The sequence below is a fragment of the Panicum hallii genome, chromosome 7, assembly GCF_002211085.1.
Source record: "Panicum hallii strain FIL2 chromosome 7, PHallii_v3.1, whole genome shotgun sequence".
NCBI classification, from domain to species: domain Eukaryota; kingdom Viridiplantae; phylum Streptophyta; class Magnoliopsida; order Poales; family Poaceae; genus Panicum; species Panicum hallii.
The window spans coordinates 35,576,255-35,699,911 of NC_038048.1; the positions used below are offsets into that span (position 1 = coordinate 35,576,255).

At 45.2% G+C, this 123,657-nt stretch overlaps 10 protein-coding genes, 1 long non-coding RNA gene and 2 pseudogenes across 31 annotated transcripts; 6 read left to right on the forward strand and 7 right to left on the reverse strand.

Annotated features, from left to right (window-relative positions):
- Nucleotides 1-5,411: 5,411 nt before the first annotated feature.
- Nucleotides 5,412-9,619, forward strand: LOC112900707 (annotated as a pseudogene).
- A 6,649-nt stretch (nucleotides 9,620-16,268) lies between these two features.
- Nucleotides 16,269-21,772, forward strand: LOC112898907. Its single transcript, XM_025967219.1, has 6 exons — nucleotides 16,269-16,594; nucleotides 17,877-18,443; nucleotides 18,535-18,641; nucleotides 18,730-20,302; nucleotides 20,421-20,917; nucleotides 20,995-21,772. Exons 1-6 carry the CDS (start codon nucleotides 16,412-16,414, stop codon nucleotides 21,464-21,466), a joined length of 3,399 nt encoding a protein of 1,132 aa, XP_025823004.1. The 5' UTR covers nucleotides 16,269-16,411; the 3' UTR covers nucleotides 21,467-21,772.
- Nucleotides 21,773-22,064: 292 nt separating this feature from the next.
- On the reverse strand, nucleotides 22,065-27,309 carry LOC112898909 (DDT domain-containing protein DDB_G0282237). Its single transcript, XM_025967220.1, has 10 exons — nucleotides 27,081-27,309; nucleotides 25,935-26,095; nucleotides 25,613-25,788; nucleotides 24,680-25,038; nucleotides 24,538-24,610; nucleotides 24,085-24,428; nucleotides 23,579-23,998; nucleotides 23,275-23,436; nucleotides 23,107-23,195; nucleotides 22,065-22,550 (listed from the first exon to the last, which is right to left on the reverse strand). Exons 2-10 carry the CDS (start codon nucleotides 26,045-26,047, stop codon nucleotides 22,397-22,399), a joined length of 1,890 nt encoding a protein of 629 aa, XP_025823005.1. The 5' UTR covers nucleotides 26,048-26,095; nucleotides 27,081-27,309; the 3' UTR covers nucleotides 22,065-22,396.
- Nucleotides 27,310-33,458: 6,149 nt separating this feature from the next.
- On the reverse strand, nucleotides 33,459-36,133 carry LOC112900408 (serine/threonine-protein kinase-like protein CCR4). The gene has a single exon (XM_025969243.1). It carries the CDS (start codon nucleotides 36,102-36,104, stop codon nucleotides 33,657-33,659), a length of 2,448 nt encoding a protein of 815 aa, XP_025825028.1. The 5' UTR covers nucleotides 36,105-36,133; the 3' UTR covers nucleotides 33,459-33,656.
- Nucleotides 36,134-39,939: 3,806 nt separating this feature from the next.
- Nucleotides 39,940-45,232, reverse strand: LOC112900034 (protein TIC 40, chloroplastic). Its single transcript, XM_025968734.1, has 14 exons — nucleotides 44,858-45,232; nucleotides 44,325-44,439; nucleotides 44,183-44,240; nucleotides 44,077-44,094; nucleotides 43,350-43,608; nucleotides 42,977-43,095; nucleotides 42,831-42,894; nucleotides 42,620-42,698; nucleotides 41,837-41,877; nucleotides 41,696-41,741; nucleotides 41,152-41,252; nucleotides 40,641-40,744; nucleotides 40,518-40,565; nucleotides 39,940-40,415 (listed from the first exon to the last, which is right to left on the reverse strand). Exons 1-14 carry the CDS (start codon nucleotides 45,063-45,065, stop codon nucleotides 40,362-40,364), a joined length of 1,314 nt encoding a protein of 437 aa, XP_025824519.1. The 5' UTR covers nucleotides 45,066-45,232; the 3' UTR covers nucleotides 39,940-40,361.
- Nucleotides 45,233-46,135: 903 nt separating this feature from the next.
- LOC112898754 (nuclear speckle splicing regulatory protein 1-like) lies at nucleotides 46,136-48,946 on the reverse strand. Its single transcript, XM_025967035.1, has 4 exons — nucleotides 48,610-48,946; nucleotides 48,365-48,487; nucleotides 47,441-47,659; nucleotides 46,136-46,786 (listed from the first exon to the last, which is right to left on the reverse strand). The coding sequence occupies exons 1-4, from the start codon at nucleotides 48,772-48,774 to the stop codon at nucleotides 46,355-46,357; spliced, it is 939 nt and encodes a 312-aa protein (XP_025822820.1). The 5' UTR covers nucleotides 48,775-48,946; the 3' UTR covers nucleotides 46,136-46,354.
- Nucleotides 48,947-49,840: 894 nt separating this feature from the next.
- On the reverse strand, nucleotides 49,841-56,480 carry LOC112899623 (regulator of nonsense transcripts UPF3). 3 transcript variants are annotated; one of them, XM_025968163.1, is made up of 14 exons: nucleotides 55,976-56,480; nucleotides 55,169-55,275; nucleotides 54,260-54,355; nucleotides 54,075-54,173; nucleotides 53,897-53,976; nucleotides 53,723-53,818; nucleotides 53,180-53,279; nucleotides 52,303-52,400; nucleotides 51,745-52,219; nucleotides 51,601-51,666; nucleotides 51,416-51,525; nucleotides 51,260-51,308; nucleotides 50,620-50,637; nucleotides 49,841-50,526 (listed from the first exon to the last, which is right to left on the reverse strand). In XM_025968163.1, the coding sequence occupies exons 1-12, from the start codon at nucleotides 56,113-56,115 to the stop codon at nucleotides 51,270-51,272; spliced, it is 1,506 nt and encodes a 501-aa protein (XP_025823948.1). In that variant the 5' UTR covers nucleotides 56,116-56,480; the 3' UTR covers nucleotides 49,841-50,526; nucleotides 50,620-50,637; nucleotides 51,260-51,269. The 3 variants fall into 3 exon arrangements, with proteins under 3 accessions (XP_025823948.1, XP_025823947.1, XP_025823949.1); XM_025968162.1 differs by having other exon boundaries at nucleotides 49,841-50,637; nucleotides 55,976-56,479; XM_025968164.1 differs by lacking the exon at nucleotides 55,169-55,275 and having other exon boundaries at nucleotides 49,841-50,637; nucleotides 55,976-56,091.
- A 4,495-nt stretch (nucleotides 56,481-60,975) lies between these two features.
- LOC112900333 (MEIOTIC F-BOX protein MOF-like) lies at nucleotides 60,976-64,173 on the forward strand. Of its 9 annotated transcripts, none has more exons than XR_003230184.1 (5): nucleotides 60,976-61,500; nucleotides 61,576-61,871; nucleotides 62,954-63,116; nucleotides 63,472-63,627; nucleotides 63,719-64,173. XR_003230184.1 is itself a non-coding variant. In XM_025969152.1 (4 exons), the coding sequence occupies exons 1-4, from the start codon at nucleotides 61,493-61,495 to the stop codon at nucleotides 63,758-63,760; spliced, it is 363 nt and encodes a 120-aa protein (XP_025824937.1). In that variant the 5' UTR covers nucleotides 60,976-61,492; the 3' UTR covers nucleotides 63,761-64,173. The 9 variants fall into 9 exon arrangements, 1 of the variants encoding a protein (XP_025824937.1); XR_003230186.1 differs by having other exon boundaries at nucleotides 62,954-63,079; XR_003230182.1 differs by having other exon boundaries at nucleotides 61,576-61,732; nucleotides 61,835-61,871; nucleotides 62,954-63,627.
- Nucleotides 64,174-66,004: 1,831 nt separating this feature from the next.
- On the forward strand, nucleotides 66,005-68,851 carry LOC112900708 (MEIOTIC F-BOX protein MOF-like). Its single transcript, XM_025969531.1, has 2 exons — nucleotides 66,005-67,272; nucleotides 68,713-68,851. Exons 1-2 carry the CDS (start codon nucleotides 66,005-66,007, stop codon nucleotides 68,849-68,851), a joined length of 1,407 nt encoding a protein of 468 aa, XP_025825316.1.
- An 8,697-nt stretch (nucleotides 68,852-77,548) lies between these two features.
- LOC112900463 lies at nucleotides 77,549-79,748 on the forward strand. The gene is made up of 3 exons (XR_003230202.1): nucleotides 77,549-78,451; nucleotides 78,523-78,631; nucleotides 78,726-79,748. It is a non-coding gene; the product is annotated as an uncharacterized LOC112900463 (long non-coding RNA).
- Nucleotides 79,749-79,956: 208 nt separating this feature from the next.
- LOC112900709 lies at nucleotides 79,957-85,322 on the reverse strand (annotated as a pseudogene).
- A 3,177-nt stretch (nucleotides 85,323-88,499) lies between these two features.
- LOC112899233 (DNA-directed RNA polymerase IV subunit 1) lies at nucleotides 88,500-107,943 on the forward strand. 11 transcript variants are annotated; one of them, XM_025967617.1, is made up of 24 exons: nucleotides 88,500-88,985; nucleotides 89,083-89,196; nucleotides 89,809-89,893; nucleotides 90,014-90,108; nucleotides 90,331-90,424; nucleotides 91,907-92,066; nucleotides 95,511-95,586; nucleotides 95,834-95,954; nucleotides 96,061-96,185; nucleotides 97,266-97,310; nucleotides 97,384-97,647; nucleotides 98,118-98,270; nucleotides 99,594-99,731; nucleotides 100,488-102,350; nucleotides 102,450-102,619; nucleotides 102,706-102,769; nucleotides 102,869-102,987; nucleotides 103,990-104,132; nucleotides 105,058-105,284; nucleotides 105,418-105,591; nucleotides 105,686-105,823; nucleotides 106,346-106,605; nucleotides 106,748-106,859; nucleotides 107,292-107,943. In XM_025967617.1, exons 7-24 carry the CDS (start codon nucleotides 95,512-95,514, stop codon nucleotides 107,454-107,456), a joined length of 4,356 nt encoding a protein of 1,451 aa, XP_025823402.1. In that variant the 5' UTR covers nucleotides 88,500-88,985; nucleotides 89,083-89,196; nucleotides 89,809-89,893; nucleotides 90,014-90,108; nucleotides 90,331-90,424; nucleotides 91,907-92,066; nucleotide 95,511; the 3' UTR covers nucleotides 107,457-107,943. The 11 variants fall into 11 exon arrangements, with proteins under 11 accessions (XP_025823402.1, XP_025823408.1, XP_025823404.1 ...); XM_025967623.1 differs by having other exon boundaries at nucleotides 97,387-97,647; XM_025967619.1 differs by lacking the exons at nucleotides 88,500-88,985; nucleotides 89,083-89,196; nucleotides 89,809-89,893; nucleotides 90,014-90,108; nucleotides 90,331-90,424 and adding an exon at nucleotides 90,719-91,248.
- Nucleotides 107,944-119,562: 11,619 nt separating this feature from the next.
- Nucleotides 119,563-120,351, reverse strand: LOC112900710 (MEIOTIC F-BOX protein MOF-like). Its single transcript, XM_025969532.1, has one exon. The coding sequence runs from the start codon at nucleotides 120,349-120,351 to the stop codon at nucleotides 119,563-119,565; it is 789 nt and encodes a 262-aa protein (XP_025825317.1).
- Between the last annotated feature and the right edge of the window lie 3,306 nt (nucleotides 120,352-123,657).

Consider the following 123,657-nt stretch of genomic DNA (forward strand, 5'->3'; position numbering starts at 1 on the left):
CGGCAATTTATGCCTATCTCTGCCAATTCTTTGTGCCAAAAAAAAAACCTAGAAGTCCCGGATAGCTTTTTGTGCCAAAAAAACCAAGAAGTCCCATGTATAGAACAACAAGGTTACCTATTAAAAGTATAAATAGCACAGCATAGTAAGATAGGCATTGCCAGAATCAAAATTACGTAGTGAATGTTATGGTATTCCACAACAACCTTCTTTTTTCAATACAATAAGATACACTTACTATATAAAAGTAGCAAAAGAGTTTGTACTCGGACTCGGGGTGAGTGGCTGTTTAGAGCACCCCAACCGGTATAAGAACGCATGGAACGTGATTGTAATATTTTGCCTGATTTAGGCCATAATCAACACGAAACTGTCGCCTGAGACAAAGGACGACATTCCTCATAAAAAAGAGGTTTTCTAAATTAACAAAAAAAATCATCGACACATTGTACATTATAGCCTTCTTTTGATTTCCACCTAGATGTCACTAAAATGTCAAATAATAGAGTTATTGGTAAGAACTGAAACTAATGAAAATCATAAAAGCAAAAAAGAGCTTATGCAAACAGATAATTGTTTTCAAGACACTAAAGACACTAGAACATTCAACCCGAGTTATAACATTTTGGATCTAATTATGATTTGGCTTGCAATAAATTATGATCTAACTTAGATTAAATCATTATATCATCAGGGAAAAATCATTACTCAAATATTTTTTATGTGAAGAAAAACAAAACTTAGAGATTTACTGCTATTATGGCTCTCTCGCATTGGAAAGATGTTTTTTAAAGAAAACCTAGACACTCTAATACTGCGTAAGCATCTATATTGGTGTCTCCAAAGTGCTATATTATATCCCTAAGGAATACTAGCAATGTGAGCATACAATATGCGTACATAAATGATGCCCAATTTAAGTGAGCAACAAGGTGAGCACCATTGCGAATGAGTTCTCCCTACCGGTAGTAACAATGTAGTGATAATGACAGGGGAAGAGGGGTGCCAACTCTTATCAGTGTCGAACGCGTAATTTTGCAATTGAGTGTATGTAATATTCATATTTTATTTCTAAACATGTCATTCTAATATCTTTCAAGGAATAAAAACTTTCTTTATTAACATAAAGATTTATTGACAACCCACTGAGAATCTAACAATTCTAATGATATAGGAGCATGTAGTCTCTACATCACAAAGTTCGACCTTTATTCACATTTTAAGTTATACGAGTTTATAGACTTTTTTTTCTTATTTCATTCTTTCTTCGTAGGTTCATGGCATATACCAATAATCATTGTGTAACTAACTCATAGACTTTAGTAATGAGAAAGTTGCTAGTTGGCTAATTGATGGGCCCAGGGACCCCGCAGGTCCGCTTTATGCTGACTAAACCAGAGGCGTGCCTGGAGTAAGCGCCCACCCACACGGGAGGAAATCTTATCTAGGCCTCCTCAGCCCACGACTCTGACTGACGACGCGGCTGTAGTCGGCTAGGCCCAATGTCCCGACCGGAGGATTCACTCGGAAGATGGGCCCACGTCACGGCTCCGACCAAAAAGTCCGACTGAGAGTTCCGACTGAAGACTCCGGCTGCTCTTCATCCCACACGTGCCCACCTCCCCGACTAGGACAGCCGGTCGGGCAGCAGGTCCTAGCGCGCCAACAAGTCCCGGAAGTGGATACGGAGGGTAAGGATGAGCGTCGAGGTCAAACCGTCGTACGAGCCAACCACTCCCCCCGCGGGGCTCACAGTTCTTTTCACTGGCGCCACAGAGCAGCACTATTCTACCTGCCCATCCTCCCGACGGGACGGGGAGGGACGTCATCAGCACGGTGTGGCACGCCGCATTAATGATGATACAATAGGGCGCTACGCCCGGCATGGAGCGCGAATGCCATGCTGTACCCGACGGCGTGGACCGCCGCTCCGACCGACCAAATGTGGTGACCGCACCGAGCCCATCAACACGTGCCCTCCCCTCGACCGGAGGGGAGTGGGGAAGAACGTGACGACCACTCCACGATGCGGGACTTGGACTGTGGCCGCCGGAGGGCTCCAACTAGCAAGGTTGACAGGCCCAACTGGCGGAATCGACGACCCCAACCGGTGGGTTTGGCTGGAGCCTCTCCCTTTCCATCCTCTTTCTTCTTGCCTAGCTCCTGTAAGGTGGGGGGGGGGGGGCTTTAGCTATAAAAGGGAGGGCTCCGCCATCTAGCTCTAGCTCTCAAACTCTCTCACTTTTGACACTCTCGAAAGCTTGTAACTTCCCAGCACTCTTGAGCGCCCGGGCTCAAGCAATACAAACCGACCGACCCCTGACTGGACATAGGGCATTATTGCTTAAACCAGTATAAATCTTGAGTCTTCGTGTGCTAGGCCACCTCTGATCTGAACGCACGGCATACAACTTCGAGTAGTTTTATCTGTTGGCCATTTCTGGAACCGACACTTGATTTTGGTGTAGTTTTTCTAAGAAAAATATTAAAAATAATCCGTGTCCTCATATGCTTACATTTAAAATACATATATTGTCACTTTTATATAGCAATGTTCATATATTTTGTGTAAAAAAATATTTTATCTAGAAGTGGTAAGATTTATATGATCTATATACTACCTTATAGAAATCTAGTATCTATCTACGATTTTAATATCATTCTAGAAGTTTTCTTCATGAAAAAAAAGATGTTTAGAGGTGGCAATGAACATGCTATGTTAAGATAATACTTTTAAAGAAATGAAAACATTCAAAACATTTTATATAACAATATGGGATTAAGATAAGAAGATCCATTTGCGATAGTCATGGCCAAAAATGATATGCACAAGGTAAGCATTCTTAACCTAACATATTTGATAGATGTAACACATCAACAAAATCACAACAATTTATTTTTTGTGGTTGTTCCTTGTGATATATTTGTGTTAAGTCCAAAATCTTGACCAGACCAAGGCGCTAACACTGTCTACTAGCACAATAGATATTGTTGTTTGGGTAGGCTGGTGTGGAGCAATTACTAAACTATCCGTTTCCGGAGTCTTGGAGACTCAACAAAGACAAACATTCTCCATTTGTGCATGTGGTGGTGCAAATTGCCTCTTGATGTTGTGGTTGAAGTTGGGTCTCCTAGAATGGCACGACATCCTACATGCCTAGTTTTTGGCAATCATGGACTTTGCCTCGTCCACCGGTGATACGATCTCTTTCTTCCCTCAATCCTCTGTGTCCAATTATATGCGAGTTGGTGAATGACAATTAAGCTCCACATTCTCAGATAAGTCACGTGGTGGCGTCAAACGGCCGGCGAGGAGGCAGGCCGGCGCGGCGTCGAAGCGGAGGGCCGGTCGGCGTGCGGCGGAGGGGCAGCTCGCAGCATCGAGGAAGAGGGGCAGCGCACGGAGGATCGGCGGCGCGCGGCGTCGAGGCTCAGGGGCACGGCGGCATCAAGGGTGGCGCGCGCGTGCGGACCGGCGCGGCGCGGCGCGGCGTCGAAGCGTGAGGCGGAGGGGCGCGGACCTGGGCAGAAGAGGAGGCAGTGCGCGGTCGGAGGACGCAGGCGCGGCGTCGAGGCGCGGAGGTTGAAGGCGGCGTGGGCCGGATCTGAGCCGAGGATGAGGAAGGGGCGAACGTGGAGGGGTGGCGAGAACAGGGCGGCGCGGCCGGAGGAGGCGAGGGCCGGCGGCGGAGGATGAGGAGTGCGAGGGGGCGTCGGGCGTCGATCGGGGCAGTGGCGAGAAGTGGAGGAGGAAGAGAAGGGAGGAAGAAGGGCCGGGGCTGGAATATTACCCCGACCCTTAGGTACTGGGTGAAAATATTACTCAGTACCTAAGGAAGTGTTAGGTACCGGGTGGGAAATAGAACCGGTACCTAAGGCTGGCTCTTAGGTGCCGGGTTAAAATTGCACCCGATATCTAAGGGTCTGCAACGGGTAGGAACGAATTCCCCCGGTACCGGGTGAATATCTCCACCCGGTACCTAAAGGTGTACATGAAATTCGTTTGTCGCCGTTTTATTTTTCTCTCTTTTTTTATTTTGTTTTATTTTTGCTTTTCAAAAAGTCTTTCAGTTTCTAAAAAAAATCTAATATGGGCTCAAAAATTCACTAGAAAAATTATAAATGTTGTATTTTTTATTTCTAATTATAGAAAATATGTGAATGTGTGTGTGTGAGAGAGAGAGGAGAGTGTGTGTGAGAGAGGGTGTCTGTGTGTGTGAGAGAGAGTGTGTGTATAAGTGTGTGAGAGAGTGTGTGTGTGAGAGAGTGCGCATGTGTGTTTGTGTAATTGACAATGTAATATTACAAATACTTGAAATGATGACTATAAGAAATGTACATGATGACTAAAAATTGTACATGATGACTAAAAATTGTTCAAGAGACAATTAACCATCTAATGGAATATTAACGATAGTTTTCTTTGCAATCGTCTCTTTGTTATGATCATGGCGTATGTAGGGAGTGTCTTCTTGGACTAAAAGGATATTTGTGTCAACATCCACTGCGAACGGAGTCATATCTTCAGGCTTACTGTATTCTTCTTCATCCGTGACATCGTCGACTCCCACAATTTCTCTTTTACCTGCCAGAATTATGTGGCGCTTTGGCTCATCATCTTCTGACTTGTCATTTGTTAATTTGTTAGACTTGTCCTTCTTAGATTTGCTAGATATGTCCTTCACATAGAAAACTTGAGTGACATCATTGGCTAAGATGAATGGTTCGTCTCGATAGCCAAGCTCTTTGAGGTCTACAGTTGTCATTCCGTACGTGTCAATATTGATGCCCTTTCCAGAAAGCTTCACCCATTGGCAACGAAATAGATGAATCTTCAATGGACCATAGTCAAGTTGCCAGGTATCCTCAATATAAACAAAATATGAGTTGCTTTGTCCATTAGTATCTATGGCTTCTATACGGACACCACTATTTTGATTGGTGCTCTTTTTATCCCGGGATCTTGTGTAAAATGTGTATCTGTTAATTTCATATCCATGGTATGTCAAGATTGTATTGGATGGACCCCTAGCCAATCAGGCAAGTTGTTCATGAATATCCTCATCGGCCATAACTTCTGTGCGCAACCAGGTGGGAAAAGTTTTAATGTGGTTTTTTTGAATCCAGGCTTCAGACTTCCAAGGGTACTTGCTTCGTACAATCTGCTTGTGCTCCTCGATGTACGGAGCCACCAAGGCTGACAGTTGCCGAACCGTGAAATGTGCTTTGCTCAACGAAGCATGATCGCTGGCATTTATTGATTTCTTTCCTAGTGTGCCCTTTCCAATCAGCCTCCCCTCATGCCGCGATACTGGAACCCCAATCGGGCAAAGTTCATCCACATAGTCAACATAAAAACTCAATGACCTCCTCTATCACATAACCCTTGGAATGCTTCCTTCTGGACGAGCATGGGTACGAACGTATTTCTTTAGGACTGCAAAGAATCTTTTAAAAGGGAACATATTATGAAGGAAGACAAGCCCGAGAATACCGATCTCTTTCACAAGGTGAACCAGGAGATGTGTCATAATATTGAAAAATGATGCGGGAAATTTCATCTCAAGGCTAACTATACTTTGGACAACATCTTTCCGTAGCTTTAGTAGACTCATCGGATCGATTGTCTTATGTGAAATTGCGTTGAGGAATGCACATAGCTTTATGATTGTTGCTCAAATATTATCTGGTAGAATACCTCTCAATGCAACTGGAAGCAATTGTGTCATCAGCACGTGACAGTTATAGGACTTTACGTGTACGGATTTCTTCTCTTTCATATTTAGTAGCCTCTTTACATTCGAAGAGTAGCCTGATGGAACCTTGATACTGTTCAAATATTCAAACATACTTTTCTTCTCTTACTTGCTTAGAGTGTAGTAGGCAGAATCTAAGTAATGGCGTCCTTTATCCCTCTTCTTTGGATGCTGGATGGCTCTCTGTTTCATACGTTGCAGGTATTGCCGCGCTTCCAGTGAATCTTTTGGCTTACCATACACACCAAGAAAGTCTAGCAGGTTAACACAAAGATTCTTGGTGAGGTGCATCACGTCAATTGCGTTGCGGATCTATAAGACTTTCCAATAAAGTAAATCCTAAAAAATACTCTTTTTCTTCCACATAGGTGCACGTCCTTCAACACTAAGCACTGATTTGCTACCAGATCCCTTTCCGAACACTATTTGACCATTTCAAATATTATTTTCCCACGAATGTGCATATAGCCTTTTTGTCCTAGCGCTCGTAATATTGTCATATACCTGTAGCTATTTGAAGTTTGTGGATCTCATACTATTCTGGTTTTTGTACAAGTTGTACTGCAATATATGGTTGCAGCTCGCAGTTCTCCTCTGAATCTCACCCATGCTGGAAGGAAAAACTATCAAGTGGCCTTTGAGGATGAGAAAGCATGCCCGTAGGAGCAGAGATTTACTTTAGCACATAGATTTGGGGAGGTGATTTCTGGTTACATGAAACCCATTTGTATTCATTCCCCTCCATCAGCAAATTTTGGTTGGTGGATCCACACAAGTGCAGATCTGGATGGCGCTTGCGAAAGGGATGTAGTGGTTATTGGGCAGAGGGAAGGACGTTAAGGCTCGGATCCACAATTGGCTTCATGTGTGATATCCTTACTTCTGAGATGGTACAAACTAGGATGCACACCACCACGCACACTACACTCACACCTTACGCGTGCGCATGTGTGTACGTTATACACACGTGGCACACCATGGAAAAGATATGAGGGTATACCGCCCTCAGTGCGCGGGAAACCCGCACGCGTGTGTGTACCATACATCTTTTTTTTGAACTTAAAGGTAGAAGCGCTGCCTGATCATATAAGAAGGAGTAGAAGACGGGTTCTTATAGTAATTGTGATTACATAAATAACTGAAAGACTCAAACTTCTACAAACGGGATACATTAAAAGACTAAATGGCCACTTGGCCCTCACAAGCATGCCTCCGGACCTCCATTTCTTCCTTGATCAAACCTAGAACTCGTGTTGCTGATTGCGAACTCGTGTTGCTGATTGCGAGGCACCCTGAAAAATCCTTCTATTCCGTTCGTGCCAAATATTCCAGGCCGTGTATATCATATCAGTACAGCGGCCACTCGACTTCTATTTTCGGCGCTTGCGGCTTGCAACGATAAATTCCACCAGTCCTCTATCTCCATTCCTGTCATCGGAACACTGATTAGGCCATCAGTCCAATGTAGACAGAGATGCTTAGTTGTTTCCATGTGTACCATACATCTACCGCCTAGATTTCCTAGGCAGCGGTGAGGCCCGGGAGTCGATCTGCCGACTGGCCGCTTGCCCACCTGCAAGCTAACCAACGCGCTACGCGCCATCCTCACTTCATGTGTAATATCTGAATAGGTGATGTATCACCTTTTCATGTAATCCTGCTTGCTTATATTTTGACTTGTGTGTTCATAGGGAATCTCAGACGCAGTCAATTGATTTCTGTGCTGTTTGAGACGCCTTCGGGCTTTGCAACTTTCAATATGTTGGAGGAGGAGCTCAAGCTACCAGACGCAATGCAGGTACATGCTTTGTTATTGCTTACCCAGTTACTGATGTGCTTGATTGCCTGTATCTTTCAACCTAATTTTTGTGTTTCCAATGTCAATTCTGGAATGTCTGGGCAAACTTCGGCGTGGATTATAGGGTTGGAGATGTCAGCCCCCCTGCTCCCTTCCCTTCTCTTCCCTTCCTTTCCCTTCTGATTGTTATTGTCTTCTGTTTTGTTTGTTGTACCATTCATGATTAGCAAATTTATTTTACAGTTATTTGTATTAAGGGGAGAAATATGAGCACAGACTCAGTATTCATATTTGTTCACCGATTAACTGATTCAACATGTATTTTTTCCATAATGCTGTGTGGAATGATGCTATTCCATGTATGGATGCGTGCTCAAAAGCTGTTTTTGTCACCGTGTCTGGAGGAGATTAGTTTAAAGAATGGATAGCATAACCTTTGCCATTCACTAGTTCTATTTAATAACTGCAAGCTAGGGATGATTGAACTAACATGCTCCTACAGCCAAAGAACACAACTGTTATCTGTTTTAAAAACATGTCAAATTGCCTTAGCACTGCAACTTGTTCTGAACTACATTGCAACAACTTAGATTTTTTATGATTGTTATAAGTGTTTTGCTGGTGCTAGGCAGCACATTTTGACAAGTACTGCTTTTGAAAGCAGTGCGGTGATTGTGAACAAGGTTTCTATATGAATACGTTGCATGGTCAAGACATGGTTGTATGATATGTAAATTGCTATGATTTGATATGCCAAATTTCCTCTACTTGGTTTGCCAGTACTCTCTGCCAAGTAAAATTTACAAGTGCCTAATCATGCCAAGGTTTTCTTGGTGCAACTGACTGCTTAGTGCCCAGTGTGTTTTTGAAACATTGGTTGCAATCTACCTACTGAATTGCTTGCCTCATGATTCGTAGAGATTGTGTGGTATTTGATTATATTTGTTTCTATTTTGCCCCCTTAACATGCTTGTCCTTTTTCATTTCTTTATCAGTTCATTTGGCTGAGGGAATTTCGAGAATTCGAGGACAAGTCCTGTGCCATTAATCAGGATACTGGTGTTAGCTGTGGGACCTTACTGAGATGATCAAGAGGTGGTACGTCCCTGGGCGGGAAATCGCCGTTGGAAAGGCTGAATATAAAGTGATTATTGAAAAAAGCTTGGTTAGTGTAAAGCTCCCTTGTTTGGTTATATGTTTGTGAACAACTTTGGGCACCAATTTTGCTACAATTTCTTTCAGGGGATCCCTTGCCTGTTTGATGACATTGTGATGGAGGTGGTGTCGGGCCACAAGAATCTCATGCATTTCTTGGTACCCCAAGAAAAAATGAAGTTAAGAAACGCCGACCACCTCCCGATCAGCCAGGGGCTGAAGATGATCCTGAATCGACATGGCTTTGATGTCAAACCGGAGACGGTGAGTTCAAAAGTTGCCTTCCTTAACGTGGACATGAAATGCTTTGTGATTAGCTTTCCTCATTTAATGCTACACATTAATAATCTTATAGTTTGAGCAATGAGCAATGCCCCTTCCGAAAGCTTCCAATGCAGTATGCTATAGAAAAAAAATATTTACATTATTTCTCTTCTCTTATGAAAGAATGATCTTTGTACCCAGGTTAATCGTGAAATTATTTTGGTGGCATGCCTCTTGCTTGATTGTGAATATTGTGATGTGAAAAACTGTAAGCCCTCGCGTTTGGCTGGTGAACACATTAAGGATGTATCTGGCATTAAATCTGAAGGCTGGGACTTGATGAAACTTGCGACCGCTGTCAAGATCATATGTTACCCTGCAGAAGCTACTATAACTGAGAAAGAGGTAAAACTGTAATGATTTTAAAATGTTTACATTTTATGGTCACCTTGCATTAATGTAATGGGCCCTCAGCATTTTCTTCCAGATGTTTACACGTGATGAGGTGTTGAAGTTTGAGAAGGATGTACATAAATATGAAGATAGGTTCAATAAGGGCCTTTGCTTGAATGTCTACGATGAGATGGTGGAAGCCCGCGCATATATTAGGAGCATCCACAGAACCTTGGAGTCCTTGCCCAAGTGAGAGAATCACTAAGATTGAGCAAGAATGTGTGTTTTCCTAATGGTGAAGCTGACTGAATCTGCCATCCCCGACCAGAACATGTATTTTTATTTTGCTTTTCGATTACGGGGGACTTCACGCTTTGATCGCTGTTGTTTTTTCTTTTCCTATCAAACAAGTAGTGCCTGGATAAAAAAGTGATGCCTGTACAGTAGCAAGTAGTATGTCATGGACTTGAATGAAGATAATGCCCTCAGAGTGCAGGACTGCCACCGCTGTGCAATGCTCGCCCTGCACCGCACCAGCCAGGTCCGCGAGAAATGAAGTCCATTTTCGTTTTTGCAGAGCCAGGCTGAGCTCATCAGCCAGGCACCTGCATCGCGGGAGCCTGGTTGGGCCAAATGCAGGTCACCAATCACCTAAGATACGATCACAACACCGGTCACGCAGTACGGAGATGCAGGGCCAGCCGATCCCCGGCGCCAGGAAGATGGAGAGGAGGTGATAGCTGAAGGGTAGAGCTCTGAATAGGAGGCCATATTACAAGTGATGAAGTGGAATGCTCTCCGGCTGCTTGCTGGCCGCGGAAAATGCTCCCGTCCGGCAGGGCCAGTTGCCGCCCACTGACGACGAGGAAAAAGGGAAAAAGGGGAGGTCGTCCACGGAGAACGGATACCCTTATCTGTTTCGTAGATAAACGGACCACATGGAATCTCCCGACGCATCCTTATCTACTACTAGTGTGTGTACACCTGGTTCAGAAAATTGCAGGGAATTCGCCTTCCAAATCACAGGGACCCGGAGATTAGGCTAAGAACGACAAGCCTTTAGGCTGACCTCAACGGCCTCAAAGCGCTGGCCGGGGATCAGCTCCGGGAGAGGGAACGGAGGCGTGGACGCAAGAACGCTGTCGTCGCACGCCACGGCCGTGCCCTGGCCCCGCCCCCGGCGGCGCGGGGTGACGCGCACGAGGAAACAGAGCTCCCCATCATGGGCTTAGGCATCAATCAACCAGCCGTGACCTGTTCTTCTTCTTTTTTTTTGAGGGGAAGCCGTCATCTGTTCTTCTTCTAGCGTTTGATTTGTGGACACAGATAGTAATAATAATCAAGAACAAGGAAGCCGTGGCACGGCAGCCGGGGATGCCTGCGCGACCGGTGATGGCAATGGCATCCGTACGTAATCCATGGACTGGGGAATCTGGCAAGCGTCAGGCAGCAAGGGGTGTGGGCGCGGTGCGTGATGCACGAACCCGGCAGGAAAGTCGGGAGGTCCACGGCCGGGCAGGGGGGTAGTTAGCCGTCGCCGTCGTCGAGGGACTGCGGAGGCTTGCGCGACGGCCATCCGTGCCCCGGCGGTGGACGCGGAGGCGCCCCGCGCCGCCACTGCCCCGTCCGCCGCCGGTGCGGGACCCACGGCCCAAGGAGATCGACCTGATCGACGGCCGAGGGAGGGCTCTGACCGTTTCGTTCCATGGTGCCAGGGCCCCCTTGATCATCGGACCATCAGCTGCTGAAGCAAGCGCGTGCGCCCGTGCCGCGCCGGACCCGGAGGCGCGATCAGTTTTATCAGCGGTGACAACGTGCGGCCTCCGGGAGGCACGGTTGCTTCGCCAAGTACTTGACCAACCGGCCAGCCACCGGCGCCACGTGTTCCCTTCTGATTATCAAGGCCTCTAATTAATTGCCTGGGATTTATTACGTCACCACTGTTGCTGGCAAGGATTTGGTGATCAAGGCCCAACATCCTGTCCAGATATACTAGCTACGTACATACCCCCGGTCCGTCTTTGCAAATAGCTGCCCTTCTTCTGGGGTTATCTAGAAAAAAGTGAGCCATTATTTCTCACCGGCGACGAGAGTGCTCGTCGGTTTCACCCTTTTCTATGGCCCCGCTTAGCTCTCTCCGGCTTTTATCCGTCTGAGCGACCGACGCTTACCGAATCAACTGTGAACGTGATGGCAGCTCGAGCTTTTAGGCGCACAACGATCGGCACCCTTTAGCTCGCCCCTCTTTTTCCCCCGCGTCCGGTGACATGGTCGCGATCGATGCCACGCGCTCCCGTTGACCAGCACGGTAATTTTCCTGTCCCGTGTGAAAAAAAAAGTTATTACTAGTACAACACGCTAAGCACGGCAGGTGGTCCACGAATTAACCGTGGCCATAGCCCAGCCCGTGCGGCACGCAGCAACAAGCGCCTCCACAGCAAGCGGACACACGTGCGGCGGGACGCGCGCGAGGTGGGGCCAGGCCGCCAGAGGCTCGCGAGGGGCATTTGCGTAATCCGGCAAAAGCGAGCGCCGTGCGGTCGGTCCCTGCCACGTTTCCCTCCGGACAGTCGGAGGCGTAACCCCTGCCAGGACCGCGAGCACACGCGTCGCAGCAGGCCTCTGCGGCGGGACCCGACGCAACCGCGCGAGGGACATGCGTGGCTGCCATGTGGGGACCGCGTGGCGCTGGTCCGACTCGACAGAGGCAGCGCGCGGTCAGAGCCGGGGGCGGGAGCGGCGGTGACCTCTACCTGCACGCTGCACCTGCTCCGTGCTCCCGCCGCCACGCGGGCCGGGGGAACGGGGAAGGAAGAAAAAAGGTGACGGCGAAGTGACGTGTCCGAGGCGGCTAGCCGCACATGCGGGTCGGCGTCGCCGAGCGCCCAGCCCCACACCGCGCCGAGATTCATCTGCCACCCGGACACGGTCGCGCCCGATTCATCCACAAGTGCATAAAATTTTTTCTTTCATTCTCTTTGGCAATAGTATATTTTAGTTTGCATTTACGTAAATTCAGTTAGAGGGAAGATATTTAAGCCTGTGCACGAGCGTCGGCGCTCTCTCGTCGCCGCCTGTGCGAGTAGGCCTGCGCACGGCCGCCGCCTCCTACGCGCAAGCCTGTGCCGCTCCTTCGCCGTCACCGTCTAAACTCCTTCCTGTCTACGCGCTCCTCTCCGCGAGCTGTGGCACGGGCCGCCCGCCGTGGCCTCGCTGCTCGCACCGAGAAGCATAGTTGACCGTTCGGGTCGCCCGGCACGGTATGATTAGGCCCGATCCGAGGGCCATGCCGGACTGGCCCATGTGTCGAAGCCTCGGTCTAGGCACGGCACAAAAGCCTATTTTCTATGCTAGGTCGGCCTGGTATTTAAGCCTGTGCGCGAGCGTCGGCGCTCTCTCATCGGCGCCTGTACGAGTAGGCCTGGGCATGGCTGCCGCCTCCTACGCGCAAGCCTGTGCTGCTCCGTCGCCGTCACCATCTAAACTCCTTCCTGTCTACGCAAGGCATGGAGGGGATGGGCGACAGAACGGAGGGGAGGAGCAGGCGGCGCCGGTCGCCATGCGGCAACGCGTTGAGGAAGAATTCACGGCGTGGCCACGAGGGGAGCGGACAAGGCGGCCACAGCGTGGTGGAGGGGCGGCGCCGCCGCACCACCGCGCGGGCAGAGGAGGTGCCGCATGGCGATGCAAAGCAGGGGCGGGGCGGTGGTACTAGGAGGGGAGGAGGGAGCAGCACCGGTCGCGACGCATGAACGGAGGAGGGGGCATCACCGGCCGCTAGCGCTGCGAGGAGGGCCGGCATCAGCCACCGCGCAGGAAGGCCCAGGCACAGTATGAGCCTCGTGCCAGGCTGTGGGCTGGCCCACGGATCTTTGGAGGGATGGAAAACTATACTGAGAAGGATACCAACCATCGGATGGCACCCGCGCATCGAATCCGCGGTCAGCGGCCGCTGTGCGCGCCGGGGCCACCTGTAGGCAGTGGCGGAGCCTGTGGGGCCCATAGGGCTCCCCATCCCCCCCCCCCCAAAATTTTTGAAGAGTAGAGCAGAGAGAGCTCCACAATCCGCTCAACACACAAGTCTACGTGTCTCTCTCACATACTTGTATTTTGTTAACTATGACCTACTCCTTTGGTTCCAAAATATAAGTCATTTTGGCATTTCTATGGTACAATATTTGCTATGTATTATATATCTAGGTGTATAGTAAAATTATACACCTAAAAAATGCTAAAACACTCTATAATTTAGAATAGAGGAAGTAGTCATAAGTAATTCATCAACCAAAATTTATTTTTATGGAACTTTTGTATTTTTGTATATATTGATTTGAAGTTGGTAAATTGAACCCTTTTTCCTTCCGCGGGAAGCCTGCAGGTGGCCCCGTTTCGCGCGCCGCACATTAGAGCCGCAGCCAACAGGCCGCAGCCGCGCATAGGAGCCGCCGCCGCTGGCCGACGGGGCCGCCGCCGCTGGTTGCCGGCCACCGCCGCGTTTCACGCGCCGCCCCATAGTCCCGCTTGCAGCTGCGGCTAGTTCCAATTGCGGCTGCGAGGCGGGGACAGGCGGTCGCACGCGTCCAGGCGCCGCCGCCGGCGAGGAAGGGGCAGCGTGCGACGTGGAGCGAGGGGAGCGGAGGCGCTACTGCAAGCTGATCCTCTCCAGGCCGCGCGCGCCGAGGCCGCCGCCGCCGGGGAGGGAACAGGTGGCTGCGCATGACGAGGCCGGTGCCGGGGCCAGGAAGGGCGGCATCAGGGAGGGGGCAAGCAGTCGCGCGCGCCAAGGCGCCGCCGCCGGCGAGAAAGGGTTGGCGTGCGGTGAGTTGAGATTTTTTTCGGAAGGAGATTTCGATTTGTTTTTTCACCACGAGGTCATGAACGTCGTCGTTGCCGTTTATTTTGGAAGCAATGGTGCAGATTCTTTTGGACGACGTGGACCGATCGACGGGCTGCCGCCCTTCGGGGCTTTCATACGTAGACACCACCTGTTAAGACGGTAACGGGTACAAAATATCCGCGTGCCCACGGATAGCAAATTCGTCGGGCGCGGATACGGGTTTGCATTTATGCCCGCGGGTGCCGGCGCGGGTATAACCTTAAATCCGACGGATATCTGCTAACGGGTTTGAAAAAATAATATCCGCATCCGCAAACCCGCCAAACCCGATTTAGCGCCTGACACGTGGGTCCTAAACCAACTTCATTTAGATTTTATGTTAATATGTGATGTATCATGTATTTATGTATAAGACTGGTTCATTTATATACTTAGATTTATTTGTTTCCTTAAATAAATGGTATTTATTTGCTGTTAAAATGTAACGTGTGTTTGATTTTCTAAAGCTTGCGGGTACATGGTGTGCCCGCGGGTATGCGGATATCCGCAGATAGCGGTTACGGGCGTCATTCGTGCCCGTGACGGGTTGCGGGCGCAGATGCGGGCACGGATTTTAATACGCGGGTACGGTTTTACAAACTTAGTATCCGCCCGGGCACGGTCGGGCTCATGTGTCCGTGTCTTTTTGACACTGTACGTCTATCTGCCAATGGATTCTGCACCTGCCTACCACACGTTGCTTGGACGAGCAAAAAAGGGGCAGCGACGCGACGGCTTTGCCCGAGCGCTACGACGTTAGGAGTGTGTACAGTCATCGTCAAAAGTCTCCTGGAGGAACAGAGAACCACAGAAGATATAGGTATACCAGCAAGGCATGCTGCATGTACAAGTGTTTCACTGGCTTGCGGACCAGAGAAATGGAGCACTCTTCTGCCCTCTCGATCCCCCTCACGCATAAATGCGGATGGAAAACTGCGGTGGGGGGTTCACTTTTTTCCAAAAAAACAAACAAAAATAAGCGTATGGTGGGCACAGCAGATGTGGTGGGGGCAGAAACTCTCTTTGGTCCGTACGTGAACCATGTTTCCGCCACGCGCATGTGGGCGCCCTATGATAAGTCCTTTTTTATCATGATGAATTTTGTTTCATTTTTCGTGTTGCGATGTTTCTATTTAGTGAGCGCTGATAGTCGTACTGTTGCCTTGTGTTATTATATATGACCCAAGAATCAAGATGATGCGAAGCAAAAGGATATGCGTGACGCGGACTCATGGAGAGGAATTGGATGAAACACAACTCCAAGTTGGTAAAACAATTTGGTATCTAGAAAATGAAACCTCTAGCTTAGTGGTTAGAGCATCGGAGTAGCGTTCAGCGAGACTGGGTTCGACTTTGTGAGAAAATGAATTAAACGGTTTGAAAAAAAATATATAAAATAAATTAGGCGGGGCTTTCCTACTGACTTCAGTAAAAAAATTTGGTAGGATTATGCGGAACGATAGGATCATACAACCAGCATTATCTGAATAAGCAAAATAAGCGAATTACTATGTTCTTCACTATTTGTTGTTCTAAATAAGGCGTATCATGCACAACCATAAGCTGGGCCTTTTATCATTTAGTTGTTTTGTAACCCAGGCAACAACCACTATAATTTATCCTTAACATAATATAGTTATTTTTTGCTCAAAATGTTGCACTAAAGAGGATTTTGCCAGTAGTACTGAACTTGCCAGTAATCACGAACCCAGCACGGCACGCATGGCATCGCCACATCGGGTCCTCTCGCCGCCGAGAGGGGCAGTTTGGTCAAACCCGCAGCCCAGAGGGGAGGAGGAGTCCCCACCCCGCTGGGCCCGGCTACCGAACCGTCTGGAAATCGCCTAACGCCGTGCCCCCGCCGCCAAATTACGGAAACGCCCTCCTCCTCCTCCGAGTCGGCCCCGGCCGTCCGATCGCGTCCGGGACTCTGCCCAGCCGCTTCCCCACCGGCGCACGGCGCGCCCTATACATTGACGCCCGCGGGCAGCGATTTTCTCGTTACGGAACAAACCAACTCGCGGGCCGAGAAGCAACGGGAAGGGGGGGGGGAGAGAGAGAGGGAGGCAGGGGAGGAGGAAGAGTAAAGTTAGAGCGGCGCAGGGGCGGCGGGAGAGGATCCGCGCGGTGCCTCCGCCGGGTTTGAGTTGATCGGTGGGGAGAGGGCGGATGATGGTGGGGGAGCGGGAGCCGGTGGCGATGGAGATACCGGCGGAGGAAGGGGCGGCGGCGGCGAGGGGCCCGCCGCGGCGGATCAGGAGGCGGCTGGTGGAGGGCGCGCGCGGCGGCGGGGCGCCGGCGAGCGTGGAGGAGATCGAGGCCAGGCTCAGGGACGCCGAGCTCCGGAGGCAGGTACGTGTCACTGTCGTGCTCTCGCCGTTTCCTTTACCGCCCTTCCCCTGCTCCGCGTGGCGTGGTAGTTTGGCTCGCGTTGCTTCTCGGTCATGGTTGGGTTGCGTGGCTGGGGAGTGAACTGTGAACTCCAAGTATTCGTTCGTCGGAGTCTCTGTCTGAATTCTCTAGAGAGAGTTACTCGATCGCTTTTCAGTTTTTACTGGTGAGGTGAGGAGGGTCCTTTCCGTCCGATTGTTTCTGAAGCTGCTTCCTTCTTTTTTTTTCACTAAGAAGGGGATTTTCGCTGCGATTTCAGAGGCGTTCGACTTAATCCCAAATTGGAGTATTTTTTGTCGCAAGATAGGAACTATTCTGCTCTCTGTTTGGTGCAATTTTTGTTGGCCGGGTAGGAACTGGGAATTGGGAGGTGGAGAGCACGTGGAAGGTTTTTGTGCGGCCTTCGGAGCTCCCTTTCGGTGGTTAGGATTCTTGGGAGAGTTGAAATAACATTCCGTGTCGGATTCTATTCGCGGTAGGTAGTCATGAGCTGAAGTCGGATTCACGTGTGCCTTCAATTTGCCTTTGCGTTCGGTTCGGTCTTGCCGCGGTCCTTCCTCGCCTCGCGGCTTTGAGCTCTACGGATTAAAGCGTCCTTTCCCCGTATGAAGGTCTTGGTTTCATCGGTTGCTTCCATCGCCGTTTGACTATTTTTTTTTATTTTTATACTCTTGTTTATCGGCTTTGGCTCTATCCGCGGTTCTTACAAAACGTAATCAACGACTGCTAAGATTGTATTTTAGTTGCCTGCATCAGCTTAGGCCAAGTTGCATGTTTAAGAAAGAAATCTTTTTTTTTTCAAATCAGAAAGAAAATAAATTGAGATAGCTTTTGCTATTCGCGGTAATAAAATTACGGTAATTTGGTAGGAGCAGTTTGGTTACCACCGACCACTTGGATTGGCTTTGAAGTAACTTGCCTCACACCTGTACCTCAGCAGAAGTTGGTTACTAGAAACATGGTTAGGACTTTTGTTGGTTGATGTGATTTGGTAGGTGCAGTCTAGTTTAGTTTGCTTTCAACTGTTTAGCAACTGGGAGGTTATTTCTTGGGGAAATTCTGAAGTTGCTAGGAGTCTGATGGGCTTGTGGCAGTCCGGTGGTTCTTGGGAGTTGTCACGTTTACTGCTTGTTTGATTCAGTTTGAGAGTGAAGTGTCATTGGAAACAACGAAATGTACTCGAGTTTAACTGATCACGGTATAAGGACAACTTGCTGACTTATGTTCAAATGTTATTTTTCAGCAATTCCATGAATGGTTGGCTTGCAAAGCAAGGAAGAAGCCACGGAGCCCGTCCTGGTCCTCTCAGGAGGAAGATCATGGGCAGCGCCTTGAAGCGAAGCTTCTGGCTGCTGAGCAGAAGAGGTTAAGCCTCTTGGCAAAGGCACAGAACCGATTGGCCAAGTTGGATGAACTTCGACAAGCTGCTAAGAATGATGTGGAAATGCGGTTTGAGAAGGAAAGGGAAGAACTTGAGACAAGAGTTGAGTCTCGTGTCCGGCAGGCAGAGGAGAACCGCCTGCGCCTTCTGCATGCCGATATGCAGAAGAGGGCTGCTCTGAAGGAGAGAACAGCGAGGTCCCTGGTGCAGAAGGCAACATCAGAGAGCAAATACATGGAGCAGGTGCGGTCTGCAATTTTGCAAAAGCGCACCGCTGCTGAGAAGAAACGGTTGAGGTTGCTGGAAGCTGAAAAGACGAAGGCTCAAGCTAGGCTTTTGCGCATCCAAAAAGCTGCCATGAATGTGTGCAGCCAGAGGGAAACAGAGAGGAAGAAACTGAAAGAACAGCTGGACAACAAACTTCAGAGGGTATGAATTCTAATTGCTCATAGATGTGTTAATTCTAAACATTTTTGTCCTGTTCTATTTCCTACATTAATAGATTATCTTACTGGGACAGGCGAAGAGGCAGAGAGCTGAGTATTTAAAGCAGCGAGGAAGTCCTCGCAATTCTGCTCATGCTGATTATGTCAAGCATGCAGAGTTCCTCTCTAGAAAGCTAGCGAGGTATTGATGTTGTTCTCAACAAATATTTTATCTTCTGTCTGGTGAGTGGAATTAACTTGATGGTTTTTGTCATTTTGTTGTATATCAGATGCTGGAGAATATTTGTGAAGTCCAGGAAGACAACACTAACATTGGCTGAAGCTTATGATGCCTTGGGAATTAATGAGAAGTCTGTGAAAAGTATGCCTTTTGAAAATTTAGCTATGTCAATGGAGTCTCCTACAGTTCTTCAGACCACAAAGGCATTACTTGACCGATTGGAAAGACGTCTTGTCATTTCTCATTCAGTAGCATCTTCATCAGTGGAAAATGTTGATCATCTACTGAAACGTGTTAGTTCTCCCCCAAGGAGGAAGGTATCTCCTAGCAGAGAGGGAAGAACCCGGGCAGTGGCAAAACGATCACCTAAAAGTTCTGAGGCAAGCATCAGATTGCCTAGGTACTCACTGAGGGTTGTGCTTTGTGCTTACATGATACTGGCTCATCCCAGTGCTGTTTTAAGTGGGCAAGGTGAGAGGGAGAAACAGCTTATGGAGTCGGCAGCAAACTTTGTCAAGGAATTTGAGCTGTTGATTAAGATAATACTTGATGGACCAGGGCGATCATCTGATGTTACTGGTCACAGGAAATTTAGGGCTCAGTTGGCTAATTTTGACAAGGCGTGGTGCACATATCTTTACCGCTTTGTGGTATGGAAGGTAAAAGATGCAAGATTATTGGAGGAAGATCTTGTCAGGGCTGCATGCAAGCTTGAGCTGTCAATGATGCAAACATGCAAGTTAACTGTGGACGGGCAGTCATCAAATAATCTTACTCATGACATGAAGGCGATTCAGAAACAGGTTACTGATGATCAAAAGCTCTTGCGAGAGAAGGTTCAGCACCTGAGTGGTGATGCTGGCATTGAGCGGATGGACTCTGCTCTTTCAGATACGAGGTCAAAGTTCTTTGAAGCAAAGGAGAATGGAGGTCCATTAGCAGCACCTGTTGCAAATGTATCTACCCCTTTGAGCATTAATTCGTCTGGGAAGGCCGCTTTGGAGGTTAATGAGAATTCCAGGACAGATGCTCTAGGATCAAGTTCTGTCGTCCGTTCTCTGTTTGGCTCTTCTTCATCAAGCAGTACATCACCAGTGAAGCAGCTGACTGAGAATGAGCAAATGGTCAATGAGATGCTTCATGAGGATGACACTGCTTTTGCTGTGAGGTCTGATAGTGCTAATACTGCTGAAAAGGAGTTCCAGAAGAAAGTAAGAGAAACCATGGAGAAAGCTTTCTGGGACATGGTCACCGACTCCATTAGAGGAGACAAGCCTGATTACAGTCGATTGATCAACCTTGTAAAGGAAGTGAGGGATTCATTACATGAGTTGGCTCCCAAGGAGTGGAAGGAGGAAATTCTTGAGAATATTGACCTAGAAATTCTGTCTCAGGTACTTGGGTCAGGTTCCCAGGATGCACAATACTTGGGGAAAATTTTGCAGTATTCTCTGGATATGGTCCGCAAGCTCTCTGCTGCTGCAAAAGAGGATGAGATGAAGAAAACCCACGACAAATTATTAAGTGAGTTGGCTGCAAGTTCTGAAGTTAATGACAGTGGCATCAACTCATTTGTCGTTGCTGTCATCAAGGGCCTGCGTTTCATCCTGGAAGAAATACAGGTATGTTCCTTGCCAATGTTAGCTCAATAAACATAGCCTTTATCATCAAAACAAACATTCCTAGAATCGGTTGCACTTCGTGTATGTTTGGATTCTTACAATATCCTTTGCGAAACAGGAACTGCAAGCAGAAGTGGCTAAGGCACGAATCCAGTTGATGCAACCGATTATAAAAGGATCTGCTGGAGTGGAGTACCTGCAGAAGGCTTTCACAGATCGCTATGGACCACCTGACAATGCATCAGCTTCTCTACCCCTAACTCTGCAATGGATTTCGACATCAAAGGGCATTGTGGAAGAAGAATGGAGTGATCATTCAGATTGTCTTTCAATAATGCCACCAGCAGGCCAGGCTCCTGCTCTTGTTCCAGTGCTCCGAGCTGGTCATGGAGCTCCAGTAGGGCAACCATCTTCTTCATCTGCAGCAGGAGCTTCTGGTCAAACAGAGTGCAATGGTGAGAAGCTGGACAAGCTGATAAGGATCGGCCTGTTGCAACTTATCACTAGCATGGAGGGCTTGCAATTGCAGTCAACTCCTGAAAGCTTGCAGATTAATCTGCTGAGGCTGAGGGCTGTGCAGAGCCAATTCCAACAAGTGATTGCGATCGCCACAAGGTAACGGTTGTATCATTCAGCCTCCGAAATAACTAGTCTGTCATGTGATACTGATCTGAATTGTGTTATTTCTACAGCATGCTCGTCCTTCGCCAAGTTCTGATGAGTGAGAACTCGAATGCCACTCCTCTAGAACTGGAAAACGCCATCTCAGAACTCTCCAAGGCCCTCGTGAAGATACTGGACAGCTCCCCTGATGCTGGCACAGAAGAGATTGTGGAGGCGATGATCAGCGCATCGGCCTTAATTGGCTCACCATCAGAGGAGAAGATTCAGGCCAGGAGGCAAATGATCACCCGGGTGTTCCTCAAGAGTCTCCAGCCTGGTGACGTGGTCTTCAAGAAGGTCTCCCGTGCAGTCTACTGTGCCTTCCGCGGTGTCGTCCTGGGTGGCAGCGGCCCCAGGGGCCAGAAGCTGGCTGACGTGGCGCTGCGCCGCATCGGCGCGGTAAAGCTCGTTGACAGGGTGATGAAGGCTGCTGAGGTGCTGATCAAGGTGGCAACAGTGTCAGAGAAGGTTCATGGTCCATGGTACAAAGCTCTGATGTGAATGTGAAGGTTTGGTTCTTCTGTGAATATATATAGATGGTCAAAGTGTAAATTCCTTGTTCCACTGGGTGAGGTGGGAGCGTTGTACAGCAATTTAGGAAGTTCAGGATGTGAAGAGTTCTGGTGAGCTGGGCGAATATGGATGCCCTTGCACCAGAATTTAGTCAGGAGTCACAGGATGCTAAATTGCATCTGGGGGTATAAAATTGTGATGCTGTCTTTTGTTTTTCGAACTGAATAATGTAAATAATTGCTGAAAGTTATTTATTCGCTGTTTATATGCCTCTTGTAAGAGGAAAAACTTAAATTTGGTTGAAATACACTGTCAACGGTCTTTTCAAAGTATCAGCTATCTGTGCTTGGTATCTTACACAAGCCCAAGGGCAGACAATGAACTGACGCGATTGCTTTGCTTAGTATCTTGCACAAGAGCAGGGGTCTACCGTGCTTGATACTAGCTGAAGTCGGCAGCGGCAAACCATTTCACAGAGGCTACTGGCATGCAGCTCTGTTTTCGCCAGAGGAGCTAACACCTCACAAGGTGGCACACAAACTATTCACATGAAAAACATCTCCACAAAATCACGCACGCACAAATGTAGCAGAATGTGAATAAGAAGGAACTCGCCCAACTACTAATTCCATTAAATGTAGCCATTAGCTGATTGGTCATATGCATAGATCATGCTAATGGTATCTTCAGCTCTAGGTTACCATCTCTAAGAAGAAAATGGAACTATGTAACAGTAATTTTTACAAGAACGGCAACCAATTAGCATGCAGCTTTGACTTTGAGCTGCTTAAAGTTGAACAAATAGCTCAAAATCAAGAACCTTCGGCTCAGCTTCCGAAAGCTCCCAAATGGCTGATACTCATTTTGGACCATTAAAGAGTAAACCATGAAAAAAGGACAACCCTAGTAACTTCTAGTTCATTTTTGCTTCCATTTGTTGATATACTTGAGGAATGACATGGAAGGGTCATCCTCTTTTGGTTGGGCATGTACACGAGTGGAACGCCGCAAGTCAACCTCTTCAAGTAACGTTTTCCGCTTGTCGTCCTTCGATCTCTTTTCCAAAGCATTACTGTATCAACAAATGAGGAGAAAGAGAAATTAGTTGAAGACTTGAAGGGTTAATAATTGCAAAGCTTGCACCAAACCAGCTGTTGTGTAACAGCTTAAAGTCTAAGAGCAGCAGGTTCAGGGCAACATGGAGTTGAACAAAGGTTTACGTCATGCTCTATTTGTAAATAAAAGACAAATTATGTCCAGAAAGTCACAATAGAAAACATATATGATATACTTGTCCAACTGCAGACAGAAAAAATATGCTTTTTAAGAGCTATATATCTTTTTTTTCTAAATAAAAAATGCATCAGAAAATTGATACTTTGCTTGTAAATTTGAAACTGCTCTTAAAACTATGTATACCAAACCATACAGCCATGAATTCACGTGTATGTTCCCAAAAGAAAGTCTTGGAAAGGCCAGAACTGTGCAACACATATAAACAATCAAATATTATGCAAGAACTAAGATACAATCTTGTGGTACTCGTTATGGGTCCTGACCCTTGAGCCCTGACCACCCATCAATCCATGGTGTTCTCAGAACAATTAATACAGTATATACTTATGCACCTTATCTTATCGTAGGACTTCTCAAGCTGACGCTTAAGTGCTCTCTCCCTTAAGCCTTTGATGTTGAATGATCCAAGAAGTGCATCAAGCTGGTATTGGAAATTGGATGAGCAAACATTACAACCAGAAATTGAAATATAGGAATCTCTACAGTAACAAAGCAATCACCTCTTCCTTAGTGCTGTAGTAACCCCAATCTTTGGAATCTGCACTTTCAACAAAAAGTCTCCCTTCACACCTAAAAAACCAATACCTATTGTACAATCTGTCTTTTCCAAGATGACTGGATCGTACAGATTGTTGCTCCATTTCAGTTTCAAGGTGCCTTCTCTAAGAAAAAGGGAAAAGGCAAATGTTAGCATATAAACAGCACTGTGACAAAAGATTCAGCAGATAAATGCATAAGCAGATGTGAGAATGAACAAGAGCGCATGAATGTTCACATAAAATGGTATATAGTATCAGTTCTCACCAGAAACGTTTTCCCATCTCCAGTTTTGCTGGACAAAAGAATGTTCAAGTCCTTTTCCTCTTTCCCCCCACGCTGATTCCTAGGACACTCCTTATCATTTTGTATAGTATCGGTGTGATTTCTTCCATTTTCTGGCACCCCTTCCATGTTAAGCTTCTGCTCTTCCCTATTCTTTCTAGCGTCCTCTCTTTTTGCAGCTGCAAGTGCTTGTTGCTGGTCAATCCATTCATTTAATTTCTCTCGTACAGCAGAAGTTGTAATGGCTTCCTCTACCAGTTCCCTTAGAACTTTAAGCTTTAGACCAGTGTCAAGAAGACCATAATGACCCCTTCGTATGGTTGACACCTTACTGGAGAATTCTTCTTTTCCTATCATCTCTAAGAAATTGCACAGATACTCAGCCCAGGTGACTAAAGTTACCTACAGAAACATTCAAGCAGCTAAGGAAAGAAAAACACAAGAGCGTTTCAAGGCCACCTGAATTAAGAAAATGAAGAAGAAATCACCTTTAGTATCTTTTTCTTGTTCAGGAGAAATGTAAAATATTCACCTTCATCTTTAATGAGCAGGTGGAAAAGTGCAGCATGTACTTCCACCACAAGAATAAGGTTGCTTTCTTTGTTGCAAATTGCATTCTCCAGGTCTGAGAGGGAAAATGGTGACAAGCATAGAAGCCTCCCGAATGACAAACAGAAGTCCCAGACCATAAGAAGATCTCCCACAGAATCTGTAGGCACTCTAAAATCTCTAGATAGTGGAGGTCTCTTTGACAAAACAGGATCATCTGTTGCAGGCTTTACCAAAAGATCATCAATTGGATATTTAACTGGTAACTCCACTAGCTTCTCATCTGTAAATGATGTGACAGTGAAAAGTAAGAAGCCTCGAGGAAAAGCGGTGGTATGAAACTATTTAAACTTATAAACTGAAATAAATGGGAAGTATATCTGCTAGATCACCTTTCTTCAACTTTTTGCTGGCAACTTCTCCATTTGCAAATCGTTTCATCCCTTGGTACAAACCTTCACCATTCTGTAAGTCATGTTTGACTTAAGAGTCATGATAAATATGGCATCAAAGGAAATGAGAAAGGATGGTTACCATAATGTCTTCTGGGGGCTCAATTTCTATCCCATATTTCTTTGCAAGATCTGCATTTACTATCCATGGATACCTTTTTGATGTTGAATCCCTAATAAAAATTTTCAGTGTATTACGGCTAGCAGGTGCCTTCTTGCGAATTAGATCATCAGCTTTAACCAGTGAAGTGTTGACTACTGCATTGTCTTGATCAAGCCAACCCACCTCGCACGATTTGGTGCTACCAGAACCTATAACCTTCAAGATCTTGCAAGCAGCCTCAGAACCATCTTTCTTAGCATGTAATTCTAGCCCTTCAAAAGGATCCAATTGCAGGCTACTGTATACTTTCTCTAGAAGATCAGTAAAGCTAAGAGTTCCTGAAGTAAATGCAGCAGAAAATGACCATCCGTTAAAAGCACATATAAGAAGATCAATATTATACCAAAAAAACAAAAAAAAAGTTTTCTTCGCATAGTATATAGATGAATCATGACAGCAGACAGTATGAAGGGAAAAAACAAAAACAGAAGTGCCAGGGGGGTAGAATATGTAAAAGGCATGTTGTCATCTATATGTAGGGATTGCTTGACAGATTACAAGTCTTCTAGAGATTTTCTTACAATGATAGAATTGCCATCAAATTTATCAGGAGAAAGTAACAGAAAACATGAAAAGGAAAGTAGTGCCAACTACAAGTAAGACTTGTCAATGGACATAATGGAAAATGTCCAATATAAAAAAAACTCCATGGAAACATAAAATCAAATTCACATTTATCTAGCATAGGGCACATAAGAAAACACATAAGGAAAGCGCTAGATCAATTCGTCAAGATCAACGGTGTGTGCCATCAAGAAACAAATAGTATTGCAAGCTTGGCAGTGTACAACCATAGCAATAGTGTATTAGTGTTAATAAATGTAAAAAAAACAGAAAGAGGCTTAGCCCTACTGTATTGTTGAATCATCCGGAGAACAGGAGCTATCAGCTCTTTTGGCAACTGTTGAGCCTTCACTGCAGCTTGTTTTTCACAGACCAAAGCTTCCTCATAGGTAAGATTAGACTTTCCAGACACCTCGCAAGTCCAGACCTTTTGACGATAGAGGTTGAGCCTATTCAGGTATTCCCTAATCAAAAGTCAAGGACAAAAGCATATTTCTGTAATATAATCTAAGAATGTGTAAAAGTTACAAGGTATCAGATCTGATTAATTTTTTTATTCATATCAGGTATAAATCAATTAGCTGGCAGTAATGGGCATGCAAAAGGATACTGATAATCTCGGAATATCTCCTTAGTGAACCTAATTTGGAACACCTTCTCATTAGGATCCAAGTTCTCTGGTCTCTCCAGTAAGGGGAAAGTAGTTCTCTTTAGGAGAGGCATTGGATCCCTGTTATACAACCTCTACAAAATGGATGATTTATTTGACACCTGCAAAAGTTCACAATTGTTATTGCAATCTCCTTCATTGAAAGTTGTAGGCCCATAGCCATCACACCACACAGCTAAAGCATGAATACCATAAAAGGGGGAACTGTTAGCTGATTAAACCAGATAATGTATTTGTGCTGCAATGCATGCATAGTCAAATATATTAACAACTAACATGCAAAGCTCCATGCTGTCTTTGTTTCAGTATGCACATGCTAAATTCCATTGAAAAAAAGAGAGATAATAATAAGCTAATATATATCTGATACAGAAGCACAAATTTAAGCTAAATACCACCAGTGCAATACTTCAAAACCAACAGGAAGTTCTTTTGATTACATCAACAATAACATTCACCTCAGTTCCTTCCCATCAAGAAGCACATATGGTATATTGGTATGGCAACAGCCATGTTCAACAAAGAGTGCAAGATAGGAGATGCTGGCCTAACTGTCAGTTCCTCTGAAGTTAAAGATCAAGAAACCCATGAATGCGCAACAATGCAGTATGACTATTCAGCCCAAGTTACAGAGGTGAGAGGACAAGCCACGACAAGACTAGACATTTCCACCTTTTTAACTGGTAGAAACATCAAGCCCGAACTTCTCAACACGCCACCCCAATCGGCAGCAATCCAAGAACCAATAAACCCCCTATGGCCCTATGATCACCCGACACTGACCCCACCCCCCGAATCATCGATTGCCGCTCCACCACGCCCCTCAAACTCCCACAAAACCCGATTCAAGCTCCACAAGAACTCTGCCATTACCCACCCGGCAGCACGAAATCCCCCAAATAGCCACCCCCGAACCCTAGCCCAACGCAGCACGAGCATGCCACCGACCACCCGCCCACCACCCCCGCACGCACAAACCCAAAAGGCGCATCAAGAGATTCAAAACCGCCTAAAGGTCAGCTACCCGCCTTCAGACATGCACCAAACAGAGTCACACAGTAACAAGGACAGAATTTCCGGGCTCACCGACAAGTCTCGCTCGCTGGTACGGCACTAACGGCAGGGATGCGGGGGCCTCTCCGCGTCGGGAGCTGCTGGGACGGGGGGAGGTCCGGCGGGGCGCGGGCACGCGCGCGCGCCCCGCGGCGGGAGGGGGGCGAGGCGGGAAGGCCCCGAGCTTGGCCCCGCGCCGGGGGGGTTGGCGCCGGAGTTTTCGAGCTGGGCGAGCGGAGAAGGTGTGGGAGATTGGAGGACGGGAAGGAGGCGGAGAAATGGGAGAGGGAGGGAACGACGGAATTTATAGCGGTTTGATGTGGCCAAACGGACGGTTGCTCGCTTAATCACTGGAGAGCACTTTTGCAGCCAGGTACCTCGGTTCTGCGGTTATTTGATCACGTTTGGGCTGGATGGAATTCGGGAATTGTGTTCTCCCCTATTTTACAAAAGTAGTAGTCTATATTGTATTATATTAGAGGATTAGTATAGGTTGCTAAATCTTTGCTAAGATGTCTATACGAGTGTTGAGCATATTGAATCTTTTTATGGAATTGTTTGCTTTGATATAATTTGTGGACGTGCCAACAAAGTCAAATGAGGTATGGTTCTATTTTCTCTTAGGCCCTCACTGGAACAGGGAATATCACATCCACCCCTGAAGTTTTTTCATTTGCAAACTTTAGTTAATCTCCAACGTTGCAAATATGGCCTTAGATTTGCTTGCACAAGTTAGGCTATTTTGATTATAGTCTATCGTTTTGCGAGCGTATATTTATACCTAAAGTCATTGCTCTCTTTACAGTTGTTGACTAATTATTACTTCTACCAAAAATAAAAGATTCAGTAGAAATATCATCACCCATAGAAGTTCGCTTTTTATTGAGCAATGAGCCAAAGAAGCGTCAGTTTCTTAAGGATTTATCTCTAGTATTAAGTGAGTTGTTGGTGATTGCGAAGATATATGACATTCCACAAACCGACAATACTTTTGAATTAAATATACATATGACTAGATAATCCAATGTGGGATATGCAATATTGATGAACCAAAGTATGAATCCAATTAAGGTATGTGATCATTTATGCAGTGGAGCATGAAACCAATATAGATTATATGACCATTTATGCAGGGAGGATGAATCTAATGTGGATCGGTGATCATACAGTCATTTACTTAGTGGTTCTTGAAATGAATATGAAGCACAACATCATTTACACAACGGAGGAAATGAATCATATGGGGGGTATGAGATTATTTATGTGTTCGAAAAGCATGAATCCAGTATAGAGTATGTGATCGTTTTCTGGAACATATGATTATTCACATGGCTTATCAAACAATCTTGCTATTTATTTTATGTACCATGTCTAGACTTAGAAAGAATTTTTTTGTGTTAATTAGGATAATAAAACTTTTGACTTTTCAGATCTTTTATTCTTCTTTTATTATGGAACTAAGCTTATTGGATGGTTATTGGGTTAGGGTAAGGGTTTTGACTACAAACTGGTACGAGCCAAAGCTCTAATGTAGAAGTGTTACTTCTTCGTTAGTTTGTCTCTATGAAGATTAATACATGATATGCTTGAAGTAACAGTAGAAATTATCATGGAAACGGGAGGTGCTGCGTGTAATTTGTGCTGTCCATAACTCAATTACGAACAACCAGAGATGAAACAGAGGCGGTTCTTAGCTGCCAACGCGTGGAATCGACGGGGTCACCTGGGTCTGGGTCTCTTCGGCTCTTCCGCGCCGCGATGGGGCCATGGGGGAATGGGAAGAGAACGTTGGGCTAAATTGAAGTGAGAGTGAAAGCCTTACTTTGTTTTGGCCTATTGGATCATGGGATCAACACATCGCGTCAAAGCATTTGGAGTTCACAAGGCCCATTTAGCTTGCTTTTTTCTTTTTCCTTTCCTGTTTGGTGACCACTGAGCAGCAGCACTCCTTCCACAGCTCCGAATTCCCAGTAAGCGCAGAGAGTTTTTTTTACAAAAATATTTAAAAAATCCCTAAAAATTTGTTCCATGCGTTTTCAGCTCCTCATGCTGCTGTTTGCAGTTTGCCTAAAAATCCCTGGTGCTGTCTTTGTACAGCGAAGATTCTCTCTCATCGAGATGTAGCATTTTTTGCACATTTGACCCTTGAAATTCAACTCTCTATAAAAGAAATAAAATTATGAAAAAAATATATTTCCTTCTTTTACATTCTTTTTTAACAAAACTAGTACTTATCTCCCCTTTTCACATCTGGCTGAAGCTAGAGACAAAGCATGAAGTTAGTGAGGTCCCATAGCCGCCTTTCCTTCTCAGCAATTTTCAGCACAAGTCCACACCTGAAGCAGTATCAAACCCTGCTAGTCTATTGCCTGTCAATTCCTTCCTGAATATACAATCTGGAAATTTCAGAAAAACACCACTAGTACAACAAGCGGCAGTATACAAAACAAAATCTTTGGAGTGGCATCCCGTCCATGTCAAACGCTAAAGTTTGACAAGCAATCCTGAAGAGGGGATGATTGGGAGGAATAAAAGTGTTAGGTAGGTAGATTCCAGGCCACTTTATCGAGAGGAGTTGAAAGAGATCGGGTCAGCAAAGCTGAAGCTCAGACTGCGAGCATGACAGACCCTGACGAAAACGGGGTTGATTAGCTCTAGGATGAGACAAGGACGCATACATCACGCAAGCATGCTCATCAAACTGTTTATTTTTCAATTCTTTCCGTCTCTTTTCATTCTTTTTTTTTTGTGTGTGGAGATAGCATGTTGCAAGATGCAAATAGTTAGGGAGGAACTGGATGAAAAAACGCACGCATGAGCAGGACTGGTTGTGCCTGCAAAGCATAAAAATGGTGTCAGATCAGATTAGGCCTCGAGTGTTCATTTAGGCTGAACTTTTTTCAGGTCTGACTCAACTGTAGTTCAACTGACTCTCAGTTGCCAGAAAGGGTACTTGCGGGACTCAACAATGTTCGTTCCTGCAGCAGCAGTTGAGGCCCTTTATTCTTTTTGGCTGAAATGCGTACAGGAACTCCAGATAACGATCTCAACTGCTGCTATGACGAACGAATCATCGAGTCCTGCCATTGCCCTTTCTTCTTTTCTGCGACATCTGAACTGAAGTCAAAACGTCCGCCATTAACCGAGATTATTAAAACAGGTTCAATCCATGATGAGATGGCCCTTCATTCCACATGGCCACTCACATGCATCTACTACTTGTTCAAGCAACCAAGCATGGCATTGTCGCATTGGCATCACCTCACACCGAGGCCGGCCTCCTTCCTGAACCTCAAAGGAAATCGTAGAGTAATGCAAAAAGAATGTACGGACGAGCAGCTCATCTCCAGCACGCGTGCACGTCGTCTGCGCAGCGCTTCTACCCGTGGCCATTTGTTTTTTCTGCTGCAGTGGGGGTTGGAGGCTCTGTCTCTGAATGACCGAATCTGCAGCCGCCGTTCGCGACGAACGCTGTCCTCCGAAAGCTCGAGCCGAGCGGCAATGGCTGCACAGTTTACGGGATTCAGTACACCAAACCACTATTTTACACTACGCTTAGAAGGTTCTTCAGGTTGATGAACAGGGGCAAACTGACACGGCTACCTACCGCTAGTCAGTCCTCTGCTGCAACTACTTTCGCGATCACTGTTTCATTCAGAGCAGTCGCAAAATTGGACACTGGCGATGCGGCCGGGGTGCATAGATGACAAAGGTAAACCAGCAATCGGAGACCCCGATTTGATCTCCATCCGGGATCGTGGCCGGATCAGTTTCAGACGGCAGGGGCAGCTCGCGTCGCCGCCGGGGTCAGCAGATGTTAGGCAGCCATGAACCGAGCCGCTCCCGCGCCGCCCGTCACCTCACCGCGGACTCCATCAACCGCGACGACGAAACCGGCCGGCGCTCGGGGGCCCTAACAACCCCCGGAGAAAAAAACGGCAAGCCCCAACACACTTCAGGCAAGAGACCGCCTCGCCCCACCGGCTCCGTGAGCGCACGGTGACCGTGCGTGCGTGCGTTCTCAGCTAATTTCAGGCAGGACCAGTCACGGTCGCCGATCGCGTTGATCCCTGACGTTCCGTGGGAAGGTTAGTGGAGGAGGATCCGGTGCTCTTGGGAGTCCGGCTCGCGATCTGACCGTGCGCGTCCCGTATCGTATTTTCCGGAGCTGTTGTGGTCGGGTTCGTCTGAACTACGCGGTCCTAATTTGCAGGTTCTATGAAAAATGGTAGTAGAGAAATGGGGTGAGATCGTCAGTCAGTCAGATCCGAGGGTCAAGAGTGCAGGATATTGTAAACATTGTTGGTGACTTGGACGGTTTTGACCTGACAGAATTCTATTCCATGAGCCATCGATGCCTTCGAAGTATTTTTCTTTTTGGTTGGTTGGTGTCTGATGAGTGATGACGTACACCAATGCATGAATCTCGTCACAAACATTCCAGCATGTGAGCAGGCAGGCATCATTAGTAAAGAAACAAAAAAAATACAGAGAGAGCCTCATGTAGCCTTTGTTCATGCCGCTGTTCCTAACCCCTATAATCCACTCCATGTTTACAGGGGATGTCCATGCACCACAGAGAGCTGGAAAAAAATGAATGAATAAATAAATGGGACGCAGGCAAGTGGAATCCATCCATTGCTCACTACTCTGCTCACCACATTCTTCATTCTAGAAAACTAAAAGGTAAGAGTTCATTGCTCACTTCGGAGTACTACTCATCGCCGTACATTGCCTGCCTAGGTAGGTAGCTAGCTAGGTCGAAGCACGGAAGGCGGCCATCCACTCCGAACCTCCATTCACTTCCGATCGAGTCCAACACGCAAACTGACGATCCGGCCGCCCAAACCTTTCGCAGATCTTATCGCCATCCGTCCACAAGACCGCAACCAACTTCCTCATCTCCTCCTCCTCCTCCATGATAGATGGACGTGTTCCGAACAGCATCCCTAGCTAACCGGCCGGCCGGTCCGGGGTTTGCGTCGGTTGGCCGCCGGGTGCTCCACGGCCTAAAGCGATTGGAGACGGAGGAGGAGGAGTCTGATGGGGCGATGAGGTCGACGGGACGGCCGGGAAATGGCCGGTTGGTACGACTCCACTCTCTGCACGGCCCGGCGCCTGACCTGTTCTTGAGGGTGTTGCATGCGTTGGGGGATGGATCAACGTCTGAACGGCGGCAGCAGCAGCAACCACTGCACACCAACTGGTACTAGAATCTCAGCCATGGCACTGAGATGCCAGGAATGCCACGAATAAACTGTAATAAATGAACGATCGTTTGGTTGGGCTATGCTAGTTTAGTCAATGCACCATAATGCATGAGATGGATGGCAGCCGGAAGTGAGCTCAGTTGGTGGTGGTTCGGATAAAACAATTGCTGAAAACCTCCAACAGTTGGCGTACCCAAAGGCTGTTATTCTGGGTGTCTTTCGAAATGCTGAGTCGTCTCTAGAAGGCAAAAGGGAGTGCTGCTTTTAGTCTGAAACTTTTCTTTCTGAATGCAACTCCACGTAACGCATAGGAATAAGATACGATGTCCAACTGCAAAAGGGAAGTGTTTGCACTTCATCAGATTATTGGTTGATCTTTCATTTAAATTGCTTTTGTACTATTAGAGCATCTCCAACCATGAGTCTTATATTTGGATCTTTTAATTTGTATTAGGGACATATTTAATGTGTTTAGGGCTAAAAAAAGCTTATACTCCAGCAGCGGGGTCTCAAATCATGTCATTTACAACTAATTGGGGAAAGATTGGAGCGGAGGCATTGGGGAAAGAAGTCTCTGTCACTTAGATTTCGTAGCAAAAGGAAGATAGGACCCAATCAATTGAGTCCTATATGTAGGACCCGGGAGACTGAGTTCTAAATTGATTTGCCAGTTTTTTATAAAATAGGACTCCTGTTGGAGGCTATTTTTTCTTTTAAACCCTATATTTCAAGATAGGATCCAATTTAGAACTCCTATTGGAGATGCTCTTACATTTTATTTACCATTTTTTATACCAGCCAAATTATACTGATATAAAAGTACCAATAAAAGGCGTCATGTATAGTTGGCCTGCGTCGATGTCCTAAATAATAATTAGCAATAATTAATAGAGATACCAAGCTGTCTATTACGTTCAAAATTATCCAAGGTTCCGTGTATGAGTGTTATGCGTGTTTTTTCCATCTTGATACTATTTTTCTTCCTGATGATATCTGAAAGTTGAGCTAACTTGAGTATCACATTTAACTGCTCCGGCACTGCAATTGTAAAGTGATTAAATCTAGTGAGAACATATTAAGCTAAAAATAAAGACTAAGAGATGGAAATGGCACAGTTTCCTCACCACCTAAAAAAAATCCAAAACCTAAAAGTATAGGAGTACCTTATAAAGTAGAATCTCTTGGATTTACAGTTAAGCAATGAAAAAAAAGTATCCATTTCCACTATATTTTTTCAATCTTGTAAAATGTTAATGAATGTACCTATACTAGCAACTGCAAAAGAAAATAACTACAAAATTAGGGGGAAATGAAGAGAGAAAAAATCCTCAAGAAACTCCCTCGTGTCCTTTGCCACCAGGGACTCCAACCCAAGCAAATGCCTCGCCCACGTGCCACGTCACGTCGTCGTGGACCCATCGGTGCACGACCGCGACAGCACTGCCTCGCCCCCGCCGCCGTCGTCGTTCTCCTCGCATGCCGCCACGGCCCGCTCGAGCACGCCGACCACCTCGCTCATGGTGGGCCGGTCGCGCCCGGCCGGCCGCACGCAGTCCGCCGCCAGGTACCCGACGTAGGCGACGGCCTCCATCTCCCCCGGCGTCGGCAGCGGCAGCCGCGCGTCGAGCACCCGGTGCACGCGGTCCGCCTCGATGTGCGGCACGGTGACGTCGACGACGTTCTTTGGCGTGCCGCTCCCCTCGAACCGCTGGATCACCTTGCACCCGGAGAGCAGCTCGAGGAGCACCACCCCGAAGCTGTACACGTCGCTCTTGTCCGTCAGGTGCTGCAGCCGGTAGTACTCCGGGTCCATGTACCCCACCGTGCCGGCCGTCACGCACGGCTCGTCGTCGGCGACGACGTCGCCGGCATTGCCGTCGCCGTCGCTGCTGCTGCTCAGGTCGTTGAGCAGCGAGAGGCCGAAGTCGGAGACCTTGGCGGTCCAGGCGGCGTCGAGGAGGATGTTGGGGGACTTGATGTCGCGATGGATGATGGGCGGCACAGCGTAGGTGTGCATGTACTCGATGCCGCGCGCGGCGCCGAGCGCGAGGCGGAGGCGCGCCGGCCACGACGCGAGCGGCGGGGAGAGCGGCGCCGGGCGCTTGTGGAGGTGGTCGTGGAGGGTGCCGTTGGGCATGAACTCGTACACGAGGATGCGCTCGCCGCCGTCGGCGCAGAAGCCCAGGAGGCGGACGAGGTTCTTGTGGTTGACGCGGGAGAGCAGCGCCAGCTCGGAGACGAAGGCCGCCTCGTGGTTGCTCGCGCGCCGCGCCGCCGTGGAGGAGGACGCGCCGCTGGGGTCGCGGCGCTCCGCGCGCTTGATGGCGACCTCACGGCCGTCGGGGAGAGACGCGCGGTACACGGTGCCGAAGCCGCCGGAGCCGATGCGGTGGGGTGGCGAGAAGCCGCCAGTGGCGGCCCGGAGCGCCACCAGGGGGAACTGCTCCACCGTCGTGTTGGGGCCCTTGGAGAGCAGCGCGCTGAGCCGACGCTCCACGCGCGGCGCCGGGCCGTTCGGCTCCGCGTGGATGCGTCCGGAGTCCTGAGAGCTGCCGCTCCGTCGCCGGCGAAGGCAATAAACCACCACCACCGCGGCGATGGCGGCCAGCACTCCCGAGCCGATTCCGGCACTGACTAACGCGATCGCCAGGTCGCTCGGCCGCCGCTTCCCGCTCGAGTGAGAGTTCGACGCCGACGAGTTGGAGGTAGGCGCCAGCGCCATCATGGGCGGAGAGAAGCCGCAGGGGTAGCAGACGGCCGCGCCGCCAGCGCCGCCGCAGAGAGGCCCGGAGCCCGACCAGACGCCGCACTGGCACGACGCCCACGGCGCGCACGGGCCCGGCAGGACGCGGTCGAACACCTTGCTCACCCCACCCGGGGCTCCGGCCGCGACGCCTGGGCCCCAGCACACGAGCGAGTAGTCGGACATGAGCACCCCGCACACCACCTTCCCCCTGGCCTCCAGCGCGACGAACTGCTGCTGCGCCACCGACCGCGGCAGCGCCGCCTCCTCCGGCGGCCAGCACGCGACCGTCCAGTTCCCCCACAGCACGCACGTGACCGCGTCGCCCACCGCCAGCGACGACACCGAGCGCCCCGCTATCCTCGGCGACGGCGACGCGGCAGCCACCGCCGCCGCCTCACCCCAGCACACCACCTCACCTCTGTCCACCTTCACCGCGCACGCGTGCCGCTCCCCTGCTGCAATCATGGCATGGCTTCCGTTCGGCTTCCGGCTCACCGCGTCCCCGCCGCCGTAACACTTCACCTCGCCGGTCCCCGCCACCAGCCCGCACACGAACCCGCCGCCCACCGCCACGGCCGAGAACCGCACGTTATCCGGAACCGTACCCAACGGCCACCTCCAGCACTGTATCCTCTGCTTGAAGATCCCGCACACGTACTCCCCGCCGCCGGACACCGCGGACAGCGCCTCGCCCCAGTACACCCTCTTCGACGGCGCCTCGCTGTCTTTTAGGTCCCACCACCGCATGGACATCGGCCGAGACCGAGACACAGTCGGACCTGCGGAGCAGAGGTACCCATCGCCGGCGACGACGGCGGAGAACGGCGTCCTTTCGCCGCCAGCGCCGCCGTAGGAGTAGTTGCGGGGCTGGGCAGAGCTGTTGGTGACGCTGGCGCAGGAGATCTGGTAGTCCGTCCCGTTACCGCAGGGGACCAGAGCGCAGGCGAGGTGGTGCGGGGAGGCGGTGGCGTTGGCTCTGACGGCGGCGATGGCGACAGTGGGGAGCGGGAAGGAGGAGGACGCGAGGAGGAACGGTGGGAAGAGGGCGAGGAGAGCGAGGATGCTTAGGAGGAGGAGGCGGGGCGGTGGAGGTGGAGACATTGGATTGGGAGAGAGGTACGGTTAGGGGAGGAGAAGAGAGAGAGGAGGTTGTGTAGACCATGGTGGCGCGAGGAAGGAGAATGGAAGGGAGAATGTGGAGGGAGGGAAGGGAAGGAGGTTTAAAGGTTGGTGTCTCTTTCTTTTCCCCTTTGAATTTTCTCTTCTTTCATTTACTTTCTTGGGGGGGTTTTTTCTAGGATTAGCGGGTGAACGCGTTTTTTTTTAAAAAAAATAGAGTTTGGAAGGGAGGCTACCTGAAATGGTGTTCTTTCTTTTTCCCCTTTGGTTGGATATGAATTTGTGAAGTGGTCTTTGTCGAGTGATGTCTGCTAATGTTTTTTAGGCAAATGCTCGTACAGTCGTAGTACTAGTTTGTTGCATTGCTTTTGTTAAAAGAAAATAAAGTTCATATGCCAACAGATCAAATGGTTATGTTACCTTTGCTATCACATTCATATTATCTTGGAAAAGGGTTCATTGAACCCCACGAGTATATGCAAGGCGCAGCACATCATTTAAGGGCGTGATTGGTTGCCTGGTTCCAGCCCGGCCAGGCTCTCGGCATGCAACTTCTGAGCGTTTGGTTGCCTGCGCCAGCGGCCGAGCCAGGCTCCTGTGGTGCAAGATGCGCCTCCCAGCCAGGCCCGCGGGAAACGTAGGAATCGAGCGTTTTTGTCGGGCCAGGCCGGCGCGATGCAGGCTGGGATGCGCGAGCTGCATAAGAGGAGAGAGCAGCGGTGCAAGGACAACTCGTGCGCCCAGGCAACCAAACAGCTTCCCTGCTTGGCCATGCTGCATGCGCCCAGGCAACCAAACGGTGAGCAATTGCATGGCAGCAGCCTGGCCAAGGAGAGCCTGGCTCGGCCGGTGCGATGCAGGCTGGGGCATGCGGTAACCAATCACGCCCTAAGTGAACTTTCCAATTCTGGGCATGTACAATGCCGTCAGATCCATTCTATTTGCAGACCTCATTAACTTTACAATGTATTGGGCTAAAACTTGTATCTCAGTTTGTATTATTCTTCAAATTGAGCTTCCTAGGTATTAGTAGTGTGCTCACTTGATGGCACTCTAGGGACTTGCCTAGCATGAGCCACACCTCATTAACCAACTCCCACAGTGATTTTCAGTGTAACTGGTCGGTATATACAACTCGACAAACCTAATAGCATGAGCAGCGCAATATTGGAGCAATGCCTCCTCCATTGCTACATCAACAGAGCATTTCGTTGTATGCAAGTGTCATCATGCATACGCAAGCATATGGTCATGCATAGCTCCTGTTTTATGACTGCGAAAGGAGAGGAAGAAAATTAAATTACTTGGTGAGCTCTCTCTCCTAGCTAGGTAACGTGTGAGAGAACGCCATTGTTTTCACGTGCGCCATTTGTTTCCTGTAAAGTGGGAAAGGACCTCCCTTCAAAAAAAAAAAAGTGGGAAAGGACCAATTGTGCTAGACTGTATGTAGTCTCGTTCGAGAATAATATCAGCAAAAGCTGGAGACCCTTGTTTTTGAAAGAATAATAATGCGAGACCGTGGAGGGAAGAAAAAAAGAAGAATAAAAGGGAGTGTTTTTCCAGATCTAGAAACATCTTCTTCTGGCTTTTTGGTCGTCAGTAAGGACTAACTAATCAAAGGTTGTGATCTCCAATAGCCCAGATCGGCAGGTCATCAAGCACGCAAGGATCCTCGAAATGCGGGAGCAAGCTAGGGATGCATGATCCGGGCCAGAGTGTCGATTTGCCTGCATGTGCTTGCGCTGACCGCTGAAGCTGAAACAGCTAATAATTAAGATAGTTAGCTGAATCAGTCAGTGTGTCCGGACGGACAGTCTGAGAATGGACTCCCATGCGCTGTTCTAGCTCGTCCAAAGCCAGATCATTCCACTCGCCGTGCAAAACAAAAGATCGATGGCGTATGCGGCGCGCGAGACGGCCCGGGGCCAGTTTTGGTGCGTTCCTTCTCGGACGAGCTCGAGACCGGAGAAGCCATACGCGTTTCGAAGCTAGACTGCTGACCACTGCCGTCCATCAGGTCTCTGACCCTTGACCAAAGAACTGAATGAAGCATGGTCAGTTGGTCACTGGTCGGTCTGGCAGTTCTTGCAACTAACTCTTGCCACAAGAGGTCCAAAATGGAGATCTGAAGATTACACAACCTGCATCCTCGTCCCAGTTCTTTCCTCCAAACTGCATCGCAGACATCCGACGAGGTCGCCCTACTCTATCCCTTACAATTTCCACACGCCTGCCGTAGGACGGAGAGTGCACGTCAGTCGGTCGGCTCATTTTGATCGACCAGTCGGAATTCCGAGTTCGCCGGCGACGGGGGGTGAGAGTCTATGATGGTCAGAACCGAACCGGATTGTTCTTGGTTTACCGGTCGCTGGCACTCGCACTCACCGGCTAGACGCTTTCATGTGGTGGTCGTCCAAGAAGCTGCTGCTGCTGACCTAACCTGCGAGTCAGTTGCCAGTCGGCACGCCTCAGGGGTTAGCATGTCAATCGCATTCCACCTTCGTCTTCCCTCTTGTACTAGTTTAATCTTCCTTTTGCCTCTCACCCAAATCTTGCCGTTGAGTAATCTACATCTTCTCTTCACCTGTTTCGCCTAACCGTACAGTATTGTTTACGTTGACGTGAGAAAACTAGCTAGTAAAAAGAGAGATTCAGACATTAAAATAAATTGCATTAACCTAGAAAGAAATAGGATTAAAGATTAAAGATTCAGACACCTTGTTGCCATTTGTTCATTCAGCTCGTCAGTCTGCTTGCCATTTGTGCAACAATCTGAACGACGACAGGCACTGCATGGGCAGCTTTTCCATGGCGTTCCGGGTTTGATCTTGCACGCCATGGCTGCTGCTTTTCCCGTGTGAACGGTAGTGGCAGAGTGCACTTTTCGCCGGCGGCCTGTTTTACCCGGTCATTGTTTTTGCGAGAAGATTCCTAGAACAGAGGCAAGCGGATGGAATGGTGCCAGTACTTTCAGGAAAGTTCCCCGGCTGAAAACATGGTCGATGTGGGTCATGTTCAGACTCGAGATCCGAGTCGTACTTGCACTGCTCGCGTTTTTACAGAAAGTCACCTGACTTTACCGTGCTCCAGATCCTCTCTCTGGTTTTTTATTCTCCCCGTCTCAAGTTCAGAATTCCGATCGGTAGACGTCAGTAAAGCTAAAGGATGGAGAAAAATTTCTCTCAGAATTTAGCGTTATCTCTATCAAATTTGCGCAACCTTTTTGCCTTTTTGGGGTGTTTCTCTGCCAGCAGTGTCAGCGTCCGTGCCTTGTTACTGGAAGCTGGATTGTTAGCACATCCGCCTCGCCGCTGGACCTCGTGGCTGAAACCCAACGGACGCCGTCAAACGAAACTCGCCGTACGCGCTCGTGGTTATTCTAAAAGCAAACCAAGAAATCGGAAGAAGTACTGGTACTGTCACGGTACCGGTACGGCATGAGAGTTGGTAGTTGTTGACGTACAGGTAAACAAAAGCGAGCGTGCACTGTGAACTGTTTCGGGGCAGCCGAGTCAGAAACGTCGATCCGCTCACCGCGTTCGATTCGGGGGACCGGATCAGCGCGCGATCTCGGCCGCGAATGTGAACCGCGATGACGCATCCGCGCCGGCGAAAAGAGTGTGCATGCGGTGGTAACCGCGCGTGGACTGCTGCGCCGGTGCACTAGCTAGTAGTACGCCGCCAGAATGTGCTCCCCGAGCGCGTGGGTCCGTGGAGGGACACAGCCTCTAGCCCCAGGAATGACCGGCTCCACAGCGCTGCGGTGATATTGAAGACACATTGCGGCCACATCGCATACAAACAAGTAGCCAGGAAATGTCAAGATAAGTCACTTGCATTGCCATAGTCTCCAATATATTTTACACGTAACAATAACAATGTACCAAAATTGAGGTGATACGAACTGTCCCTGCGTCCTTCACATCCTACGGCAAACCATGCAACGTCAGAGCACGAAACGATGCGGATAGAAATATTTTTTGACCCTGCTACGTTGGCTAGCCTGACTTTATGAAGTAGGGGGGGTCATAGGCTCATAGCTACACCAAAAGGCGCTAGATGAAGGACACGATGTACATAGGCAACTCGAGAAGCTTGGCACAGGGAAGGTATATCTGGAGCATCGTCACCGAACAGATGTTCCTTTCTCTTCACAGATATGCCACCGCAGCAGTTTGGGCAGGAGATGGTTGGGCCGGTACGAATCAAAACTGCAATCCCACGACAAAGCTTCATCCGCTAGCCGTTAATTTGAGGGAAGATTTGTGATATCTTCATGAAAACATCCATGACCTAACAGAGGAGACGATCAGATAAGGCAGTGAAGCAGCCTGCTTCTCCGTCTATGTTCATAAACTAAACATGAGACAGACAATCAAGAGGATCCAAACATACCTCTTTGTCATTTTGGTATTTTACAATGTTAAGAGGGTTCTGCGAGCACTGCATCAAATATGGCACCATGTCAAAAGAATCAAACGACCAAACAGTAAAGGAAGAATTTCTGCAGGGTCTTACGTCCATGATGGCTGTCTGAATTTTTGGATTTTGGAATGCAACAGCGACTTCTGGGTTTGCCATTATTTTCGATACTACTTCCTCCGGAGTCATGCCAACTTGCGCTGTACAAGCAATCAAATAGTTTAGGAGTTCATATATCATTTAAGCAACAACCACTTTAATGGGTAACTAATGGAAGCATGCCCAAACTATGTCACATTTTAGTTTAATAAAGTAATATCGGCCTTGAAGAACACAAGATTCTCAATATGACATCACTCCAGCCCATAAACTGTCAGCTTGCGGCAGGCACATGTTCGAGAAAAAAAAGAAGCATGCGGCAGGCACACATCAGAGGAAGATATGTGCAGCAAAGAATGACAACAATTACCATATTAGTTGAAATCTTCATTTAATTAGAAGAATGAACCGCAGATACGAACAAATGCATTGCATAGCTCAGGGGGGATTTCATAGAATTCATGTGTTTTAAGAAAGACCCAAGTTACGCAGAAAGTGTTTAACTCACCAAACTGCTGCCGCACTTCTGGACTGCTAAGGTCAAAGTTCTTCAGGTGATCAAGCATCCGGTTATCCCATTGATCAGGAGATTGACCCCCCATGTTATTTCTGTTAATAGGTAACAACATCAGTATAAAAAGGCCAGGGAAGATTTTTGCATTCTAATAAAGCCAGAGAAGATTTCTGTTAACAAGTTAAACATTCAGATATCGGTACTTGTTAGCTCCACTGCATACAATACAGTGGCAGTGGGCATGATAAGCCAATAACCAGTAGGTCCATGAGTCTGGGTGTAAATGCTGGGAACATCAGCTGGCGTAATCATTAATTGCTTCCACCATCCAATGGCATCATCATTCAAGATCAATATGGTATGTATAAATGGCTTTTAAATAATCAAACTACTTCCTGCCATGGTTCATCTTATTTCCAAATACTCAAACATCAACAATGCAATATCCAATCTAAAAAAAATGAAAAGTAAAAAAACATGAACAGTCAAAATAGAAAACCGATGCATATAGAAAAATTGGGTGCAATAGATGTATTACAGCATATCTTGTAGTTGTTGGCGGTACATTGGATTCTGCAGCATCCCTGGAAAATAAGATTTACACAGATTACTACTTAAATTGGAAAATAAACTCTGAATATGTGCTATGAATTATCTAAATAGGTAATCAGGAGCATACACTTGAACGAATCTGGGTTCCTCATCTCTTCGGGCAAGTAGCTGCAAAATGTGAAGAAATCAGAAGAGACTACATGGTAGGCCTTGCCACAAGAGACATGACCACCTCATTCCCAACACATAAGATGCAAGAAGTGGAGCACCGATAAGTTGATATTAAGCAATCGCATCTTACTGTATTCATTACTTGGGGTTCCCTCATCCCTAACACATGACAAGCAAGAATTGGTACACTGACATTTCTAGAGTCATTCCATCTAATGTTAAGCCATGAAGTTCCTCCCAAGTGAAACTAACTTCATACAAGAACATGGAGCATGAAACTAGCAAACGTCATGCTTCTCAACTAGCAAATTCAAAGTTATCAGTTTACTAAACCAAAGGTATTATTTTGTTACTATTAATCTCTAATTATCCATTTATCCTCATCATGCAGCAAAACAAAACAGGAACATGACCTATGCAGATAGGAGTATCACCAGTGCTCAAAAGTACTGACAACCTTTTTTTTGAAAACTTAGTACTGACAGCCTGATATTGACAAATACAGCCAACTGGTTTCTTAGGTGCTTTCTTTTCTCGCCTATTTCAGGGATAACGTGTAAAAACATCTTGTGCATATATCAAGAGGGGCAGGGCATGGGATATTTGGTATAGAACAATTAATCGATGACTACTGAGCTAATTACAATTTACAAAAAAAAATAAACCAAAGTCTTGGGAAGCCTTATTGTTTTCAACAATAGATGCAGAAATAGTAAAGTCTGGTAGGTAGCAAACTTACGGATACACCATCTTCTGCACTTGAGGATCTTCCATCATTTTCTCAATTGTCTCAACGGATAGCATAGGTCCTGAGTTACCTGTAACAGAATCAGTTGAGAAAACCTATTCATGTCAACCAGGAAACAACGGATAAAAGGAACTTTAAGAAAGATAGTGAGATACAAATGGACATCCTAAATATGCCTAACAGAAGAGGTTCAATTACTTACTAGATTCAGTTGGCCCACGTGCAGCATCTTCATTTGGCTTAAAAGCCGCTCCATTTGTGGGAACCTTTGATAATCACAGAATTAAGGTATTAAATAAATATCATGGATCTTGCAAGAAGCTTACCCAGCTTTGTAGCATAACTTACTTTTTGCTCAGTATCCTCCTTACTTTCACTGTCTGTACTATCACGTTTTACATCTACTGTCTCAAGTGAAGATTGAAGGTTCTTTTGCTGCAACTCTTCAGGAGAAACATCAACAAATGCTGCATGCATTTAGTTGTGGCAGTCAGAATGAGATGCAGATATCAAACATATGAAGAAAATTAAGAATTAAGATACGCAGCAGCATCGCTAATAGGTGGTTAGAAGAGGAGCAAGCAATACAGTTACAGAAAATACAATAAATGCACGACTACGGTAACATATAAATTGAGCATGCTACTGGCACACACAGAAAGGCCAAACCTTTCGTTCAAGGATAATTATAGGAAAGAAAAACTACAACATAAAACCATACCAAATTTCTTCGAAGGTTTCGGCGTTTCAGCAACATCCGCCTCTTTTGATGCTCCAGAGGCTTCAACTTCAGTAGCCAAGACATCAACAGTTGCAACCTGTGGGGAGGTATCTCTCTTTGGTTGTGAGTATGGATAACTGCTTGGTGCAGTGGGAGCTGCCTGTGGCGGCATGGCAAATGGGAAAGACGAGTTGGAGCCAAATGAGTTTGATGGTGACTGGGACATCATCGACTTAAATGCTTGTTGCATGGCATATCTCTGCAACAGATTTACCAACAAGTGAAAAAAATGGGTAAGCCAATCAAATATAGCCATATTCAAAGATGCAATGGAAACAGTAAAAGGCAACAACAACCTAGTGATGTATGAAGTGGGTTTAGGTAGTAAATTGCAGCAGTAGTGATATTGATAAGTATGAAAATTAAAGATATATGGGATGAAAGACACTAAGCTTCCCGTCAAACTACAACACACTCCAACCTTTATTGGACTACATACTATGCTTCAAAGTAGTAAAATAGTAAAACTCAAAGTAGTATAGATACACTGGAAGACTATGCAAGAGTAATACAAAAAGGCTAACAGAAAAACCTCCTGATTCATGTACCCCTCCCACCAGGTCACCACCAACAGATACCCATAGGGTGATTTTTAGGAGTAACTATGCAATCGATGGGGATACATACCGTTTGACGACATAGAAAACAGAAATAACTGTGTGCTCACCTTTACCATGGAAGACACCTGATACATCAAACCACCAACCATTTAAGTTACAAGTGAATTGTATACATAACAGAACAGTTAGCATTGAAGGGAATGAGATTCACACCGTGGTAAATGCCACAGACAATGCTACGCCAACTCCAATCCAGAACACAGGCGAACCACTGTAGAGATTATATGTTGAGTTACCATCAAGGGTAAAGGTGATAACAGCATACACAGAAAAAAAAAAACGGGGAAAAACTCACATGTAGGATGACGGTGGGGGCATGGGAGGCAGGGTACCGGTTCCAGTAGACACATTCTCATTGCCGGTCGAAGACGACACGCTTGCAAAGCCTTTTGCTCTCAATCCCTCGAAAACTGACGTAGTGAACAAATTTATTTAAAATTATCAGGTTGTACTCGGACCAATAGAAATGGGAGTAACCCAAACCAAGCTGACGAAACATTCTCTACTCTACTCATGAGCTGCTTTACTAAAAATGCCAATGGATAAGCTGACGATTCCCTACCCAGTCCTCAGCTACTACTCATAGTCTTGTGAGCTACAAATTCATATATGAATTATGGAAAATTGGACCGAGGATGCACAGAGCAACCTCGAGTTCCAATAGGACGATCCACTGAGTTTCACAAGTGAAGAGCAGGCAAGGAGTATTCAAAGCCCCCAAGCTAACCCTAGTCAACAACGCGCCACGGTCGCAGGACACGGGGCAGCGCGCAATCAGGGGAGGGAGGGGAAACCATCTGAAGAGGGAGCCACACGTATTCCGCTCACCGTTCCTGGATCCGCGAGGAGCCGCCGCCGCCGCCACGGCGACGAGGAGCCTGGGCCTCCTCGCCGCTCTCCGCGCGGCGCCGCCGGTGGAGGACGCCGGCGGCGGCGGCGCGGCGCCGGGGAGCCCGCGGAGGCGCGCGGCGGAGGCGGAGAGGACGGGGAGGCGTGGGGACGCGGAGCAGGAGGAGGCGAGGACGAGGCTCTCCATGCCGCCGGGCAGCGCTGCGTGAGGCGCTGGGGTCTCTCTGCGTCACTGTCTCCGCGCCCGCTCGCTTGCTCGCTCGCTCGCGCTAGGGTTTATCGTCCGCGTGGCGGCGAGGCTTCCGTTTTACTCGCGCGGTATCGACTCGCGGGGGCGAGGAGGCAGACGGGCGGAGGGTGATTCGGATGACGATGGACGACGAAACCAAAGCCCTCGCCAGCTCTGTGACGCCGTGGAGGTGGGGCCCGCGGGGGTGGTTTTTACGGCAGCGCTGCAAACAATAGAAGTGGCCCTGTACAGTCCTGTCCTGTACCTGCACCTGCACCTGCACTACGCCAAGGCTCGTCATTATCATCAGACAGCGACGTTTATCTGTCCCAGATTATAGACAGCCATGCTAATCAGCCTGCGGCGTACTCCTCCCGTCGCAAATGGTATTTTTCAAAGCAAATCCAGCTACACTACACGATTTCCAGTCGAAATGTTAGAGAGGATTGATGGTTGAAACTAAAGCATGTCACTTCTGGAATGACACTGTTCGGAACGTCAAGTCCTTGTAATTCCTGTTGTACATAGTTTTTTTTTTCTTTTTTGCCCCTACATATCGAAAAAACTTCTTTTTATTGAGAAGCTCAGATCGAAGAAACTTGTATATGACTAGAGAGTGATTAGCAAATCTTTTCTTAGGGTTCTCAACTTGTATGGTATCATGTAAGAGTTTGTCATCCTTCGGACAGCAAACCAAAAGAAGAGGAAGAGGAAACCTATGGTCTTTATGTGAACCATTATCCTAAGTAAGAAATGCTCTGGTTCTCATCTAATGATGTTCGGTTCAATTAGTATATCGAAAGTGCACTTTACATGACAGACTGACAAGACACTTCGAGGCTTATATATGTGTATCAAAGACAGTTGATGAACCGGAGATGCGGACGGGATTAGCATGACGACCCAAATTCAGAAAGAAACAGCACTACAGCTTCAATCTGCATAGAACCTTTAGTTTACTCTAGGTTAGATTGTTAGAATGTTCAGAGCACTAAATTTCACAAATTTTACCCTCCTGAGCCCTGATGTTTCAAACCAGACATGGCAAAACACATTTGACACACCATAGTGAGTGATGATTAAAAGGGTCTTTTTACAAGATACATATGCAACATCCACTAAAAAAATGTTTTCCAAGGTGCAAGGCAGCTATCAATCAGATTACAATCTTTACACGATCCTGTCAAATAAAATTTTAAATTATCCCTCAAGCTCAAGGATCGGTAAACTTTTTTTCCCACCATGCTTCACAATTGCTGCTCTTTCGCTTTCTTTCGGGCCAGAGCTCGCGCTCTTGCAGCAGCAAGTGCATCATCACTTCTTTTGTAGTGCTCATCAGTAACCTTTACTGGCTGAATGTTCTGTGGGGTCTGAGAAGCATTCGAAGGAACTTCAGCGTCATTTTTCTCAGTAGATGCAGCAGCTGTTGAATCCTTTGGTTGACTTCCCGAGGGTTCTTCCACACTCTTAGCCCTCTCTGATCCTACACTGGATTCTCTTCTACGCTTTGGAGAAGGCTCGGAGACTTCAGCATCAAGACTGCTAGATTTAGTATCCTCTCGCTTATTGTCTGACTTTTGAGGATCGGCATGTTTTGCGTTGCCATGCGTCCGTGCACCGAAAGCAACATTCTTCTCAAGCCCAAAGTAAAAATCACTCAGGTCTTTCTTTTTAGTTACCTAGAAGAGATAGATGAATAAAACATTAGCCGACAGACAATATGGCAGCAAAATGTAACTATACAGGATCCTTTTGGTAGGCAATCTAATTTGCAGATAAACATGAGAGAAACCAGCATTTATGTCATTAATACTGTGAACTGGAAAGGCATGCCACACACATGACAAAATTTAGCCTTAGGTACATTTACAGTTAGCAGATCATATTTTGCAGAAACAAAATTAAATTGTCTGATACAAATGAAGAAAGTCCTGAAGTAAGGGATAAACTAAAAAGGGCATTATAAAAGGCCAGTTTCATGTAGCTATAGCATCCTGATTCATAGGCACCAGGATCCCTTTATTCTCCTAGTCTGATGCCACAAAGTCCACATAGCAGCACTTGATGATTTATCATCAAACACAAGGCTCAACGGGAACAAAGCAGCCATCCAACTTAGACGTGTAATTCAGCAAAGTGAACTAGCCTGACTCATGGACAGGGTTCCATCGGTAATAAGTAAACGATATTCATATTGTATCATATTGAAGGACATAAGCAAACATGCAACGTGGAAACAACTGAAAGAAGTAATAGAAATAAGTACTAATGAAGACAACAGTGTAGGTATACAAGACGCAGAATGTAACAGCAAACAAATGAAGAAAACTTACATCTTCCCTTTCTTCTCGAAGTTGCCGGATTCTCTCTTCCTCAAGCCACTTTTGTTGTTCCTCAAGTTTCTTCCTGTAGGCAGATGTTACAAACTTATCCTTGTCCCCAAAAAGGTGGTCCTCCTTGCTCCTCTCTTTCTGAAGCTTCCTCTCGTATATTATATCTTGTTCTCGTTTACGTTGCTCTGCTTTTTCCTTAAGTTGTGCAATATATTTTGACTGTTCAAAGGAGAGGAATTGTTTTAAAATACAAAAATATCAAAATATAATAGAACTCGGATCTAGTAGCTCAAACCAGAAAGTACACAAAAAATATCACGTTAGCATATGAATATGGAAAAGGCTCCTATTTTGAAAGCTACCACTAAAATACAGGTACATAACATATCTGTACCATATAGAACAAATCAGCTGTGACCAATATAGCATGCAAGATTGAGTAGTTACATGAAGGATATCTTCCACATTGTTAAAGCTTGTGCAAAATTCGAAAATCAGGTATCCAACCACATGCTAATTTTCAAATACTGGATTCACTAAACATCCTCAGAATCAAACAATTACTTTCGATCAATACAAATAGGAGATTTTATTTAACTTAATCCCTGTTTAGTCCTCAATTCATACACAAACATTCCTCAGAAAACTAAGATGTACTAAGCACCAAGACGAATCTCTGCCAAACAACAACCACCTCCCATGCTCCATTAAGTCCATTTCCCTCCCAACAAGAAAGGAAAACCCCATAAGCTTCACTTCATATGTAGAATTTAGATTCCTGGTATCCAACACTAAGAAACAGGATGCACAACTAGTATACTTTGCTAAAATTAATCAACTATACTCTTTCACGCATCTTAATGAGCATAAACGAAGGACTAAGGCGCAGATAAGCAATTGACGAAGCCATGACGGAGGAATTACCTCGCGGACGACCTTAGCCTGCATCTTGGGGCGGGCTTCCTTCTCCTTCATGTCGTCGTACACTTCGTCGTACGCGAACACCGATGGATCCTCCTCCATGGCCTTCTTCTGCTGCTCCTCCACCTGCGCGTTCGAACCACCAGCACCCCAGAGAGGGGGTAGGGGGGAAAATTCGATCATCCCATGGCCCGGCACATAAACGTTGGGGAGAACTTACGCACGGGGTGGTGGCCGGAGTGGGTTACCTTCTGGAGGGCGCGCTTTTTTGCGGCCTGGCGGAGGATTTCGGCCTCCACATCGTCGTCATCGTCGTCGGCGAAGGCCGCCAGGGGCCGCGCAGGCGGCGGCGGCGCGCGCGACGACGAGGACGCCGCCGGCTTCGTGCGGAGCTGCAGCCCGTACCTCTGCATCGCGGCGTCGACGGCGGCGGGGCTGCTTGATCGGCGACGGGCTGCTGATTCGATCGGCGGCGAGCCGGAGCAAACCCTAGGCTCGGTGTCGGCCTCACGGTCAGACCTTGGATTGGAAGGAGAGCACCAGAGCCCAGAGGCGAAAGGGAGAAGACACGGTGCAGGGGATTACGTTTTCTTGCACGGTTGACGGGTACGGCTAGCTCAACGGCTCGGTGGCTTTGCTGTTGCCGACTTCAAATATTCTTTTCAAATTTCAAAAACATTTGTTTTATTTACAAAGCAGACATTTGATTCTGAGAAAATATACGGTACACACTGCCCACACGGTGGTCCCCTGAAAACTTCAAAATATTATATTTACCAAATATAAATTTTCTGTAATATTTTGAAAAAATACAAATAGAAAAGGGTACTGCACACATGCAAATCAAATTTTAAGACCAAAACCAATATAGTATGACGTATGAAATTGAAAAAACACGAAGGAAAAGCAAAAGTAAGTCGAACTTGATGTCGAGATTATAAATGCATCTAACATGTTTGTGTTTTGCGTGATTTCACCGCGCACTAATTATTTTTGCAACATGGACTCATATGTATGTAAATAGTACTCCCTTCGTTCTAAATTTTAACTTTTCAAAATACATAGTTTTTATTATGCATCTACATATATATTTATATTTAGGTGCATAGTAAAAATTATGAATGAACGTTGTTGGTGCTATGGGCCTTGATTATACACAGGCGTACCTCGAGGTTCAAGCTACCTAAAAGGATAACAATTGAAATTTGAATTCCAATATGTTCACGATTTATCACACAGTATCAAACTGGTCCAGAGGACCAGGACCTGGATCCTCCGTGTTCAGATCGGTTTTCATAATTGTGCCTGCTTTCTTGGATTACTAGCGGCAACTATGCTCACATAACTTCAAACATGAATTCAAACATGAATTATGCTCAGGCTGATCAGTAAGACCTTCATGCTAAGCTTGATACAGCAATGTTTGGGTTTGCCACGAAGAAGCCAAAAATAACAGCAAGCAGCATAAGAGGGTAAACATCAACCATTAAAACCAGGTACCATCACCTTAAGATTAAAAACAGCAAGCACCTTGGAGGCTGTACACCAAGCATATCATTCTTAACATGACAGAACCCCCCGGGTCATCTGGTGGAACATGACAGCAAAACACACACCAGACGTCAAAACAATCTCACATCCCATTTAGTCAGAAACATAAAACCAAAATGAGATGTGCCTTTTGCACTCTAGGGTAACTTTCCATTGAGGCAAACCGTGATTGCAGCAGCTGCAACACAGAGTCTAATGATCTACTAGCTAAATTCACCTTTATTTAGCAAACCGGATAGTCTGATAACTCTTATATCTCTTTGTAAATACATGGCACCTCCAACTTGTAAACAGCAATCAGAACCAGACCTCTTCTTTCTCTAGAGATATTTACATCCATCTCTGTTGAGGGTGTGTGTAGCCTCCAGGGGTCTTGGAAATATGTGACCACTGTCACGAGGTAGTGAGGCACTGATGCCAACCTAATCTCCATCCATTGCTCCAGAAATAGCAGCCTTAGGCCCAAATCAAATCTCACCCAAAGTGATTGAGAGCTACCTACATGCCGGGTTATGTTACTTCACTATTTCTGTGAATCAGATCAGCGAGGCTCCCTTTTCCAGCTATAGCTGAGACTGACGAATCTGAGATTGCACTTCATGGCAGCATTTGATCTATGGGCATTTTGTAAACATACTTCACAGGATCAACAGCTAATAAAGAAGAATGAGCTGCAGAATCCAAGACTTCTCCACAACTTGCAATACCTGTTTTGGTGAGAGTATCTGCAAAAGAGTACGTGTGAAATCAGTCTACAAATTCTAGATTTTCTTAAAGACCTCTTTCAGAAAACAAATTAACTTATTTAGCAAAATAGCCAAATTCATCCCTTTAAGTTCCATCACAGCCTCACTTTCGTCCCTTAGGTTTTAAATGGTTCAGCCAAGCCCCGGAAGTTTGATCTTGACTCAATTTGGCCCCTGGACTGATGTGGAATGCAGCATGTGCATGCCTAGTAAGCAGTGAGTGGGTTTAGGTGATTCATCGTGTGAAATCTCTTGTTTGACTTTGTTTATATAAGCTTGAAAGGTTTGGTCAACATGAACAGATCAATAGCATGTAACCTTGTTACCACATCGGCTAGGATCATGTGACAAGTCTGAAAGGTGTTGATTCGAACTTGCCAGAACCAAGGATTTTAGTGAGCTGTACCATTAATAATTTTAGTATTGGGGTAGAAAAGACTTTTCACATGTATGCAGAGACCATCCGAACATCCTGTTGACTAGGCACAAAGTGTCACACACATGCGGCATTCTGTTTTAACCTCAGGACTATATTACTAATGATGAAACTTGCTTCCAAGAAGGGCTAAGACAATGAATAAACTAGAGTAGTAAAGCATACCGTCACAAACTCACGAGCCTGAACTTGACTTCTGAACCCATACTTGTCTCTGCACATGGCATTCATGGTATTAGATTTGGATGAAAAAGGATAGAACAGAATCATACAACTCTGCAATCAGCCATGGTTAAATAAGAAATTACACTATAATAGCACCTCATGAGCACCATAGCTAGCAGAACTCCTCTTTGAATTCTTTCCATCAGGCATGTTAGCAGATATTTCGGTTTCCTTTGGACCACGTGGAGGACCACGACGCCTATGCCCTGGATTAAAAGGTGCATCAAAAACTTTGTGTAAACTGATCTAGAAACAATATGCAGCTTATTTTGCAAACAAACCATTTTCAACAGGACCACCACGGCCACCACCATGACTCCTTGTGTCTGTCTTTCTGTCTCCATGACCTGCATCAAGTCATACAGTTTAAGGACTCAGGCAATCAGCAAACACCAACGAAGAAATCATTCCAGTTAGATACAAACCATCTGCTAGTTGCGAGAAACTATCTCCAGGATGTGACTGCATTTGAGGGAATTCTGATGATGAGGCATGTGAACCACCTCCAGATGTAGACTTGTCATAGCGGCGAGGAGCCCAAACACCACGATCGGGCCTATCTCTGTTTCTAGCATGCCTTTCAATCTTCTCACCAACTGGAGCAGAGCCATGAAGATGATTAGCCTTCTCATCAAAATGGCTTCTCTCAGCATTTTCAACTATCTGATCTTTCACTATGGTACGTGGGTTGAGAACCCTTGGTGGCCTCTTATCCCTCTCAGTGTTAAGCATGTGACCTTCCTGTTCATGTTGAGATGTATTTGAACTGCGGGTTTCCTTGTTTGAAAGTATAGTCTTAATAATTCTACCACTGGCCTCGAGTCGCTGGTCTTGTCTAGAACTCAATGGTGGCACATTCTTCACAGGGGTTGATGACTGCTGGGTTGCCGCATCAGGTATCTGTGGCAAAAATTGATCAAACTTAGGTCCATCCAAACAAAACAGCAGAAGTATTTGTGATATGATGGTATGTATTTGCTTACATTAGAATCAACCCTTCCTCTGCCTTTCAAAATGACAATTTTGTCCCTTTTAGCCTCAACAGCCTGACCAGGTCCAGATGTTCCCCCACTTGTTACATCTACGAGAAAATTCAAAACGAAACAAGATTAACATAAAAAATTCATCACTGAGAGCACATGCAATTAGTTGATAAATTGGAACGGTAGATATTAACATGACAAAGAAACAAACAAAATAGCTCCCCTTTCTCCAAAAGAAATAGACCTCCATTCCATGCTAAGGGGAAACAAGAGAACATGTTTTTTAATCTAGAATTAGAAAAGTAGGCATTACATCAGTAGAAGCCAAAGACGTCACACAATAGGAAAGACAGTTAGCACGCCATAATTGGACAGCAACAGCAGTACCAAAAGCGTGTCTCCACACACCAGCGATATAACAAAACAAGAAAACTAGCTCAATACGCATTTGTGTGTTATTAAGGATATAATTTAGCATTGCAGCGGGCCCTAACAAAACATGCGTATTTTGCTAATTTGGAAATATGTTAACTAACTTCTATACCATTTTTACTCTGTAAAGGTTCGCATATATACAAAAATTCCACCTTGCAGTGATGCGCAGCAACATCAAAATGCCCTGACTAAGCGCTTGGAATGTCAGGCACTGTTCGCAATGACGTACCAGGGGCGTAATTTAGAATAATAGGAATCACAGGCAGGGTGCAATAATCCACATATTAGTAGATACAACATTTTTACAGTACATAGGCAAGGTTGTTGGTAATAACAGAAATCCCTCAGTAATGTGCAGTAACATTAAAATACTGTTGATAGAAACCGTTAAAAACAGAAGTATCACGATGAACAATTTCTTGATTTGCTACAAATGTACCACCTGAACTTCCAGCAATAGCTTTTTCCCTCTGTGTATGCTCTTCTCTCTTCGGCACCATGATATAAGTTGGTTTCTCCTTAGCACTGTCACGTACAACATACTGCTCGAGAACGCAGCAAAATGAAGAACTTCAGGTCACAATTTATTTCACAGAACAAAAGGAAGGAATTCATTTTATCAGAACAAAGGATGGAATTTGGTAAAGCATCCAGCAAATCAGTAAGGATTGCTACAAAACGCAGGGCAAATTGTCCAAATTAACCAAACTGGGTTCGCTAAATGCCTCAACTGGGGGCAGAACATGCAACCATGACCACGACGAAAAACAATTTTAATGTCATTAAAATATACATAACATATAGTTCATTAAGGACCATCTAATGAATCAGGAGAAACATAATAATGAGTTAGTACCACACACAAGGAAATTTGACTGCATGAAAGAATATTGCATAACATGGCCATCCATAGGTAAGGTATACCCATTATGTCAAATATAGTATTATCAGAAAATTTCAGCAAGTTGCAAGCCAAGCATATTACCGCAGAGGACCTGCGCTTCTCAGAAGACCTTTTAGAAGTACTAGAACTGCTAGTTACAACACCTGAAACTTTTCTGCTAACTCTACTTCCAGGTCTCTGCAATGTACAAAAATGGTATCAAGCCAACCGTTGATAAGAAAGAACACTATTTTATCATTTAAGGAAGCAATGTACCTGAGCCATACTCTTAGCTGCCCGTTGCTGACGAACAAACATCATAAGAGCTGTCACAACAGGTGCCTCCTTTCCAGCAGCTGACAGAAATAACCAAATATATGGCAACCCCATTTTAATCTCGGCACATTCAGAAAAAACTATATTATAGATAGAAAGTAATGATGGCATATTCTACCTGCCCTTTCAGCTTCTTTCCTTTCAAGCTGAATTTCAGCACTTGGCAGATGCTCAGTAGGCTTTGAAATAAGCTCAAGAAACTCTAAGTATTCCGGATCTAGGAATTCCAAAAAAACGAGTTTAGAAAAATGGTATGGATCGATAGTATCAGACAAACAATTAGGTTAAGTGCTTGTCTAGGACCTTTCATAATAGTTCCTTCACGGCCATCCTTCTTGATATTTGACTTGGGAACCTGTTGCGATGGTGCATATTCCACAAGAGCTTTAAATTGAGCACCTGACAGAACCATGGGCAACATCCATAAGACCCAATTTACATAGTGCAGATCATTACTCCCCCCCAAAAGAATAGAAACTTGTGCTCTCCAGTTGCCAAAAGAAAAGAGGCTTCATACATTTAATACAGTAAGTATTCTATTTCTGCTTCAGCACTATAATATAACACTACAACAAATATTATTGCGCCAACATAAGCTACTTTGCAGCCACCGCCTCTGGCGCTGACTTAAGTTGGACTAACATGCACAATAACCCAAAGGACAAGATTAACAGGGCACTATTTCATTGTTAATGCGCTAGCCATAATGTTGAAGCCTTAGTTAAGTACAACTGATAAAATCTCAAGGTAGCACCTTCACATTCAATTTTTACTAGCCTGTTTTCCCTAGGATCTTTTCTTCTATACCCAACAAATAAAGGGAAAACAGAAACAATACATCAGGTCAAGTAGACAGTATTCATAGAAAGATAAATATAGCTAGTCATAATCAATACGAAACTAACTTTAGTTGATTGGCTATGTAATGCTCAGGCATCAAAATTTAATATCAATTTGCAATTAAAATAGTAACATGACTGATGCAGAGACCCTAACAAATCATGCTAAACTTAGATCACAGAAGTTATGAACCAAAAAAGGTACGTCAGTAAGGAAGGATAGGTTATGGTCTTCAAAAAGCATATATTAAGTAATTTGAACTGATTGATTTGACATAATATGATCAAGTGGATATAAGGTATCCTAAAATATAGATTACATAGAGGGAATTCAACAAAACAAACATATTGGGTAACAAGATGAAGAAAATACCCTTTTCATTCACAAATACATGTCCATTGAAGGCCTCAGCAAACTCAACAACATCCTCTGGGCGCTTGAAATTAAGGTAGAGTCGAGAATACCTATGATTCTTTTGGCTGGATAATAAAAATAGATGAAGAAGAATGCCAGAATCATTTAGTTTCAAAATAAGTAATATACTAATTTGCTCAAGAAGTAACTTGCTGTAAAGTAAAAAAGCTGAACGCGACAAAGTAGTTCTAAATGATCAGCTGTACTAAGGATGACATGCCTTCAGTCCAGAAGCAACAATAGAATTAAAAAAGCTTTAGTTCTACCCGCACCAATGATTTTAGCCTCTTTTGGCTCCAATAAAAGCACAAGTAGGTCAGATACGGCTCGTGCGGTGTAATCAACAGAGATAAACAACTAAGAAGGCAATCACTAGTTCTGAGTTCTGACTAACACTTCAATAGCAATCACTGCTAAAGCAAATAAAACTAAACTTGAACAGACCTTAACATTCAGAACCCTAGATACTCTCTTAGGCCACCACAAGTGATCGAAATTTTTTGAAGGTCACCACAATCACAGGAAAGGACAATTCCACAAGTCAGTGGTATCAGTCACAGCTATACCTCCCTCACATGGATGAACACGCTAATTGTGTAATTGGAGGACCACTAGAGCTAGCAAACGGAACGTAATAAAAACAACGCAGTAATGTAGCCGACTACCACAGTTCATAGGGTTCAGGACCCTGACTCCAGCCCTAATCATGGCCCGACTACAACCCACAGGAACGCCACAAGCACGGGGCACAGAAGGAGCGCCGACCTGGCATTGCCGGGGCGGAAGCACGCCCAGTCGTACCGCCCGGCGAAGCGCGCGTCGACCTGGTCCACGACGGCCTGCTGCGCGATCGCCGGCGGCAGCCGCCGGAGCACCACCTTGGTGCGGTGCGCCGGGTCCTTCATGTGCGCCCGCGCCGCCGTCGCCACCGCGGGACCCCTCCCTCGCGTTACGAGTCCCAACCTCCCGCGAAGAGCCCCCACCGCCGCACCGTCTCAAACCCTAGGGCCGGGTCACATCGAGTCGGGGCGGACGGCAGCGAGATCTGGAGGACGGCAGGGGAGGTGGCTAGGGTTTGGAGGCTGGTGGGGATTTCTCTCGCTACCGTCTGCTGCTTCCCCTCCCTTCTCCGTCGCGTCGTCGCGTGCGAATTTTTTCTTTTTCTTTTCTTCCCCTTTGGTGGCTCGGGTGGGTTGGGGTTTGGGTTTGGGGGGATGGGAAATTGGGAACTATCGGAGATTGGGGGAAGAGGAAGAGGCGAGGAGGAAAGCGAAAAGGTCACACAGGAAGAAAGGAAAATGGGTAGGAATTCAAAGAAGACGGCAGAAAATATAAAATATAAATAAGGGAGAAACTGGAGGAATCAGAAAATCCTCTGAATTTCATTAACTATTTAAAAAATATCATATAAAGTTTAACATGAAATATTTTTATAAATAATATTATGGAACATATAGTAGTGACTAGTAAGTACCACATGTTTTTTATTCAAATAAGTAAGTACCATATGTTGCATGAAAGACTCTAAAATAAACGGAATCTCTCAAATAAAATTGCCAAGACGTCGTTAGTTCATAAACTTGTGTAGATTTTTATATCTTATTTGTTGAAAGAAAAGGTAGAAAAAACAAAAATTCATGAGAATTCCATAAATATAATTGTATTCTTTGATGCAGCCGATATGCCTAGCAAAATGGTTATATTAGAATTCTCCATATTTCCCTGTTAGCTCTGCATGCTAACCGAAGTAGGAGTTCAGGAGTAGTACATATTAAATTGACTATCTCACTTTTAGATTAACTATCTTGTGCTCTTCTTATTTTGTAGTTTGTGTAAGTTTTTTTTCGAGAACAGACTATTTTCGAACATGCAGTCTATCGTGAAATTAATGCAAAATATTTAGGGCTCGCGATCTAGCGTTAGTCGGCAACATGAGGCTCAGGCTACATCCAAAATTTTAAAAAATTCTAGTAATATTGATTATCTGGATTTTACTAGACCACTTTCAATGTCAGGTTTCATCGTCCAATTTTCAAAAGGTCCATATTATGTAAGGATATTTGAGCTGATGCATGAAACAAGGTTTGGTTTCTCAATGTAAAGTTTTATTTTATAATTTCATATGCTAGCTATATCTTTTAAATGTTGCATTGAAAGTGCATTTGGCTCTTTAAGTGGATTTTGGTGTTGATGACATACAAAATTAACGAGCTAATGAGTGTATCGAGCTATGGACAGGTTAAAATTCAATAAAAAAAAGCAAGAAAAGACATCAAATCTGCTTAAAGAACTGTGTTAGGCATGAAAAAAGATCTTTTAGTACTTTCTATTTTGAATTTGAGTATAGAAAACACCGTACTTTTAGAGAGAGATGCAAATGGATAGTATGAAGGTATCAAAGTGCTTATTTGAGATGTTAATCATCAAAGAGAGATATAAAATCATACACTTGTGCATCTAGTTTTCTAACTATTTTACTATGTGTCGGAAGTTCCAATGAGGGGTCGTAAGTTCCGACACCCGTCAGAAATTTCCAGTAACTTCCGACGAGGGATTGTCGGCCAGCTGATTTTAGCTAGGTTGGAAGTTCCGATGCTGTGTCGAAAATTTTGACAATCACTTAACCAGTGACTAACGGCTAGTTTTGGGGACTTGAGTAATTATACCTGCTCAGTCCCTCCTTCGCTGGCTGCTGACTTACCCCGAGACAAACACTTCCAAGAGCATTTGCTACTCCTTCCTGATCCCTGCTTGAGCTAATCCTTTAGTTAATTTAAGTTAGGGCTTGGGTAAGAGCAAGATTGAGATGTGAGACTCAATCATTTAAGTGAGAGAGCAACAAAGTTCATCTCAACAGCACTTGAAGCATGTTCATCCTTCGATTCATATTTGTTACTCGTGAAGTTTACTTCTAGACGGTTTGGTGTCGCTCGTGGAGTGTCCTCTCGTGTGTGCGTGTCCCAGTAAGTGTGTATTACCCTATCCTTTGTGGATTTTATAGTAAGTGATTGACTCCTCTTTGTGATTGATTGAGATAAAGAGTTAGTGAAAGATCCGGCTCTTTGTGAGCTTCTCAATGGAGATGTAGCTTACTTATTGGAAGTGAACTTCGGAAACTAATCTCTTGTGTCTTGTGCTCATTGCATTTATTTATTTTGTTAACCTAGAGTTTGTTTTGTGCCGATCTACATACTTGAAGTTGTTGTGCTCGTAAAGATCACCTGCGGAAGTCTTGTAGTATCATTGTTCAGCTTCTGATTCAGCCAGGTTGTACAGTTTCAAGTTTAATTTTAAATTTCGTATAAGAACTTTTCTTTTGTCGGAAGTTCCGCTCCAGTGCCGGAAGTTCCAATCCATTAGGAACTTTCTGCACGGTGTTGGAAGTTTCGACAGATTTAATTGGTGCGAGGAATTATTCAGATAAGTTTCGATGGATTTAATTGCTGCGAAGAATTTTTAAGATTTTACAGTTACGCCTATTCACCTCATTCTAGACATCAATAAGATCCTTTAATCCAGTGAACCAATAAAAAGTTGATGAAATATGTGGAATTGAAACTCAAACCATCTTAATAGGGTTTCAATAGTTTGCAATGTGTCGGAGAAACGGTGAGCATCAGTTTCATCCTGATGAGACCGATCCTATCTCTCTCCTCATGTATGATGTGCATATCATCATATTAGTTGAGATGACACCTCATTTATTTAGAATGAAACCTCTATAAAATCCTATTGAGAGTTACCTAAGTTCTAATTAGATCCTCTTGCTTGGTACTAACTCTCGTATCCAAGTTTAAATGATTATGTGGGATGAAAGGGATGAAGTAGAAATTATGCATGGTACCATACGCAGAAAATAGTTCAACCTAGGCAACCAAGCTGGCTGCCCCTGCACCAAACTGCGGGCCCACTAAAAGTCAACATGGCAACCAATCACACCCATACTAATTCAAGATAGGCTTTGTTGAGTAGCCAGCCTATTTTCAACAATAAATTATGTGAAGAATTAGCGAAGAAATAGAATGGAACAATTGTTGAATGATTGTTTAGTTACAATTATTAAGTGGGAGTTCTTCACGCAAGTCATGAATGTGATTATGATAAGATGCTTCCTATCCGTGAAGGAATATGTAGTTAAATTGTACCGGTTATTAGGACAATTCTAACCTATAGTGTCTATGTATAGTATCCATGTTGCCATTTCATTAAGATATAATTTTTAGAAATATACTCTACACCACATGTTATCTTGATGTGAAATTGTACCAAACTCACTCTCTCCTCTCCACCTATCATATTTATTCTTTATTTATTATGAAGACACCAACTCACTTTTAATGCACAACATAGTACCACATAAGCTAAAAACCCTATATGACTCAAAAATTAATGCTATGAAAACCATTCTATATGAAAGGTTGGGATAAGTTAGGATGCTCTTAGAAAGGTTGGGATAAGTTAGGATGCTCTTAGGTAACTTTGCTGGTATGCAGGTTTTTTACTCAAATAAGAACAATTTGCATTATAAAGTTTATTCTTTTATACTTCTTTTTAATACTTAATGCTACAGTGGGAAGTTCGAATGCCCAGCCGTGAAATTAGAAATTCGCTATGGCTGATGGGCGGTAGTTATCGCCAACCCCCTTATTAGCTTAGACAATATGCTAAATTACTACCTTATGGTAAATACCTTATGTTTGTAGATGAAATTTAAACTACATATTCTTTTACATTTGTGGTTATAGGGAGTACATTTCTTGCTAATGCACCCAGCAAAAGCTACTTCAGTTTGTAGCAACTTTCACAAAACCTCGAATTAAAAAAAAACTTATTTTGGGAGATACTCCTACAGAATGAAACAACATTACGCTTTTCAAGTGGAAACTGAGAGCATCTCCAACAGATTACTCATACCTCACATCCAAAATACACTCTCTCCATTACCAATAACTACTTTTATATTTTTGGTAATGATTGCTACAGCAGACTATCAAAATCTAATCACCATGAATAAGGTAGAGGGATAAATCTCCTTTATTTAGGGTGAATGAAGGTATATTTTGGTGATCGCTGAAAACTTTTATATAGAGCATCAATTTTTTTTTATCGGGGGAGAGATGCTCTTAGAGGCTCTATACTGAAATTTCTTAAGCACATCTTTTTTTCCCTCTGTGCCTGGCCCGTTGGCGGGCATGCTGGGCCGGACTCATGCGGAACACGGTCAAGCCAGCCCATTCAGGGCCATTCAGCCCTGTGACCCTGTCGAGGGTCGACTCCTCTCCTGGATCTCGTCGCCGACTCGCCATCACTAATTCACTACTAGCAGCAGCGCTGGGATCTCCAGCCACCGGGGGCGGCGGCTACGGCGGTAGGAGCGGTGCGGGCGAGGCCCGTGATGTTCAGTCCCAACCACGGCCCCTCCGCTTAGCCGCGATGGAGATGGAGGCCGCCCCCAAGCGGGCTCGCGCGGGCGGCGGCGAGGCACCCGACCGGTTCAGCGCCCTGCCGGACGAGCTCCTCCGCCGCGTCCTCTCCTTCCTCCCGTCCCGGCAGGCCGTGCAGACCACCGTGCTGTCCGAGCGGTGGATAGATCTGTGGCGTTTGATGCCTGCCATCGACCTCAACATCAGGGAATTCAAATGCAGAAGCCCCGCCCCGGGACAGTATGAGGACGATGTGGGGAAAGATGGAGAATTTCACCACCAACCTGCTGATGCGTCACAGGGCCCCGCGGCTGGGTGCATTCCGGTTACATACAGGTTTAACTAGTGTCATTTGCCGTCGGGATGTCGATAGATGGATTCGCCGTGCCATCGAGTACTGTCCAGTGGAGCTCGAGATTACTGTTCTCTTGAGTGTTTCATATCAACCACCCAAACTGTTTTCTTGTCATCTCAAACGTTTGGTTCTTTCTGGTGTGTATCTGGAGCACAATTTCGGAGAGCAGCTCCGATCTGAGTGCCGAGTCCTAGAAGATCTGGTTCTCTGGGAATGTCGTGAGTTCAGTGGCCTTCATTCTGACACATTGAAGAAGTTGGTTGTTCATAGTTGCTCAAGTCGAGTTGCAGATAAATTGGTCATCAGGGCTCCTTCTCTGGCTTCTCTGCGCCTCGAGCTTCCTTTTTACACCTATAAAAATGGTGTTTTATTAGATACAGAAAAGTTCCTTATCGAGGCATCGATTTCTCTGACATCTGATCAACTATCTCGAAGAGGCGAGGCTATCCTTCTGGCGTCTGGGCAGCCTATTCAATGTGACGAGCTTGGAGTTGAAAAGTTTTAATGCAATGGTACAATCTGCTTACTAGAGACGCATCTACTAAGCTGATCATGGCCTCAATTTTGTTTCCGTTTCTCTATTTCAGGCAATTCTACATAAGGAATTTGATAAATCCCCAGTTGCGAACTTTATCACTCAACTGGTGTTTTCACTGCAAACATGATGTGAACAAATTCAAGGCTCTTGGAAAATTGCTGCAGAAGCTTCCTAATCTGGAGAAGCTTACTTTGAAAAATTTCTGGGTAGGATTGTTATCTTAATTTTTAATAAAAATATATGCCGAGTATGTAACTCTGTATATCTGCATCAACATCTTACATGACTTTGTGCAATTGAACCGAAAGGGAGGTGCAAATGGTCAACAAGGCGACCCTTAAAACGGTACGCTTTTTTCTTTCTTTGTCGGAGAGATAGATGGATCTTTAAACTCTATTATTTATTTTTAGTTGGTCATCTGATTTCTGTTACTAAGCTGTATCAAAACTGATCGCTAGTATGGTGCTAAGTTGGTTTTACCCTTTTGTTACTCGTTTATTTGATTATTTCTTAACAACAACCCCGTGCAATATAGACAGCCTGCTAGGGCCTGTTGTTAATGAAGGCTGAGCTGAAGGATCAAAACACCAAGCACAACTCCCCTGGATTTCTTACTCACGCGAGAGCGTGTGGGCACCATACTGCTCACACCCATCTGGTTTTTATATTTATATGAGATCTAGTTACATTTTACTTGCTGCCTAGACTTGCCACGTTAGTCTGGAGAGTTAACAGTTGTACTCATGACATACATCTAGCACCTTCTGCAGAATTACAGAATTACACATTGAGAGCCTTCTTTAAACTACAACACAGTGTTCGCTACATGGTTACAGGAAGGGGAAAAAAGCACATGCTTATGCACTGTCCTGCACTTGCCAAGTCTTGATTATTTTCCAACAGTTATATCAATTTTACAAAATTTTGAACTCTGATTTCAATATCCTGTTTTCCAAGATTTTAAATAATGTTTGTAGTGGCATAATGCCGAGGCGCCAAAATATGCCCCATAGCTAGCCGTAAATTCGCTATGGCTGTAGCATAATCCACAGTTATTGGTCTATAGCTATAAATTTACAGAAAGAAGGCTCCGACTGATGATGTTTAGTTATTCTTCAACTGTTTTATATGATACTCCCTCCGTTCCAAATTATGGTCATTTTGGCATTTCTAGGTGCATAGTCTTTGCTATGCACCCAGATATATACAACATGTCTAGATACATAACAAATATTATGCATTTAGAAATACCAAAATGACCTATAGTTTGGAACGGAGGGAGTAGGGTCTTCCCTGGTACCTCAAGAAAGGGCAACCCTAATCACAAATTATTCCATCATACACACTATTAATCTGTGTTAACTTCTAAGAGATTGAGACCTGCTTATAAAACCAAATGTGTAAGTTTTCCTTTTTTTTGTCCCCAGGAACAGATCATTTGAAGTTCCAGAACAAATTTCAGTTTCGCCGCAACAGTCACCTGAGTTGTAAATACCATCAATATGCGCTACATCTCACTTCTGGGTTGAGTTTTTTTGGGTTAATGTTTTGAGGTTGTGACCAACTGACTTCAATTTCTGTACTAAACTTGTAAGCTATGAAGCCCAGCAACCTTGTGATTTCATTAAAGCAGGGCCATGCCTTTGTTTTTAAACATGCCCCACTGGTTAGCCTTACTGTTACTGTCTGAATGCGTTACATGTGCGGTTTATCTCTTGCCAGCAACCCAATGCACAGTGTAACTTTCTTTGTTAGAGGATGATGACATGATAATACTTTTTTTTCCTCGAACGATGACATGATATTGCTCGTAGTTTGTCTCTCTAGACCCTTCTTACCCCCTTCTCAAATAATAGGGATCGCACCTGCCCCACTTCTTTTTTTAGGGGAAATATTTTGTGATTAATTTCTGTGGATGATTTAACAAGTCGTGTCTTGATTTCAGGTGAGGCCAGCTGTAGGACCAAATGAATTTCCTATACTTGAAAACTTGAGAACCTTATTGCTGGATGAGTGTGATTTGCGCGACAACATCCGATTACTGCTCCACTTTCTACAGAGCTCTCCTAATTTGGAAAAGCTCACAGTACGGCTTTGCAAGGTAATATTGTTTTGATCTCAGTCCATCGAATTTTTTTTTGCTCAATTTAGGTCGCTATGGATGACTTATGAATCTTTTATGATGGAAACAGCTACCCAAAATTTTCCCATGTGGGGAAGGAAAAGCCAGGTAGGAGAAGAGATATTGTCAGTTCCAGAACCTTGTTCGTTTCAAGTGGCAGAAGCTAAAGTCCACTGAAATCATCTACAAAAACGGTAACAAAATCCAGGGACTGGTTAGTCTTTTTCTGGGCATCTCAGGCTGTGCACCAAAGAATACTATAACACTTACGAAGTATGAAGAAGAAGAAGAAGAAGAAGAAGGAGGAGGAGGAGGAGGAGGAGGAGGAGGAGGAGACTGAGCCTTACTCTAGGCAGTAGACCAGTAGTATTCTTGTGTGTGTGTACCGCGGGCTATTTTCAGATAAACCATCTAATATACGGGCCACGAGTTTACTTCTGACATTTTCTATATAACTAAAGGATGTGCTGCATGGTATATTGAGGCGTCCAGTTGGAATGGAGGATGCGATCCCAAATTGGAGAACTTGCAGAATCTGTTTCCCGAAATGCGCTGTTGGCTCTGCTTAGCTCGCCATGCGATAGAGTGCCATATATTTTGTTGCAAACCTGCTGTGCTCGTCCTTTGAATAAGAGCCTCCCCTGTTTTTTCGGACAATTCGAACCATTAATTTCACGTCTCCGATAACATTCGCGGTGGGGGAGGCGCCGGGGCAGCCCGGCCACGTCACCTGAAAATTGCTGGGCCGATTTTCATCGGGTGCTTTGCCGGCGCCTTGCACCGTGCGGACGCTGCGACGCTTGGCTCCAGCTCTGCCGGCGGACACGCAGCCGCCTGCCTGGCTTCATCTTTTGCTCTTCCGCCGCCGCGTACGCTGCCTTTGGAATGCCGCGTGGCGTGTCGTCGCTGCCGTGGCACAGTTGCATGCCGCTTTGCTGCGTGTGCTTGCCACAACCTTAGGATAAATACTATCCGGCGCCGAATTCCTGGTTCTCTTTCGCTTAACCTTCTGGGGTAAGCCATTCTTACCTTCGTCCTCTGCATCTTTGGTCCCTTTTGTCGCCTGTATTATGGAGGTTGGATTTGCTTCTTGCCCTTTACGAATACACAATGTTTTTTTTCCTCTTTTCGTGCCTCAAAAGCAAACCAAACTAACTATATTTAAATACTAATTTCTAACAACAGCGCTATACGAGGATCCAGACATAGTTTCCCAAGTTGATTATAAAATAATGAAAGGTACAGCAGCAATAGCACAAGTTTTTTTCTTGCTCCAACAGTGCGTACTCATTTTCAAAAAAAAAAAACATATTTCCCTCTCCTAACACCTCAGAAAGAATATGAAGATTGCCAGCCAATCCCTCGAAAGCAACAACCGAGCACTCAGAATCCAGTTCATTAGATGACATAAATATTTATTACGTAAACCAAACATAACTTAGTCAGTGTAACCACATCTTCTAATATATTATCCTACTTTCACTTCCATTACGATCATTTTTCAAGTTCTGTGCTTGCCCGCGCGCATGGGCGCGCGCAAAACAATAGTTGCAAAAAAACGACGCGCCCGTGCACGCTGCAACCCGTGAGGCACGGCTCGTGGTGCCCGAAGGCGCCGCCGCCGTGGTAGAGCGGGGATGCTGGCGAGGCGAGGGGCACCACGTGCTCGCCCTCGAAGCGCCGCCGGCAGCTGTCCACGGCGAGGTGCCTGAGCGCGGCGGGCGGGATCCGCTTGACGGAGTAGGAGCAGAGCAGCCCCTGAGGTCCAGGCTTCCTCCAGGACGGGGAACAGGGCACGTTGTCGAGGCGCGGCCTCGTGAGGCGGCGGGGGACCGCGGAGGCGAGTTCGATCCGGGACTGCCGCCTCCACACTGGCGGGTGGTGCGCAGACGTGCGTGCTGTCGAGGCGGTGGCGGCACCTCTGCCGCGGCGCGCCGTGCATCGACAGCGACCAGCGCGACTTCCGGGAGGGTTAAACACTTCGCCGACGCCCTGCTGGCGACACGGCTCCACGGCTCTCGCTGCCGCCGGCGGGCTCGTTCCGCCTGCACATTGCCGACGAGTTGAGGCGGTGAGCGCGACGCCCTCCCGCTGGTGAGTCCTCCGCGGCCTCGGCATCACGCCTGCACGGGCACGGCGTCCGAGTCCGCCCTTCCTGCGGCGCCGAGCGCACGCGTGGCGTGGAACGAGACCGAGGAGGAACGCCAATGTCTAGGGGAATCTGATCGATTGCCTTCCGAATCCGAGTAGGATGGACGGACCGACTCATCGTGCGTGCGCGTACCCGGCTCATAAACACAGAGCGAGAGGCCGCAGCTCGGGGTGCCGGGGCCAGCGGCTACCGCTCTCGACCGCCATGGAGACGCCCTCGGCCTCGCGCGAGCGCGCCACTGCGGACCGCCTGGGCGAACTGCCGGACGGCGTCCTGCTGGAGGTCCTGTCGCGCCTCACGTTCCGGCAGGCGGTGCGGACGGGCGTGCTGTCGCGGCGCTGGAGGGGCCTCTGGCACGCGGTGCCGTACCCGCTCTCGTGCATCGACATCGACCAGAAGCGCGCGTTCCGGGGCGAAAAGGCCACCCGCTGGTCGCCGTCCCTCGACGAGGAGCGGGAGAGGTTGTTCAGGCTCGTGGACTACGGCGACCGCGTGACGACGAGCGGTGGCGCCGTCGAGCCGCTGGGCGCGTTCCGGCTGCGCGCCACCGACCTGCTGCTCTTCGAGACGGCGGGCAGGTGGATCCGCCGCGCGCTCACGCGCCGCCCCATGGCGGTCGCCATCCGCTGCGACGCCAGCAGCCCTCTCTTTCCGGCACGCCCGGAGTTCTCGTTCGCTCGCTACTCCCGCGGCGGCGGCGCCTTCACGTGCTGCCTCAGGGCGCTGCAGCTGCACCGGGTGACCCTGGGCCTGGATAGCGACTTCGCGGACGCCATCGCCAACGAGCTCCCGGTCCTGGAAGACCTGCGGTTCGAGGAGTGCGACTACTACTTCACCCGGATCGCTTCCACCTCGCTCCAGAACCTGTCCATCTACAACTGCGCCGCCCGCGTTCAGATCGTCGACGTGTTTGCCCTCGCGGCTCCTCGGATCTCCTCGCTGCGCATCCACGGCAACCCGCCGCCGGTCGCCTCGGAATGCGAGATGCCGTCCCTCCTCGCAGCGTCCCTGGAACACCCGGCCGGCTTCGTCGGCCTGCTGAGCGGCCTGCGCCACGCGAGGAATCTGAGCCTGTACGGGTTCGGCACGACGGCCTTGCTCGACGGCGAGGAGCCCGGAGGATTCCCGGAGTTCCGCAACCTGAGCGCCCTGGTCTTCGACGAGTGCGACGTTGGGGTCGACTGCCAGGTGCTGCGGCACTTCCTCCGGAACTCCCCCGGCCTGGAGACGCTCGCGCTGCGCTACTGCTCGTTTACAGGCGGCTCCAGGAGGAAGAAGAGGAAGGCGAGATCGTCCGACGACAGGCGCGTTCCGGCGTCGCACGCGTGCAAGAACCTCAAGTCGGTGGAGCTCGAGTACCACGACGAGCAGGATGTCTCTGAGCTAGATGACGCGTTGGAGGAGATATCAAAGAAGGTGGCTCGTCCAATCGAAAGTTCTGTCCAGCATGGTAGGCGCACAGTGAGAATTTCGTACGGGTGAAGATTTGGTGCACATGAAAAATGTAAACTTTGGCTTCGAGTGTCAAATCCGAATAGAATATCCAAAAATGGTTATAGTTCTACTTTAATCTTCTTAGAAATTTAGAAATATAAAATTCAAATTTCAGTTTCATTGCAAGATAAAAGAGGAGAAAAAACAAATACAACATTAAGAGAATCTGTTTTTATCATTTTGGTTTTAAATGTTCCCCTGTTTCAAAATGTCACTCCATCACATGAACAAATCCGAAGAAAATTTTGATAAAAATAGAACCACCACCATTCCCAAGCTACAACCATGCATGCCCTCCTCAGAGCAACTCTAATGCATCCTCTAAACAATCCCTGTCTCAAGTTTGTCTCAAGTTTAGAGGGTGAAACCAATAAAATATACTCCAGTAGACTCTCTACTGGGCCAACAAAATTCCTCCTCCACCCTCTATTCCTAGCTAGCGCTTTATTCTAAGTTGGAAATAAGGGCTATTATTGAAAGTTGGAAATAAGGGCTATCGTTGGATTTGAAATAAATTTAAAGGCCCTCCATTTACGATTTGAAGTTTAATTTAGAGGCTATTGCAGGAGTTGCTCTTACACCCTATAATGTTAATCCCGAATAAATACAAAATTATGGAACCAAAACTCAATCTTGATGATGAAAGCAACAATGCTGCTGCCATAAACGCTCAAAGGACCAGGGATGATGGTGAACTTGGTGAAGCATGAACGGCGAGGAATGGCTGAACCGTAGGTGACAAGATTAGGGAAGACTCAACAATAGAGTGCCTTCCTTAGAATTTCTCTAAGGGTCACTCTACTTTTGACTTTTTGAGTAATGTGACCATCAAGTGATAACCATAGCATATTTGCATTTAGGTCCACAGTTTCATGGCATAGTTACCAAGACGGGAAACTAGGTATCCGCACCAAATGGGTTTCATGGTGATGAAACTCCCTCCCTCCTCCTCATCATGTTAGCAAAATTGATAATTTTATATAGAATTTAATATTATAAAACTTTTAATGAAATCCTACTGAGACTGACCTTATTTTCAATTTTGTGGTCATGAGACTGCCAAGAAAACTTCTTTAGTCGGTGAGTGGTGATGACCACCACATTGGTGAATGGGCTGAACTTGGTGCCGGCAGACATTATGGATCAAGAACATCACAAATCCATTTCGATCACAAATGAATGTACATACATTGCACATATCAAGATCAATCACATAGAAGCATTTGAGTCTATCAAGAAATGTCTGCAAGCTAATTCTTTTCTAAAGAAATATCTGCAAGAAATACCCTAGACCAACCCTGACGTACATATTCACCTAGTGATCGTGCGTATTCTGTTCCACACTATGGTCAGAATTGTGCAGCTCTAGTCCAATCTCGAAACCTGACAACGTGTTGTGCTGCCGTTCCATTTCGAAGGTGGCCGTGCATCCCCACCGCCTACGCCGCCGGCACCTTCACCAGCCGCCTCAGGACGCTGCGCCTCTCCGGCCTGAGCCTGACGAGCAACTTCGCGGACGATCTCGCCGCTGGCTTCCCGGTCCTGGAAGACATGTAGCTGCAGGAGTGCCGCTACGAGTTCCGCTGGCTCGCTCAAGAAGCTGTCCATCGAGTAGCACGGCCTCGCACACAGGTTCGACGAGCTGGTCCTCATGGCACCCAGCCTCGTCTCGCTGCGCGTCCTTGGCGATGCGCCGCCGATCACCTTGCAATGCTTGACGCCGTCCGTCGTCGAGGCGACGCTGATGTACCGGGCCGGCGACCTCGGCGTCCTGAGGTCCCTGCGCAACGCGAGGAGCCTGAAGCTGTTCGGCTTCTCGACGACGGCGTTGCTGGACGACCGCGAGCCCGGGGGCTTCCCCATGTTCGGCAACCTCAGGACCTTGCTCCTCGACGGCTGCGACGTCGGGGCCGGGTGCCACGTGCTGCGGCGCTTCCTCGGGAGCGCCCCCGGCCTGGAGACGCTCACGCTGCGCAGCTGCCTGTGCAACGGCGCATTCTCGGGTGGCGGCGCTCCGACGTCCAGGAGCGGGAAGAGGAAGGCGAGCGCCAAGAGGAAGCGCCCCGACGACCAGCGTGCGCCGGCAGCCTACCCGTGCACGAACTTGAAGCTGATTGAGCTCGAGTTCGAGGAAGACCACGCGCTCTTCGAGCTGGCCGGCGCGCTGCGGGATATCTCCAAGGAAGTGGTTCGTCCGATCGAAGGCTCTGTTCAGGACGGGAGGCGTACGGTCAAAATCAAGTACACGTGAAGAACTGAAGATGGTATGAGCTGATTCCCGGAGACGATGAAGGACGGAGCGGATTATACAGACGATGACCACCAGTCATCAATGCATACCAAACTCGCACTACCGGAAACGAGGACTTTGCCGAGTGTCCAGAGATTTGCCGAGCGCAAAATATCGAGCACTCGGCAAAGATCCTCTTTGCCGAGTGCAACACTCGGCAAAGGAAAACACACGATAAATTCATCCTTTGACACTCGGCACAATAAAACACTCGGCAAAAAATATTTTGCCGAGTGTCGAGCACTCGGCAAAGGATGACACTCGGCAAAAGCGCGCCAGGACATGACGGCAGTTAACGGCGTGAGTCTTTGCCGAGTGCCTAGTCCAAGACACTCGGCAAAGAGGGGTTTTGGCGAGTATCTGGGTAAGACACTCGGTAAAATATACATATTTTTTTTCTTTATTTTGTCTAAACTTTTTTCTATTGCCATCCTACATTCTCCTCGACAAGATATGTAATTTAGGTTCATTTATCGAAGTGTTTGCTATATTTTAATAATTTATTTTATTTTATTGAATTTCTTGAATAATTCAAATTTGAACTGCGTGGTCATTCGAATAGTGGAAAAAATGAATGAAAAATTGTTATTCATGTTAATGAGCCACAAATTTGAGGCCTTATCGAAGAAAGGACCACAAATTTCAAACCTACTATTCACGAAACATGGCGACTAAATTGTGTTCAAGTCGTGTTTAAATTGTATAAAAGGCAAATTTGGTCGGAAATTTATGAAACTTGTCGAGATGTCATGTTATCATGTGAGGACACTGTGATAAAATTTGTATAAGATTTTGTGAAAGTTTGACATCTACGATGCTTAACACCTAATCGGGTTTCACATAAAATAATACATCTCTTTGGAGAACTTTCAATTTGTAAGCATCGTATGTTTTAATTTTTACGAAACCTCATCAGATTTTTATCACAGCTTCTGTGATATCATTACATCTCGACAAGTTTCATAATTTTCGGACCATATTTGCTTTTTATACATTTTAAAAACAACTGGATAAGAAGTTCGTCGTCATGTTTCGTGGACAACGAGTTTGAAATTTCTGATTTTTTTTCTCGATAAGGTCTCAGCGCATCCTTCAATAACGTGAATATTATTTTTTTATTCATTGTTTTCCATTATTCGTGTGACTTGTAGTTCAAATTTCAATAAATACAATAAATTCAATAAATTGACAAAATGGGTTTGAAAAATGTGATTTCTTTGCCGAGTGCCGCTGATCTGGCACTCGGCAAAGAGGTTTCGAATATGTGCCGCTCCCTCCCACCTTATCCACACACTTTCACTCTATGCCGCCCCGCTTTCACTCTGTGCCGCCCCGCCCCCGACCCCGCCGGCTCCGCGCCCCCGCCCCCGCCGCCGGCCCGCACCCCCGCCCCCGCCGCCCGCACCCCCGCCCCCGCCTCCGGCCGCGCCCCCGCCCGCGCCCCCGGCCCGCGCCCCCGGCTGCGTCCCTGAGCATGTATGGCTAGTGCTTGCAGAGTTGAGCTATTTCTTCCGCCAGCTTTGTGCCAAGGAGTTATCTCGGACCATGGTGGCAGATTTGGAGAAAATTGCACCGGTGTTGCTCTGTAAGTTGGAGAAGATCTTTCCACCCGGCTTCTTCAATCCGATGGAGCATATGATATTGCACCTCCCGTATGAGGCACAAATGGGGGGGCCGTTCAGGGTCGTTGGTGCTATCCAATCGAGAGGTCTCTAAAGGTTCTTCGGAAGAAATATGGAAATAAATGTAAAATCGAGGCCTCCATTGCAGAGGCATACATTCTGGAGGAGGTGTCGAACTTCACAACAACATATTATAGTGACAACCTCCCTAGTGTGCACAATCCACCCCCTCGTTACAATGCTAGTAAAAATGAATCGAACCTCAGCCTTTTCCTAGGGCAACTCGGAAGTACAAGTGGTTCGACGACCAAGACATTGACACATCAAGAGTGGCGCCAGATAATTCTATATGTGTTGACCAACCTTGACGAGGTGGTGCCGTACATGAAGCAATTTATTTATGAATTCTGGCGTTGATCAAGGGAACCTACCCAACAGGAATGTGATACCCTTTTTAGCCAGGGTGCTGGAAATGGATTGCCCGATTTCATTCATTGGTTCAAACAGCAGGTAACCGTCCAATCTAGCTTGTACTTACTTTGTCATTCAAAGTTTCTCCCATATGCGAATAATAAAATGATCTATCGTGCTTGAACATGCAGGGCCATACGATGAATGCTGAGTTGAGATAGGTTGCCGATGGCTTTGCCCTTAGGTCAGGTCATATTCTGTTTATGACGTGAATGGATATCATTTTTGTACAGCAAGCTACGAGGCAAGTCGACCCAATCGAAAGACCACAAATACTGGAGTTTTTACTCCTGGCCTTGACGGGATCGAGTATTATGGAAGAATTGAACAAATATACGAAGTCAGTTTTTATGGTTGCAAACCTCTTAATCTTGTCATATTCAAATGTCATTGGTTTGATCCTGAAGTAACGAGACGGACAGATTCTAATCTTGGGCTAGTGGAAATTCGATAGGATTCCGTCTTCCCTGGAGACGATGTCTATATTGTGGTCCAACAGGCCATACAAGTTTATTATCTCTCATATGCATGCCAAACCAAAAAGCATCTTAAGGTTGGTATGTCGTGCACAAGGTATCACCGCACGGTAAAGTACCTGTTCCAAACGGTGAAGACTACAACTTAGACCCAAACACATATGACGAAGAGTTCTTTCAAGAAGAGGGGCTAGAAGGGCGATTTGAGATAGACTTAACCGAAGCGGACATAATGGATGCTGAAACGGTTGTTGATGAGGAGGAGGATGAGGTCCAAAATGTGAAAGACCTACAAATGCTAGAACGATTATATTTAGGCAATGCCAATGATGACGTTGATCCTTCGGATACTGTTGATTATGATTTGATTGATAGTGATGATGAGACTTATGATCCAGCTAATCCCGATTATGAAGATTATTTTTAATCAATGTAATACTATATTATTATGCATTTATGTTTAATTTATTTTGCATCTTTTTCTAAGTACGTATTGTTTATCTGTACTTATTACTTTACTCTTCTTAATTGCAGGTGATTGAACAAAGATGGTAGGCGGTGGGTTGAGGAGCGTTAGGTCGCTTTACTAGAGGGCTAGGTCAACTACATCTGGGTCGTCTGAGAGGAGGAGGGGGAGGAGGAGGGGGACGACGCAGGTGCCCCCGCAGGAGGCGGAGGAGGAGGAGGCGCAGGTGGGGCAACAAGACGACACGGAGGAGGAGGTGCATGTGGCGCAGGAGGAGGACGAGGAGGTGCAGGAGGAGGACGAGGCGCAGCAGACCGCCTCTGGTTCTGGTGCCTCTGGTTCGTCGAGCGTCTACTTGCGAGATAAGAACGTTTATATGTTTTCATTGCTTCTTTATGTTTTATGTTATATGTTCAAAATTAAAGTTGAAACTAATAATTTTTCTTAATCACATGTACAAGTCCTGCCAGTCTCCCTAAGCGACCGATACCTCGTGAGAGGCTCCTGTTGATTAGACCAGAAGGGGAAAAGTAAGTAACTTTTTATATTTTCATTTCTTCGTTTTGTTATATGTTCAAATTCAAAGTTGAAACTATTAAGAGGTCTTAATCATTTGTGCAGGTCCTGAACGATTGTGCAGAGTGCAGGTGCTGCTCACAAACGCTCCGTCAATGGCATCTTCGGTCTTCTGTGCAGGGAACACTTCCCTGGCCTAGTTGAGTACGGTGGAGTGACGGAGCCGGCCTATACGTTCGACCACTACGCCGCCGCCCCTGATGCTGAAGATCGGGATGGCAGGGTATTCAACAATAAGGCGGAGCGGGTGAAACAAGAGCTGTGGGTAAGTGCTAAATACATTGCATTCATTTCACATTCTTAAAAAAAATGAATGGTATACATCGTGTTTGCATGCAGGATTTCTTCAGATGTGAGGATGGATTTGAGGACAAAGCTGATGTGGTGGCTACCAAAGTCTGTAAGAAACGAGTCATGGATATGCACTATGAGGCGCGTATCCAGGCCATTATTAGTTTTCACGGCACCGTTCTTGGAGAGAAGGTCACCAAAACGGAAGCAAGAACCATGTCTTTGACTGAGGAGCAGTACTTGCAGGTAAATAAAGAAAATTAATATGCATTCTTTTTTGCATTAGGCAGGCTTAATTTCATCTTCTAATATGTCAAATACTTGATGCCCTGTAGATGACTCCTTATTGGTGCCTGAGGCATCAAGAGTGCTGGCGACAGATGGTGCACAAGTGGTGCTCCGACGTGTGGGAGGAGTCGCACAACGCTTGTCGGGAGCGGTGTTTGATGATGCTAGGTGCAACACACCATCAAGGCAGTCGCAGCCTCAGCGGATGCGCAGAAGCATGGGTACGCGAATGAATTTATTTAATGTAACTCTCAATTATGCATGATTTCTAATCGTCTTGCTTGTTTTCTTGCGATCGTCGTCACATGGTGGCCAACCTTGCTCCCTCTTGAAGGCATATGCTATGTCCCACAAGGGCAAGGCGACGTCTGACATCAACTACAATCCGGAGGACGAGCCCCAGGCATATAGCAACCCGATGGTCCATACCCGCCTCAGTGCGTATACAACGATGGCAAGGGAGGTCCATGGTCCAGAGTTTGATCCGGCCACCGAGGATCTTGATGGAGAAGTCGTCATGAGGGTTGGAGGAGGTAAGAATCATGGGCGGTATTGGATTGCCGACGGCGCAATCGACTCGTCCTCTACTCCTACTCTATCTCAGATTAGAGCAAGGAGCACGAGTGTGAGCCCAAGCATACGACCTCGGCAAGACACTTCACAGTACCGAATACAGGCACTCCAGGTCATTTCTTCTTTATTCGTCGTTCATTGATTATTGTATACCATTTCTTTGTATTATTATAATATTGGAGTGAAAATTTTGCAGGCCCAATTAGAAGAAGAGAGGAGGCTACGTGTGGAGAACGAGCACAGGATGAGGGATATGTTTGCCTACATGCAGACTCTTGGTGCCGCAGCGGGTGTAGCTCCACCACCTTCGTTGTTCGCTTCACCTCGACCTCCTACTGAGTTTTCTACTCCTGTGAGTATGGATAAGTTTGAGCCATGTCTGACCTTCATTTATCTTGTCACACACATGCGATCGCTTCTCCTCTTTGCAGAATCAATCGGCGGCCTCAAATGACCCACATGTTTCTCCAACTACGCCGGGTTGGAGGTCGCCGGGTTGGAGGTCTTGATGATGATTTTTGTCACTTATCCCGTTTCTGTAGACTTCTCATGTTTTTTGACATCTCATGATTATATGGACTATATTGTGAGATATGCATATTTGTGATATATTTGTGGTCTGTAATGATAATATGTTTGTGAACCGATTTGGGATATGTATGTGAATCAATTGTGTTTGTAATATAGATATGATGTTTGTGATATAGATGTGATGTTGGTGGTCTTTGTGATGATATATATTTTTCTGATATATATGTGTGGATAAAATAGAAAAAACAGATTAAAATAGGTAATTCTGGTCACTTTGCCGAGTGTTTGCACTCGGCAAAATCTGAAGAATCTTTGCCAAGTGTCATAACCCTGGCACTTGGCAAAGAAGTAATATTTGCCGAGTGCCGGGCATCTGGCACTTGGGAAAGTAACAATCTTTGCCGAGTGCCTCCGGCACTCGGCAAATCGTCCGTTATGTCCCTGCTCCGTCACGGCGCTTAAATTTTGCTGAGTGCGGGACTTTGCGCTCGGCAAAGGTTTTGCCGAGAGCCCGACGAAATGCACTTGGCAAAGTTCCCTTTGTCGACATTTTCTCTTCCGTGTGTCCTTTGCCGAGTGCAACACTCGGCAAAGCCTTTGCCGAGTGTTTTTAGAGGTTTGCCGAGTGTTTTTGACACTCGGCAAAGTAGCCGTTTCCCGTAGTGTCGGTGGATGTTCATTGTGCTACTACAGGGATCAGCCATGGTTCTTCAGAATCAAATGTTAATTATTTCTTCACACTTCACAAAGTTTGTCTTGCATCAGTGCAAAGTGTGGGGGGTCACAGATAGGAATTTCCGTGCACAGAGTAGCATAAGATAATGCGAAAAGTTGATCAAGTGAACTCAGATTTAGTTTCCGAAGGGCATACATGCCTCCATTATGCTTGAACGAACAGGTATAAAAATGGAAGCAAACCTGCAACATTGGGTTTGCTGTGAAACATGCAACTTCTTAATAGAAGGTTTAACTTGAGAACGAGGCATCACATAAAGGCAAGGCTACAATTTCAGTAAGCTTGAGGTCATACTGGACCTTCAAGAGGTTCGGATACCGGGAAGGCAATGGCTTCTGCAACTTGGTCTTCCCCTTCGTTTTCTCGTAATCTTTTGAGAACTGTCGGGATCACAAAACATGCATGATAGAGATCTAAAGGTTTTAGTCACATGTTTAGTAAACAAAAAACTTTAGGCCCTGGTTATTGGCCGAATTGCGCCACAACTCGGCGAACTCGCCACGTCCGCGCAACAGTTCTGGTAGACGTTTGGCTGGTGGCCAGAGCTCCGGCGCCAGCGCCGGCACAACCTGCCAAGGCTCCGCAGTTCATTTTGCGCGCCGCAACGAGTCGAGAGTGTGGGGGTCGGACGACACCCGCGGCACGGCCCCAGCATACTGTTTCGCCGTCCAAACAGGGCCGGCACCGAAGCTGAACTCAACAACCCCAGGTCGAATGCAAACGTAGACCTGAAGCTCATTCAGGAATGTCAGGCATCGTGGCCTGTAGCTCAGTGGCTGTACTGCACATTGTACAGTACCAGCTCTGAACCATAATACTATTTATGCATCTTTACAGCAGAAGCATAACTTAACTCATTCACTCAAAAGAATCCTTCATTTTCCTAGAACTGTGCGAAAGCTGTAGCTCTCAAAAGATCTCGCTCAAGAACCACAGGGGATCGGCAGTGTCGGAACCAATCTATATTATTCGTGAATGGACCGGCTATGGTTCTTCATAATCAAAATGTTAATAATATCAGCACTCTATTTATCCCATAACAGTATAAAATGCAGGGCAGACAGACTGGTATTTACTTTGTAGAGAAGCAGTACATACACATGGGAAGGGACACAGGCTGGAGATAGAAAAGCTGATCAAGTGAACTCAGGGTCTTAGTTTCAAAACTTTTGAGGAAGAAGCAAATATGAAACTTTCAGTTCTGATTTGAAATTGATAATGTAGCTCCATTGGGCTCAAAAGGCCTAGAACCAAGCATCGCCTTAAGGCTTAAGCAAAGGATACATGTGTAGAGAAACAGCTAAAGATCAATACCATAGTCCATAGAGCAAAAGACTTAGCCCATAAATAATCTTGGAACCGTCAAAGGTACATGGTACCACTAGGCTATTACAGCAGGGCAAGCATACAAAATTCAGTGAACCCAGAACGTGAAGATCTGTGAACTGATGATAATCATGTTGATTAAAACCTACTCCGTTTTGCTGCTTCCTCCGCGCTCCACGCGAAAGAATCCACCGTGTCGATCAGCGCTAGCGCCAATGCACACTCTCCTCTCTACCCAGGGGCGCGCCAAGGAAAAAACACGTGGAGCCCTGCGCTGACATTTATCGTAGTGGCCCATAACTATTCCTTTCCTTCAACACAGCTCTCTCTCTCTCTCTGGAAGCGAGAAAAGTGGGCCAAGTACACTATAGCCCCACATGTCAGCGAAAAATAGAAGACAAATTATGGTGGGTGGACACAGACGCTGGGCACCAGAGCCTCGTCTCGCACGCCCACTCCCTTACCAGCAAGCCACTCCTCTGCTGCGTTAGCAATTATGACAGGCTACCGCACTCATCCTCTCTCTCAGCGCACCTCTGTCGCTGAGTGGTGGCCCAACTCTATCGTGGCCCCGTGCGTAGCTGGCGAACCAAAGGTCCAGAGGGGTGCGGACCAACCAAACGTCGTGCACCGTGCACTTCGTCTTGCGAGCCATGGATGCTGCCGCTAGGAGCGAGAAACCCTCCCAGCACCGCCATCCTCACCACGCTCGGCAGCCACGCCCTCCGTCGAGGCTTCATCCTGCTGCTCCAGCGCATAGCCCTCCGTTGAGCTTGGCCTCAGCCTCTTCAGCCCCACCCCCACCCCCCGCGTCGCACGGGCCACGCAAAGCCATGAGGGCCCCGCTAGCTGCCATCCGGCCATGCGTGCCCCGCTTCCGCTTCGCTGGGCTGCAACCCCGCGCAGACCACGCCCCCGGCCGCAGTTTTGTCTAGCTGTCGAGCCACGGGACCACACCGCTAGCCGCCACTGCCCCGCCCGGTCACCAAGAAGCGAGGACAGCTAGATCGGTGCACTCTCGGCCCCTGCGCTGAGCTGAGTGCCGCCATTGGGTGAGGCGGAGCGTATTTGGGGTCCGCTAAGGCAGCGCCGGCGCCGTCGATGGGCGCATCAACTGCGGCCGTGGCCGCGGCAACCAGTATCACGAAGCGGCGCCCCTCGGCCGCCAACTGTGCCCTTTGTCCTTATCTATCTACTCAGCCTGGTTCAGAGCCCCCTCGCTCCCTCTCCCAGTCCCGATCCCTAGCCAGATCTAGGGTGTCCTCTCTTCAACACTTGAGTTGTTCGCTGTTCGAAGCCTACTTAAAGCTCTCGGATTGTTTTGCCTTGGTTTGACATAGAGCTGTTTGTACTGTTTCAGACGTGCTGCTGGTCACAATGGTGTCGGCGATCTCAGACCATGAAAGGGGCTCTCTACGTGCTTCCTTGCATCTGACGTCCGAAACGTGCATATTCTCATATCTCATGCTTCCTTCGGCTATGCTTTGTGTGCCAACAAAAATCATCCTTTCGTGAGTAGAGCCACTCTTACCTCAGTCTTGGAAATGTATTTTTTGATTTAGACTTGTTTTCCTTGTGCCAGCTGGGAGCGTCGTGAACAGGAGCAGCAGGATTTAAACTTTTTCAGAATACTCTGAATGTTTTTGAACATCTGGTTACACAAGAGTGGTAGAGGCACTGCTGTGGATGAGGTACCATCTTTCTTGCAATCTATGCGCTCATTGAGAGCTACTCTAGGTTTGTTGTGTGATCCTAGATTTTGCTGCTGTGCGAGCAAACAAGCAGAAGCAAACGAGAGAAGAAGACGACAGTATAGATTTTGCTGCTGTGTGACCCTCCTCCGCCTCTCCCCTGACGCCATCGTGCTGCCCCTTCCTACAGCACGTGAAGTAAGAAATTGCTTACACCACCATGCATCTCCAGCCTCCTTTTTTTCTTCTTTTATGTTTCACTTGATAAATTGTACCTGATGTTATAAGGCTTCATATTTCTAATGCGCAATTTGTTCCATGTGGCCATGTGAACAATCTATGTAGAAAGATGATTGCTATATACAAAATGTCAAGTATTGTTACTTCCTTTTGTTCAAGAATACAAAACAAGCATGATTTATGCAATACACGAGTATATTTTATTTTTATATTATAAAACAAAGAGAGAATTACAAGTTTACACTTTTGTTTTTCTGTTTGTTCTTCTCAACATGTTATTCTTAGTACTAAGCAGTGATTGAAGCCATAAAAAATATATCCATATTCCCTCTGAATTAGAATTTGAGTTATGGACTTATGATGCTTAGGTTTGGATCAGATCAAACCATCTTACAAATCAGTTTTTAATCCCAGGGCTTCATAAAATTAGTTCAGCCTCTAGTTTTCTTGCCCAAAGTGGTTATGCTAGGATTGGGTCATGTACAGTTCTACATTCAAATAGAATGTGTGATTACCCATAATGCTTAGAAATTAGTTACTGCTGTATAATGCCTTGACTGAATTTGACTGTATAATGCTTTGGCTGAATTTTAAGTGCAGGCAAATTCAGTCTTAGAAATATATTGATGCATACTATTCTGCTGCAAATTTAGTGGAGCTTAAATCATAAAAATTGGATATATGCACATCTATGATAGTATAATATCTAGCAATTCCGCAAGTGCAATTCTTATCATTTATTTTTTTTCCTTTCTCAAAGCCACATATCGTTAAGATAAAGCAGAAGGGTCTTTGGCAATCAAATACTTTGGGAAATGTAGCCTTGGTTGATCTTTTAGGCAGGGAATAACAATTCTGTTTCTTTTTTGTTTCTTTTTTGTTCTAATTTATTTTCAGGAAGAAGCAATTTGTAACGTTATATTTTTCATACAAGTGTAACTTCAATACCATTCGTGCAATGAGGTATATCGTATTTGGTGATTGTGATCCTATTCAATATGAAAATTAACTTTTCTTGAATTTGTATTATTTATATTTATTCGAGCATATGGTAGAGCGCGGTGCGCGCGCCGAATGTTCTAGTACTACTCAACTTTGGTAAGTTTTATATTATTCTTTGGCAGACTCGCCGAAATGCTCAACAATAGCTCAACCAGCTGGCGGACATCATCATCTTTATATATGATTTCAATGTGCTTGAGATTCTCGCACTGGACATCCACCAAGTTGAGACACTGGGAAGATGATGCCCTCTTTGACTTCGCCTTTTTCTTCTTAAGATCTTTTGAAAACTGTTTGCATTGTAAAGGAATGTAAGAAAATGAAATGAACTGAGCTACATACATACTCAAAAGGCCAAAGTACAATAATATGCCTTGCAACACCGAAGGGTTAGCCTCTCCAGATCTGGTGAATTCTTCAGAAAATATTCCAGTGTCTTGAAGTTATCACTATTCACTAAGATCACAGTAGCCCAGGAATAAGGTCCTGAGATTCCTGAAATTCGGGAATGTCACCGGATCCTCACCAAGCACCTGGTGTATGCAAGGCACCACAACATGCATGAATGAAAGTGCAAAAGGAAACGCCAATGAAGACAAAGCATAATATTGTCTGGAAACTTTTGTTTCGAACAAATATATTGTCTGAAAACTTGATCCCACCAAGCTTGTCACACACGACAAAGATGAATACGAGAGAAAAGGAAACATCAGTGAAGACAGAGAAGGCAAACCATTGTCTCGAAACCCGACAACACCAAACTTGTCACATTAGACACACCGCAAAGAAGATTGAGTCGATCCTGTCTGAGTTTACTTTCTACGTTATTACTCATTAGACGAATCGAGGCCTTGACAAGGCATGGCATCTCCTCTAATGAGACACCACCTTTAAAGTGCCAAGCTTCCACGTACAGGAGCAGATAAGCAACAGCAGGGGCAGTGATAATAACTAGCTGAGAGTAAAGTCCTTCACAGCTGTAGCTCTCAATAACCAAGCTCTTCAGTGCCGGTGATGTAATTGCAGAAAGTTTACTGAACTCGCAATTTTTGTTCTTCAGTGAGTGGGAGCTGATCTCATGAAATGTACACCTGCAACCTTTCAGCCCCAAATCCTCCAAATTTTGGCATCCTGAACTGACATGCTCTGTGAAATTGTCATCCAAATATAAGTTGGAAAGGTATAGTCTTCTTAGGCGCCAGGAGCTTGAGCTCAATCCCTAGCGCTGCATGCCAGGTGCCCGGGTGCCATCTGGCTGCATGCTGACCCCAATAAGCTCTAACATGCCGACGGAATGTATCCAAGAGCGCAATGGAAATATTATTAGGGATAAGCTGGTGGTCGGCGAAGTCCTCAAATTTCTCCCAATCGTGGTTCGGGTCTTCAGTCTTGAACTCCTCCTGGTCGATGTCGGCAGGGCACGGAGCGCCAGAGGTGCTTCCACCTGGTGGACAGTACGCAGGTCCGCAGCACCTGCCGGGCCTTCATGAAGGACAGGATGTGGTGGATGAGGCAATCCGGCAGGGAGCTCAGCCGGTCGCCGCCGGTCAAGCTGCTGCTGCTGCTTCTTGCACGGGCCCTCTTTCCTTTCGCCTCGATCTCCGTGGAGTGTCCTGCCTGGAGCGCTTCCTCTGCAGAAGGCCAAAAGGCACATGCGCATGTTCGTTTCCCACCCTCTAAACTTTAGACCTATCACATCAAAGAGAATCTTGCTATTTAGAAGTATTAAATAAAATCTGTTTATAAAATTTTTTGCACAGCTGTGTGCTAATTCGCGAGACAAATTTAATGAGCCTAATTAATCCATAATTTGCCACAATGATGCTACAGTAATTATTCGCTAATCATGGACTAATATACCTTATTAGATTCGTCTCGCGAATTAGCACTAGGGTTCTGCAATTAGTTTTGTAATTAGACTTTATTTAATACTTCTAAATGACAAGATTCTCTTTGATGTGATCCCTTTAAACTTTAGGTAGTCGGAAACGAACACACCAAGAAGACCAAAAGGAAGGCACATACTAAGAACAATTTTACCATTAAAAGAGGGCCCAACCGCTCTGGAGAGCCTTGACTTGTCGTCGTCGCCAGCCAGACCGTGCTTTACCAAGCGCGCAGCGAGCGTGAACGCGTGTGGCACTGTGGCTCTGGGTAGATACTTTCGACGGAAGGCCGGCCGCCGGTGGAACAGGATATGCTGTGCCGGTCCGCCGGAGTAGCGCGTACGTCGGCCGGCCGGCGGCGGAGGTAGCAGCAGCACACGGACACGCTGCTGCATTTTCAACATTTCTCGATTTTTTTTATCGGATTATCGATTCTTTGTAGAAAATCTTAGGCATCCAAATTCATTTAATATAACCAAGAGTTTTCCTAGAGTTCTTTAAGGGTGACTGACGAACGTGCTGATAAATTTTGGTTGGAGATTCTTATTAGGAGTAGCTACGAGCTTGTTTTCTCTTTGACGAGTCCAAATGAAATTACGAAACCTTCAACTCACTTGAGAAAATAAATAACTAAATATAAATAATAGTAACAATAATTCTTGATCAGTGGATAAATATTTTCGCAAAATATTATATATTTTTGTGGTTACACAGGGCGTGCATGCAACAAGTGTTTCTTAGAATTGCAACCAGATGCTTAAAGTGCGCACGGTATACTAGTAAGAGGAACTCCAAAAGATTGAGAAAAACAATCCTTTTTCCCTGTATCTCTGATTAAAGGGGTTGAGAGGGAAAAATTATATATGCTTACACTTCAGTTAGCCAAGGGCATGCACCATGCAAGCAGAATTCAGAGGAGCCCTTAGGTCACAAGACCACGCACAAGGCGCTGGAGACTAACGATGACACTAGTCAATCTTGATTAGTCTTGTTATTGTTCGGTAGATTCCTCGAGAATCGCAGCAAAAACTGAACAAGTTGGCCAACATCGTCATCTTTGTATATGATTTTTGTAAGCTTGAGGTTCTCGCACCGGACGTCCATGTGGTTTTGGTCGATGTTATTCATCTTTGAGGTTCCTTTCTTTTTCCTTGTATCTTTTGAGGACTGCTAGCACACCATAAAAGGTGTAAGACAGTGAACTGAATTTAGCCACATGTGATTGCACGAAGTAAAAAAAGGGGACAGTATTGTACCTTGCAACATTGCAAAGTAAGCTTCTCCAACATAGGTGAACTCTGAAGAAAGCGTCCCAATGTCTGGAAATCATCATCTGGGTCGTAGTTGTGCAGTATCAAGGCTCTCATGTTCTTGAATTCTGGATATGAAGGGGGTCCCTCAACAGGCACCTGGAGTTAAATTCAATACACAAATGAAGTGAAAGAAAAAAAAAAGGCATTGGCAAGGACAGAGAAGGCATAATAGTCTTGTGCAACTTGCATGCTCATTTCTGAAGAAATTTCCTATATGGCACTAAATAGAAATCTGATTCCTCATATGACACTACAAAATTTTGTCTCCCTTATTTGACACCGAGATTTAGCTTTCATTCCTTTCTTGACATTTCAGTTAGGTCCATTAGAAACTCTATCAAATTCATTCTCAATATGTCAGATATTTGATACGTGGACCAAAATACCCATGATATATGGCCTTTTCCTCCTAATCTGATTGGTTCTCATATACATACATGATAGCTCATAGGAAAATTTATTTTTCTATAGAGTGGACATCGATCCTATAATATTTGTTTTCGAGAATGCATGTTTGGGGTAAGTTCTGGAATGGAAGGATCATTAATCTCTTTTTTACTAAATAATTATCTAGCTAAATTTGTTGGAATTGACAAACACAATGTGCAGCTTTATATTATCCTATGCATAATTCACAACACAATTAATAATTTCATTGTTGTGTGTTCTATATATTTCACCATATATAACAAGAATTTCTGGACTAGATGTAGCTGCATGAAACTCACCGTATATCACTAGATAAGATGAGGGGTAAAAATATCTTTTAGGTGGGATATACCAGCCAAACTAACGGAAGTGTCAAGAAAGGGAAAAAATATATCCCGATGTTAAATGGAACATAAATATCGAGAAAGGAATGAAAAATAAATCCCGATATCAAATAAGAGAGGCAAAATTTTCTAGTGTTGTATCGGGAACCACATTTTTATCTGATGTCATATAGGGAATTTTCTCTTTCTTTTTCTTACATTGTTCAAGACATGCTGGCAAGTGTAAAAAATGTGAGATGATGAAAGGAATTTTAAAGCTTAAACATACTATACCTTCCAACATGACTTCGATATAAGTTAAAGTGAGCTTCTCCAAGTTGGGTGAATTCCGAAGAATGTGCCCTGATACATGGATATCATGCCCAAGACCACATTGGTCCAATTCTAGGGTCCTTAGGTTGCTGAATTCTGGGAATGTTGTGGATTCTTCACCTGCTTTCACCTGGGGTATGTATGTCGGATGACACAACACAACACAGCACATGAATCCATAGAGCGAAAGGGAAGCAGCAGCAGCATAAGAAGACGATAGACAATGCACAAGCACACATACCGTCACGTCGAAGCCATTAAGCTCCAAACTAGCCACGTTCGACACGCTGCGAAGAATCTTGAACAGATGGCTTCTGAGGTGCGCACGCTTCGCTAGTGTTTCGCGTTCCTTCAGATGAACCGATGCCCTGGCAAGGGATGGCATCTCGCCGAAGGAAACGCCGCCAGGGAAGTTGTAAGGGGTCACGACCAGGAACAGACTAGCAAGAGCCAGGGCCGTGACGACGAACGGAGAGTCGATGTCGTCGTTCGAGCCGCGGTCGACAACCAAGTTCTTCAGCGTGGGCGACGAGATCTCGGAAAATTCTTTGCCCGCCCATGAGCAGCCTATCAGGGACAGGCTCTCCAGCGAGCTGGAGGCGATCGCGCGCAATCGACACTTGCAGACCCTCAGCTCCAGATCCTCCAAGGACGGGCACCGTGACCTGACGTGCTCGGCGAAGAGCCCATCCAGGCGCAGGCCGGAAAGGTGCAGCCTTCTGAGCCGCCAAGAGCCGGAGCTCGTCAGCCCCTCGCGCGCAGGTGGCGCCTGGGCGCTGGCCATGATGGCGCGGCGGATCCACGCCGACGCATTACCGACGAGGCCGCCCCGGTCGAAGCCTTCGTTGACGTGCAACCGGAACGCGTCCAGGCGGGCGACGGAGACCTTGCGCAGCAGGAAGTACGCGAAGTCGTCGAACTTGTCGTGGCCGGCGTTGAGCTCGCGCTGGTCGATGTCGAGGCACGGGACTTTGGGCCAGAGGTGCCTCCACCGCCGGGACAGCACGCACGTCTGCACCATCTGCCGGGCCTTCATGTGGGACATGACCTCGTGGAGGAGGTGGTCCGGCAGGGCGCTCAGCCGGTCGCCGCCGCCCGACGAGCAGCCGGCGGCGTCGCCACCGCTGGCATCGTCGCCGCGCTTCCGCTTGCCGAGGGCTTCCATAGTGCGAGCTGCGCTTAGCAGATGTTCAGTTTGGATCGATCGGCCGGATTGATAGCTTCGATGGAGAGTCCGGCACTTGCGTGCATAAGTAACGTCTTATTAGCTGGAACCGTAGCTGGTTAGGAAGGTTCTATCGAACTTGTTATCGGATCATACCGATCCTCTCTGTTGCTGTCGGTCAGCCATCTTTTTTCTGATCGAACACCTGCACACCTGCGTGGAGTACCCAGATGAAGAAGCTCAGCACGTTTGTTCTGGGTATGCTCCAGGCTGCCAAACTTCATAGCTGGCCTCATCATTCCAAAGGTCTCTAAACTCTAATAAGCCCTGGCTTCCTATTCCTCGTCTTCAAGTCCTAAAAGCTCTTAAATCATGCAAAACTAATGAAACATACGTGCCTGGACTTCAGCTGATGAAGACCATGTGCGTGTATGCAAAATTAAGAACAAACATTATGTGACAAACTGACAATATAACATAGAAATCCTTGAGATAACAGTAATAGTACCCCAAGCCAACTTTGGTGAGTTTTAAACTGACAATTATACTGCTATGTGTGTCGATCATGAACCGATTAGATGATGAAACTAGCCCATTTTTTTGGCGCAAAGAGGTGCCGAGCCCTATCAGGAAGCTCCCTTGCGAAAGAAGGGGAAAGCTTGTGGCAATCGCCATACGAGTTGTGCTGCAACGTGTCACGCCTTAAAATATTTAATTTTAGGATGTGAATATCTTTTAGCCTTTAGAATTATTCAAAAAATTTCTGGCAATTATTCTCTTTTTTTTCCCAAGAGCTAAATCCATTTATTAGAAGGCTCTGAAATATTTTCATGAGATCTAAGTATTTTATTTGGACTCCTCGTTCTCCAGGATTTTTCCTGAATTTTCGGATCCTCAAAATATACTTTTCGTGGTTTGAAAAAAAAGAATTATCTAGAATTTTCTAGATTTATTTTCAGCATAAAAATATATTCCAGAAGAATGAGTCCTTTTTCTTTTCTTCTCGGACCGGATTCAACCCTCAGCCCAATCCAACCTAAATCCTATAACCGTACCATGCTCTCGACCACCACATCCTCGTTCGTCACTTTTGGTAAAAAAATGGACCCGAGGCTTTTGGTTGAGTTGGAGTTGTCTAAAAGTTTTCAAGTGATGCCAGTAAGCTTCCAAGCCGTTTCCCTTTTCCTTTTTCCTATTCTTTAGTTTCCAATTTCTCGTCGAGGACCGATCCTTTATATTACCATCCGCATTTTTTTCTCTAATCTTTATCCTCCACCCTCAGATGCCCTATTGAGTTTCCTATCCTCTAATCTATCTCCCCGATCAAATCCGCTCGAAACAGAGCCGTAGCACGATTTTGATGTTTTCCAATAATATCTCCGGTGTTGTAAGTACCCGCTGTGGTGACCTGCGTCATGGTTGCAAGACCCCGAACTGACCCGACAACGGCCCAGCCCGATCCCTCCATCTCCTCTGTTTCATGCTCTCGAATAGCCCATTCGCATTCAACCAGCATCATTAGCTCGTTTTCGTGTTCAACCTCCACCCGAGCATGATCGAACTCGCTCGCCACTCTGACCCCAACCATCGGCCTTTTCCTTCCTCCTTTCCCTCTCCCTTCGTCTCCTTTTTCTTGCTGACTCATGGGACCTCTTGACCAGCCCCAATCGTTTTTCTCCCGTGGGCCAACCTGGACTCAGAGGCCGAGTCCCAGGCTCCCAGCCCGGCACGTCACCTTTCTCGGTGTGCGCAGCATGCTAAGGCTATCTCCACCGGTGTGCTCCAAATTCTATTCCCTATTTTTCATCCTCCATATCAACTTCATTCCCTATACTAAATCTAACTCCAACGATATCCTCTATTTGCATCCTCTATACCCCACAATCTTATTTTTCTTTAATTTCTTCCAACGGCCGTTTCCACCGCCCCGCCGCCCCCGCGCGCCTCCTCCGCCCGCGCCCCTCCTCCTCCTCCTCCGCCCGCCCGCACCCCGCCTCCTCCGCCTCCGCCCGCCGCCCGCGCCTCCGCCCTCCGCCCTCCGCCTCCGCGCCTCCGCCCTCCGCCCTCCGCCCTCCGCCTCCGCGCCTCCCACCGCCTCCGCGCCTCCCTCCTCCGCCTCCGCCGCCCCTCTGCCTCCCTCCTCCGCCTCCGCCCGCCGCCTCCGCCTCTCCTCCTCCGCCTCCGCCTCCGCCCGCCGCCCGCGCCTCCGCCCTCCGCCCTCCGCCTCCGCGCCTCCCTCCTCCGCCTCCGCCGCCCCTCCGCCTCCCTCCTCCGCCTCCGCCCGCCGCCTCCGCCTCTCCTCCTCCGCCTCCGCCCGCCGCCCGCGCCTCCGCCGTCCGCGCCCCGCCGCAGCCCCTCCGCGCCCCGCCGTCCGCGCCCCGCCGCAGCCCCTCCGCGCCCCGCCGGCCGCGCCCCGCCGCTCCGGCCGCGCCCCGGCGCCCCGGCCGCGCCCCGCAGCGGCGCCGCCCCGCCGGCCGCGCCCCAACGTCCCGGCCGCCCCGCCGCTGACGCGTGGCAGTAGCACCGGGATGGAGGACGCCGCACGGCCCTTCCTCTGTGCGGGACGCAGCGTTCCTCCTCCATTTTGGAGCACGCGACAGCGGATGCCGTTGGAGCCTCACCGGAGCTACAGTATCCCGTATTTTTACGGAACAGGATGTTTTACCGCACGCCGTTGGAGACAGCCTAAGCCGGGTCCCGAGCCCCTACAAAACCTGGCCGAGCACCCAGACCCCGCGCTTCCTTCTTCCGCATTGTCGGCGCTAGGCCTCCGCAGCGCCTGCTCGCGCTCTCAACCCCGCACCCAAGGGCAGAGCCCTCGGTCCTGCACCTTCTTCACATTCCTGACTTGACTCGTATATATATTTTTAAACTTTTAGATTAAAATAATATAAAATTAAAGTCCATTTATTTTAAAATTTATATGTATTACCATTAAATATTAGGATCCTTACCGCCTGTCCTCACGCAGCAGCTACCGGGCTGCTACGTAGCAGGGCCCCACGACCCTGCGCGCTTGCCGTGCCGGGCCGCCCCGGCCATGCTGGCCTGTACCGCCTGCCCCAGCTGCCTGCTCGCGTGCGGGTGTCGGCCTGTGGTTGGGCCGCCTGCCCTGATGGCCTGTTGCCGCAGCTGTGCCGGGCCTGTGCGCCACATGCTCCGTGAGCCACGCCGCCTGGCGCCTGACCTCGTATCCTCTCCCTCTCTCATTTTTCCTTCCCAGTCGCACTAGGGTGTTCCATCTCCACCGCGCACACGCGCCGCCGCCGCCGTTCCCGCCGTCGGCCTCCCTCCGTCCTCGCCGCGGCCTCGAGCGCAAAGATCGAGGCGGTGCCGGGCCGTTCCTCTCCGGCGCCGGACGATTCGCCCCCTCCGCCGGCTCACTCGCGCTCCACCCGCTCCTCGGCTGCCCCGCCGGCCTCCTCGTCGCGCTCCACCCGCTCGTTGCCTGCGACGCCCCCGGCATCCTCGCGCAGGCGCTCGTCGTCACCGTGTCCCCGCGCCCGCCCCGCCCCCGCTGCACCGGCGCGGTCTCCGTGGGCGCCGCCGCTGCGATTCTCCCGAGGCCGCCGGCGCCGCGTGCCGGTGGGCGGGCCCCATCTTGGAGGCCACCAAGCTCCCGCCGGCAACGACAAGATCGACCAGTTCCTCGTCTACGAGACCGTAAGCGACCTGCCGACGCCGCCGCTAACGTTTTCGTGATTAACCGCCGGCGGTGCTTCAGCAATGGATGTTAACCCGGGCAATGCCGTCCGTGCAGGCTTCGAGCAAGGCGGCCTGCTGGGGGAGGCGACGCTGAACCTTGCTGAGAGAAGACGAGGACGAGGACAGAGAGAATACAGGAGCACCCGCGGATGCGATGATACCTGGTCATGTAAGTGGGGGCTTTTGGGAGTCCTTGTGAGCTAGCATCATTGCGTTGCTTTGTTCCATCTTGTATTGCTAAGAAAGATTGCTAAATAAAAAGGGGCAAAGGAAGCCTATGTTTATCTCAATGATAATTGCATGTATCACACTTTTTGTTTGACAACTGAATATCTCATGCCCGAAAAACTTCTTTCATGTTAGATGTGGTTTCCTTTTCTCGTGTTCTTCTGACAGTTCAAACCTTCCTTGCACAGAATGGATTGTTGATAAGGAAACCTACAGGGATAAGGTGGAATTAGACCTGTACTATCCTAGGCTTGTGCTTCATCTAGGGGTTAAGGTCTAATTCGCATGCATACAGAAATTTATGCCTTCCAATAGTTAGTTGGTTGTGTGTACCCACTTAGATTCACTCTTTATTCAGTGAGTTGATACTTGATACATGATGCGTACTGGTGAATTCATACAATCGTATAAAATCAATAATCCTTTCCAATTTTTGTTTGCTCAATTTCAAGTGCAAATGATTCATAATTTTCTTACCAGTTAAGTTGCTGATCCTTTCTACTGACTTATTGTTAGGTTAATTTTAAGTGCAATGTTTACTATTATTGTGCAGAGAGTACCTTCCTCCAAGACTTGGTAGACTTACTATTGTAACAAAGCAAGTGACTTCATTTTGCATAAGCTTCCATTCTAGTGAGGTACAATTACTTCACTCACCATTTTCCTGTAATCACATTTTATTTACTGATCTTCTGTTTAATTTTTTAAGCATGCCATTTATTCATGAAACTTTTTTTTTGTTATTTTGGACTCCACAGCTGTCCTTGTTTACAAATCCCATATGTGACAGTGAAGACAAGACTGCAACTACAAGCCCCTAAACATCATACTTCAGGATAATCTGGTTTGTCTGGTAATATGCGCTTCTCAACCTCTTTAACTACTTATGTTTATGTTGTAAAAATGCTCATGTTGCAGTATATATGAGTCTAAGCATAGTCTAGCAATTTTCACTAACACACTGTACTGATTACATGTAATACCTATGGCATTCCAGGAAAATTTAAAAATTAAAATAGTTTGAAGCAGACTATGACTTGCTTGTGATCTCAACATCTTTCTATTCACTACACAGGTGTCCTTGTTTACAAATCCCACATGGCTTCTCAAGACAACACTGCAACTACCACCACCTAAACAACATACTTCACGATATTCTGCTTTTCCTGGTAATATTTGCATTCCTTTAACTCTTTTGCGGTGTATATTTCTGCATTTTCAGAAAATGCTCATTTCATGCTTGGCAAAATTTACTTGCCTTTTACAGATTCAACCTGGGCAATTTCCAAGAGATATACACTAGTCTGCTTAATTTTTCATATTATTTCACTATGCAAGCTCAATTTAGTTTCCGTTTGTATTCAGATATCCACTTGGCAATGTTTAAAAGGCGGTAAGGTGAGGCGAGGCGAGCGACCCCTTCCGGATGCCTAGGCGACGCCATACAAACATCTTAAAAATATAATATCACTAAAATTCAGAAGCTAATTAGTTCTTAATATTACCAATACTTAGCATAAGCATCCAGAAAATAATAAGCATAATAAGTAGTGCTACACTACTACTATAGTACTAGACTACTGGTAGCAGGATAGCCAATCTGAAATAGTGAAATATCTAATGCCTCATCTCTCAAAAGCTAATTACCCACAAACTAGTCTCTAAGTAGCCCATCGGGAAGGGAGGTCGGAACTGGGGGACCTGCAGGAAGGGAGGTCAGACCTGATGAGGGCCTGCGGGAAGGCAATTTGAAGCTGGTAGCCGGCAGGGAGGCAGGGCGGAGCTGTACTGCTCGATCTTGCCGACGGCTGGGCTCCAATCGAGCTGCTGCAGGGGACGTGATGAGCAGAGATGTAGAGTGCTGCGCGGGTGTGCCGTGAGCCCGCGCTTCGCGAGGATTTGGTGCGCCGTGCGGCTGGATGTGCCGGCACCGATCTCGCCGGGCGGGGAAGGGGCGGAGCTCCAGCGGCTCTAGCCTGGCAGGGAAGGGCAGGTCCATTCTAATTCCTCTCTCCCCCTCTCTTCCTTACCTCCTGCCCTTTTCTCTCACGCCAATTTCTTCTCGCGCGGCAGGCGGAAGGTTCCGCGCGGGAGCAATTTCCTCCCGCGCGCGCAGCTTTTTCCCCCGCGCCCCCCCTGATTTTCACGGGATTAGGCGTCTGCCAGGGGCGCTTAGGCGAGGCTCGGACGCCTAATCGGGCAAGGCGGATGCCTTACGCGCGCGGAGCTAGGCGACCCCGACGCCCAGAAAGTTTGGGCGCTTGGACGACTAGGCGACGCCTTTTAAACAATGCCACTTGGTGTTCTTATTTCAATTTCAATTTGTACTCAGTTTGTATAAAGTTTTTGTTTCACTTTCTATTCAGTTTAGTTTCACTATTTATTTCACTATGGAAGCTCAATTTTTTTTTCAGTTTGCATGCAATCTCAATTTAGTTTCAGTTTGTAAAAAGATTTAGTTTCACATTGCAACTATAACCACCTAAACATCACACTTAATGCCCTATGTGAATTCAGAGCGAGTTTTGTACCAATTATCGCATATTACACACGTACTAATGTTGACTTCTCTTGCTACTTGTTTACTTATCGAACCACATTGTTTCAGAAGCAGTGAGCCTATTTTTTTTTTGTCATTGTACACTGCACAGGTTCCGTTTCTGTTGCTCCTTCCGCTGCTGCGAACTACTTGAAGTTTAGTCACCTGGGCAAAGATTGCCCACACTGGCATCGTCATCTACGGACTCGTGCTCTCCCCCTCCAGCCAGGCATTACAACCTCCATTCCAGCCGCGCCAAGCCACGTGCGAAGGCAAGTTTCATCTTCAATTACGTACTTTTGCATTTTTTTGTTGACTTTTATGTGTGCTGGTTGTCTTGTTCGTTTAACAATTGTAGCGCACGTTACCAAATTATTATCTGCATGTGAATCCTGGGTTCAGATGGCTAACAACCGTGCCAATAGGCCTGCGGCGACAACAAAACTGTTCCTGGACCTATGCATAGCTGAGAAGAACCAGCTCAATTTCAACAACAAGGGGTTAACTAAGCTGGGGTGGCAACACATCTATCGCAACTTCAGAGAGCAGACCGGACTGCAGTATGACAACAAGCAGCTGCAGAACAAACTGACCGCATTGAAAAGGGCAGTATGACCACAGTTTGTTTCACTGTTTGCAGGCTACACTGCACAACATTTAAAATACTTACATCACAAGATTCCTTGATGAAACTACTTGGGAGAAAAAGGAACTGAAGAACACCACTTCAAAATGGAAATAAGAATAACACCAAATGCCCTAATAAACCGTAGGCAGGACCTAACCAATGTAATATAGATTATATGCAAGAAACAATATCAGGGATATAGCCCAATGTCACAAGCATCCATATATTTCACTAAAAAGACATCACCGTCAAGCTATAGGATATATGTCTTGCCCCTAAGCTTCTTGAACCAGTGATTCCTCCCTTGTCCTGTGAAGCTATAGATGTGTCTAGCGTCCTTGCAAATTTCTGTTTATACTGATATACAGTAAGCACAAGATAGAACAGTTTTGTCTAGATTTTGGTTATTGATAGGATTCAGTAATTTGATTTTATTTGTGACATTGTATATATAGAGAGATCAATAACAGTTTAAATGTTGTTTAATGAAAAGATACAACTGAATCATTAGTATCATCAGGTCATCGTATTTACATAGTAACAAATATTACATTACCGCAACCAGTAGCTCGTAAAATAATGCCTCGTGTTGTATCAGACTTCCAAATGATCTTTTCGCGAATTGAAAGCTTCCATATGCCTATGTTCATAGCGGTGGCATGAGAGCGGTCGACGTGGAACCATCAAGGCCGTCGATCAACATATCAACGGATGGTGAATCTAGCACATCTTCCCACCCTACTGCTACCACCGCGCCCGACCCGCAGTGGCAGCCCGCCATCGCTACGCTGCTCTATCCCCCGTTGGCACGCTGCTGCTCGGCCGTTCCGGCACTCCCCAGCTTGGCCGGCTTGGCCTCCGCTATATACGCCAGTCGAGCCGTGCCACGATTCAAGAGGGGGAAATTCCAGGGGCTCTGGCAGTGATAGGCACGCAAAACCCGAGAAGGTGAGAACCAAACCTTGAGAAAACCCCAAAAGAGATTCTCCTCACCCCTTTCACTAGCGCAACCGACGCCCGAGGCGGCGAGCTCGCCGGCGACTTTAGCCGCCGCCGCCTCCTGGCAGTCCTCTCCCGCAGCCTCGTAGGATGCCGTGTCGCCTCTATGGTGTCTGAGGGCGGCTCGGAGGACTTGCGCCCCTTCAGCTTATCCGCCCCCCGCCGCCGGCTCAATCGAGGTGAGCGATTCCTCCTGTCCACATGGCTTCTGATCCCGGGGTGGTCCATTGCTCGCGTGCAGCGCTTGATTGTTGGGTTGTTTCTCTGATCGCTGGTTGGGGTTTTTCCGTTCGGTTCATGCTCTGTTCCCGCTGTGCTTGCTTGCTTGCTCTGTTTCGCCTCCGCATTGTGCGGGGGTCTGGATTTGCGTGTTGGGATCGCGGTCGTGTGAGGCTGGGGTTGGTGAATCGAAGCCCCCAAACCAGGGTTTTAGCACGTGCCATCTACGGGGTTAGGGCACGTGACTAATCGAAGGTTTGTGGTGCATGTGCTCAGGTGACTACTTGAGAGAAGTCGCGAACGGTGTCTGCTGATCCCGAGCGTGATGTTTTTTGTGTGTTGTTTTCATCTTCTCGTCAAGCCCACGTCATTGCAGAGGATGGTCGAGGCAACCGTGTTTCAACGGTAGAAAAACCAGAAATTCTTGTTTCTGAAGGACTTCTTCAAAGTCCCCACCACCATCAATTCTCGATGGAATAGTCCTGATCTCCACCGTGGCTCGTGTTGTCAAAGGGTGCCTCAAGGAATAAGTCCTTAAAAAGGCCTGCAGGTTGCGGTATGGGAATTGCACTTGAACACTTCCCTAGAGCTGGTTACCTGACAAGCTCCTTGTCGGGACAGTGTCAACGGTTCTCTAGTCTGGTGCCTCACCCTGAAAATCGATCTGTAGTTGCTCCTTGAAATACTTCTTTGAAGTTAGTGCATTCGTGAAGAAGTGCCTGGAATTTGCCTGATCAATATCAACGGACACTGGAGGTCAGAATGTAGCCCAGAAACCTTCATTTATTTATCTTCATAATTCAGAAGCTTTGTCTGATGTTATGGGAAAATAATAACATCTTCTACGATGATGAGAAAGAGAGTGTACGATGGTAGGCAATAGGAGCACAACCGCGGTCAGAACTTGTCACATGTAGCAGCAATTGTCTGTAAGCTCTCTGTGCTAGTTATTTGGTATCATGCTATTATATTTATATTTGTTCATTTGTTAATGTTGGTGTTTAGATTGGAGGTTTTCATGTGGAGTAGTTGAAGGGCAAAGCAGTTCATACTTTATCTATGATTGGTTAAAACCGGCTGCTTGATTATTGTTCCATTCTTTGTTGCTGTGGTTTCCCTCGATAGGTAACTGCTATGGGCAGCAGCTAGTGATATTGTGTAGAACGTTGTAGGTTGTGTGTGCGTGTCTTTTTTTTCTTGTGTGTGTGTGTGGGGGGGGGGGGGTTCCCATGAGACACGGTGATGTCTTTTTAATGAAATATATTGATGCTTGTGACATTGGGCTGTATCCCTGATATTGTTTCTTGCATATAATTTATATTACATTGGTTAGGTCCTGCCTATGGTTTATTAGGGCATTTGGTGTTATTCTTATTTCCATTTTGAAGTAGTGCTCTTCAGTTCCTTTTTCTCCCAAGTAGTTTCATCGAGGAATCTTGTGATGTAAGTATTTTAAATGCTGTGTGGTGTAGCCTGCAAACAGTGAAACAAACTAGGATACACTATAAACTTGCATTGCCAGAGTGTGGGTGTGGATGTACACCTAGACCACCTAGGTTTAAGTCCTCGTCGAGGTGAATTTTGGTATTTTCTTCTTAATAAAAAGCCAGCAAATCCCTCCTAGGTTGGTCTTTATTTTAAGGTTTCTCATTTAAGGGCAGGTCTATCATCATTGTAGTGTGTTACATATTTTGTGTTCCTTTTTCATTAAAACTAATTATACTATTGATCAAAGAACTTTACTTCAACTATCATATTCAGAGCTATCTTGTACCTTTTGCTGTTTACACTAACATTATTGCTCTCTTATTCCTTCTGTGTGGTTTCTACTTCATCATCATGAATTATTTCCCACGTGACTGTTGTGCAGGATGGACCTAAATCACGAACTTCCTAGAGCTACTCTTAATGCCATAAAATTTGATCTCATGACCAGTACAGATATGGTATGCTTTTAATTTTGTATAACACAACTTTTTCCTTGGAAATAAAGTGCTGAGCTTTTTTTTACTTTTATGCTTCACTGTCTCCTTTTGTGAGTAGCAAGTTTTTACAATTTGCAACCCATGCTTCTAGTCATTGATGCAAATGTTTATTTTTTTATCAAGTCAGTACATAGAGTAATTTGATTATTCTATTCATTGCTTTGTGTTGTCAGATATATATATTTTTACAATCATTTAACCATGTCAGGAAAAATTGAGCAGCATAAGCATAATAGAAGTGAGTGATGTCACTAGTCCCAAGTTAGGGCTACCAAATGGTTCACCGCAGTGTGAGACTTGTGGATCGCAAAGTGAACGTGACTGTGATGGTGAGTAAAAATAAACATGCTTACCTCAAAATGTAAGCATGCAGTATCGAAGCATGTAGTTTGTGTGCATTTCAGTGCAAAGGGATCCAACTTGTCAAATTTTTAGGGCATTTCGGTGTGACTAAGCTGGCGGCAACTGTGCACAACCCATACTTTATCGATGAAGTTGTTCATTTTCTAAATCAAATATGTCCTGGCTGTCTTAGTCCAAGGGAAAGCATAGATTTGAAGGTACCTTCCACACCGAGCTATTTTCATCCTCACTAAGCACGGCATGTTTTATATCTTGCCAAAGTTCATTAATACCATAATTTAGTCGCCGAATCACTTTCAGATTATGAGGGCCTTTGCCGAGAGCTCTCCTTGTTGATCTGATGAACTAAAATGGGCCAGAGATTCCTACATAGAGAATAAACGACTTTAAAATAAATATCAGTAGTACTTATCATTACTAATGCATCTACAGTGAACTTGTAATTATGCTATTCATTGATGAATTTGTTTGCTGCATATTACCTCTTAGATAACCATTTACTTATTTCAGTAGGTGTTGATACATACAAAAACAATAGAATGCTTTTCAAGAAAATTGTGTATACCAGTTTGATGCTTATTACCTAATAAGTCTCTTTTCTTTGTGTCTCGTGTTAAGTCATCTTCATGAAAATAAATATCATTTATTATCTGCATCGAAGTTTCATGCCAGAGCATTTCTTTTCACATTTGATAACTCTTTAAATTGTACTAATAGTTAATCATACAATTGAATCAACTCTAGGTGAAACTGTAGAAATACCATTCTCAGGCATGATGAATTTATATAATTGCTTTATTCCACTTATAGATTTATTTGATGTTATTGAACTGCTTACAAGTGACTTCACCCAAGATGGTGTATCTAGTGTTTAACATATGGAAGCACATGGCTAACTGGCTAAAAGTAACATCCTGGTTCAGTTTACTTATGTTTAGGTAGGTAACGGTTTCTTTATTAGTCCCACACGACTGCTTGTCATGTTTATGCAGGATATGTTTGTGCTAAATGGGCTTCAGAAATAGGCTATCTTTCTATGTGTCATAATAGGCTACCTTTGTTTCTTCATTGTTTATGTTTCCCCCTGTGTGACCCTGCTTCTGGTATTCCAAGGGTTGCTCCTTTTAGGGAAAGTAGGACAAACAGGTGTTTACTATGGTGTTATGCCTACTGCATTCTCTTACCATGGTTTTATCTATTCCTAAAAATAGTAGACGCGCACTTGTTATGACACTAATGTTTCTTTCTCTTACACATCACTCTTTGCTTTATTCAAGAGATTGGAGAGCGAACCGGTTCGAGCAACATGCAAGTATTGCTTGGTAAGTGCATATTTAGTTCTATTGGGGCATATTTCCTCCACCTTGTATTAAATCTTGTGTTTTTACTGGACAGAAGGATGGCTCTAAACTTTACCCTAGCGTAATCTTTAAGACGCTGTCAAGTCCAAGAGTATTGTTATCCAAGAGTAAACTTCACAGAAGCCCAAGTGTGATGGAAAGAATTTCGATTGTTGCAGAAGCTACTGACAGAGTGTCTAATAAGTCAAAGGGTAAAGGTTCGCTTGAAGGCCTCCCCCAGGATTATTGGGATTTTGTACCTTCTGAGAATCAGCAATTGCAGTCTACTATGACAAAGATAATATTATCACCCTACCAAGTAATGTGTTCATTTCCAGCCGTTCATTTTTGGTAAAGGCTATTCTGTGTTGGCTTCCAGATTAGATTTACTGGTCCACTGTTTTTTCTCCTGAGAAAAGACCATGTATTGTCTGATTATTATTAATAGGGTCACTGTTAATTTGGCTCATATTTAGTATCAGAAACCGATGATTTAAAATTTACCGTGTAGGACACATAAAAGGGGGCATGGGATTACTTGTATTATCTGAAGTACTTAATGTCTGATCATTTTTAATATGGTCACTGTTAATTTGGCCCATATTTTAGTATCAGAAACTGATGATTTAAAATGTACCGTGTAGGACACATAAAAGGGGCCATGGGGTTATTTGTATTGTCTGAAGTACTTAATGTACCAAACAAGGGCAATCTGCTGCTCACATTCACATAAATATATCTTGTTTCAGAAAGTAAGAATGTCCCTGATCTCATTTGCCATATTTACAGGTCTTTCACATGTTGAAGAAAAGTGACCCTGAACTTATAAAACAGTTTGTTTCAAGGCGGGAGCTATTGTTTCTATCATGTTTACCAGTGACTCCTAATTGCCATCGTGTTGTGGAAATCGGATATGGTCTTTCAGATGGGCGCCTAACTTTTGTAAGTAGCATGCCTTTTTTAAAATCTTTTATCTATTCATTATTTTCCATCCATTCATGATTAGTAACCTTCTTTTCTTTTAGTTCAAATGCTTACTCTCTGTATAGTTTAGATTAAATCTTTTGGTAACTCTCTGGAAAGCCATTTAATTCAGAGCAAATTCACTTAATGCCTTTCGAGTTGTTCTTTGCTTGATTTGCCATCAATTATGTCCACTTCACTCCAACCATCCAGATTTCAAATTTCTTCACTCCATGCCATTGCCAGATTGCATGGAGTCACTTGAAATCAGGATTTCAAGTTGTTTATTCCTCTCACTCCATTAGTGAAGAAATGGTGGTTAGGACGGTCGCTGAAGAAGGAGCCTTCTCTTGTGTCACTGGGAGGATCTCAGGAACTTGGTCATGGGGCTACTCTATGTCTCCCTCCCTGGTTAGAATAGTGTTAGTGGTCGTCTCTTTACTGTCCTTGTCGCGACTGGTCTATTTGTCTAGCGTGTGTGGATGCGTGGTACGCGCATGTTGTGTTTGCATGTTTATCTTTGTCACCTTTTTAATTCCTTCCTTAATCAAATAGCACATGTCTCTCTTGCATGTTTGAGAAAGAAATGGTGAAGATATCTGAAATCTGGATGGCCTGCAGCAAAATCCAAACTATTGGATGGCAAATCATAGAACCAAATTCTCTGATGTATCCGGTGCTTGGACTATCTGGAAGCATCATGATTCGTGCATCTTTGAGGCAGTGTTTCTGGAGGTCCAGACGGTTGTATGTGCTGTTTTGGTAGACGTTGATCTGTGGACTGCGGGCTTGAGCTGAGGGGTTAACATAAAGTATTGACCCAAGCCCCCAACCTAGCCTGCAGTCTGACCTATGTGGCCTGGCGTGTTGCTTTTCTGTCTTTCTATCTATCCTTATCTCTTCTTTGTTTGTTTCCAAGGTGGGTGATCCACCCTTGTAACCCTATTTCCCCCCTCCTATACTGGATGCAATTTTCCTGAATGTTTGAGAAAAACTAGTGAGCTCTACTTATGCGACATGGTGGGAAACAATTTCATCATTGTGCTGCCAGATGCGTAAGCTTTTTTTCCCTCATTCCAAATGGAGCTAGAACTTTCTTTGTTTTCCTTATACTCCCTCTTTTTTTAGATATATGAACTAATTAGCCTGTTCTAATTGACATTTATTTAAAAATGAAGGGATTAGGTTTGTTCAAACGTCCATGCTATAACTGTCTGATGCACTGTACTACACTACGCATTTGAACCACGTTGGCTTTTCACTTGTAAACATACAATTTCGTTCATTGCATGTTTGAAGTAGGATGACAGAACAAAGGCTTACAAGAGGATGGTTGATGTCAGTAGGAGAATTGATGACTACCGTCAGCATCCGCAGTTCAGTGTTCTTGCAAGTTCACTTGTCTCAAGCCGAGTTTCAGAATGCCTGAAGTCATCCAAGGCAAGAAAGCTTGTGTTGTCTTCTTTTTTTTTATTGCAATGTCTATATAGCATGATATATGTCATCCTGATCTCTCAGATCTACTAAATTCTTAGATAAATTCTGTGTTTAAATGCAAACAATTCGACCATATTTTATACTCTGTCCAAACCCATTTAAATTCCTCTAATCCAGTTGTTGTCGATGAACCATTATATTTAACAATTCAAGGTTGATTGGGTCGTCAGACAAATGTAAGGTTCTTTTATTTGAGGAAGCTTTTTGTTTTTTATTTTGTTCAACACACTCATATGATCTACGCAGCTAAGCCTTTTTCCTGGAACTTAACCTGACTGCAAAAGAGAATGTCAGCCTTCTTAAATGCATGTTACAGGATACACCGTGAAAATCATGAACATGCTCGATACTTGTCCGATGATTATCAGAGGAATATGTGTGTCTGACAAATATCGAAGGAATATCAATATCTGTTACGTGTGTTAAGTTTCCAGTTTTCCACGCATCATAGACTTCATGTATTGCCACACAAATTCAATCCAATTGAACTGAAGGAACTTAAACCTTCAATTTGTTGAAATCTGTCATTATCCTCATAGCTTTAGCTACCAAATATCTTATGAAAGTTACTTCGGAATGAGGAAAAATGAAAAAAAACTTTGTTAAGTGCCTATTAACAATAAGTTCTAAGATTTTATTACAACTGTGGTCCTAGCAAATGTCTTTAGCTTAATTCATTGACATTTTTGTTTGTTTCAGTTATACTCTAGAAAGACAGATGGGGAGACAACCACAGATACATACGGAATGAAATGGCTAAAGGATGCTGTTCTCAGCAAAAGATCAGATAATGCTTTTCGGAGTATTATGGTTGGGGACCCAAAAATTAGGTTATGGGAAATTGGCATTCCTGAAGGTTTGGCTTCAAATTTGGTTGTTTCTGAGCATGTTAGTTCTTATAATTTAGAAAATATGAATTTCAAGTGCAACCTGCACCTTCTAGCTAAGGAAGAACTGTTTATTCGCCGAAGTGGGAAGCTAATGTTTATTCGGAAGGCAAACCAGCTAGAAGTTGGCGACATTGCCTATAGACCATTGCAAGACGGCGATCTTATTCTCGTCAACAGGCCTCCTTCAGTCCATCAACATTCACTGATCGCATTATCTACAAAAATTCTTCCAATTCAGTCTGTTGTATCAATCAATCCACTATGCTGTACGCCTTTTTTGGGAGACTTTGACGGGGATTGTTTGCATGGATATATCCCACAATCTATACGATCAAGAATTGAGCTTGGAGAGCTGGTAAGCTTACACCAGCAGCTGTTGAATATGCAAGATGGTCGAAGTTTAGTGTCACTAACACATGACTCTCTAGCTGCTGCATATTTGTTAACAAGTACAGATGTTTTTCTGAAAAAATCTGAATTACAGCAGCTTCAAATGCTATGCCTTTCAGTATCAAAAACACCAGTACCAGCAGTAGTTAAATCTATGGACTTTCAAGGTTCTCTGTGGACGGGTAAACAATTTTTCAGCATGCTTCTTCCTTCAGGCATGAATTTCAGTTGTGATAGGAAGTTGCAAATAATAGACAGTGAAGTTCTTACCTGCTCATTGGGGTCTTCTTGGCTACAAAATAGCACATCTGGTCTCTTTTCTATCATGTTCAAACAGTATGGTCACAAGGCACTTGAGTTCCTTTCTTCTGCCCAAGAAGTACTATGTGAGTTCTTAACGATGAGGGGTTTAAGTGTCTCTCTTTCAGATCTCTATATGTTCTCAGATCATTACTCAAGGAGAAAACTGACTGAGGGAGTCAAACTGGCTTTGGATGAAGCTGAAGAAGCTTTCCGAATCAAGCAAATATTGCTAGATCCTATTAACATACCAATTCTAAAGTGTCATGATGAAACTGAAGATGTAATTTACAGACAATCTGATAATATTCAGAGCAATCTATCAGTTGTCAGATCTTCAATCATGGCATTTAAAGATGTCTTCAGCGATCTCCTAAAAATGGTGCAACAACATGTTAGCAATGATAACTCGATGGTGGTGATGATTAATGCGGGAAGCAAGGGTAGCATGCTGAAATATGCGCAGCAAACTGCATGTGTTGGTCTTCAACTTCCAGCAAGCAAATTTCCCTTCAGAATTCCTTCCAAACTCTCATGTATTAGCTGGAATAGGCAGAAGTCATTAAATTGTGAAGCTGAGGGTACCAACGGACATGTGGGAGGTCAAAACCTTTACGCTGTAATCAGGAATTCCTTCATTGAGGGTTTAAATCCATTGGAGTGTCTTCTGCATGCTATATCTGGAAGGGCAAACTTCTTCAGTGAGCATGCTGATGTGCCTGGGACACTAACGAGAAAATTAATGTATCACTTGAGAGATCTACACGTTGCTTATGATGGAACTGTTAGAAGTTCTTACGGGCAGCACATATTGCAATTCTCTTATGATACTGCTGATGATATGTACTGTAATCGTGATCGGGTAGATGAAATTGGTGCCCCTGTTGGTTCTTGGGCCGCTTGTTCGATTTCAGAAGCTGCATATGGAGCTTTGGATCACCCAGTTAATGGTTTAGAGGACTCCCCTCTAATGAATCTACAAGTAACATTCTTCTATCTGTTGTTAATTTCTATACTTATTTTGTGGCCATTGTCCTCTGTAATTTTTTCTCCTGACACTATGTTTTATTTTGCTGTGCAGGAAGTATTTAAGTGTCACAAGGCTTCAAATTCTGGTGATCATGTTGGTTTTCTTTTCCTGTCAAAGAATTTGAAGAAGCATAGATTCGGTCTGGAATATGCATCCCTAGAAGTTAAAAACCATCTCGAGCGAGTTAACTTCTCTGATTTGGTTGAAACCGTCATGATTATGTTAGTTCACTAAAGTATTGTTTTTTCTGCCATCTTACCTTTTAATATTGTGCACTTGGATCAATATTAGTTGCATTTTTTACTAGATATGATGGATGTGACACAACAAGAAAAGGAGGACCTTGGACCACCCATTTTCATATAAGCAAGGTTATGTTCTTTTTTAAGTAAATGAACAATAATTTTTGTTTTCTTTGCATGCATTAAATTGGTACATAACTATCTGTTTCGTTATGTGCATATTTACAGGAAATGATGAAGAAGAAAAGGTTAGGATTGGGATTTGTTGTAGAAGAGCTTACAAAAGAGTATGACGCCACCAGAAACCAGCTAAACAATGAAATCCCATCAGTTCGTATTTCAAAGATGTAAGTACCAAAGCTATTGTGTTTTGATGAGCGTCTCTCTCTCTTTATTTGCTTCTTTCTGTAGCGTTGGTTCGTTGCTTTTCTTTGCACCTTGATACATAGGTAGCTAATTTTGCATTCTTTTTTTGCCAATTTTTTATGGGTATATATTTTAGATTTGTTTATTTGTACCAAGAAGACAGGAAATATTCAGTATTTGCATACTGCACATTACAAAATGATTGTATGCAAGGAGCATTAGTTTATAGCTGATAAGTCAATTCTTCCATGTACATGATTCAGAAGATTGAAAAAAAATATTGGTGTAGGTTCTTTATGCTGTATCAGATAATTAGACCTCAAATTTCATACAATATATCCACCTGAACCTAGCTTGGTAAGTTTTTTTGAATTTACTATGGTTCTCGTTAGATATAAATACTTCATATTTTTGTTGAGAATCTGTTCTGCGAAACATTTTATATTAAAATAATTAGACTCACTGAATTATTACAACAAAATCAGTAATATGTTTAAATTTTGATTTGGCAGTAGATGTCATACGTGGCACCACAGAGACTTGTTATAATCATACAAGCATCTCTATACGTAGTTGTTGTTTGGATTCCAGGTGCTTATAATAAGTCCTGTCACAGCGAATATTTCGATACCAATTAGCAAGATTAAACATATGCTAATTATAAAACTAACTGCATAAGCCTAGGGCTTATTCGCGAGACGGATCTATTAAGCCTACTTAATCCATGATTAGCACATATTTACTGTAGCATCACATGGGCTAATCATGGACTAATTAGGCTTAATAGATTCATCTCGCAAAAAACCCTAGGGGTTATGGAATTTGTTTTGTCATTAATCTATGTTTAATACTCCTAATTAGCATCCAAACATCCGATGTGACGGGGCTTATAATAAACCCTGTAGTAACCAAACCTAGCCGTAGTCTACTTCTCTCTTTGCGTCTCGTATGCTATATCTTTTGACGTAAATACTTCTCTGCAGAAAACGTTCAGTAGGTGATGAGTGTGTTCAAAATTCAACTTGCTGTATCACAGTGGTAGCACAAGCTGAATCCAACTCCATGTCTCAGTTGGACACTATCAAGAAAAGAGTCATTCCAATCATACTGGATACACTACTGAAAGGTTGTTATGGTTTGATTTTTTTTAACAAAATATATTCCATATATCTATTGTGATGATTTTGTAGTGACAGATTGTATTGTCTTAAGCAGACACTAACCATAAATTTAGCTATGATATTAGTCCATACTGCAATTGTGATTTGAAGTTTGGCTGATTCGAGATCTGTAGATATATAGAGATCTTAGGAATGTATCAAGTGCAAACCACCCATTTGCTAGCACAAGCTAAGCCAACTAGATTTGGGAATGAAAGCAATTAACAAATCCTCAAAACTAATTTATAGTAAGTTATCGATGTGCATGATGCTTTATAGGTCCAGACAGTCAGAGACAACGTTTGCTTGGGAAAATAAAGTAGTTTTTTTATGGAGACATAAAAGCAAAGGTACTCCTATTTTTTTCCAGTTGAGTTGAAGATTGAAATTGTCGTTGGTGGTCGATCACATTTCAGATATATTTACAAATCTTTTAGGAACTTCTCATGTTGAATTGGTGTTCGTTTGGAGAAAATAGGTAGGTTATAGAATCTGATTGAATGTGTTAACCAAGTTAAACAAGTCACACCAATAAACCAACTTACTTGGCAAGGAATTGAATGTGTTAAGCACTGTGCACCAAGTTATACCGATTCTATGTATGGTTCTGAGAAATCTTGGCTTCCTTCAAAAGACTATTCTTTTTAGTATAGTATGGCAGATCATCAGGTGATGTTTACAAACTTGGGTAAAAGGGAATCTTCCTCAGATGCTCATTTTGATGATCTGGGAGTTGTTCTGGACTGAAGCTATCACCAGTCAGAACATGCTATCGTATTTAAGTTTTCCCTAGAAAACAACACTCTTGAAGATTGAATTTGTTGTACTTGTTGGTATGTCTATTATTCTGATAATATTTGCTTTTTACTGCTCATTTTTTTTCCTGTGCAGGTTTTTTGGAATTTAAGGATGTCGAGATCCAGTGTCGGCATGATGGTGAACTTCTCGTGAAAGTTGGTATGTCTGAGCATTGCAAGGCTGGGAGGTTCTGGGCTACTCTACAAAATGCTTGCATTCCAGTAATGGAGTTGATTGACTGGGAGCAGAGTCAACCAAAGAATGTATATGATATTTTCTGTTCATATGGCATAGACTCGGCATGGAAATGCTTTGTTGAAGTATGTGCCCCTATATTTGTTGCCATTTGTTTTCGATTCACTTGTTGATGAAGATTTGTGTTTGATGTTTCTCAAGCCTGATTGCCTGCTATCATTTCATCTGTAGAATTTGATTTACTTGTTCTATTTTCAGTCTTTAAAATCAGTAACGGCTGATATTGGAAGAAATGTTCGTCGGGAGCACTTACTAGTTGTTGCAGATAGCTTGTCTGTGACTGGGCAGTTCCATTCATTAAGCAGTCAAGGTTTAAAGCAGCAGCGCACTCGGTTGTCAATCTCATCTCCATTTTCTGAAGCATGTTTTTCTGTAAGTACTCCGTGATTTTTGTACTAATTTGGTTTACATGAATTTACTGTTTAAGTGCTCGAATCGTATTATGATTTTATTGTGCTTTCTGCAGAGGCCTGCACAAAGTTTTATAAATGCTGCAAAGCAATGTTCAGTGGACAATCTGTGTGGAAGTCTAGATGCAATTGCTTGGGGCAAAGAGCCTTTCAATGGGACGTCAGGGCCTTTTGAAATTATGCATGTGGGAAAGGTGTGTATTCAAATCACGCTACCAGAGTAACACATGCACAATCTTTTCTAGATATACTTAAACGCACTCCCAGAAAGTGACAATGACAGTTTTTCGAGGGGCTTGATGAGCATCGAGCCACTACACCAATATTTACTGTACTGCTTTATAATTGTGGAGTTTACTTTTCGCAGAAGCAGGGATGGGTTATTTAATAATTTTTCTCTCAATTTTGTGCATACTATTGTTTATTGGCCTCCATGCTTCTTGATTGTCTATGGATATTTAACAAAGAGTGTTTGTTTTTATTTTTTACAATAACAATGTTAGCTCTTCGTAATGATTCGATTGATTAAGCTAAGCTCCTGACTGGTGTATTTGCCCATTGAATTTAACCAGAATTTTTCTTCAAAAAAAAAGTAAGCAGAATTTGGTTGCTGCATTTAGTTATCTAATTGATGAAGAAAGTAAACTTCCATCTTCAATGTACTTCTAGAATGTTCAGATATTTAATTTCATGCTAACAGTTACCATATTTTGCAGCCACATAAACCAGAAGAAAATGAGAGCATCTATGGTTTCTTATGCAATCCTGAAGTTCAGAATTTTGAAAAGAATTGTTTGGATTCCTGCAGACATAGTACTGAGAATGCTTCGAGATGTAGGTTAGCATGCAAGTCTAAAGGCAGTGCGACCATCAACGGTGGCAACATAACTATCGACCATGGCTTTCTTCATGCTAAAGTTGGTATATGGGATAACATTATTGATATGCGCACTTCGTTACAGAACATGCTAAGAGAGTAAGACAATATCACCCTCCATGGACCTAGTTTTACTGGTTTTATTTCTGTACGACTTATGCATATTTTTATTTTCCTTTTTCCTTTTTGAATTTATATCTTTATTATCATTTATGTAATTTCTTCTTTAACTTGCATGAAGGTACCCATTAAATGGATATGTGATGGAGCCATATAAATCGCAATTAGTCGAAGCCCTGAAGTTTCATCCTAAAGGGGCTGAAAAGATTGGTGTTGGAGTAAAAGAAATTAAGGTGATAATTGTATAAATGATACATGTTCTTTTCGAAATAGCTTTGCCATTTTACTCATATTAACTCTGATAATTGTGAAATCATGAAACTGTTAGAAGGAATCCTCTCAGTTTACAAAGAGTAGGTTTCTTTTAAATTATGGTTCCTTTACATTGTTGTGTGCGTGTATATATTCTTTAACGAACATGCAGGAGAGCGGTGTATTAAGATAAAGAGGGTAAAGAACACTTATAGCACACCCAAAGAACCAAAACACACACCCAGGTTTCAAAATTACATACGCACCCGTGCTAAAAGAAGAAACTACCTGATATATCCTTGTTTAATACTATTGCATGCTATAAACATTATACGCAGTGCATTGAGGCTGACATTTCCTCTGATGTTTTCTGATGTTGTGACCATTTCTTTTAACATCTGTCCTCCTTGCAGATTGGACTGCATCCTAGTCACCCAGATACAAGATGCTTCATTTTACTGAGGAACGATGATACAACTGAAGACTTCTCTTACAAAAAGTGTGTTCAGGGTGCTGCAAACTCTATTTCACCCCAACTAGGAAGTTATTTTGAGAAGAAACTATATCGTAGAGGATAAGTTGTCACACTAATTGGCACTTGGTAGTGATCCTGGCATTTGCCTTGTCCTGACCAGACCATATGACCAACTTCTAAGAAAGAAGCACCTGTCGCATAGGAAGGGTGCTCAAATTGCTCACAAAGAATGAATCAGCTTAGATCTCCTGCATCTTCCTAGCATCTACTCAAAGGATAGAAGCTCAGAATATCGCTGGGATTGGGATGAATGTCAACTCAACTCAACTCAATGGGACTACCAAAGGCAGGCCTGAAAGAGTCGTGACTCTGGTTTCATGCCTCCATTTCCGTAGTCCGTAGTCTGCTAGTCTGCATGTTGTCTATTGTGAGCATATTACGCCACTACAACATGATGTGAAATATTCGTTTATTTTGTTTCCGGAATTGTTGGTGGCACGACATACAATAGGCGCTACCACCATCCTTGTATTACTTGCACCTCCAGGCATTCTACTGTGATAATCATGAAAAGCTTCAGGTTGCTTCAATTCGATGTTTCTGACAAACCTAATCTGGAATGGTAAATGCAGAAGGCGCGCAGGTGCTGTCGCGCACCTTGCTGATTTGTGGTTCAGTTTGCTGAAATGTCATCCGGTGATGATAGTTCATTTCCCCGTGATTCGGGTAATGCTGGCTAAGAGGCAAATAAAATTGTCACCGGAACGCTCCGAAAACACATAGAACTTGAGCCATCGGAACTCTATGGCAGCTGTTGGTAAATGGTAGTAGAAGTAGAACCGTAGAGGATGGGAGATCGGTTTACAGGTGTCATGGAATTCAGTTTGTCTTTAGGAGACGGTTAACGGTATGCATCATGGAAATTCCATATCCTACTCGATCTACGTGTTCTTACATCCATGGCTAATCATACCGAGCTCTATATTTGAGAACTTGAGCACGAGGTGTACGGTGGAATGTCGCATCCACCAAATTTTCCGTAAAAGCCCTCCAATTTATAGCAAATAACCCTACACTCTAACTCAGCCCTTCTACTACAGTAACCATACTTTAGTTGCTTCCGTTCCATCAAACAGACCGCAAGATATTTTAAGTTAAAGAAGACGACTTGGCGTCTATTTTAGTACGTTGGTAACACCATCCGATATTAAAGGTCTCCGTAGATTTCCATCCACCTAAAAATACTAATATTTTTTTATCCCGATAGCTCTTTTTCCAGTAGTGTTTCCTCCCCACTGTGCACCCCATCGCGGCCCCTGTACCGCTACCTCTTCTCAAGTCTCCCATCTCCCTCAAACCCTTTCTCATTCTCCCAACCGCCTTCCACTCCCATGATGCTATTGCCCTAGAAGCTCTAGCCACTCATCCTATAGGGCACCTCCTGACCCTAGATGGCGCCACATGTCCACGGTGGTGGCGTTCAAGTTGTCATGATGTGTGAATCAATAATAGAGCACGTGGACATCAAGTCATTAGGTCAACATATGCTAATGATGTGGAAGGAAGTAGCTTGTACGGAAGCCATCAAATCCGATGTAGCGGCAAAGGAACTGGCCGTGCCGGCCACCACCAGAGTAGGAAGGCCTCAATATAGGCTTGTTTGATTTGGTGAGTATTGAAGAGGATTGAAAGGGATCAGTAGGGATTAGGTACGTTACAGTCGGATGCCCTTGGGGCCCTAAGGTAAATGTGGGAGGATAAAATGAGTTGGCACACACACATGTGTACAGGGTGGATATTGGAGGTGACTTATTGCTAACCTGCTACAATAATGACCCAAATAATGCTAAAAAAATTATTAGGGAGAGATGTTCTTAGAACTTAGTCTGTATCACACAATTTACCTTTAGTAGCAAAGTTTACAATACTAGCTTCTACCTTCTTGATATGATTATTGTACAATCATGCCGGTAAACAAAATGGCATACAACCTTGCCTAAAACATGTGATTGGTGTGGAATGATATCTTGATTTGCATGAATTCACCGACGGCTTTTTTGCATATAAAGGATCCAAGCACAAGGACTGACAACAAGCAAATAGAATTAGTAGTAATCAAAAGGTACCAAGCCTGGCATCCCATAAATAAACTCACTTTTACACTCGGAGGAAATGATGCTCAGCGCATATCTCTTGTGACAGCATAAAACTTCTCATGGGGGCTACAAGTAACATTCACCTAGTCCAAGGAAATGAGGAATTAGCTAAGAATAAAAAATTCTAATATTAATTGTAAACTCTTATTAGTGCTTACCTCAGAGATTGACATTGCTCTAGTTGACTGATTGCAAATTGCCATTTAGAGAAGTTTATCATTTCTCTTCCCTCTCATTTTATTACAATGTTCAGAATCACTTGGTTTGAGGCTTTGAGCTACCTACTGTGCAGTTCGATGGCATCAGACACCAGCACAACTGCTGTGGCAGTCAGAGTAGAGAAGGCATTTCTTCCCTTGAATCAATTGCCCTACTTTCTCTCACCATCACTACCAGAATCTGCGAAGGTACCGAGTGCTTCAGTCTGCGCCGAGTGTAAATTATCGGGCACTCGGTACAGATCACTGTCTACCGAGTGTGCTCGGCAAACCGTTTCACCACTCGGCAAAGTCCGTCTGTACCGAGCGCTATTTTGTACACACTCGGCTCATTAACTGATACTCGGTAGCAATGACCTCCTAACGGTGCGGTAACGTGACAGCCGATATGTACCGAGTGTTTATTTGTGTAGCCACTCGGCAAAGGCAGCACACTCGGTAGATATAACCATGTACCGAGTGCTTCCTTCCCTAACACTCGGTAAAGGTATAACACTCGGTATATGTAGAAGTAATTTTATATCCAAATGGTTTCAAATATTTTTTGTGTAGCATGGTCCAGAGAGTTTAGAAATGTATCCAAGTTTTATAAACTTTTAAGCAATTTTCCTATTATTGCAAATTTAAACACTTTTCTTTGAATTATTGTATTTAGTTCCAATTTGTACTACAAGCATGATAAATACTTATCACTTCTTTCCGCAAAATTCATATATGAGGACAACGACTATGTACCTACTTTCATTCCAAGTGGGATTTAAAAATTAATATATTTGTATACTCTTATATAGGTTTTAATTTGTCATCAAACGTTTCAAAAATTTAGTAATACACAAATATTGTCAAAATATTATAATTTTTTGTGTGTTACCAATTCATGTGTAATAATGTCCCCATAAAAATTAGTTGATAAAAATCGAAAGTTATCTCAAAATTGTTTGATTTGGTAATCATATGAGTGAGTAGTTTCATGAACATATTCAAAGACACCTCATGATTCAATAAGATGATACATTTAATTTTGATTTTTTTGCAGCAATTTTTTGTAAGCTACATTTTGCATTTATATTAGTACATGTATTATTTAATTCTTATTTTTCCTTGTTAATTGTTTTTAAAATTATTTTTGAAGAAATTTTCAAATTACTTTACCGAGTGTTTTGTAAAATAACACTCGGTATAGACTTTTCACTCGGTACAATTCTCTTCGCGGGCTCTAACTCGGCGAAATTTCGTTCCGCGGGCTGAAGCTAACGAAATTTTTGTTTTCGCGGCCCAACACATGCGGCAGGCAACGTATAGGGTTCACCTGCACACTCGCAAACTCCAGACGCCGCCCCACCCACCCGGCGCCGAAGCTCCGCCCCCCCCCCCGCTCCCGCCCACACCGGCGCCGGCGCCGCGGGAGCGCCCCCCCCCCCCCCGCCCCCACCCGCTGACGCCACCCCCAGGCGACGCTCCGCCCCGCGTCCCCCCGCTCCGCTCGGCGCCCCGCGTTCCCCCAGGCCCCCGACGCTCCGCGCGGGGTCCAGCTTCCCAAGCCGTGCGCAGCGGCACCGCCCCCCTCCCCCGGCGACGCCCAGGCTCGGCGCGGGAGCCCCTGCCCCCCCCCCCCCGGCGACGCCCAGGCTCCGCGCGGGAGCCCCTGCCCGCCCCCCCCCCCCCCCCCCCGCACCCCCGCCAGCGACCAGGCTCTGCGCTGGAGGCCCCCCCAGCTGCCACGAAATCCAGCTCTGTCAAGGTACAGTACATTGAATTAAAATTGCTGTGAATGCTTTGATTTTTTGTGATGAACTAGTGGTTTATTTGCATAAGTTACCATCGATTGCATTAGGATGAATGAAGATCGTCGTTGGATGTACACTGGTCGTAAAAGCAAACATGATATTTCTTCCGAATGGGTTGAGAAAACAACTGAATTTTTGGATTATGCTTTTGCAAGAGATACTGGTCATTATGGTGTTATGTGCCCTTGTAGCCTATGTGATAATATGCGACCACAAATTAGGTCAAAAATGATAGAGCATTTGGTCAAGCATGGATTTAGACCAGGCTACACCGTGTGGTTACACCATGGTGAGCGTGGCCAAAGTCGATCAGATGTGTTACGCCAGCGCACTAATAATGATTGGGGTGGTTACAATGAGAATAGGATTCCTGAAATGGTTGATGATGTGTGCAATGCATTTGAGATACCTTTAGAGGAAGAACCAGAGCCAAGCACACAAGCTTTTTTTGATATGCTGACTGCTTCGAACCAACCATTGCATAGTCACACCAAAGTGTCCCAACTAGATGCTATTACACGTCTACTTGCTGTGAAAACTCAGTTTAGTGTAAGCATTGCTTGTTTTGATGCATTCTTGTCAGTTATTGCCACCCTTCTTCCAGATGGTCACAAGCTGCCCTCCAACATGTATGAGTCAAAAAAATTATTGAGCGCACTTAAAATGCCATATGAGATGATACATGTGTGTCCAAAACAGTGCATGCTATTTAGGAATGAGCATGCCAATGACAAGTATTGTGTTAAGTGTGGCAGCTCTAGGTATATTGAGGTGGATAGTGGTGATGGTAACAAAAAACAGCTAACTGTGCCTGTGAAAGTCCTTCGCTATCTGCCTTTTCTACCTAGGCTGCAACGGTTGTACATGTTTGAAGGTTCAGCCAAACAAATGATATGGCATAAGCATGGACACCGATACCATCCTGAGAAGATGGTCCATCCATCTGATGGTGAAGCCTGGAAGGCCTTTGATTTGGAGTATAAGGACTTTGCTAGTGATGCTAGGAATGTTAGAGTGGCAATTGCAACGGATGGGTTCAATCCATATGGTATGGGGGCTGCATCTTATAGTTGTTGGCCTGTTTTCATCATTCCACTCAACCTTCCACCTGGTGTTTGCATGCAAAGGCAGAATATTTTGCTCTCTTTAATAGTCCCTGGACCTGAATACCCTGGAAAAAACATGAGTGTGTACATGGAGCCTATAGTGGACGAGTTGATGTTTGCTTGGGAAGTAGGCATATTGACGTATGACCGTGCAACAAAGCAGAACTTCACTATGAAAGTTGCATATCACACATCTTTGCATGACTTGCCAGCATATGGCTTGTTCTATGGCTGGTGTGTTCATGGGAAGATGCCATGTCCGGTCTGTAGGGAGGTTTTGCGTTGCCTTTGGCTAAAGAGGGGGGGGGGAATTCTCTTTCTTTGACCTTCATAGACAATTCCTGCCAGCTAGCCATGAATTTAGAAATGATCCAAATGGTTGCAAGGCTGGTGTTGTTGTGCATAGTGAACCGCCTCCTCGACTAACAGGCCAGCAAATCCATGATCAATTGAAATCATTGAAACCTAGTCCCGATGGAAAGGGTTTTGAGGGTTATGGGGAGGAGCACAATTGGACTCATGTTCCTGGATTGTGGCGTTTGCCCTACTTCCATAAGTTGCTGCTTCCTCATAGTATAGATGTCATGCATAATGAGAAGAATGTTGCTGAAGCAATTTTTAGTACAATATTTGATATTCCTGAAAAAACCAAAGACAATGTGAAGGCCCGAGTTGATCAACAATCACTTTGCAATAGACCAGCACTAAATATGCACCATGATGTATCTAGAGATAAGTGGCAGAAGCCAAGAGCTAATTTCTGCCTAAATAGGGCTCAAAAGAGGGAAGTTTTGGAGTGGTTTCAGGAACTTAAGTTCCCTGATGGCTATGCAACAAATTTGCGTAGGGGTGTTAATTTTGAGACTATGCGCATCAATGGGATGAAGAGCCATGATTATCATATATTCATGGAGCGTCTTTTGCCAGTTATGATAATAGGCTATCTTCCTGAAAATATTTGGCAAGTAATGGCTGAATTGAGCTTCTTCTACCGCCAGCTTTGTGCTAAAGAAATTGATCCAAACCTGATTTCTTCTATAGAGCATGAAGCGCCTATGTTGCTTTGCAAATTAGAAAAAATCTTTCCACCTGCCTTCTTTAACCCTATGCAACATTTGATTCTGCATCTCCCATATGAAGCAAGGATGGGAGGGCCTATGTAGTTTCGGTGGATGTATCCAATTGAGAGGGAGCAAAAAAATCTTAGAGCCAAATGTAAAAATAAGTCTCGTATTGAGGCTACCATAGCAGAAGCCTTCATCATAGAGGAGCATTTAAATTTCACAACAAAATACTTTGGTGACAATGTTCGCACGGTACACAACCCAGTCCCTAGATACAATACTGGACGTGAAAATAGTTGCCAACTGAAACTTTTTAATGGGAGAGGCGACACTTCATGCCGAGGAGATATTAAAGTTTTACTGCATGAAGAGTGGCTGACTGCAACGTTATATGTCTTGACTAATCTTGAAGAGGTGGAAGAATACATAAGGTATTTAGAAATGTCTTTATTCTGTACCAAATCATAACTTCATTCTGTAGAAAATCATAGCAAACATCAATATATTTTTTCTTGTAGCAAATTCATCCTTGAGGAGTGGAAACATCAGCAAGGTCCATCTCAAAAACAAATTCAGAACCTTCTTAGGAAGGGTGCTAGCTATGGCAAGCAAAATTTCATATCTTGGTTCCGTAAACAAGTAACTAATTTACTACCCTTTCATGCTTTCACATTGTAGTTCTTTTACACGTGACTAATATATCGACATTGTCCAAATTAAATTGTAGAGCCTTATTGACAAGGCCATGGGTGCTGAACTGAGAAAAGTTGCTCAAGGATGCCAATATAGGACACTGTCCTATAACACTTATGATATAAATGGATACCGCTTCCGAACAGCAACACATGAGAGGAAACGTCATAATGCAAAAACTATAAATAGTGGGGTGGTAGCTGTTGGGCAAGATGGTATTGGATACTATGGAATTATTGAGGAAATAATTGAGCTCTGATTTGCTTCTTTCAAACCTCTGAAAATTGTTTTGTTCAATTGTCATTGGTTCCATCCAATTAGAGGAGTGAGACGGAGGCCTAATATTGGGTTGGTGGAAGTAAACAAGACATCGGTCTTACCAGGGAATGAACCTTATATTGTAGCTCAACAAGCAACACAAGTATACTATGTTCCATATCCTTGCAAAACTGTTACATCTTTAGTTGATTGGGATATGGTATATAAGGTAGCACCACGTACTAAATTACCTACACCTAGTGATGAGGACTACAACATTGATCCAGTCACAAATGTTGATGAATTCTTTCAAGAAGATGGGCTGCCTGGAAACTTTGAAATTGTTATTGTACATGAGGATGACCACTCCGATAACACTGAAATGGAGGTTGAGGTTGAGGAGGTTGCTAATGAGAAAGACTTGGAATTACTTAATCGCTTAAATATTAGTTGTGATAGTGAGGATGACATCCCACCCAATGTGCTGCATGTTGATGATGTTTTCAATATTTTTGATCATGATTTTAGTGATGATGAGATTGCTGTACCAGCTGCAAGGGATCCCAATTGTATGGTTTGCATTGTTGATTCATTCTATTTTCCTTTCATATATTCTGTTTGCATCATTGTTAATATTAATATTTTATATTTGATTTGTTTGCAGGAAAAGGCTAATAATGAGGAGTAGCAGTGATGTTGCACGCTCAAGTCGTGGGAGGACTATCAAACCAACACCGGCTGCTATAGCGGTTGCTATTTCTAGACGACGCAAAGGCAATGGTGCAAGAGGCACTGGAAGAGGAAGGCCGGTTGCCTCAGCTCCAAGAGGAGGTAGAGGGGCTGCCCTTGCCCCAAGAGGGGGTAGAGGGGCTGCCATAGGGCAAAGAGGAAGAGGGACTGCTATAGCCCCAAGAGCAGGCAGAGGGGCTGCCATAGGGCAAAGAGGAAGAGGGACTGCTACAGCCCCAAGAGCAGGCAGAGGGGCTGCCCTTCTTGGCCCAAGAGGTGTAAGAAGACTAGAATTTGAGTCCGAGGAAGCTCATGAGTGTGATGGGGCTGAGAACAATGATGAGTATGATGGAACTGAGGATGATGGAGTGGAGTTTGAGGAGGAGGCTGAGGTTCAGCTGGATTCTAATGAGGAGGAGGATGGTGAGCAAGAAACTTTGTACTTGCGTGGTCCTGCTACTCTACCGCCCTTACCAGCAAATGATCATGAAAAGTCTGTCTTAGAGCCAACTGGAGACTTGTAAGTAATACTGTAACTCTGTTTATATTGCAGAATTACTATGTTTATATTGCAGAATTAGAGTCACAAAATTTTTTTTATTGGTGCTACAATATATTGGTGAACTATGTATAATTTTTGTATACTTTACATTATTAAATCATACTATATTGCTGATTGTGTTCTTATCTCTGTTAATTATTTTATCTATAGCCATTGGATTGAATTAGGAGGGGGCAAGAAGCGTAGAAATCCAAGTGGTGTTGTCACTTTACTTTTAAAGGAATGCTTCCCTGGGCTTGTCAACTACAATGGAAGGATAGAACCTCCATGGACATGGGAGCATTATGCTGCTGCTCCAGATGCTCCTGATGAGCATGGAGTTGAATACAACAATTGTTTAGAGCGGGTGGAGGAAAGATTCTGGGTAATTTTTTACTATCTCTACCTGCTTTTCCTGGATAATTATTTTTGCTATCTTAGCAATAACTGATGAGTATTTTTCTACTGTTATGCATGTCCTTCCTAGCAATATTATCGATGGGCAACTAATATCGAAGATACTGAAGCTGAAAAAGCACGGAAGGAGAAAATAACTAGGACGCAAGCTTGCGGTATAAGATTGACTGAAACTCAATATATGCAGGTAATTCACTTGTTTCTACTTAAAAGACTTGAGAATTTTAAATGGCTGCTTACTGCAACAATCATATTTTAAATGTATATGCTTCAAATCAGATTTAAGAGTAGGGAATCTGCTATGTTGCTAGGTCCATGTTTCTTTAATGACTATTTTCGTTGCAAGTCATATTTAGAGCTGCAAAATTTAAATGGCCGCTTACCGTAACAAGTATTTGAAATCTGCTATGCTGTTAGGTCTCTGTTTGCTTAATGATACTTAGCTGCTAGGTCTCAAATTTTCTAATGGTACTCCTCAATCTGTAAATAAGTAATTATTACTCTCTTTTTTTCAAATCTATGTCAATTAGGCAATACCATCCTGGGCAGCCCCTTACTCTGATTGTTGGCTTCAAATTGTGCGACAAAAATGGTGCAATAATGAATGGCACGAGAAATCTAATAGTTGCAGAGGACGAAGATCCTTGATGAGTGGGCCAGCACATCGTCAGGGAAGTTGTGCCTTTCCTCGTTACAAAATAAAAATGGTAAAAAAATTACTTTCCTGCTGTATGACTTATTGCTTGATAAAATGTTGCTTCATCAAAGTATCTTTATCATGAAGGCGGAGAAAGAGAAGAGACCTGTGTCTGATTTGGCTGCATACGTAGCGTCTAGAAATGGATCTGAAAATGGTGTATTGTGCAATGATCGGGCACAAGAAATCTTGGTAATAATAGACTTGCATCAGTTATTTTCTTTGTGTGGTTATATTTCTCTTTTATTGTGTCATGGTGATAATGTTTCTAACAGGAAAAGTATACTGAAGTTGCAAAGGAGAAGCATGGTTCAGATTTTGACGTGATGAATGAACCACTTGATCCGGATGTTGTGTACAAGGTTGGCTGTGGCAAAAAATATGGACGTCATGTCCTTGCTAATGGCTATATTGACTCACGGGTAAGTGCTTCTCAAAGTCGATCATCAATGAGTTCTGGATTATTTGAAGATGTGCGTCCTCCAAGACGGATAAAGACATCAGTTGATAGAATTGGTGAACTTGAGAAAAACATGCAAGAGATACGTTAGATGCTCATTGTAAGTTCTTACAATATCATGATTTTGTTACATAACTAATTCTGTCCACTTTTACTTAGCTTTTTACTCTTGCCAATTGTAGTCCCTAGTTCAGAATCAGAACCAAAATCTTGTGGTAAACAATGGCACAGCAGGAGGTACTCAAGCGAGCACTCCTGTAAGTCTCTTCACTCTTAGAGCTCTTTTTATCCAGTCTACAGCTTGCTGCATGAAGCACTACTGTGGCTTGGTACTTATAACTTTACATAATTGTTGCTTATAGGGAACTGCAGCTTCAGTTGGAAACAACACTATTGCCAATTTGAATAATCCACAACAAGAGCATCAGGATGAGTGCAATGATGATGGGGTGATGTAATATGCAGATTTAATACAAACACATATCTCAGTTTCTATTTGTGATCTTGACGAACTGCAAATCTGTTGGTATGAGAACATATGTGTGTGTTGGATGTTTACAAATTACTTTCTATGAAACTACTTAAGTGAGAACATATATGTATATGAACTATTTGTATGAGATTTGGCTTATGTGTTGGATTGTGACAATTTCTAGTATATTTGATTCTGTTACTTAATTTATGGCTGTCATATTTGAGCTGAGCTGCAGTTCTGTTACTTAATTTGTGGCTGTCATATTTGAGCTGAGCTGCAGCAAATAATATTGAATTAATGTACTGAAATGGCGAGTGAATTGTGCCGAGTGCATCTTTAAGAATGTACCGAGTGCACCGAGTACAGCTGGTACTACAACCATGAGTTATATACCGAGTGTATTGTGCCGAGTGTTTACACTCGGTACACTTTTAAGTGAAACGCCGAGTGGTTTAGTACACACTCGGCACAATCTGATGTTACCGAATGCCGGTGTTAAATATGTACCGAGTGTAAAATTGTACCGAGTGCTTACAAATTACTCGGTATATATTTTCTGTACCGAGTGTTGCACATTTACCAAGTGTAATATCGATCTGTACCGAATGTGTTTGTTCCGAGTGCATTGTACCGAGTGTTGCACTCGGCACAATCTGTACCGAGTGTTTTCTATCTTGTACCGAGTGTTTTTGGCACTGGGTACAGTTACAGATCCCGGTAGTGCATAGCACTTCATGATCCATAACAGCACTCCAGATCTGATCATGATATGTTTAAGTCCTTCAGCAATTGGCAGCACAACACATAAAATTCCGTGCTTCACATCATTAAAATCTTAGCACAGCAGCAATGAAGTTAGATTGGTTGCTTTATCTCACACTAAACAACTTTGGTGAGCTTTATGCAATTGTTCGGAAAATTCCCTGAAATGCGCAAGAAAAGCTCAATCAGGTGGCGGATGTTGTCCTCTTTATATATTATTTCGGTGAGCTTGAGGTTCTTGCACGGGACATCCACGAGGTTAGGGCATGGGGTAGGCTCTGCATTCTTCGACTTGGCTGATCCTTTCTTTTTCTTCGTGTCATTTGTGTACTGTTGGCAGCGTAGTAGAGGATTTGAGCTAATGAAGTACCAATAATTTATAACTAATATGAGTTTAAAAAGCTTAAGCACAATATACCTTGCAACATCGCAAAGTGAGTCTCTCCAGGTTGGGTGAAATACGAAGAAAGTGCCCCAAAATCTGCAAGTCATCACTAAGATCACAGTTGTTTAGTACTAAGGCTCTCAAGTCGTTGAATTGTGTGAATGTCGTGGATCCCTCTTCCAGCACCTGGACTCCTGGAGTATATCAGATGACACTCAACATGAGTCACTAGATTGAAATGAGAAAACATCACCAAATGGGAGATAGAGAGGGACATGCATACCACCATCATCTTGGAAACTGACGGAGAGGGACATGCATACCACCATCATCTTGGAAACTGACACCTCTAGATTTGTTATGACATTAGATACACCACCGCCAAGGGTCTTGAATCGATCGACTATCTTGTTATCCCAAAGTTGAACCGTTGCCTTGGCAAGGGATGGCATCTCGCTCAGCTAAAGACCGGCATTGAAGTTGTAAGGCGTCACGCCCAGGAACATAGAAGTAACAGCAGGTGCCGTGATGACAAGCAGACAATATTTGGTGTTATAGCCAGCATTGATAAACAGGTTCTTCAGTGAGGGCGACGTAATCTCACGAAAGCCTTTCAACGCGCAGCATTTCAGGACCAAGCTCTTCAGTGATCCAGAGGCGATCGCAGGAAATTCGCAGTTGCAATTCTTCAGCTCCAAGTTCTCCAAAGATTGGCAGCTTGACCTGACATGCTCAGCGAACAGATTGCAGAGATGCAAATTGGAGAGGTGCAGCCTCCTGAGGCGCCAGGAGTTACAGCTCAGTGCCCCACGGTGAAGGCCAGGTTCCTGGCCGGCGTGGTGGTGGTATTTGATGTCACGGCGGATCCATCTGTACGCACGCCTACCCTCGCCGCCCAGACCGCGGTAGCTGGTGTGCAGCCGAAGCGTGTCCAGGAGGGCGATGGAGACGTTGCCAGGGCACAGGAGGGTGTCCATGAAGTCTTCGAACCTCTCCCAGCCCTCGTGGTCGGAGTAGATGCAGGCGCCCGCGGTCGCGAATTCATCCTGGTCGGCGTCGAGGCAGGTCATGGAGCGCCAGAGGTCCCTCCACCTCCTGACCAGCACGCAGGTCTGCACCACCTGCCGGGCCTTCATGTGAGACATGACCTCGCGGAGGAGGCTGTCCGGCAGCGCGCTCAGTCTGTCCCGGTCGCCGGCGTCGCCGGCATCGTCGTCGTTGCCGCGCCTCCGCTTGCAGGGGGCTTCCATCTTGCACCTTCCGCCTGGGCAACTGCTCCGAGATCTGTATTGGTAGATTGGTTTTTTGTGCTGATGACGTCGCGTCGTCCACGCTATGTTTGGAATCATAGCGAGTTTAATTTGGAATGCTCCAACAATCCGATCCTGTAAACGTATCTCCCCTCGATCTCTTGTAGTCTTGTTATCGGATACTTCCGATTTTCTCTCCGTTATCATCGCGCGCGGCTGGCTACCTCTTGTGATCAGATGTACCGATCGTCGTGCATGTTTGGTTGTATGTTTAAAGTGTCAAAAATTGCTACATATTTTCTACCACACCTGACTAAGGTTAGGCGCTGAAATTCTACACCACACCTTGACAATGCCTAAGAGAATCTTACCACATTTTTACAAATCATTGACGAGTGGAACCTACACAGTAGAAGAAAAATCTTACCACAAACGTAGATACAAACCAAACGCACGCCTAATTCGGTCAAATTTGCCTAACCTTAAACCTGGTAAACTGTGGCAACTGAGACAGCGAACCAAACATGCCTGTGGTCCTGTGAATCTGTGATCGGTTGCCTGCAGATAGACTTCCACGTACAAAAATGTCGTTTGTGCACTTGTGCTCCGATCATTTTTTTTTTCAAGTAAAATGCACCGAACTTGGCTTGGAGTGCCGTAACGGTACCGAACTCTCAAAATGTATATTAAGATCTGCAAACTTGCTAATTTATATCCAAATCTCCATAGCTTACATTAAACGTATCTAAATAGCAGGGTTCACATATCAGTCCTGTCTCCCTTCTCTCTTATTTCCCCGACGCTGGGCTGGAGCTCTCTCAGCGTCACCGCCGATACGCACACCCTCACATGCATGCCCGGCGCATCCTGGCCCATGGGACAGCCGCCCGCGGCACACGCCCTTTGCATGCATGGTGTCATTCGCGTGGTAGGTGGCTAGCGGCAAAGGGGGAAGAAGGAGGTAAAGAAAAGACCTCGGATTTAAGGCTCACCACGGCTAAATTGTGGCTGTCCAGCAATTTGCCGCGTGTAGGCGAGGCCGAGGCGAGCAGTGGCGGAGGGGGAAGTAGGTGAGGAAGAGGGCTTGCCTTGGCCTTGAGCGGCGCCGTGGCGGGAATCTGGGGTGATGTGCGGGCCACCACATCATCGTTTTTCAGCCGCCCGCGCTGTCAGGTCGCAGTGAGGAAGAGGAGAGAGAAGATGGAGGTGAGGAGAGAGAAGCCGGAGAGAATATGGTGAACTGGTCCACATCAACATCCCGTCAACAGCCTCATATTTAATTTAACCCAAATAATTATAATTTGGACCTCATATGAACCAATTAGTAAGCTTGGAGATCTCAATATGTATTTTGAGTTTGGGCTCCGAGCTAAATTTAAGTATCAGGTGCATTTTACTTTTATTTTCTAATAAAAGACACGAATACTACAATATATATAAGTTAATAAGAAAAAAGTTAATTACAAGCATTAGGGTGCCAAAACACAAACAATCCCCTTCCTTCCTAACTGATTTCTTGAAAGAGGTTGAAAATTGGATTTTTACAATTGTATCTATGTTATTTTCAGACTGGTGAAAAGTATATATATCTTTATAAGATGTCAGTTTATAAAATACAACATTGACATTGCTTGGACACTGCACGCAAGTGCCTGATCAGCTTAAGACAATACAAGTACTGGTATTGTTGAAAATCATTCTCTAGGTAGCTACCTGCTTTTTACATGGTGATTCTGGCTCGTGAGTTGGAGCATTTGGTCTTTACGGTACGATCTCTTTTTATCAGAGATTACCAAAATAATGAAGGGAGTGTTGAGAAAAGAATGTGCTTGATTGGGAGAGGCTAACTGCAGCCAGGCTAGTTAGCACAAATTGACATTTGAAATATATATATATATATATATATATATATATAAAAGTATATCCATATACTCTATGTATGGTCACGTACCTAACATATATACTATCATAGATGTTTTAGTATGATCATATACTCCACGTACATACTCTACGTTGGGTCAGATATGTTCTACAGATACACATACGAGAGTAGCTATAGACGAGTGTAGAAAGGATTATATATATATTATATGAACCCGTCCGTGGCAAGTGGCAACTAACTGCCTACATACTGAACAGACAAATATTCACAATAATACATAAAAGTAACACGTCACATATCACTTAAATCATTCTATCCATTCTTCTCATTTGTTCCACAATAGTCAATGATTACCTTGATTTCTAACAGATATAATTGTCATCTGATCCATAATAAGCACGTGCTCAATAATAATTTACTACCAATTAACATTATTTATCCAGCTATATATTGCACGATTGCCTTACGCAACATACTCCAAAAACAAAGAGAACACATGTATTAATACGATAGTAGTTAGCAGAACAACGAATCTTATATATATATATATCTCCCATGAAATTATATAATAATATGAAGCTCATCAATTAAAATTCCATGAAATTAAGATACTCCAATTGACATTAATATTGATATCAATCAGCCTGTAATTTTGTTCCATCCGGGAGTCATGTTCATGCATGGTAGGTATGAGTGTATGACAATAGGCCGTCCGTCACTTAACCCCAGCCGCAACCCCACGCCCCCTCTTTTTTTTTTGCAGCGGCCATAATATTCATCCAACTCACTGCTCAACATTTAAATCCTATCCAGGTCCATATCCTTTCAAGATTAAAGCCCTATACTGTTCAATTGTAGCTGCTGTTCATTCAAGCCAGTTCTCCTAACAAACGAAAGCAACAATGGAAGGGACACAGCTGAACAAAATATAATATTTTGAAAACATGAGCTGACGAGCTCCATTCAACTCTTGTAACACGCTAACAAAGGTAAAACATGATATAAATAAACATCTGTCAAGCGTCACTAGTTTTTCAGTACCAACACCATATAGCTACCAACCATAATAACTAGCTTCCATCAGGTTCATATCCATATATACAAGTAGAAGCCTGAATGAGGCATGCAATATATACACCAAGTTAGCTCCCATTGCAAACTAAATTGAACTCTGAGATTGACACCTATACCCTGAACTAGAAGAATATATGCGCGAGTGCGGTGGCCGGTATTCGAACCCCTGACCTCTTACCTCACGCGTACCTCCCTTACCATCTCACTACACAGCCGTTGTGATTGAATGTGAGATATTTAGTGTTACCACCCGGTACTAAAAGGTCTCTGGATCTTTCCATCTATCCACCTCAAAAGTACTGGGAGGAAGATGACCCGGTACTAATGCTAGAATTAGTACCGGATCATCT

Excerpts from the sequence above, each read along its gene's own strand:
- LOC112900333 (XM_025969152.1), top strand. Across the intron at positions 61,733-63,471 it reads TTACTTTGAAAAATTTCTGG|GTGAGGCCAGCTGTAGGACC; the intron begins GTAGGATTGTTA and ends TCTTGATTTCAG. Across the intron at positions 63,628-63,718 it reads TCACAGTACGGCTTTGCAAG|CTACCCAAAATTTTCCCATG; the intron begins GTAATATTGTTT and ends TGATGGAAACAG.
- LOC112899233 (XM_025967617.1), top strand. The coding sequence starts at position 95,512 with ATGGACCTAAATCACGAACTTCCTAGAGCTACTCTTAATGCCATAAAA. Across the intron at positions 99,732-100,487 it reads AATGCCTGAAGTCATCCAAG|TTATACTCTAGAAAGACAGA; the intron begins GCAAGAAAGCTT and ends TGTTTGTTTCAG. Across the intron at positions 102,988-103,989 it reads TCAGTTCGTATTTCAAAGAT|AAAACGTTCAGTAGGTGATG; the intron begins GTAAGTACCAAA and ends ACTTCTCTGCAG.
- LOC112900034 (XM_025968734.1), bottom strand. The coding sequence starts at position 45,065 with ATGGAGAGCCTCGTCCTCGCCTCCTCCTGCTCCGCGTCCCCACGCCTC. Across the intron at positions 43,096-43,349 it reads GAAACCTTCGAAGAAATTTG|CATTTGTTGATGTTTCTCCT; the intron begins GTATGGTTTTAT and ends AAATGCATGCAG. Across the intron at positions 40,745-41,151 it reads AGAAGTGCGGCAGCAGTTTG|CGCAAGTTGGCATGACTCCG; the intron begins GTGAGTTAAACA and ends TTGCTTGTACAG.
- LOC112900708 (XM_025969531.1), top strand. The coding sequence starts at position 66,005 with ATGGAGACGCCCTCGGCCTCGCGCGAGCGCGCCACTGCGGACCGCCTG. Across the intron at positions 67,273-68,712 it reads AGGCGCACAGTGAGAATTTC|GTGGCCGTGCATCCCCACCG; the intron begins GTACGGGTGAAG and ends TCCATTTCGAAG.
- LOC112898909 (XM_025967220.1), bottom strand. The coding sequence starts at position 26,047 with ATGCCTCTCCTAAAGAGAACTACTTTCCCCTTACTGGAGAGACCAGAG. Across the intron at positions 25,789-25,934 it reads GAGATATTCCGAGATTATCA|GGAATACCTGAATAGGCTCA; the intron begins GTATCCTTTTGC and ends ACTTTTGATTAG. Across the intron at positions 23,999-24,084 it reads ACAAGAAAAAGATACTAAAG|GTAACTTTAGTCACCTGGGC; the intron begins GTGATTTCTTCT and ends ATGTTTCTGTAG.
- LOC112898907 (XM_025967219.1), top strand. The coding sequence starts at position 16,412 with ATGATGGTGGGGGAGCGGGAGCCGGTGGCGATGGAGATACCGGCGGAG. Across the intron at positions 16,595-17,876 it reads ACGCCGAGCTCCGGAGGCAG|CAATTCCATGAATGGTTGGC; the intron begins GTACGTGTCACT and ends GTTATTTTTCAG. Across the intron at positions 18,642-18,729 it reads CTCTCTAGAAAGCTAGCGAG|ATGCTGGAGAATATTTGTGA; the intron begins GTATTGATGTTG and ends GTTGTATATCAG.
- LOC112900710 (XM_025969532.1), bottom strand. The coding sequence starts at position 120,351 with ATGGAAGCCCCCTGCAAGCGGAGGCGCGGCAACGACGACGATGCCGGC.
- LOC112899623 (XM_025968163.1), bottom strand. The coding sequence starts at position 56,115 with ATGAAGGACCCGGCGCACCGCACCAAGGTGGTGCTCCGGCGGCTGCCG. Across the intron at positions 55,276-55,975 it reads TTCCGCCCCGGCAATGCCAG|CCAAAAGAATCATAGGTATT; the intron begins GTCGGCGCTCCT and ends TTTATTATCCAG. Across the intron at positions 53,819-53,896 it reads CAGCTAAGAGTATGGCTCAG|AGACCTGGAAGTAGAGTTAG; the intron begins GTACATTGCTTC and ends TGTACATTGCAG.
- LOC112900408 (XM_025969243.1), bottom strand. The coding sequence starts at position 36,104 with ATGTCTCCACCTCCACCGCCCCGCCTCCTCCTCCTAAGCATCCTCGCT.
- LOC112898754 (XM_025967035.1), bottom strand. The coding sequence starts at position 48,774 with ATGCAGAGGTACGGGCTGCAGCTCCGCACGAAGCCGGCGGCGTCCTCG. Across the intron at positions 47,660-48,364 it reads AGGCTAAGGTCGTCCGCGAG|TCAAAATATATTGCACAACT; the intron begins GTAATTCCTCCG and ends TCCTTTGAACAG. Across the intron at positions 46,787-47,440 it reads TTCGAGAAGAAAGGGAAGAT|GTAACTAAAAAGAAAGACCT; the intron begins GTAAGTTTTCTT and ends TATCTCTTCTAG.